The sequence below is a fragment of the Drosophila erecta genome, unplaced genomic scaffold (genome assembly GCF_003286155.1).
Source record: "Drosophila erecta strain 14021-0224.00,06,07 unplaced genomic scaffold, DereRS2 tig00000021-arrow-pilon, whole genome shotgun sequence".
NCBI lineage: Eukaryota > Metazoa > Arthropoda > Insecta > Diptera > Drosophilidae > Drosophila > Drosophila erecta.
Window position 1 is genome coordinate 24,301,795 of NW_020825198.1, and position 138,364 is coordinate 24,440,158.

At 40.4% G+C, this 138,364-nt stretch overlaps 1 protein-coding gene across 1 annotated transcript; it reads left to right on the forward strand.

Moving 5' to 3' along the window:
* Positions 1–71,196: 71,196 nt before the first annotated feature.
* On the forward strand, positions 71,197–121,650 carry LOC6544253 (cytochrome P450 307a1). The gene is made up of 2 exons (XM_001973784.3): positions 71,197–71,658; positions 120,283–121,650. Exons 1-2 carry the CDS (start codon positions 71,250–71,252, stop codon positions 121,548–121,550), a joined length of 1,677 nt encoding a protein of 558 aa, XP_001973820.2. The 5' UTR covers positions 71,197–71,249; the 3' UTR covers positions 121,551–121,650.
* Positions 121,651–138,364: the final 16,714 nt, after the last annotated feature.

Here is a 138,364-nt window from a genome sequence, read left to right on the forward strand (position 1 = left end):
TTGTAGCATACCTTCCTGGGCTGCTGATGAGAATACTTGACGTCATCTCATGGAATCACAGCGAAAATAGTACCAATAGTATCTAGACCTTGGTGCTTCAAATGCCTGGAGTTCGGCCACATTGCGGTGCGATGCAAGAGCCCTGCAAATCCCGGACAAGCCGGGCATAAGATAGCTAGCTGCACACAGGAGGCCAAATGCTTCCTATGCATCATTGCCAGGAAAGCCGACGCTAAGCACATTACGGGCAGTAGAAGATGTCCTATGAGCACCAAGCCACCGAGAAGGTAAAGATTATTCAAATTCAGAAGAATGGGGCTCAGTCCACACGAATACACGGCTAGGGACCACAAGGCGATAATCTGCGACATTATCAGCAGATACCGCAGCCCCACCGACGCAAAGGCACTTCAACCCAAAATCACTCCAGCGGGACACGTTCCTGAGGGAATTTGGAAATCCTGTCATCGGTGGGAACGCAGCGGACAGCGCAGAGTGTCTCACTCGAGCAGTTGAGACGGCATGTAGAGCGAGCATGAAGGTGTCGAGGAGTTATCACCGTCATCGAGAGCCAGTCTATTGGTGGACCGAGGAAATCGCAGAGGCACGCAGAAATTGCCTACGGGCAAGACGGCCTCAGCAAAGGGAGCAGGGCCTCCCCAACAACGAGTTCCGAAGGCAAAAATACGGGGAAAACTGACGGACCCTAAAAAGACTCATCAAGCTGTCAAAAAGGGGGTGCTTCCTGGAACTATGCGATTCAGCCGAGCAGGACCTATACAAAATAATCATAAAAAAGATTAGTCAAGCGAAACCCCTGAAAGCCGGAGACGCCGCCCACATGACGGCGATCGTGGAACATCTGTTTCCAGTAGACCCCTTGGCTCCGCAAGCTGCAGACTCGGCTCCAGCAGACGCATCAGAATTGATATTCACACCGGATGAAATTCGCAAGGTAGCCAGTGATATGCCATCGGGAAAAGCACCAGGGCCAGATTGAATCCCAGACATCGTCATTAAGCTAGGCATGAACGAGCACCCGGAAGCATTCGCAAATGTTTTTAACCAGTGCCTCACGGAAGGCCTTTTCCAAAAGCGCTTCCCAAGCCAAACAAGCCTCCCGAGAGTCCATCTTCATACAGGCCGATATGCCTGATTGACCACTTGGGCAAAGCTTTCGAGCGATGCCTTAGCAATAGTCTGCATGTAGCCACCTCCGCTGCAGTGGACCTTTCACTTGTCGGTCAAAGAACACCTGGCGGAGACAAATCGGAAGGCGGCGAACGTCGTTAAGGCTCTAGCACGAATAATGCTCAACTGTAGGGGCCCAAGGCAGGGACGCAGGCAACTGCTACAGTCTGTCCACAGGGCGACAGCACTTTACGCAGCCCCCATATGGGCCGAAGCTACCAACAAGCAGTCATACACTAGGGGTCTGGAAGCGATGCACGGACTGTGTGCCCTGAGAGTATGATCCGGTTTTCGGACAATATCGGACGACGCAGCACAGGTTATATCTGGGACCATCCCAATAGACTTGTTGGCGATAGAGGCGAAAGAGATCTACGACGAGATTAAAGAGATTGGAGGAGAGTCCACCACTGCTCAAAGGAGAGCCATAAAAGCCAAGGCCAGAGCTAATAGCTTGGAAAGGTGGCAGCGACGGTGGCAGCAGTCGACGAAGGGGCGATGGACCCACAGGATAATCCCGGATGTGACCAGATAGACCCTAAGACGTCATGGCGAAGTAAACTTCTGGCTGACCCAGATCCTAAGCGGTCATGGGTGTTTTAGGAGTTACCCAACCAGGTTTCGCAACGATGATGACGGCAACTGCCCAGAATGCGGCGTCGAGGAAACCGCCGAGCACATTCGACCGCGACCGGGAAGGATTCATGGAGAATATATTGGATCCGTCGATCTTAGGGGAACGTATGATCTCGGACCAGTGTTTCTGGGCCTAGTTCAGCAATTTCGCTGCGGAGTCGATGCAGCGGTTGCGTGAAGCTGAGTGGGAAAGAGCCGCAAGGATACGTCCAGCTGAGTAACACAGAGCGCACTCTGGCCCTGCGAAGCATAGCCTCGCGGTAGTACCGCAGGGACTCCAGGATCTTTCTTATTCCCCAACCAACTTAACCCCCAAACCCCCCACTTGCACACTTGTATATGTTTGTATATCCGTAACCCACCCAAAAAAACCTGATTTAAAAAAAAAAAAAAAAAAACAAAAAAAAATATCGTAATAATAACATAAAAAGGTCGGGGTGCTTATAATATACGATTCAAAGATGGATGCGGCCAAGGTAGTTGCGCGCAAGATTCTCCACCTGCGCCGTTTGCTGCAGGAGGTGTCCCCGTGGCACGACGCTGCTCACAGGATTGCTGCATGGGTGTTGCGGCACGTTGCTGCCCACAACACAGTCAACTGGATGTCGCCTCTGTAGCTGTGGTGTGGTACAGAGTGCGGATCGGGACCAGGTGGTGGCCACGATCGGTGACTATAGCTCAGGTGACCAACTGGAATAAGCCGGTAGCAGGGTCGTTGCTCTGACTTGATATTCACAGTGGTTATTTATAATAAAAGACTCGATTACGATGATGGGCCTTTATTCTTCGGCTGTCAGTTTAGAAGTGATTAATATAAGAAGAGAGAACTTAAGATTACCCTATCTCGCACAGATTACGGCCACCGACCAGCATCCGAAGTAAACCTTCGTGAGTTGTTCGTCGTCACACACAGCTTTTATTGCTGTTACTTGCTATATTTTATGCGATCAACTTGTCTGTCTTCGGTCAAAAGCTCGTCCGGTGTTTGAGCCACAAAAAGAAATCAAAACAATTAAATATATGGCCAATATATCTCTGTTTTTACTTTTTAAGGAGCTTTTACAAGATTGGCCCACATAAGACAGTGTTTCCTCTTCCAAGGGAGCTTTACGTTGAACATCTTGAAACCGTATTTTTGTCCAAAAACGCGCTCCCGTTTGTCGTCGAAAAATCAGGGTTTTTGACCGATATACTTGGACTCCACAACCTGCTGGCACAATAGTTACCCAATTTCCCTGGGCTCGAGCATCATTAACCTCAAAGTTACGCGGCCCTGAGCGTTAGCACCGTAGGTTAAAGAAGCTAAAACCGTTCCGCACCCCAAATAGTCATATAAAGCCATAAAGACACGATCCGCTCATACGACTAAGCTCCTTAGCCAACTCCGTCGGCAGCGTCGGCCTTACGCTTTCCAGACAGTTGCCCCTGGAGAACCCAGGTGGTGTCCTGGATCTACAAACAACAGATTAGCACGCGTGCATTGAAACTTCTTAAGTTTTATAAATAGTCAAATTAAATTTTGGTACACTAATCGCAGAATTCTACTTCGTAGAACCTAAATCTTTAACAAGATAGAATGCTATAGTCGAGTTCCCCGACAATCAGATACCCGTTACACAGCGAAGTGTAAGGGCAAACGAGAAATTTCAAAATTTTCTGGAAGATCGGTAAAAATTGGGGAAAAAAATTAATAAAATAAAAAAAAATAAAAATTATTAAAAGTGTGGGTGTAACAGAGTTGGGCGGATTGTGGGCGTTGAATTGGCGTGGCAAAAAGTTGTTTGGCAAATCTATAGAATATTTATAATATATAAAAAATATAAAAAAATTAAAAAATATCCCAAAATTTTTCAAAAGTGTGGGCGTGACAGTTTTGTTGGGTTTGTGGGCGTGGCAACATTTGCGTTTATGAATGAATGCATTAAAGGGGATAACGAATTGTTTATAAGAGTTTTGTTTTTATTTATATTATAATTGGTATCAGTGTTTAGGCCTAGTGCGATTTCATTTGGCTTTAAACAAAAATATCTGATTTATTAGAAACTGGGTCTTTATAAAGCATTTTTTGTTCGGCAATTTGTCGTAATTTTAAAAAAAATGAAATGTCATACCTTGCTAGGGTCTGGGAGTGACCGTTGAATAGTATTTTTTATTGTGGAAAAACGAATTAATTTTTTTGGTTGTTTTATAAAGCTAGCTTATTAATAATATTAGTTGACTTATCTTCTAAGTGTTTACAAAATTGTCGTAAATTACCTTTGTAGGGTGTACCATACAAAGTTGCTCCAGGACGGCTTGAGTTTTGAACTCTTAAAGTTGACCACTCGTTGTGAAATCCTTTTTGGCAGACCCCCGCAGCATCTCCGATGACTGTTAAAAAATGGCTCCAAAAATTACGGCTTTCTATCGAACATAATTTGTTGGGTATACGTTAATCAGTTCGTCTGATAAACTAACAGAGGTTGCTTGGCTCTCCAGTGAACTGTATTTGTCGAAGGAGTTGGGTTAGGTTATCAATTGCATTTTAAAAAACGTTCTTTGTTAAGCGGGCTACTGTTTTTGTTCACAGACTGCTACAGTATGTCGAGCCTTGTCTTACGCGAACTACATTATATTATTACCTTAGTCGCGGTCTCACTTTGCGTAGCGGGTAACTAAATAAGGTATTTTAATATAATGAGGACACGCAGGTTCTTGGGCGGATGTCGATTTAGCCACTTAAATTGTAAAAACTACCGATAAACTGTGTTGTGGCAAATTCGCGTGCACGATCTAAAGGATTGATTGTCAAAGAACTACGGATTTACGGATTTTTTTTCGGTATCCTACAGTCTACGCCAATGATGTACTTAGGTGTTCATTTAAACAAAAAATATAATTTTATAATTAATATATATTATTTGATGGATTTATTTGTAGTTCATTACACCAGATTACACTGATTATGAAAATTATTCTTATGTTCTAACAAACCTTAAAGATCTACGCAGCTTTGCATGTTTGCTTATCGATAACTTAACTCATTTAATGGTTTGTGTCCTGCGAGACTTTATACAATGAGGCTTTTGAAGAATGAAGCTTTTCAAAAGATCGGCTTAAGTTTTTCGTATGGAGAATGAATATGTCAATATTCATACTGACATATATTGTCTTGATTTTTTTACGATGTATGTATGTTAGGAAATTTATTTTAATTTGTACAATTATATTAAAAATAAATATACAATTGCAAAAGATGCTAGTATTTCTTTCATGCAGAAAATGTGTTTCGGCAGAGCTCCGCTTGTACCAAAATATGCACGATTGTAAAAAAATGAGCAATCGACAAACTTTGGGTTTTTTTATTTTATCTAACATATCCAAAAGAGTATCCAAATGTCTAATCAGTAATCAAATTTCCAAAAGTATTATAGAAGGGTACTACACGAAATCATATATTTAATGCTTAAGCAAGCCTTTCTACTGTGGAATAAGATATTCTTTCGTGGTTCTGTGGACAAATAGTCACTATATAATATCCCACTGGGGTAGTTGCAAACTCATTCTATCGAGTTCCCTTTAACATTATAAATTTATTGAATAATAATGTATATTGGAGAGTGCATAATAAGCAATTACTCTAATTCTTGAAAATTACTTAATTAATAATGATTCTTACACCGAAGAGTATACAATTTGCCACCATGGCAATGGTGCACACGGCAACAAAATTGATATAATAATGTTACATTAACGTAATGTTTACATAATGTTTATATAATATAATGTTTATATAATATATAATGTTTACATTAACAATGTAAAATTGTAATATTAATGAGGAATTACATAAATTATAAAAATAATATTCCAATAGATTGCGGCACGCAATCGCCATCCTTGGCGATGAGATTATGACGATCTGGACCCTGGGTCTTGGAATATATTATTAATTTTATACATGTATATATTTATTTTTTATTTTTTATACATATGTATGTATATACATTTGTATACCACTATCTGCTTCTCTAAATACTTGTTTACTGCACTTAAGTTCAATGATATTTTCCTGGCGTCGTAAAATGCATAGGCTTTGACGGCTGCCTATTCTTGTTTGTAATTATTGAATTAAAGAGAAGTGGATCTTATTACGGCTTAAACACGGAAAAAAATAGTGTGACGGTCCCTGCAAGTGGAAAACTGGTCACGGTCAGAAGGGTCAGTAACGGGCGGTACAGCTCTCCACTATAACATCCTAAGCCCCAAGCCTAAACACGGGACCACTGTCGAGGACGCCGCAGGACAACGAAGGAGATCAGGCAGCGCACAGGAACCTGGCACAGTCAGAAGGACGGTGGAGTCATTGGTCGGTCAAGGTGGTCCGGGGAAGAGCCTCAGCTTGACCTAACGGGCGATATAACTCCCCACCATAACATCCTAAGCCCCATTCGAGACGGCACGGGCAAGTGTTCGTGAACAAGGAAAGGGTGATTAAAGAGAGACACCGCGCAGCCGTCGGCGTGGACTGTAGGAATCTATCATTGAAGAAGTCTGCAAATAAAGCTGTTCTAACCCAAAACTCTGTATTCTCTTTGGTCGGGCAATCACACAAATCATAAATTTGGTGGAACGAACAAACAAACTCTCTGAGCTAGCCGTTGAAATTCGTAGCGAGCAGAACCAAGAAAAACAGTTCGTTTTGTCCACCATGGAGACGTCTTGGGTCTTATCCTCTCCATCCTGCATACATCGTATATACACACTAGCTCTTGGCTAACAATGCAGACGCTGATGATACTGGGATCCTCAGTCATATCAGATCCCCAACCGAAGCATCTTATCAACCAGTTTGCCACTTACTATTGCTATAAAATTTATTTGCAGAATATCGCAACCGTATTAACGAGATTAAAAGCAAACACGCTCAACGGAAAGACGTGTCCTCTTCTAGCCTATTCCAGGGACTGCTGAGACAACAGGCTTGGGAGACGACGCGTATAACAGCAACGTAGTCATAGTTAAATCATACGAAATAACCGAAAAAAGGGGAAATACTTAACAAGCTCGATGCACATCCAAAACCTTTTGCCAAACGGTTACTAAAAGTTCGCAGCTCAAGCCAGCTGGACCGAAATAATCAACCAGCCCATCGATAACTTCTTGCCAAATAGTTGTCTCTAACTTTTACGCTGATGAGCTGGAAGTACTAATCCTGGCTTTCTTGTCGATTTTTGACTTGATTTACCTTATTCAGTTAACATTCCCTCAGTAGTGATTTAATGGCTTATCTTCAGCAAGGTGCTAAGTGGGGCAAAAAAAAGAGAGATTTCAGCTTAACGATCTTAGAGATGATCGATTTCTCCCATCAAATTGGCAGTTCGTATGGATCACCGAGTTACAAACTAGATAAATTGAAATCATGTTTAAAGCGCACTCAGCGATGGACCCCCCATTATAAGATCTAGTTGCGTACACTTCTCTGTATCTGCATGTCGCCGTTTTCCCCAGTTTGGAGAAGACTTGGGATAGAAGTTGAATGCATGCGGTTGGTCTTGAAAATTATACGAATATATATAAAATTACGAATAATTAAACTGAAGTCACTTTTAAAACCAAAATCGAATCCAACATCCAACACACAGAATACATTCACAAACGATATCTACGCAAAACCAACCAATTTACCATTTGGCCAACGCCTTAAGATCTGCAAGGCCAATAACTAAAATCATTTAGCAAGCAATGGGATAACTGCAGAAAAATGTTGAGACCTTGTAACAAAGTTGAATGGATATTTATGAAAACCTTCTCCAAAATTTAAATTTATTCTCGACTCTGTCGAAATATTTAAAAACATATTAGGAACCCCAGTCGATATGTTTACTAAAATCATTTAGCAGGCAATGTGATAGCTGCACAGAAAAGTTAAGAACTTGCAACAAAGTTGGATGGATATTTATGAAAAATATATTCTCGGCTCTGTCGAAATATTTCAAAACATATTAGGAACCCCAGTTAAAATGTTTTATAAAAGAAAATTCTGATTTAGAGCATATTCGAGTAAGAGTGAAATGGAGAATCGGAAAATGCCGAGAATTCGGAAATATGCTCATCGGACAGCAAGGAATCTGATCAACCTGTTAAGAGACGGCAAAAGTAGCAGTGTATTATGATCCAAATCCAAACATTGATCCGAATTTGTGCTGCAATAAATGGAGAACGAAGTTTTTGAGCCTGTTGCTAATGATAAGTATATCTCTACAGACGAAAGGGCACTTCTTGATACAGTTGTAGGTCAGCTGCCGATAAAAACTTTACAAAGTTTTGGATGATGTGAACGATATACAAAGACGAGTATGAGGTGAAATTTAAAAAATGAGAGACAAAACTTTGCGAAAGGGACGCTGTGTTTACAAATCCTAACCCATATTTCACCGTTCTAAATTTGTTTGTATGTATTGAACAAATTTTTCTTCGATAGTGACAACTGTAATTAACCACAAGCAAAATCACAAGCACAAACAATTAAAAGCAAACGAGAAAAAAAATGCTGCCCTAATGAAAAATGTGGCAGTATGTGGTGAAATATGTGATTCAGTTTTAAATCAGTACATAATCGATGGTAAAGACAATCTTTCAAATGACGAAACTAAATCATTACGTCACTAAAAACGAAAAAGGGAAAGACCGCGAGAAACCGCAGCGGTGTGATGACATTTCCACGACAAGAAAGTTTTAACTTTTAACAAGAACGTCCAGATGCAAAGTTTTTCGACACGATTGACTTGAAGAACGCATATTTTATCTTCCTTTCTTAGACTCTAGCCGAAAATGTACATCCTTTGTCACACAGAGTGAATAATATAAGTTTTTAAAAAGGAAGGAAGTTATTGAATCGTAAAAATTGTTGTTTCTGAAAACGCGTATTCAATTTCTTTGTCATATCATCGATAACCAAAAGATTTATCTCACCAATGAACTAAATGATGCGTTTGCGATTCACCTTAAACCTTGAGCATGTGAACAGTGATTTTGGAACTACAGGCTGCTTTTAAAAATGTATTAGGCGGAATATCAATATTTTCAAACCATTGACTGACCTCACTAAGAACAACACCAAATTTTCATGGGTACAAAGGATGAAACAGGTTAACAACCTGAAAAAGATCTTGACTAATAATCCTTTGCTGAGCATCTGAGCACTGACGCCTCCTATGACGGATTTTTTTGCCGGTCAGATTTATTTATTTTATTTTATGAGTAATAAGACAACTGACTATTAACGGAAATATACCAGCTTGAGATTCTTGAAATTTATCTACTAGGAATCCACATAAAAGTGAACTGCAACGCCTTAACAGAGTATTCAGAGTATTAATCACAGTACTATATTTGGCAACCCTGCCAAATTATTTCCAGTGAGGGGCTTGCATTTACTTCTCAATACTTCTTAAAGTATTGCGATGAAGAAAATATTAAGCCGATAACGACATAACTTTCACGCGGGAATGGGCAAGTAAAGGATTAAGCGTTATTATAATCTCAGTCCTATCCCAGCTAAGCAGCGATGCCCAAACGATTCAAATTCAGTAGGCAATAATGTCTACATTTACCAGGTCCATCGCAATAGAATGAGTACCAAGGATGACGACAAGCTCCGAGACTTGATAAACAAGGCAGCACTAGCAGTATACTCGACGAACGAACCGAGTTAGCTTTTAAATCCGAAATGTCAAAAATAGAATAAATTACAATCTGAGTTATAAGCAAGACAGTCAGTATGCTGTCGCTAGTATTAGCAGTAATATTCAAGTTTTTTAGAACATAAGACAACATTTTCATAATCAGTTATTAAGTCACTCTGGTGTAATGAACTACAAATAAATCCATCAAGTAATATAATTATAAAATTATATATTTTATTTAAATGAACGCCTAAATACTTCATTGGCGAATACCGAATACCGAAGGATACCGAATAGAAAGTCCTAGTAAATCCGTAATCCTTTGATAATCAAATTAAAGGATGCAAATAGCATGACCAAATTTTCCTTTAGATTTGCACGCCAATTTGCCACAACAAAGTTACCGATTAACTTAATTTTTACAATTATACCTTATTTAATCACCCGCTACGCAAAGTGAGACCGCGACTAAGGTAATAATATAATGTAGTTCGCGTAAGACAAGGCTCGACATACTGTAGCAGTCTGTGAACAAAAACACCTAAAAACCTAACCCAACTCCTTCGGCAAATGCAGTTCACTGGAGAGCCAAGCAACATCAGTTAGTTTATCAGACGAATTGAATACCTGATTATCTTATACCCAACAAATTATGTTCGATAGAAAGCCGTAATTTTTGGAGCCATTAATTAAAAGTCATTGGAGATGCTGCGGGGGTCTGCCAAAAAGGATTTCACAACGAGTGGTCAACTTTAAGAGTTCAAAACTCAAGCCGTCCTGTAGCTACTTTGTATGGTACACCCTACAAAGGTAATTTACGCCAATTTTGTAAACACTTAGAAGATAAGTCAACTAATATTATTAATAAGCTAGCTTTTTAAAACAACCAAAAAAATTAATTAGCTTTTCCACAATAAAAAATACTATTCAACGGTCACTCCCAGACCCTAGCAAGGTATGACATTTAATTTTTTTTAAAATTACGACAAATTGCCCAACAAAAAAGGCTTTATAAAGACCCAGTTTCTAATAAATCAGATATTTTTGTTTAAAACTAAATAAAAACGCACTTAACCTAAACACTGATACCAATACTAATATAAATAAAAACAAAACTCTTATCAACCATTCGTTATCCGCTTCCATTTTGGTGTTGAGGCTGCTGTGACGACTACCTCTTCCAGAGCGGCTGTAGAACAGTCTATGTCCGCTACGGTATTAAGCAGTGGAGTTAGCTCAATGTGGGAATTTACATACTTTCTGTATTTCATCTAGTTGGTGTTGTGTGACGTCAGCCTGTAGGCGTGGTCTGCAATTTCTGGACTTTGAAAAAGGTTTATTAACAGAGGAGAGTGATCTGATGAGAGATCCGGTAGGGTCGTGGCGCTTAGTAGATCGCTTGGGATGTTTTTTGTCACCGCGAAATCATTTAGATCTGGGATCTTGCTTGGGTATGTTGGCTAATACATGGGGCAACCAGGAGAAACATAGTCCTGTTTATTTCACGCTTTTATAAGTGCATTATACAGTTGCCTTCCCTTTGGGGTCACGAGGCGTGATCCCCAGTGCGATCCCCAGGAGACTTGTAGCTATAAAGCGATCCCCCAGTGTGTTGTAGAAGTCCATGATAGTTGACCGTCAGAGATAGCAAAGCAGGTGGGCAGTAGACAGCGGCAATGCAAAGGTTACCGTTTCCTGGCTGCACTTTTATGGACGTGGCTTGGAAGTAATTTGTTGCAAGCCTTTGGTGAAAGTGCTGATGCGTTCTCTAATTAAGATGCCAGTTCCGCATCTGTATATGTATTCCGCAATTGTATAATTGCTATTTGTTGGAGCTGGGGTGAGCAGAGTGGGTGAACTCTCTGTTGCTGTCGACGGTCAGTAGGGCCGGGTTTTTCTTTGTTATTTTTTTTAGGATTTTCTTGATCAGGATCAATAGCCGAGTCGATCTGGCCCAGTCCCTCTGTCCGTTCGTCTGTGCGTATGAACTACAACGCCCACAAACCGCTTTAAACGCTAGCGCCCACACGTTTGCAAAATAGTGAGATATTTTTTAATTTTTTATTAGTCCCATTTTTTAATTTATTTTTACGTCAATTCTGTTGCACACAAAAAGCCCAAAACTACCACACCCACACTTTTAAAACATGTTTTGATGTTATTTGATTTTATATTAGTCTCGTAAATTTCAATCTGTTCAATCTACCGCCCACAAACCGACCAAAACTGTCACGCCCACACTTTCGAAAAAATTTGAAGTTTTTTTTCACTTTTTTAATTTATATTCTCAATTTTGACCGATATTCCAGAAAATTAAGAAATTTCTTATTCGCACTTCCACTAGCTGAGTAACGGGTATCCGATAGTCAGGGAACTCGACTATAGCATCCTATCATGTTTTATTATTCAATTACCGTTTTGGGCAGTTTGTGGGCGTTGTAGTTCATATGGACATGGCTAGATCGTCTCGGCTATTGATCCTTTATATGATCCAAAATGCTTCCTTCTGCTTGTTGCATACTTTTCAACGAATCTAGTATACCCTTTTACTCTAAGAGTAAAAACTATTAGCCAGAACGACAAATCAAGAAAGAGCGCGCTCTTGCTCTCCCGCACTTCTAGTTCCTGCACAAATAACGTTATCTCCAACAACAACAGCTGAAGCAATATCAACGGCCCGCTCAATTTCGTCGTCTACTGAGTCACTGCTGTACTACGAGCAAAATAAAACGCAACCAATAGTTAGGTCGACCTTCCAATAAAGAGCTTAGCCCTAAAAGTTCCGAAGCAGAAAATCTACGAAAAATCTACGCGACAATACTACCATTATCAATAATGTACCGCCCGCAAATACCAACAGATTCGGTTTGCTGCCAAATACCCCTGAGGACATGCTTCTGAAACCCGTCGATAATGAATTGAAAAAATAAAGCCTCCCCCAATTTCCATTCACAAGAAGAGCACAAGGGGTACTCTGATTGCCTTTATTGAAAAATATAGATTTCATATAATTACCCACTTAAAAGATACTATTTATGAAATCAAACTTGAAACGGTAACTGTGGGGGTAACCACACAGAGGCTGTTTAATCTACAGAGAGCTGAAAAGAATGAACACGGCGCGGGAACACCAATGAATAGCTTCGCTGGCACCATCAGAAACAAATCGTTTTTCGAAAGCAACAAGTTTTGCTCCCTAGACTATACCCAGCACTAACAAGGTAGCATTTGCACGTTTTAACATCAGGTATGACACCTCCAACACAAAAAATCACAACCCCCACAAGAAGTGCAGACAAAATTGGACACACAACAAAATTATAGGCCATCTGAGCGGCAAGAAATAAAAACTGAAGCTATGATGCAGGCCTTACAACAGAACATCGAGCTTATGACATTTATGCGTACCACCATTAAAGACATGATGCGTAACCAAAATCTTTTGATAAAAATGCTTGTATGATAACAATCAAAATAAATAATAGCTACCATACGCATAGCTACGTGGAGCGCAAATGGCGTTTCATATCGCAATTCCTACACGAGAACCATATCGACGTAATGCTTCTTTCGGAAACTCATTTTACAAGCAATGACAATTTTCCAATGAGAGACTACTACTTCTATGTAAACTTCAAATCACCCCGATGGTAAAGCACACGGTTGGACCGGCATACTTATAAGGAACCGTATGAAGCACCACTTTTACAAAGAGTTTGCTGAAAATCATCTTCAGTCCACATCTATCAACATACAACTGGAGGGCAACACTTATCTCACACTAGCGGCCGTATACGGGGGTCCTACATACTGGTTGTCAGACCTCAATAAGCTGCCTGACGTGATCGATTTCGCAGTTATGAAAATTATTTCTCGCAGCTTGGTACTAATTCACCTTCGCCGGTACGCATGAAACATAAAACCCTCTTACAGATTAATTTCACACAAAACAAATTGGCTCAGGTATAATATTAATATAATATATTATATAGTAGCATATGTACCATAGTATAACATTTTGTTACACACACACCACACACACACAGTATATATGTACCACTTGATCACACCCACCCAATCCATTTGCCCAGCAACACACTTAAACTTACAAACCCCAACACATACATAAGTCAGATCCCAAGCTAGTGGCGACAATAACAATTTCGGCCGCGTTAACATAAACAATTGATTCATAGACATAAACATCCGCCGATGCCGAAATTCGTTATTCCCACTAAGCAGCCAAATAGCTTACGCAGCACAAATCCTGGTAATTTTCCATGCGCAACTCTCTTAAAGAGCGGAACCCATTTGAATAAAGAGGAGAGCCTTCAAGTTCATATAAACAAAGTCGACCAAGGGTTTGCTAAGCGTTCAATTCACACTCCAGATTTAGTTCTAATTCATCCACTATATGGTATAGGTATATGGTATATGGTATATATGAATTGACTCCGATTCAAAGTTGTATTATTATCTTGAAATAAAAACTTATATTTTTTTCAAAACTTGCAACTGCGAACTCGTTATTGGCGCAGTCGGTGGTCCTAAACTTATAGTGACCAACAAAGAACCTTCGTGTGTGATTTAACTTCAACTTTGTGGCTAATCAGTGCTACAAGAAGTAACTATCCGCCAGTCATACAGTGCTTAATAATTAAAACCGCTTCAACTTGGTAGCCCACCATAATAGTGTGACCGCTACTAGAAGTGAAAAAATTACATAAGTGCTGCAAAGACAAGACCACTAAAGGGTAACTGAAGCCCCAGGTTTTGCATATCAACCAAAGACAGTGTGTAGCCCGCAAAACAAAAAGCGTGACCGCTACGAGGAGTGAAAAATAAAATAAAATCAACAACAACAAAAACAAGAAAAACAACAATGACACTACCACAACAAGTGCAACTACTCTCCGAGAATCATGTGAACCAGGCTCTTGGTCAGATTCGACAGGTACCAACATTTACCGGTACGACACTGGAACTGAGCTCGTTCATAAATACTTCAACTATATCCATCAACTGACGTCCGTCAGTTAAACGACCCCTTCAGTGCAATTGAAATGCAAATTGGAGGCGGCGCTCAGCGAGTATCCCAGCTCAGTGCAGCTAATACATGGCCGGAATTGAAGGAAGCCCTAATCGCCGTTCAAGACCCAGACACCATTTGAAGAGCTTTTGAGACGACTATATGGACAATTCAATGGATCAGTTCGTAAGTTGATAGAAGAGCTTGAAGCAAAATGCTTTGTAAAATAATGATCTACATAGTCATATTTATACAAACGCAATGAACAATAGAGTGAAAAATGTAATTATTAAAAAACTCCCAGATAGGCTCTACATGCAATTAGCCAGATTTGACATAACAACAGTCAGTAAATTAAAGCAAATTGTACAGCAGGAGGGTTGTTATGACAGTACATGGTCCGATCACCCAAAATCCCAAAACACTCAAAATACCCAAAATAAAAATGAGTACAGCCCAAACTATAACAACACTTCAAATAATCAAAATAGAAATCAAAATTATAATCAAACATCAATTAGCCAAAATAAAAATCAATATATGAACAAAAACAATAACAGCCATGACCAGCCTTTCGAATACCTATTCCAAGAATTTAAGCAAAAACTCAACCAAACCCAGACACAAAATCCAGTTTCTTCATCCGCTCCGAATCCGGCAACAAAAAGGCAAAGACCTAGTACCAGCGGCCATTCAAAAATGGATACGTCCGAAAATTTTCATCTACAAGTTATGAGTTTCGCTTCTGGAGTCTTCCAGGAGTCTTCCTTCTCAAGATTAGGTATGATCGCTGGAGTTAGGAAGATTACGTTGGAGGGCTTGACTTCTCCCCCTTAGTTATCTTGCTAGCCTTGTGGCTTAGAAATCCAATGTTACGCCGGAGTTATGCTGTGCTTTATTGAGCAGCCTTTTTAGAACTGAAGTACAGACAATATTCTTGCTTAGTCTACCCTACGCGACAATGCATCACGCCACCAAGACATGAGCGGCAAGCCGACTCAGCATTCCTTGGGGCACAGCGCGACACTCCAAATGGGAATCGTCGGACTTCTACCGCCGAACGGTCTCAGCATAGAGCGTTGAACTCCATTATAGCGCGTCAGCATTACTTTGCGAGGCTACTTAGTTGCTAAGGGAATGTGAACTTGATGGTTTGTTAACTATCCCCCCCTCAGGCCTTTGACCGTCCTCGGTCAAGCTGTATTTGTCGATGGTCCGCTGCATCTCCTCGGAGGCTCGTCTTCTCCTTAACGCCAGGTAAAGTAAGAATGAGCCCATCAGGCCAACGTTCAGGATGACACCAGCTGCGAACCAGACACTAGGCGAGCCTGCAGATTCAACTTCTTCCTTAAAACTTTGGATGGAGCGCAAGTTTTCACTGTTCATTCTGTGCAACAGAGGGATACTGAACTCCCGGTCGTGGCCGATGATATTAAATAGTGGAGATCTGACGATTCCTGGTTGCTTGCTTAGTGCCTTTCGGATGTTTACAAATTCGGTACCATTGATGGTTGCCGTTTGCTCGAAGGTCACCAGGTACGTTCCCTCGATCAGAATCTCTGGCCCACCATCTGTGCTGACGTGGGCTGTTGCTTCGTTGATTATCACAACAACGTCGTCAACCAGCGTTATTGCTTGCAAGTGGCTGGGTTGTGTGTGGCATTGTGCAGAGTTTCCCGCATGGAGTGAACGCGCGCATGATTCGCGCCGGGTCCGTTCGCAGAACGTGGTGTGTGTGGTCTCAATGCATCCTGTGACCGCGAAGGTGTCATCTTTACATTCCGCCAGTGTGTTGTCGTCGAGGCGTAGGAGAATGTGTTGATGGGAGACTGTGTTGAAGACTGAACTTAACCCTTGGGTAGGCTATTAGTATATGGATGATGTTTGCGGACTGGAGGACTCTAATTTTAGATGCTTCTATTAAGCTTACTATAGGAGTGTGTTGTTCGACAAGCGATTTCAGATCGGCATGATCAAGGATTGTGGGGTTTACTATATATGACTTGGCCAGCGTAATGGTAAGAATCAAATGTTGGATTTCTGTGGAAAGTATCCTATTTCTTGCCAATAGTGCTTTTTTCGGGCATTCAATCTTATTGATTGTGTCGGTTAGTCTATTGATTTGTTTCTGGGTTTCTGAGTTGATGATTATCTGCCTAGAGTTAGATTCCACTAGCTGTGCCTCCGTTATGGAATCGGAGGCATCAGGAGTACCCGCCACTACTTTCAAGGCTGTACCTAAGAAGTCTAAGCTCCTGGCAATCCTGTGGTGAACATTAAGGACGGACAACAACGTTCTCAGGTGATCTGTATCGACCTCTAGCAACTTACGCATGTGGGACTGGGGAAAGGACTCGGACAGTTTTTGTGTTTCTATCATGTAGCGTACTCGGAAAGGTTACTTTAATGTTTCAAGAGGTCACGCTGTTCAAACACCAGCACATCCCCATCTAACACGGGAATGTATTTGGCATGCGAAAAGTCGGTGATCCGAGCATTCGCTACTACCAGGGGCATTAACATCATGAGGGTGAACCTGGAAATTAAAGACAAGGTGAGACTCGAGACCCGAGCACCGGGGTTTTCCGTAACGTAACTTATTAACTAACTGTAAAGGGAGCGCTTACTTGAGGTTGTCCTTATGGACCACTCTCCCCTTAATGAGAATAGACGTTCCTAGGTCTGCTTGCACCTTTTGTTCCGTTGTTGTTTTGGGGTCAGCTTGTTTCCTAACCTCTTGTTGTTTTTTACAAAGAGCTGTTCTCCTAACTCAAATATGCGGTTTTGTCTGGTCGGGTTGCATCGTTCGATGTTGTCCTGCTGGGCTTTAACCAATCTGGCCTTGATGTTTAGGCAGCGCTCGTGGGTCCCTGAGTGTATAACCTCAACTGGCCTCTCACGAGTTACTGAGTGCACGGTTTTGTTATATTCTACCGTTGCCTTCAGGATTAGTTCTACTGTGTCATTTGTCTTTTTGTCCAACTTCAGACATCTGGCAATTTCTGCCAGTGTGCTGTGGAACCGTTCGACTTGTCCATTGGACGAGCTGTGGAGTGGGGGCGCATTCACTATGTCAATGTCGAAGCTGTTCTTGAGCATTAAGGTGATAGTTTCTGAGTTGAATGCGGGTTCGTTGTCGCAATACACCGTTTTGATACTGGGAAAGAGGTTGACAATCTGCAGCATGGGTGCTGTGATGTCCACTATTGTTCTGGACACCACTGGTTACACTATTGCAAATTTTGAAAATTTGTCAACGCAAGTCAGGAATAGCTTCCTGTCGGTTGAGAAAATGTCAATATGCACCATTTCACCAGTATAACTGGGGATAGGTGTTTCCCCGAGCTCTTGCTTCTTCGGGTGCCTGTCATAATATACTTTGCTTGGGTGCAGACCCTGCAATTAGCTACCACTCCCTTTGCTAAACTGCCCATTTTAGGAAAATAATAGTCACGAAGAACTTGTTTAATATTTTCCTGCGCAGCTCGGTGCGCACAGTTGTGTTCTGCAGTGATGATATCTAACTGCTCGTTCCTATCTGATATATCCGACACGACATTCTTGCAGTGACGGAATTGGGTAGATGGGAAATGCGTAATGAAGTCGTGTTGAAAACTTGCTAGGGTAGGCAAATCGCAATGAATCGCGTTTACAACGTCAGGGTTAACGACTTCTTTTAGGGCTTGCAATAAATGACTCTTGTCAGTGAAGCTGATCAAGTGGCGAGTTTTGCTTCGGAACAGGACTAAGTTTCGCTTGAGTGGAAACCGTGCTGCTTCCAGAATGATTTGGTTCCTGAAGCAATTCAAGGGCTTGTCAGTGGTTTCGACCGTGTAGGTCAGGGACAGCTTGCTGTGGATGGTCGCGGCGTCTGATCGGGTTTCGTTTTGTAAGGCATTCAGATTCTGCCTAGATAGGGCATCTGCCACGAAATTTTCTTTGGTTTGTAAAAAACCTTGGCATTATGCTGGTCTATATAAGATTTCCTACTTTTAATTTTGACATTCGTGTTTCTATCGGCAACAGCAAATGTAAGGGGTTGGTGGTCGGTAAAAATATTGATTTCCCTCGAGCCATACAGGAAGTTCTGCAGCTTACCTAAGGCCCATACAATTGCCAGCAATTCCCTTTCGTTTGTTGCATAGTTTTGCTCGGGCGGTTTAAGAGTACGAGAAATCATGGTGATTGGCCTGCCCTCTTGAGACAGGACTGCACCGATGCCACTTGCGGACGCATCTGTGGTGAGGTCAAAGGGCTTCTTGAAATTGGGGTATTTGAGTATAACATCCTCGGATGCTAGAATATTACGCAGCCTTTGAAATGCGTTCCGCTGAGTCTCGTTAAACTCAACACGAATCTTTTTGGACATGTGTCTACTCACCGAACCATTTTCCCCTTTCAGGATATCTGTAATTGGCCGGGCTATGGCGGCAAAGTCTTTGATGAAGACTCTGTAGTAGCTGGCTAAGTCAAGGAAAGATCTAACTTTATAGACGCTGTCCGGTTCAGGGTATTCCTGAATGGCCTTCACCTTTTCCGGATCGGATTTTGTTCCCTCCTTGCTTACTATAAAGCCGAGGTATTCTACACTTTCTTTAAAGAACCTAGTCTTTTCCTGGCGGACGTGGTCGAATTCGTTTTCTGAGTAGATTATTACATCATCTACATAGACGTAACATATCTTCCCAATCTGTTCTCTTAATACGTCGTCTAAGACTCTTTGAAAAATGCTGCTTGCATTTCTTAAGCCGAACGGCAAAATTCGTATTTGCCCCCATTTACCGAGAACGACGTCTTTTCACGGTCATGCCTCGCAAGGTATATTTGGTGATACCCTGACTTAAGATCAAGGGTAGTAAAGAATTTTGCCTTGCCCAGATTCGCTAGAATCATGGGAATGCTAGGCATGGGGTAACGGTCCGGGATGGTTCGCTCATTGAGCGACCATGACCAACCTCTTTTTAGGGTTACCGAAGGCGTCGGTGCCCTTTTTGTCAACAACCCACGTCGGGCTGTTGTAGGGTGACCGTGATGGCCTGATAATGCCATCCTTTAGCAGTTGTTTGATTTCGTTGTTCACGAAGTCAGAAGCACCCATGGGGTTTGGGTAAGCTCTCGAGTACACCGGTTCGTTGTCTATTGTACGAATTGTGGCGGTGGCCGCAGTGTTGAAGGGGAGAGCTTCGTGTGACGTAGAGAAGGCCTTTTTCCTTCTCAAGATTGTGTCCTTGAACTCCTTTTTAACGGAGGCAGGCACCCCAATGTCATTCACGTCTGTGAAATTTACACTAGGGCAGTTGAAATAGTGAAGCGTTTCACAAACGCCCTGATACTCCAGAGAGTCCTCAGGCAGGTTCAACTTGACTCCGGCCTGTGTTAACAGGTCTAGGCCTATAATAGCGTCGAACGAGTTGAGCGAATTCAATAGGAAGAATGGGGAGGTGTGCTTGAATACCTTCATAAAGCACTTTTGCTTGATTTCGGTGGAGCCATGTATTGAGCTCACCGAGAACGGACTGGCGACCGGCATTACATTTTTTAGCTCTTTTACGGGCTTAATGTAATTCTTTGCCGCGCCGGTGTCTATTAACATCTTTAAAGTTCTCCCAGCCAACCGTCGTTCAATGAACGGCAACCGGGAGCGTGCCCTAAAAAATTCAGTGAGTCGTCGCTTGGAGCGTACTCATTGTCACTGTCGATATCCTCGACTGCAGCCTTTGCTGCATTCTCATATTCCTGCTTGGGGTCTTTTGCGTTAGTGACTTTAGACTTGGGGTTTTCTTGGACAACATTGTTGATGCGCTGGCGTCTTGGACCTGTCGAACGGTCCGAGGTATTTCTCCTTTTATAAGTATTGGGCCCATTAGGGTTATTCCTATTGTATTCGGTTCGCTGCCTTAACCTGGAAGACGCGTCGACCTCCATGGGCTGAGGGGCTTGCGCCTGGTTATTACCTTTTGGTGGCCTGACAAAGTGTGGGTTTCTGTCCTGGCGTTGTTCTTCTCGGTCGTCTTTCCCTTGTCTACCCTGGAAGCGGCTCTTGCCGTTTCCAGACGTTTGCGCTCGTTCCTCTATAGCCTTGGCGTAGGAACTCGCGAACGTGCTCCTTTCAATGCTTGCTTCCGCTTCTCTGGCCAGAGTCAGGGCAGATGGCAAGTCCTTGGGTTAAGCCGGGAAGACCACAGCTCTAAGGGACTTTTTGAGGCCGGAAGTGAAGGCATGCAGGGCATCGGCTCTTACTTCAGCGTTGAGTAAGTCAGCGACCCCTTGCTCGTGTGTCATCACAATTTTGTTGGTGACGAGCGTCAATTTTTTTTCGACTTCGTCGTAGTATTGCATCAATGGCATGTCACCTTGCCTGACCATCTCTAATCCCTGCCTCAGTAGGCGTAGGGATGTCTTGTCTGAGTACGTGCAGTCTAACCTAGCCAAAATGGCATCGAAATTCAACACAGTATTGTGAGATACGAGTAGGGCTCCAGCTGCGCCTCGAATTTTGTTGCGCAGGATGGCTACGGCTTGGTAATGAGCACTTCTACCGTTATAGGGCTTGAATAGGTCGTAAGCGTATATGGCCGCTTGCCTCCAGGCCACATATTCATCTTGGGTGCCACTAAATTCTGGCACCGACTTGATGATGTCTAATGGTAAGTCACACCTAACCTCAGGATTTACAGTAACCTTTTCGTACGTGATGATTTGCGGTGCTTCCACCTGCAAACTTTGCACTCGAGCAGCTAGGGAGTTTATCTGCATTTGAAACTGGGACTGTTGTTGTGCTTATGCCTGTCTGACGGCATTTTCGACAAGTGCTTGGATCTGAGCGGGGCCCATGATGCTGTATATGACTAGTTAACGGCTGATCTACTATCGGACTTGCTCGTTCCTCCTCCCAGCTCTCCTCACTCTCGTATTCAACTTTTATGTCTCTGTAAGTACCCGCCCAACTCATTGGTTGGTTGACACAACACAAATATAAGCTTTCGCCGAGCACAAGCGATCGGCTTATTAAATATGGCAAGAAACGGTATGCAATATAATAAGTTTATTGGGTATGCAACGAAAATTTATTTCGTCAAGGTATGCAGTTCAACTAGGTGAGGAGATGGTACAGCAGTGTAATACGGCCAAATATCTTGGCATAACATTAGACCGCCGGCTCACATTTGCTCCCCACATAGCAGCCATCAAAACAAGGGTGAGAGCAGCTGTGACAAAGCACTGGTGGCTCCTAAGAAGCAACAGTAAACTCTCCACCCGAAATAAGCTCACCCTATACAAGCAGGTCATTGCTCCCATCTGGCAATATGGTTGCCAAATCTGGGGGATAGCAAGAGATAGCCAAATCAAAAAAATTCAGGTGGCCCAGAACAAAATAGCGAGACAAATTACAGGCTGTGAATGGTACATAATAGCGTGCTACATAGGGACCTAATACTAGTTACGGTACTACAACAAATCAACTTCCACTCCAGTCGTTACAACTCAAGACTGATGAACCACAGCAATCGTCTCGCTAATGATCTCACCATTACTCGACCGAGGCAGAGGATCAAAAGACGTCAACCAAGAGACTTAGTGCTAAGATAACAATAGCTTAATAGCTAAATATTAATTATAAAACAACATGAGAGTATTAGTCCAAACTAGAAAAAGCTATATTAAATATTCCCTATAGCCGGAGCGCCTATTGGCAGAAACAATAGAAAATAAGGTAATAAAAGGGTTCATAGCTATCCTGTATATCTTAATAAACTATAATAAAAAAAAAAAAAAAAAAAAAAAAAGGTATGCAGTATTCTTTATGAGTTAGGCAATAAAGGGTATGCAAGGTAATAAGTTTTGTTGGGTATGCAACGTTTATTTCCTTAAAAGGGTATGCAATAAAAATTGAGTGTGGCGAAAGTATGCAATGAAAAGTGGTCAAACCGAATTTCACAACCTTTACGTGGCCAGCAATGAATTCTGTTCTTTCTTTTACTTATTTTTTGCTTTTTACTTATTTTTTACATGTTCTGTAGCTTAACTACCCTGTCGACTATTTGTGGTCCTTGATGAAGTTGGGCGCCAGTTATGAGTTTCTCTTCTGTGTCCAGGAGTTTTCCTTCTCAAGATTAGTTATGATCGCTGGAGTTAGGAAGAATACGTTGGAGGGCTTGACTTCGCCCCCTTAGTTATCTTGCTAGCCTTGTGGCTTAGCAATCCAATGTAAATAAGTACAAAGTGATTTTACGGCTATGCGCCGTACATCAATTAGCCAAAATAAAAATCAATATATGAACAAAAACAATAACAGCCATGACCAGCCTTTCGAATACCTATTCCAAGAATTTATGCAAAAACTCAACCAAACCCAGACACAAAATCCAGTTTCTTCATCCGCTCCGATTCCGGCAACAAAAAGGCAAAGACCTAGTACCAGCGGCCATTCAAAAATGGATACGTCCGAAAATTTTCATCTACAAGTTATGAGTTTCGCTTCTGTGTCCAGGAGTCTTCCTTCTCAAGATTAGGTATGATCGCTGGAGTTAGGAAGATTACGTTGGAGGGCTTGACTTCTCCCCCTTAGTTATCTTGCTAGCCTTGCGGCTTAGCAATCCAATGTTACGCCGGAGTTATGCTGTGCTTTATTGAGCAGCCTTTTTAGAACTGAAGTCTACCCTGAAGTCTAGAACATAGTCTACCCTACGCGACAATGCATCACGCCACCAAGACATGAGCGGCAAGCCGACTCAGCATTCCTTGCGGCACAGCGCGACACTCCAAATGGGAAGCGTCGGACTTCTACCGCCGAACGGTCTCAGCATAGAGCGCTGAACTCCATTATGGCGCGTCAGCATTACTTTGCGAGGCTACTTAGTTGCTAAGGGAATGTGAACTTGATGGTTTGTTAACTTACATGCCTCGGACGAAGAAAAAGACACAATTCCTTCATAAATATTGTTTTAAACAATATACCGCTCCCATGTGTTATAGACAGTGGGTCTACAATAAACATCATAAGAGCAAACATTTTTAATTTCCCAGTTAAAACTACTAATTTACAAATACACACCATTAACGGTACAATAACCCTAAAGAAAATCATAATTCTAAAACCAAGTAAGCTTTGCCCTACTAAACAAGTTTTTTGTATTCATAATTTATCCGAAAATTATGATATGATATTAGGTACAGAAGACGCCAACGCCCAAATAAACTTTGGCAAAAGAAGTGTAGATTTAAACAATAACAGTTTCTTAATGGACTACCTACCAGAACGAGAAGCTAGCCTAGAAGACAACCCCGACTATTTGAAGGTTTTACAGCCATCATTATCCACTGATGATGAAGCCACAAATTATGCAATAGGAAACGAGATAAGGGAATCAAATGAATTCAGGCTTGACCATCTAAATAAAGAAGAGTCAAATGCCCTTACTAAAATTCTTCAAGAATTTAGGGACATACAATACAGGCATTGTTCGAAAATCGAACTCACCCTATTGTTCTCCTATCTGGATAATACCGAAAAAAAGCGATGCTTCTGGTAAAACAAAGTTCAGGCTAGTAATCGACTATCGCAAACTAAACGAAATTACTATTGATGATACCCAATTCCTGTCATGGATGAAATACTAGATAAGCTAGGTAGGTCTCAATATTTCACTACCATAGATTTAGCAAAAGGTTTTCATCAGATCCAAATGGATGAAAGCTCGATTCAAAAAACAGCTATTTCCACAAAAAATGGACATTACGATTACACTCGAATGGCATTTGGACTGAAGAATGCACCTGCAACATTTCAACGTTGTATTAACAATCTATTAGAAGACCTAATTTAAAAAGATTGTTTAGTTTACATGGACGATATAATAGTTTTTTCCACTTCATTGGAAGAACACTTGTTATCTCTACGTAAAGTATTTGCTAAATTACAAGAAGCTAATCTAAAGTTACAACTTGACAAATGTGAATTTGTGAAAAGAGAAACAGAGTTCTTAGGACACATTGTAACTACTGAAGGCATAAAGCCCAACCCAAATAAAATAGAAGCCATACAGAAATTCCCATTACCTAAAACTAATAAAGAAATAAAATCATTTTTAGGACTTTGCGGTTTCTACCGTAATTTTATCCCTAACTTTGCAAAAATTGCTAAACCCATAACACAAAAACTAAAAAAAGGTTCCGTTATAAATTCTAAAGATACCGAGTATATATCAGCCTTCGAAAAATTAAAATTTTTAATTATGTCCGAACCAATATTAATTTACCCAAATTTCGAAAAAACATTCTCATTAACCACAGATGCAAGCAATGCCGCTCTAGGTGCTGTATTATCACAGGATCGTAAACCCGTTTGTTACGCTAGCCGTACTCTCAATGAACATGAACTTAATTATTCAGCAATAGAAAAAGAACTTTTAGCTATTGTCTGGGCCACTAAATTCTTCAGGTCCTATCTTTTTGGTCGTAAATTTCAGATCCTTAGTGATCATCAACCTTTAGTTTGGCTCGATAATATCAAGGAACCAAACATGAAACTCCAAAGATGGAAAATCAGACTAAATGAGTTTGATTACCATATAAAATATGTACCAGGAAAAGAAAACCATGTCGCCGACGCACTTTCACGTGTAAAAATAGAAAACTTCTACGGCGAATCTCCCACTTCAGCTGCTACCGTACATAGTAGCCATGAAGATAACCAAAATTACATTTCCTTTACGGAAAGACCAATAAACTACTATAATAGACAAATAGAATTTGTCAAAGACGACAATAACAATACAGAAATAAGTAAATATTTTCATAAAACAAAACTAAAAATCCATTATAAAGAAATTAATAAAAGAATAATAAGAAAATAAAAATAAGAAAGGAAAAATATTACTACCCAGACTATCAAAAGTTAATACAGAACATTATCAACGAATGTGAAGTATGTAACATGTGCAAAACAGAACACAGAGACACTAAATTAAATTACGATTAACCTCAGAAATTTTCAATCCTAGAGAAAAATATGTTATCGATTTTTATTTAATCGATAATAAAACATTCCTGTCATGTATTGACGTTTATTCCAAATATGCCGCCTTAATTGAAGTCAGCTCTAGGGATTGGCTCGAAGCAAAAATAGCTCTACTTACAATTTTTAATGAAATTGGAAAACCGTCCGAAATAAAAGCCGATAAAAATTCAGCATTTTTGTGCACTGCATTACATTTATGGCTAAAGTCCGAAAATGTGAACATTAACGTCACAACAAGTAAAAATGGAATTTCTGACATTGAGAGATTTCATAAAACTGTCAACGAAAAGTTAAGAATTATAAACACTGAGTCCGACCCAGAGAATAAAATAACAAAATTTGAAATCTATGTTTATTACCATAAAATTAAACATAATACAACAGGTAAAATACCAGCAGATATTTTTATATATGCAGGAACACCTGCACATGACACCCAGCAAGAGAAAATTAATAAAATTAATAAAATAAATGAAAATAGACATAGTTATGAAGTAGACACCAGATATAGACAAGCACCGTTAGTAAAATCTAAGACAACAACCCATATAAAAAGACAGGTGAAATTACCCAGATTGACGAAAAACATTACGAAGAGAAAAACAGAGTCAGGAATAACCCATTATAAATTAAAATATAAAAAGAAAATGAAAATTAATGAAACTAAATATAACGATAATTCCAGCACAACCCAAAACGACCAAGGCAATCCAACATAATTACACATTTTTGATGATCCTTTACTATTTTCTATTATGTTTTATCCAACATGTCCAAGGACAAAATCTTGAAGTTAACTTAATTCAAGCCAAAAAGGGCTACCTTATATTTAATACTGGATCAATAAGTTTACCAATCAATTACGAGTATCACTACTTATCTGTAAATATTACAAAAATAGAACAAACATATGATAACTTAGTAAAACAATCAGAAGAATATGAAACTTTATCCCAAGTCCAATATTTAGCAGAGAAATTAAAAAGAGAAATGAATGGCATTAGAATAGCAAAGCGCAGCAAACGCGGCTTAGCTAATTTTATGGGCACAATTTATAAATACCTTTTTGGAACCTTAGATCAAGCAGATAAAGAAAATATAGAATATAAAATTCAACATTTTTCCGAAAACAGCGTCCAAGCTAATGAACTCAACGAAGTCATAAAAACAGTAAATGAAGGCATAAAATTAATAAATTTATTAAGTGCATTACATGAAAGCGATCAAAGATTAAACATTTTATTATTTAATTTACAACAGTTTACTGAGTATGTAGAAGATATTGAACTTGGAATGCAGTTAATAAGACTTGGCATTTTTAATCCTAAATTACTAAAACATGTCCTAAATTACTAAAACATGATTATCTAACAAATATAAACTCAGAAAAACTTCTACATATTAAAACTTCCACTTGGCTGGACACGGATACAAATGAAATTCTAATATTTTCCCATATTCCAAAAGAAATAATTAAAACCCCAATCTTTACAATAATTCCATATCCAGATAGTAATCAAAACATTTTAATAGAAAATGTACAAAATAAATTTTATGTTCAAAATAATCAAACTTATTTGGCATCTTCAAAAACTTTAATAATAAACAAATGCTTAACGAGCATACTTAACCAATTTAATACAGAATGCAGATATGTAATAACTCATAAAGAATTTGAAATCAATTATGTCGAACCTAATATAATATTAATTTGGAACTTACCAAAAACCATACTTAACCAAAATTGCATAAATAGAGATATAATAATAGAGGGAGACAACATAATAAAAGCTTTTAACTGTTCCATACAAATCGAAGATATCTCAATATCAAACACTATGTTAGATTACACACAAACGATTTATGTCAACAACAATATCACTAAATTAAAAGCCCTTTCTTATATACAAGCTAAAGATATTTTTGAAATCCATAATAAAGCACATAATAAATTTCAAATAATTACATTTACTATTTTAATAGTTTTAGTTGTCATAATAATATTCTATTATATCTACAAATATAAGAATATACCTATGAAAATTATAATCAAATTCAAAAGACAAGTACCCACTCCGATTGAATCAAATATTGTAAATAATGATGTAACAGAAATAGAAAATAATGAAAATCCTGTTTTGTATCCTAACTTATCCGCCTGAGGACAGGCTAATTTCTTAATGATGGGGAAGTAGCATATGTACCATAGTATAACACTTTGTTATACACACACACACCACACACACACATTTACCCAGCAACACACTTAAACTTACAAACCCCAACACATAAGTTGGCCGCGTTAACATAAACAATTGATTCATAGACATAAACATCCGCAGATGCCGAATTCGTTATGCCCATTAAGCAACCAAATAGCTTACGCAGCACAAATCCTGGTAATTTTCCATGCGCAACTCTCTTAAAAAGCGCAACCCATTTGAATAAAGAAGAGAGCCTTCAAGTTCATATAAACAAAGTCGACCAAGGGTTTGCTAAGCGTTCAACTCACACTCCAGATTCAGATCTAATTCATCCACTATACCATTAAGGCGTGAATTGTCTCCGATTAAAAGTTGTATTATTATCTTGAAATAAAAACTTATATTTTTTTGAAAACTTGCAACCGCGAACTCGTTATTATATATATTATATTGGGGGAGTAATATTTTTTGTATTATATGACAATTTCAGAAATAAATTAACACACAATAAAATTACATTTTCAAAACACAAAAAAAAAAGAGTTCCTAATATTATTAATTACCATGCCCATCACACCCAATGATCAATCTGCAGAACATACACTCATATCGGCGCAGCTGTGTCTATATGCTTCTGTCTATATTCTTTATCAACCAAACATTTTTTGCATCCCGAGACCCGAGAAACCCGCGAAGCGCTCTTGTTGTCTCTTCATCCGAATCTTATCTTGTCTCTGCTAACAAATGTGGCGGCAACCGCTGGACATGCCAGTCACTCCGACAAGATCAGATCGGCTGGTATCGAGTGTAGGGAAACACCCACCTAACCAAAAGGTCTGACCCCCGCCACCAGCTGGCCCTAGCAACTATTACTGGCCCGCATCAACTAGCAAGCCAGTGCTAGTTTCGCTTTTATCATTGCGCCTTTGCTCTCAGTAAACGGAAGCCAATAGCCATGAGTTTTATACGCGATCGCCATGTGCATGAGGTAGCATAGATCTCAGGGCTGCTGCCCCAAATCCTTGGCAGAAGGTGCCGGATTATAGGTGGATTACATACCCATGGCTAGCACGTGGAAAGGATAGGTGCCTAAGGTGCAGTGCACCATGAAACCGGGGCTCTGGCAACCGAGCAGGACCGGTATAACTCCCACTGACCCAGAGCACAAGGAAGAGCACTGAGCGAGACCAGCCGAAACACTCAAAGGAGTACAGCGCCAAAAAACAGAAATGCAACTAAGGAACCATCCTGCCTGGGAAGGATCCTGAACAATGTCCTGAATGTTGTAAATGACGGCAAGGTGGTACATCACCATGGTAAACAAGGACAAGCTGGCGCGTATAAAGGAGCTGCACTCCAGCATCGGTGAGTTGGTGAACACCGCAGGAGACGCCAGAAAGCGTGAGCACGGAGAGGCCGCAACTGTGGGACCCAATCGCTTGCACAATGCGGGAAGCACTTCCGATAAGGAGCAGCAAACCCCGAGGGCGCGGAAAAGGGAGCGCGCAGCGCAAGCCGACCCAGCCGGCGCAAGCGTTCTCCAGGAGAAACCCGGAAAGCGTCAGTGACCGCCGCTGAGCAATTGTCCGCAACCAGCGTCCAAAATGCCGCAATCGCGATGCATCGAAGGCCCCACAGGGACAGCATGAAGTCGCCGCCAACGCGAGACCGCGCCGAGCAGAACCGCTGGTTCAGCATCAGCGAGGCACGAATGGCTCACGGTCACTAGGAGAAAGAGGGATAGTCGAAGCACGCACACGACCGGAAGCCGTCATCATCCAAGCGCAAGGGAAGTCGTACAACAAGATCCTTGCCATGGTCACCAGAAGGGATGATAGCCAGCTTAAAGAGTTTGGGAGCTGCGGTAGCAGGTCATTAGAGCTGACACAATGAGGGAGAGTATCGCTTAGGCGCTCGAAGGTATTGCCGAGCTCTGCCCATGAAAGAGGACTCCAAGGTGTCGGCCCTCGAAGTCCGTGGTCTTGACGCGCTGCTCAAGACGCAGGAGCTTTCCTTTGGTATCGCCTTTCACCATGGGATGTTCGGAAAGTTCGGAACATTCGCCCAAGTTTCGCTTGCATCGCTTCCGGCAAAAAGAATACGAAACATTAAGCAGTTGGCAAACAACACCCCTTCGGCTGCAGAGATGCTCGCCAGAAACCGATTCCATGCAATTGATTCAACTCAATTTGAATCATTGCAGGGTGGCGCAGGAGCTGCTAATGCACACCGTGCGTGATCTAAAGTCAGAGGTGACTCTCCTCAGCGAGCGATACAACGGGCAAGGTAGCCATATGGGTATGCGGGGAGCTCCGGGTATTTGTCCGGGGAAAGGTAGGCAGGCTCTGGATCTACAGCTCTTACCTGACCACGAGCCTATCTGTTGATGCATTCAACAGCATCATGGACAACTTCAGCTGCGACATTCGTGGTCGGAGGGGACCTGACCACGAGCCTCTCTCTTGATGCATTCAACAGCGTCATGGACAACCTCAGCTGCGATATTCGAGCACAACAACGCAGGAAAAATGGCAGAGAGGGTGAAGGAGGCCTGCGGCCAAAGCATGTAAAAGTGGAAGGAGTACCGAAGGCACCACATCCCCATTTTCTAGTGGAGCGAGGAGATTGCCGCACAGCGCAGCACCTATGCGCTAGGAGACTCGTTCAGTGAGCTCGTGGCACCACGCCTGGACGCATACCACGCGGAGTACAACGTCACAAGAAGGGCACTCATACTCGCGTATGCTTTCTCAAACTCTTCGACGAAGCGGATAGAAGCCGGGCAATCTTGGTAAACCATTCTCGTACAGACTCATCTGCCTGCTGGATATATTTGTTAAGGTTTTCGAGAAGGTGATCGCTAGGCTCGACGAAGCAATTGCGGCTGCAATTTCTCCGAATCAGTACGGATTTCGGAAAGGAACGTTGAAACTGGACGCGATCTCCACGGTCACCAACACGGCTGCCAGAGCCATTGCAGGCTCCAGGTGGAAGGGCGGTACAAAGAAGTATTGCCTGGTGGTGGCGCTGGACATCGGGAACGCGATTAACACGGCTGAGTTGGAAAGGACGCTGGAGTCTCTGAGTGCCTTTAAGGTCACAAGCTACCTGCTGCAGGCCGTAAGCAGCTACTTCAGAAAACGGTTGCTCGTCCTCAAATGGACATCCGTTTCCAGAGAGGCTTTGTCTTGGGACCTTTGCTCTGGTGGATGGATGAAGTTCTAAAGCTTGCTCTTCGGAAAGCACCAAAGTTGTTGTCTTCGCCGACGACGTGGCGCTGATAGTGGTCGCAAAGGAGTTGGTAGCCGCTGAAGCAGAAGGAAACACAGCGATCAAGGCTATAGAAGCATGGTTAGCTTTGGCCGGTGTGGAGTTTGCCTCATAAAAAACAAAAGCTGTCCTGATTTCGAGCAGGAAGCTGGTAGAGACAGCAAGAATCCACAGTGACGTCGAAACGATCCATCAAATACCTTGGAGTCATGCTCAACACGCGCCTGTCGTACCGAGAGCACCTCGAGAACGCCCACAAAAAGGCCAGCGAAACGACTGGGTCGAGGCCCAGAGCAAGCCACTCGGAAGTTGCTGACGCGCGAACCGAGACCCTTATTTTGTTTCCTCATTTCCACTACCATCGAGGCGGCACGATAAATTGTTACTTAGATATATATTTATATTAATAAAGGAATAAAAAAAAAGGGATCACCGCGGGCTTTCAAGTTCAAGCACCAAACCTTTCGCCTAACCAGTAAGTCCTAGACCCGATGTAGAACCGGGCTAACGCAGTACCACACGTCTCACCAAATGTAGGTTCAACACGAAGTATAAATCAATCGTCCGCCTCAGCAATGACTTCCCTAGAATCGGATAAGGTAGCCCAGATCATTTTTAACTAGAAGCTAACTTACTCAGGAAAGGGTCCAATGGCTGTCGAGGACTTTATATACCGAGTCGAAGCTTTAGCCGAACAAAAATTGGAAGGAAATTGAAACCTAGTGGCTAAAAATGCAAATACATTATTTGAGCGTTTTGCGAGCGATTGGAATTAGTAATACTACAAAAGTGTAACCGTGGTGCGCTGGTTTGAATTATGCGCCGCACTGAAATGACACTGAAATGGACGCCAGAACTGACAGGAATATCAAAGTGGAAATCGAGCAGAGAAAGCAATGCAGAAATGAATCATGAATGAAATGAATAATGAATATTTTACACGATAACTGCATCTCTAGATATATTGTCGTAGCCCATGTCCGAAAGGTGTATTGTTGAAGTCCTACGGGCTAATCTCCTTTTCAAAATTTTTTCTTTTTGGTGTAATATATATATATTTGTTAAAATGTCAATCAACCAACTTATATCTAATTTATTTTAATTTAAACCACCATTTAACTTTAAGGAATTGGACAATTAGACTGTTAAGCAAGAATATCTCAATCATCAGAATGTAAACGGATAGGACTGGTCAGCGGGGGATATTTTGTACACATATCTTGAAGAAATACGTTCACCGCTAAATAAATATCCTACAGTTATGATTCGTGGTGAAATTAACAAAAGCTTTTTAAAAAAGATCAATGAAAAAGTTTAACTTAACTACTCAATTCACCAATTGTAGAATTGTAAGAAAAAACTGCACGAAATTTTATATAAGCGGTCCGATACAGCATCCGTTGAGAACGTTGGAAATCTTTATGCAAAACGTTGTGAGTCTCAGGGATTTTCACAACGTCAGGTACCCAGGATACAGGTCATGTCTTGGTGGCGTGATGCATTGTCGTGTAGGGTAGACTATGTTCTAGACTTCAGGGTAGACTTCAGTTCTAAAAAGGCTGCTCAATAAAGCACAGCATAATAACTCCGGCGTAACATTGGATTGCTAAGCCGCAAGGCTAGCAAGATAACTAAGGGGGAGAAGTCAAGCCCTCCAACGTAATCTTCCTAACTCCAGCGATCATACCTAATCTTGAGAAGGAAGACTCCTGGACACAGAAGCGAAACTCATAACTTGTAGATGAAAATTTTCGGACGTATCCATTTTTGAATGGCCGCTGGTACTAGGTCTTTGCCTTTTTGTTGCCGGATTCGGAGCGGATGAAGAAACTGGATTTTGTGTCTGGGTTTGGTTGAGTTTTTGCATAAATTCTTGGAATAGGTATTCGAAAGGCTGGTCATGGCTGTTATTGTTTTTGTTCATATATTGATTTTTATTTTGGCTAATTGATGTACGGCGCATAGCCGTAAAATCACTTTGTACTTATTTACATTGGATTGCTAAGCCACAAGGCTAGCAAGATAACTAAGGGGGTCAAGCCCTCCAACGTATTCTTCCTAACTCCAGCGATCATAACTAATCTTGAGAAGGAAAACTCCTGGACACAGAAGAGAAACTCATAACTGGCGCCCAACTTCATCAAGGACCACAAATAGTCGACAGGGTAGTTAAGCTACAGAACATGTAAAAAATAAGTAAAAAGCAAAAAATAAGTAAAAGAAAGAACAGAATTCATTGCTGGCCACGTAAAGGTTGTGAAATTCGGTTTAAGGAAATAAACGTTGCATACCCAACAAAACTTATTACCTTGCATACCCTTTATTGCCTAACTCATAAAGAATACTGCATACCTTTTTTTTTTTTTTTTTTTTTTTTATTATAGTTTATTAAGATATACAGGATAGCTATGAACCCTTTTATTACCTTATTTTCTATTGTTTCTGCCAATAGGCGCTCCGGCTATAGGGAATATTTAATATAGCTTTTTCTAGTTTGGTCTAATACTCTCATGTTGTTTTATAATTAATATTTAGCTATTAAGCTATTGTTATCTTAGCACTAAGTCTCTTGGTTGACGTCTTTTGATCCTCTGCCTCGGTCGAGTAATGGTGAGATCATTAGCGAGACGATTGCTGTGGTTCATCAGTCTTGAGTTGTAACGACTGGAGTGGAAGTTGATTTGTTGTAGTACCGTAACTAGTTTTAGGTCCCTATGTAGCACGCTATTATGTACCACTCACAGCCTGTAATTTGTCTCGCTATTTTGTTCTGGGCCACCTGAATTTTTTTGATTTGGCTATCTCTTGCTATCCCCCAGATTTGGCAACCATATTGCCAGATGGGAGCAATGACCTGCTTGTATAGGGTGAGCTTATTTCGGGTGGAGAGTTTACTGTTGCTTCTTAGGAGCCACCAGTGCTTTGTCACAGCTGCTCTCACCCTTGTTTTGATGGCTGCTATGTGGGGAGCAAATGTGAGCCGGCGGTCTAATGTTATGCCAAGATATTTGGCCGTATTACACTGCTGTACCATCTCCTCACCTAGTTGAACTGCATACCTTGACGAAATAAATTTTCGTTGCATACCCAATAAACTTATTATATTGCATACCGTTTCTTGCCATATTTAATAAGCCGATCGCTTGTGCTCGGCGAAAGCTTATATTTGTGTTGTGTCAACCAACCAATGAGTTGGGCGGGTACTTACAGAGACATAAAAGTTGAATACGAGAGTGAGGAGAGTTGGGAGGAGGAACGAGCAAGTCCGATAGTAGATCAGCCGTTAACTAGTCATATACAGCATCATGGGCCCCGCTCAGATCCAAGCACTTGTCGAAAATGCCGTCAGACAGGCATAAGCACAACAACAGTCCCAGTTTCAAATGCAGATAAACTCCCTAGCTGCTCGAGTGCAAAGTTTGCAGGTGGAAGCACCGCAAATCATCACGTACGAAAAGGTTACTGTAAATCCTGAGGTTAGGTGTGACTTACCATTAGACATCATCAAGTCGGTGCCAGAATTTAGTGGCACCCAAGATGAATATGTGGCCTGGAAGCAAGCGGCCATATACGCTTACGACCTATTCAAGCCCTATAACGGTAGAAGTGCTCATTACCAAGCCGTAGCCATCCTGCGCAACAAAATTCGAGGCGCAGCTGGAGCCCTACTCGTATCTCACAATACTGTGTTGAATTTCGATGCCATTTTGGCTAGGTTAGACTGCACGTACTCAGACAAGACATCCCTACGCCTACTGAGGCAGGGATTAGAGATGGTCAGGCAAGGTGACATGCCATTGATGCAATACTACGACGAAGTCGAAAAAAAATTGACGCTCGTCACCAATAAAATTGTGATGACACACGAGCAAGGGGTCGCTGACTTACTCAACGCTGAAGTAAGAGCCGATGCCCTGCATGCCTTCACTTCCGGCCTCAAAAAGTCCCTTAGAGCTGTGGTCTTCCCGGCTTAACCCAAGGACTTGCCATCTGCCCTGACTCTGGCCAGAGAAGCGGAAGCAAGCATTGAAAGGAGCACGTTCGCGAGTTCCTACGCCAAGGCTATAGAGGAACGAGCGCAAACGTCTGGAAACGGCAAGAGCCGCTTCCAGGGTAGACAAAGGAAAGACGACCGAGAAGAACAACGCCAGGACAGAAACCCACACTTTGTCAGGCCACCAAAAGGTAATAACCAGGCGCAAGCCCCTCAGCCCATGGAGGTCGACGCGTCTTCCAGGTTAAGGCAGCGAACCGAATACAATAGGAATAACCCTAATGGGCCCAATACTTATAAAAGGAGAAATACCTCGGACCGTTCGACAGGTCCAAGACGCCAGCGCATCAACAATGTTGTCCAAGAAAACCCCAAGTCTAAAGTCACTAACGCAAAAGACCCCAAGCAGGAATATGAGAATGCAGCAAAGGCTGCAGTCGAGGATATCGACAGTGACAATGAGTACGCTCCAAGCGACGACTCACTGAATTTTTTATGGCACGCTCCCGGTTGCCGTTCATTGAACGACGGTTGGCTGGGAGAACTTTAAAGATGTTAATAGACACCGGCGCGGCAAAGAATTACATTAAGCCCGTAAAAGAGCTAAAAAATGTAATGCCGGTCGCCAGTCCGTTCTCGGTGAGCTCAATACATGGCTCCACCGAAATCAAGCAAAAGTGCTTTATGAAGGTATTCAAGCACACCTCCCCATTCTTCCTATTGAATTCGCTCAACTCGTTCGACGCTATTATAGGCCTAGACCTGTTAACACAGGCCGGAGTCAAGTTGAACCTGCCTGAGGACTCTCTGGAGTATCAGGCATTTGTGAAACGCTTCACTATTTCAACTGCCCTAGTGTAAATTTCACAGACGTGAATGACATTGGGGTGCCTGCCTCCGTTAAAAAGGAGTTCAAGGACACAATCTTGAGAAGGAAAAAGGCCTTCTCTACGTCACACGAAGCTCTCCCCTTCAACACTGCGGCCACCGCCACAATTCGTACAATAGACAACGAACCGGTGTACTCGAGAGCTTACCCAAACCCCATGGGTGCTTCTGACTTCGTGAACAACGAAATCAAACAACTGCTAAAGGATGGCATTATCAGGCCATCACGGTCACCCTACAACAGCCCGACGTGGGTTGTTGACAAAAAGGGCACCGACGCCTTCGGTAACCCTAAAAAGAGGTTGGTCATGGTCGCTCAATGAGCGAACCATCCCGGACCGTTACCCCATGCCTAGCATTCCCATGATTCTAGCGAATCTGGGCAAGGCAAAATTCTTTACTACCCTTGATCTTAAGTCAGGGTATCACCAAATATACCTTGCGAGGCATGACCGTGAAAAGACGTCGTTCTCGGTAAATGGGGGCAAATACGAATTTTGCCGTTCGGCTTAAGAAATGCAAGCAGCATTTTTCAAAGAGTCTTAGACGACGTATTAAGAGAACAGATTGGGAAGATATGTTACGTCTATGTAGATGATGTAATAATCTACTCAGAAAACGAATTCGACCACGTCCGCCACATCGATACTGTGCTAAAATGCCTAATCGATGCCAATGAGGGTAAGCCAGGAAAAAGACTAGGTTCTTTAAAGAAAGTGTAGAATACCTCGGCTTTATAGTAAGCAAGGAGGGAACAAAATCCGATCCGGAAAAGGTGAAGGCCATTCAGGAATACCCTGAACCGGACAGCGTCTATAAAGTTAGATCTTTCCTTGACTTAGCCAGCTACTACAGAGTCTTCATCAAAGACTTTGCCGCCATAGCCCGGCCAATTACAGATATCCTGAAAGGGGAAAATGGTTCGGTGAGTAGACACATGTCCAAAAAGATTCGTGTTGAGTTTAACGAGACTCAGCGGAACGCATTTCAAAGGCTGCGTAATATTCTAGCATCCGAGGATGTTATACTCAAATACCCCAATTTCAAGAAGCCCTTTGACCTCACCACAGATGCGTCCGCAAGTGGCATCGGTGCAGTCCTGTCTCAAGAGGGCAGGCCAATCACCATGATTTCTCGTACTCTTAAACCGCCCGAGCAAAACTATGCAACAAACGAAAGGGAATTGCTGGCAATTGTATGGGCCTTAGGTAAGCTGCAGAACTTCCTGTATGGCTCGAGGGAAATCAATATTTTTACCGACCACCAACCCCTTACATTCGCTGTTGCCGATAGAAACACGAATGTCAAAATTAAAAGGAGGAAATCTTATATAGACCAGCATAATGCCAAGGTTTTTTACAAACCAAAGAAAATTTCGTGGCAGATGCCCTATCTAGGCAGAATCTGAATGCCTTACAAAACGAAACCCGATCAGACGCCGCGACCATCCACAGCAAGCTGTCCCTGACCTACACGGTCGAAACCACTGACAAGCCCTTGAATTGCTTCAGGAACCAAATCATTCTGGAAGCAGCACGGTTTCCACTCAAGCGAAACTTAGTCCTGTTCCGAAGCAAAACTCGCCACTTGATCAGCTTCACTGACAAGAGTCATTTATTGCAAGCCCTAAAAGAAGTCGTTAACCCTGACGTTGTAAACGCGATTCATTGCGATTTGCCTACCCTAGCAAGTTTTCAACACGACTTCATTACGCATTTCCCATCTACCCAATTCCGTCACTGCAAGAATGTCGTGTCGGATATATCAGATAGGAACGAGCAGTTAGATATCATCACTGCAGAACACAACTGTGCGCACCGAGCTGCGCAGGAAAATATTAAACAAGTTCTTCGTGACTATTATTTTCCTAAAATGGGCAGTTTAGCAAAGGGAGTGGTAGCTAATTGCAGGGTCTGCACCCAAGCAAAGTATATTATGACAGGCACCCGAAGAAGCAAGAGCTCGGGGAAACACCTATCCCCAGTTATACTGGTGAAATGGTGCATATTGACATTTTCTCAACCGACAGGAAGCTATTCCTGACTTGCGTTGACAAATTTTCAAAATTTGCAATAGTGTAACCAGTGGTGTCCAGAACAATAGTGGACATCACAGCACCCATGCTGCAGATTGTCAACCTCTTTCCCAGTATCAAAACGGTGTATTGCGACAACGAACCCGCATTCAACTCAGAAACTATCACCTTAATGCTCAAGAACAGCTTCGACATTGACATAGTGAATGCGCCCCCACTCCACAGCTCGTCCAATGGACAAGTCGAACGGTTCCACAGCACACTGGCAGAAATTGCCAGATGTCTGAAGTTGGACAAAAAGACAAATGACACAGTAGAACTAATCCTGAAGGCAACGGTAGAATATAACAAAACCGTGCACTCAGTAACTCGTGAGAGGCCAGTTGAGGTTATACACTCAGGGACCCACGAGCGCTGCCTAAACATCAAGGCCAGATTGGTTAAAGCCCAGCAGGACAACATCGAACGATGCAACCCGACCAGACAAAACCGCATATTTGAGTTAGGAGAACAGCTCTTTGTAAAAAACAACAAGAGGTTAGGAAACAAGCTGACCCCATTATGCACGGAACAAAAGGTGCGAGCAGACCTAGGAACGTCTATTCTCATTAAGGGGAGAGTGGTCCATAAGGACAACCTCAAGTAAGCGCTCCCTTTACAGTTAGTTAATAAGTTACGTTACGGAAAACCCCGGTGCTCGGGTCTCGAGTCTCACCTTGTCTTTAATTTCCAGGTTCACCCTCATGATGTTAATGCCCCTGGTAGTAGCGAATGCTCGGATCACCGACTTTTCGCATGCCAAATACATTCCCGTGTTAGATGGGGATGTGCTGGTGTTTGAACAGCGTGACCTCTTGAAACATTAAAGTAACCTTTCCGAGTACGCTACATGATAGAAACACAAAAACTGTCCGAGTCCTTTCCCCAGTCCCACATGCGTAAGTTGCTAGAGGTCGATACAGATCACCTGAGAACGTTGTTGTCCGTCCTTAATGTTCACCACAGGATTGCCAGGAGCTTAGACTTCTTAGGTACAGCCTTGAAAGTAGTGGCGGGTACTCCTGATGCCTCCGATTCCATAACGGAGGCACAGCTAGTGGAATCTAACTCTAGGCAGATAATCATCAACTCAGAAACCCAGAAACAAATCAATAGACTAACCGACACAATCAATAAGATTGAATGCCCGAAAAAAGCACTATTGGCAAGAAATAGGATACTTTCCACAGAAATCCAACATTTGATTCTTACCATTACGCTGGCCAAGTCATATATAGTAAACCCCACAATCCTTGATCATGCCGATCTGAAATCGCTTGTCGAACAACACACTCCTATAGTAAGCTTAATAGAAGCATCTAAAATTAGAGTCCTCCAGTCCGCAAACATCATCCATATACTAATAGCCTACCCAAGGGTTAAGTTCAGTCTTCAACACAGTCTCCCATCAACACATTCTCCTACGCCTCGACGACAACACACTGGCGGAATGTAAAGATGACACCTTCGCGGTCACAGGATGCATTGAGACCACACACACCACGTTCTGCGAACGGACCCGGCGCGAATCATGCGCGCGTTCACTCCATGCGGGAAACTCTGCACAATGCCACACACAACCCAGCCACTTGCAAGCAATAACGCTGGTTGACGACGTTGTTGTGATAATCAACGAAGCAACAGCCCACGTCAGCACAGATGGTGGGCCAGAGATTCTGATCGAGGGAACGTACCTGGTGACCTTCGAGCAAACGGCAACCATCAATGGTACCGAATTTGTAAACATCCGAAAGGCACTAAGCAAGCAACCAGGAATCGTCAGATCTCCACTATTTAATATCATCGGCCACGACCGGGAGTTCAGTATCCCTCTGTTGCACAGAATGAACAGTGAAAACTTGCGCTCCATCCAAAGTTTTAAGGAAGAAGTTGAATCTGCAGGCTCGCCTAGTGTCTGGTTCGCAGCTGGTGTCATCCTGAACGTTGGCCTGATGGGCTCATTCTTACTTTACCTGGCGTTAAGGAGAAGACGAGCCTCCGAGGAGATGCAGCGGACCATCGACAAATACAGCTTGACCGAGGACGGTCAAAGGCCTGAGGGGGGGATAGTTAACAAACCATCAAGTTCACATTCCCTTAGCAACTAAGTAGCCTCGCAAAGTAATGCTGACGCGCTATAATGGAGTTCAACGCTCTATGCTGAGACCGTTCGGCGGTAGAAGTCCGACGATTCCCATTTGGAGTGTCGCGCTGTGCCCCAAGGAATGCTGAGTCGGCTTGCCGCTCATGTCTTGGTGGCGTGATGCATTGTCGCGTAGGGTAGACTAAGCAAGAATATTGTCTGTACTTCAGTTCTAAAAAGGCTGCTCAATAAAGCACAGCATAACTCCGGCGTAACATTGGATTTCTAAGCCACAAGGCTAGCAAGATAACTAAGGGGGAGAAGTCAAGCCCTCCAACGTAATCTTCCTAACTCCAGCGATCATACCTAATCTTGAGAAGGAAGACTCCTGGAAGACTCCAGAAGCGAAACTCATAACTTGTAGATGAAAATTTTCGGACGTATCCATTTTTGAATGGCCGCTGGTACTAGGTCTTTGCCTTTTTGTTGCCGGATTCGGAGCGGATGAAGAAACTGGATTTTGTGTCTGGGTTTGGTTGAGTTTTTGCTTAAATTCTTGGAATAGGTATTCGAAAGGCTGGTCATGGCTGTTATTGTTTTTGTTCATATATTGATTTTTATTTTGGCTAATTGATGTTTGATTATAATTTTGATTTCTATTTTGATTATTTGAAGTGTTGTTATAGTTTGGGCTGTACTCATTTTTATTTTGGGTATTTTGAGTGTTTTGGGATTTTGGGTGATCGGACCATGTACTGTCATAACAACCCTCCTGCTGTACAATTTGCTTTAATTTACTGACTGTTGTTATGTCAAATCTGGCTAATTGCATGTAGAGCCTATCTGGGAGTTTTTTAATAATTACATTTTTCACTCTATTGTTCATTGCGTTTGTATAAATATGACTATGTAGATCATTATTTTACAAAGCATTTTGCTTCAAGCTCTTCTATCAACTTACGAACTGATCCATTGAATTGTCCATATAGTCGTCTCAAAAGCTCTTCAAATGGTGTCTGGGTCTTGAACGGCGATTAGGGCTTCCTTCAATTCCGGCCATGTATTAGCTGCACTGAGCTGGGATACTCGCTGAGCGCCGCCTCCAATTTGCATTTCAATTGCACTGAAGGGGTCGTTTAACTGACGGACGTCAGTTGATGGATATAGTTGAAGTATTTATGAACGAGCTCAGTTCCAGTGTCGTACCGGTAAATGTTGGTACCTGTCGAATCTGACCAAGAGCCTGGTTCACATGATTCTCGGAGAGTAGTTGCACTTGTTGTGGTAGTGTCATTGTTGTTTTTCTTGTTTTTGTTGTTGTTGATTTTATTTTATTTTTCACTCCTCGTAGCGGTCACGCTTTTTGTTTTGCGGGCTACACACTGCCTTTGGTTGATATGCAAAACCTGGGGCTTCAGTTACCCTTTAGTGGTCTTGTCTTTGCAGCACTTATGTAATTTTTTCACTTCTAGTAGCGGTCACACTATTATGGTGGGCTACCAAGTTGAAGCGGTTTTAATTATTAAGCACTGTATGACTGGCGGATAGTTACTTCTTGTAGCACTGATTAGCCACAAAGTTGAAGTTAAATCACACACGAAGGTTCTTTGTTGGTCACTATAAGTTTAGGACCACCGACTGCGCCAATAACGAGTTCGCGGTTGCAAGTTTTGAAAAAAATATAAGTTTTTATTTCAAGATAATAATACAACTTTGAATCGGAGTCAATTCATATATACCATATACCATATACCTATACCATATAGTGGATGAATTAGAACTAAATCTGGAGTGTGAATTGAACGCTTAGCAAACCCTTGGTCGACTTTGTTTATATGAACTTGAAGGCTCTCCTCTTTATTCAAATGGGTTCCGCTCTTTAAGAGAGTTGCGCATGGAAAATTACCAGGATTTGTGCTGCGTAAGCTATTTGGCTGCTTAGTGGGAATAACGAATTTCGGCATCGGCGGATGTTTATGTCTATGAATCAATTGTTTATGTTAACGCGGCCGAAATTGTTATTGTCGCCACTAGCTTGGGATCTGACTTATGTATGTGTTGGGGTTTGTAAGTTTAAGTGTGTTGCTGGGCAAATGGATTGGGTGGGTGTGATCAAGTGGTACATATATACTGTGTGTGTGTGGTGTGTGTGTGTGTAACAAAATGTTATACTATGGTACATATGCTACTATATAATATATTATATTAATATTATACCTGAGCCAATTTGTTTTGTGTGAAATTAATCTGTAAGAGGGTTTTATGTTTCATGCGTACCGGCGAAGGTGAATTAGTACCAAGCTGCGAGAAATAATTTTCATAACTGCGAAATCGATCACGTCAGGCAGCTTATTGAGGTCTGACAACCAGTATGTAGGACCCCCGTATACGGCCGCTAGTGTGAGATAAGTGTTGCCCTCCAGTTGTATGTTGATAGATGTGGACTGAAGATGATTTTCAGCAAACTCTTTGTAAAAGTGGTGCTTCATACGGTTCCTTATAAGTATGCCGGTCCAACCGTGTGCTTTACCATCGGGGTGATTTGAAGTTTACATAGAAGTAGTAGTCTCTCATTGGAAAATTGTCATTGCTTGTAAAATGAGTTTCCGAAAGAAGCATTACGTCGATATGGTTCTCGTGTAGGAATTGCGATATGAAACGCCATTTGCGCTCCACGTAGCTATGCGTATGGTAGCTATTATTTATTTTGATTGTTATCATACAAGCATTTTTATCAAAAGATTTTGGTTACGCATCATGTCTTTAATGGTGGTACGCATAAATGTCATAAGCTCGATGTTCTGTTGTAAGGCCTGCATCATAGCTTCAGTTTTTATTTCTTGCCGCTCAGATGGCCTATAATTTTGTTGTGTGTCCAATTTTGTCTGCACTTCTTGTGGGGGTTGTGATTTTTTGTGTTGGAGGTGTCATACCTGATGTTAAAACGTGCAAATGCTACCTTGTTAGTGCTGGGTATAGTCTAGGGAGCAAAACTTGTTGCTTTCGAAAAACGATTTGTTTCTGATGGTGCCAGCGAAGCTATTCATTGGTGTTCCCGCGCCGTGTTCATTCTTTTCAGCTCTCTGTAGATTAAACAGCCTCTGTGTGGTTACCCCCACAGTTACCGTTTCAAGTTTGATTTCATAAATAGTATCTTTTAAGTGGGTAATTATATGAAATCTATATTTTCCAATAAAGGCAATCAGAGTACCCCTTGTGCTCTTCTTGTGAATGGAAATTGGGGGAGACTTTATTTTTTCAATTCATTATCGACGGGTTTCAGAAGCATGTCCTCAGGGGTATTTGGCAGCAAACCGAATCTGTTGGTATTTGCGGGCGGTACATTATTGATAATGGTAGTATTGTCGCGTAGATTTTTCGTAGATTTTCTGCTTCGGAACTTTTAGGGCTAAGCTCTTTATTGGAAGGTCGACCTAACTATTGGTTGCGTTTTATTTTGCTCGTAGTACAGCAGTGACTCAGTAGACGACGAAATTGAGCGGGCCGTTGATATTGCTTCAGCTGTTGTTGTTGGAGATAACGTTATTTGTGCAGGAACTAGAAGTGCGGGAGAGCAAGAGCGCGCTCTTTCTTGATTTGTCGTTCTGGCTAATAGTTTTTACTCTTAGAGTAAAAGGGTATACTAGATTCGTTGAAAAGTATGCAACAAGCAGAAGGAAGCATTTTGGATCATATAAAGGATCAATAGCCGAGACGATCTAGCCATGTCCATATGAACTACAACGCCCACAAACTGCCCAAAACGGTAATTGAATAATAAAACATGATAGGATGCTATAGTCGAGTTCCCTGACTATCGGATATCCGTTACTCAGCTAGTGGAAGTGCGAATAAGAAATTTCTTAATTTTCTGGAATATCGGTCAAAATTGAGAATATAAATTAAAAAAGTGAAAAAAAACTTCAAATTTTTTCGAAAGTGTGGGCGTGACAGTTTTGGTCGGTTTGTGGGCGGTAGATTGAACAGATTGAAATTTACGAGACTAATATAAAATCAAATAACATCAAAACATGTTTTAAAAGTGTGGGTGTGGTAGTTTTGGGCTTTTTGTGTGCAACAGAATTGACGTAAAAATAAATTAAAAAATGGGACTAATAAAAAATTAAAAAATATCTCACTATTTTGCAAACGTGTGGGCGCTAGCGTTTAAAGCGGTTTGTGGGCGTTGTAGTTCATACGCACAGACGAACGGACAGAGGGACTGGGCCAGATCGACTCGGCTATTGATCCTGATCAAGAAAATCCTAAAAAAAATAACAAAGAAAAACCCGGCCCTACTGACCGTCGACAGCAACAGAGAGTTCACCCACTCTGCTCACCCCAGCTCCAACAAATAGCAATTATACAATTGCGGAATACATATACAGATGCGGAACTGGCATCTTAATTAGAGAACGCATCAGCACTTTCACCAAAGGCTTGCAACAAATTACTTCCAAGCCACGTCCATAAAAGTGCAGCCAGGAAACGGTAACCTTTGCATTGCCGCTGTCTACTGCCCACCTGCTTTGCTATCTCTGACGGTCAACTATCATGGACTTCTACAACACACTGGGGGATCGCTTTATAGCTACAGGAGACTACAACACACGCACTGGGGATCACGCCTCGTGACCCCAAAGGGAAGGCAACTGTATAATGCACTTATAAAAGCGTGAAATAAACAGGACTATGTTTCTCCTGGTTGCCCCATGTATTAGCCAACATACCCAAGCAAGATCCCAGATCTAAATGATTTCGCGGTGACAAAAAACATCCCAAGCGATCTACTAAGCGCCACGACCCTACCGGATCTCTCATCAGATCACTCTCCTCTGTTAATAAACCTTTTTCAAAGTCCAGAAATTGCAGACCACGCCTACAGGCTGACGTCACACAACACTAACTAGATGAAATACAGAAAGTATGTAAATTCCCACATTGAGCTAACTCCACTGCTTAATACCGTATCGGGCATAGACTGTTGAGGTAGAGGTAGGAAGAGGTAGTCGTCACAGCAGCCTCAACACCAAAATGGAAGCGGATAACGAATGGTTGATAAGAGTTTTGTTTTTATTTATATTAGTATTGGTATCAGTGTTTAGGTTAAGTGCGTTTTTATTTCGTTTTAAACAAAAATATCTGATTTATTAGAAACTGGGTCTTTATAAAGCCTTTTTTGTTGGGCAATTTGTCGTAATTTTAAAAAAAATGAAATGTCATACCTTGCTAGGGTCTGGGAGTGACCGTTGAATAGTATTTTTTATTGTGGAAAAGCTAATTAATTTTTTTGGTTGTTTTAAAAAGCTAGCTTATTAATAATATTAGTTGACTTATCTTCTAAGTGTTTACAAAATTGGCGTAAATTACCTTTGTAGGGTGTACCATACAAAGTAGCTACAGGACGGCTTGAGTTTTGAACTCTTAAAGTTGACCACTCGTTGTGAAATCCTTTTTGGCAGACCCCCGCAGCATCTCCAATGACTTTTAATTAATGGCTCCAAAAATTACGGCTTTCTATCGAACATAATTTGTTGGGTATAAGATAATCAGGTATTCAATTCGTCTGATAAACTAACTGATGTTGCTTGGCTCTCCAGTGAACTGCATTTGCCGAAGGAGTTGGGTTAGGTTTTTAGGTGTTTTTGTTCACAGACTGCTACAGTATGTCGAGCCTTGTCTTACGCGAACTACATTATATTATTACCTTAGTCGCGGTCTCACTTTGCGTAGCGGGTGATTAAATAAGGTATAATTGTAAAAATTAAGTTAATCGGTAACTTTGTTGTGGCAAATTGGCGTGCAAATCTAAAGGAAAATTTGGTCATGCTATTTGCATCCTTTAATTTGATTATCAAAGGATTACGGATTTACTAGGACTTTCTATTCGGTATCCTTCGGTATTCGGTATTCGCCAATGAAGTATTTAGGCGTTCATTTAAATAAAATATATAATTTTATAATTATATTACTTGATGGATTTATTTGTAGTTCATTACACCAGAGTGACTTAATAACTGATTATGAAAATGTTGTCTTATGTTCTAAAAAACTTGAATATTACTGCTAATACTAGCGACAGCATACTGACTGTCTTGCTTATAACTCAGATTGTAATTTATTCTATTTTTGACATTTCGGATTTAAAAGCTAACTCGGTTCGTTCGTCGAGTATACTGCTAGTGCTGCCTTGTTTATCAAGTCTCGGAGCTTGTCGTCATCCTTGGTACTCATTCTATTGCGATGGACCTGGTAAATGTAGACATTATTGCCTACTGAATTTGAATCGTTTGGGCATCGCTGCTTAGCTGGGATAGGACTGAGATTATAATAACGCTTAATCCTTTACTTGCTCATTCCCGCGTGAAAGTTATGTCGTTATCGGCTTAATATTTTCTTCATCGCAATACTTTAAGAAGTATTGAGAAGTAAATGCAAGCCCCTCACTGGAAATAATTTGGCAGGGTTGCCAAATATAGTACTGTGATTAATACTCTGAATACTCTGTTAAGGCGTTGCAGTTCACTTTTATGTGGATTCCTAGTAGATAAATTTCAAGAATCTCAAGCTGGTATATTTCCGTTAATAGTCAGTTGTCTTATTACTCATAAAATAAAATAAATAAATCTGACCGGCAAAAAAATCCGTCATAGGAGGCGTCAGTGCTCAGATGCTCAGCAAAGGATTATTAGTCAAGATCTTTTTCAGGTTGTTAACCTGTTTCATCCTTTGTACCCATGAAAATTTGGTGTTGTTCTTAGTGAGGTCAGTCAATGGTTTGAAAATATTGATATTCCGCCTAATACATTTTTAAAAGCAGCCTGTAGTTCCAAAATCACTGTTCACATGCTTCAAGGTTTAAGGTGAATCGCAAACGCATCATTTAGTTCATTGGTGAGATAAATCTTTTGGTTATCGATGATATGACAAAGAAATTGAATACGCGTTTTCAGAAACAACAATTTTTACGATTCAATAACTTCCTTCCTTTTTAAAAACTTATATTATTCACTCTGTGTGACAAATGATGTACATTTTCGGCTAGAGTCTAAGAAAGGAAGATAAAATATGCGTTCTTCAAGTCAATCGTGTCGAAAAACTTTGCATCTGGACGTTCTTGTTAAAAGTTAAAACTTTCTTGTCGTGGAAATGTCATCACACCGCTGCGGTTTCTCGCGGTCTTTCCCTTTTTCGTTTTTAGTGACGTAATGATTTAGTTTCGTCATTTGAAAGATTGTCTTTACCATCGATTATGTACTGATTTAAAACTGAATCACATATTTCACCACATACTGCCACATTTTTCATTAGGGCAGCATTTTTTTTCTCGTTTGCTTTTAATTATTTGTGCTTGTGATTTTGCTTGTGGTTAATTACAGTTGTCACTATCGAAGAAAAATTTGTTCAATACATACAAACAAATTTAGAACGGTGAAATATGGGTTAGGATTTGTAAACACAGCGTCCCTTTCGCAAAGTTTTGTCTCTCATTTTTTAAATTTCACCTCATACTCGTCTTTGTATATCGTTCACATCATCCAAAACTTTGTAAAGTTTTTATCGGCAGCTGACCTACAACTGTATCAAGAAGTGCCCTTTCGTCTGTAGAGATATACTTATCATTAGCAACAGGCTCAAAAACTTCGTTCTCCATTTATTGCAGCACAAATTCGGATCAATGTTTGGATTTGGATCATAATACACTGCCACTTTTGCCGTCTCTTAACAGGTTGATCAGATTCCTTGCTGTCCGATGAGCATATTTCCGAATTCTCGGCATTTTCCGATTCTCCATTTCACTCTTACTCGAATATGCTCTAAATCAGAATTTTCTTTTATAAAACATTTTAACTGGGGTTCCTAATATGTTTTGAAATATTTCGACAGAGCCGAGAATATATTTTTCATAAATATCCATCCAACTTTGTTGCAAGTTCTTAACTTTTCTGTGCAGCTATCACATTGCCTGCTAAATGATTTTAGTAAACATATCGACTGGGGTTCCTAATATGTTTTTAAATATTTCGACAGAGTCGAGAATAAATTTAAATTTTGGAGAAGGTTTTCATAAATATCCATTCAACTTTGTTACAAGGTCTCAACATTTTTCTGCAGTTATCCCATTGCTTGCTAAATGATTTTAGTTATTGGCCTTGCAGATCTTAAGGCGTTGGCCAAATGGTAAATTGGTTGGTTTTGCGTAGATATCGTTTGTGAATGTATTCTGTGTGTTGGATGTTGGATTCGATTTTGGTTTTAAAAGTGACTTCAGTTTAATTATTCGTAATTTTATATATATTCGTATAATTTTCAAGACCAACCGCATGCATTCAACTTCTATCCCAAGTCTTCTCCAAACTGGGGAAAACGGCGACATGCAGATACAGAGAAGTGTACGCAACTAGATCTTATAATGGGGGGTCCATCGCTGAGTGCGCTTTAAACATGATTTCAATTTATCTAGTTTGTAACTCGGTGATCCATACGAACTGCCAATTTGATGGGAGAAATCGATCATCTCTAAGATCGTTAAGCTGAAATCTCTCTTTTTTTTGCCCCACTTAGCACCTTGCTGAAGATAAGCCATTAAATCACTACTGAGGGAATGTTAACTGAATAAGGTAAATCAAGTCAAAAATCGACAAGAAAGCCAGGATTAGTACTTCCAGCTCATCAGCGTAAAAGTTAGAGACAACTATTTGGCAAGAAGTTATCGATGGGCTGGTTGATTATTTCGGTCCAGCTGGCTTGAGCTGCGAACTTTTAGTAACCGTTTGGCAAAAGGTTTTGGATGTGCATCGAGCTTGTTAAGTATTTCCCCTTTTTTCGGTTATTTCGTATGATTTAACTATGACTACGTTGCTGTTATACGCGTCGTCTCCCAAGCCTGTTGTCTCAGCAGTCCCTGGAATAGGCTAGAAGAGGACACGTCTTTCCGTTGAGCGTGTTTGCTTTTAATCTCGTTAATACGGTTGCGATATTCTGCAAATAAATTTTATAGCAATAGTAAGTGGCAAACTGGTTGATAAGATGCTTCGGTTGGGGATCTGATATGACTGAGGATCCCAGTATCATCAGCGTCTGCATTGTTAGCCAAGAGCTAGTGTGTATATACGATGTATGCAGGATGGAGAGGATAAGACCCAAGACGTCTCCATGGTGGACAAAACGAACTGTTTTTCTTGGTTCTGCTCGCTACGAATTTCAACGGCTAGCTCAGAGAGTTTGTTTGTTCGTTCCACCAAATTTATGATTTGTGTGATTGCCCGACCAAAGAGAATACAGAGTTTTGGGTTAGAACAGCTTTATTTGCAGACTTCTTCAATGATAGATTCCTACAGTCCACGCCGACGGCTGCGCGGTGTCTCTCTTTAATCACCCTTTCCTTGTTCACGAACACTTGCCCGTGCCGTCTCGAATGGGGCTTAGGATGTTATGGTGGGGAGTTATATCGCCCGTTAGGTCAAGCTGAGGCTCTTCCCCGGACCACCTTGACCGACCAATGACTCCACCGTCCCTTCTGACTGTGCCAGGTTCCTGTGCGCTGCCTGATCTCCTTCGTTGTCCTGCGGCGTCCTCGACAGTGGTCCCGTGTTTAGGCTTGGGGCTTAGGATGTTATAGTGGAGAGCTGTACCGCCCGTTACTGACCCGATCACTGACCCTTCTGACCGTGACCAGTTTTCCACTTGCAGGGACCGTCACACTATTTTTTTCCGTGTTTAAGCCGTAATAAGATCCACTTCTCTTTAATTCAATAATTACAAACAAGAATAGGCAGCCGTCAAATGCAGCCTATGCATTTTACGACGCCAGGAAAATATCATTGAACTTAAGTGCAGTAAACAAGTATTTAGAGAAGCAGATAGTGGTATACATATGTATATACATACATATGTATAAAAAATAAAAAATAAATATATACATATATAAAATTAATAATATATTCCAAGACCCAGGGTCCAGATCGTCATAATCTCATCGCCAAGGATGGCGATTGCGTGCCGCAATCTATTGGAATATTATTTTTATAATTTATGTAATTCCTCATTAATATTACAATTTTACATTGTTAATGTAAACATTATATATTATATAAACATTATATTATATAAACATTACGTAAACATTACGTTAATGTAACATTATTATATCAATTTTGTTGCCGTGTGCACCATTGCCATGGTGGCAAATTGTATACTCTTCGGTGTAAGAATCATTATTAATTAAGTAATTTTCAAGAATTAGAGTAATTGCTTATTATGCACTCTCCAATATACATTATTATTCAATAAATTTATAATGTTAAAGGGAACACGATAGAATGAGTTTGCAACTACCCCAGTGGGATGTTCGGGAACGAGTCGAGGAATATAATATAAGTATTATATAGTGACTATTTGTCCACAGAACCACGAAAGAATATCTTATTCCACAGTAGAAAGGCTTGCTTAAGCATTAAATATATGATTTCGTGTAGTACCCTTCTATAATACTTTTGGAAATTTGATTACTGATTAGACATTTGGATACTCTTTTGGATATGTTAGATAAAATAAAAAAACCCAAAGTTTGTCGATTGCACATTTTTTTACAATCGTGCATATTTTGGTACAAGCGGAGCTCTGCCGAAACACATTTTCTGCATGAAAGAAATACTAGCATCTTTTGCAATTGTATATTTATTTTTAATATAATTGTACAAATTAAAATAAATTTCCTAACATACATACATCGTAAAAAAAGCAAGACAATATATGTCAGTATGAATATTGACATATTCATTCTCCATACGAAAAACTTAAGCCGATCTTTTGAAAAGCTTCATTCTTCAAAAGCCTCATTGTATAAAGTCTCGCAGGACCCAAACCATTAAATGAGTTAAGTTATCGATAAGCAAACATGCAAAGCTGCGTAGATCTTTAAGGTTTGTTAGAACATAAGAATAATTTTCATAATCAGTGTAATCTGGTGTAATGAACTACAAATAAATCCATCAAATAATATATATTAATTATAAAATTATATTTTTTGTTTAAATGAACACCTAAGTACATCATTGGCGTAGACTGTAGGATACCGAAAAAAAATCCGTAAATCCGTAGTTCTTTGACAATCAATCCTTTAGATTGTGCACGCGAATTTGCCACAACACAGTTTATCGGTAGTTTTTACAATTTAAGTGGCTAAATCGACATCCGCCCAAGAACCTGCGTGTCCTCATTATATTAAAATACCTTATTTAGTTACCCGCTACGCAAAGTGAGACCGCGACTAAGGTAATAATATAATGTAGTTCGCGTAAGACAAGGCTCGACATACTGTAGCAGTCTGTGAACAAAAACAGTAGCCCGCTTAACAAAGAACCTTTTTTTAAAATGCAATTGATAACCTAACCCAACTCCTTCGACAAATACAGTTCACTGGAGAGCCAAGCAACCTCTGTTAGTTTATCAGACGAACTGATTAACGTATACCCAACAAATTATGTTCGATAGAAAGCCGTAATTTTTGGAGCCATTTTTTAACAGTCATCGGAGATGCTGCGGGGGTCTGCCAAAAAGGATTTCACAACGAGTGGTCAACTTTAAGAGTTCAAAACTCAAGCCGTCCTGGAGCAACTTTGTATGGTACACCCTACAAAGGTAATTTACGCCAATTTTGTAAACACTTAGAAGATAAGTCAACTAATATTATTAATAAGCTAGCTTTATAAAACAACAAAAAAAATTAATTCGTTTTTCCACAATAAAAAATACTATTCAACGGTCACTCCCAGACCCTAGCAAGGTATGACATTTCATTTTTTTTAAAATTACGACAAATTGCCCAACAAAAAAGGCTTTATAAAGACCCAGTTTCTAATAAATCAGATATTTTTGTTTAAAGCCAAATGAAATCGCACTAGGCCTAAACACTGATACCAATTCTAATATAAATAAAAACAAAACTCTTATAAACAATTCGTTATCCCCTTTAATGCATTCATTCATAAACGCAAATGTTGCCACGCCCACAAACCCAACAAAACTGTCACGCCCACACTTTTGAAAAATTTTGGGATATTTTTTAATTTTTTTATATTTTTTATATATTATAAATATTCTATAGATTTGCCAAACAACTTTTTGCCACGCCAATTCAACGCCCACAATCCGCCCAACTCTGTTACACCCACACTTTTAATAATTTTTATTTTTTTTTATTTTATTAATTTTTTTCCCCAATTTTTACCGATCTTCCAGAAAATTTTGAAATTTCTCGTTTGCCCTTACACTTCGCTGTGTAACGGGTATCTGATTGTCGGGGAACTCGACTATAGCATTCTATCTTGTTAAAGATTTAGGTTCTACGAAGTAGAATTCTGCGATTAGTGTACCAAAACACATTCATCTAAAATTTCTAAAGTAATTTGACTATTTATAAAACTTAAGAAGTTTCAATGCACGCGTGCTAATCTGTTGTTTGTGGATCCAGGACACCACCTGGGTTCTCCAGGGGCAACTGTCTGGAAAGCGTAAGGCCGACGCTGCCGACGGAGTTGGCTAAGGAGCTTAGTCGTATGAGCGGATCGTGTCTTTATGGCTTTATATGACTATTTGGGGTGCGGAACGGTTTTAGCTTCTTTAACCTACGGTGCTAACGCTCAGGGCCGCGTAACTTTGAGGTTAATGATGCTCGAGCCCAGGGAAATTGGGTAACTATTGTGCCAGCAGGTTGTGGAGTCCAAGTATATCGGTCAAAAACCCTGATTTTTCGACGACAAACGGGAGCGCGTTTTTGGACAAAAATACGGTTTCAAGATGTTCAACGTAAAGCTCCCTTGGAAGAGGAAACACTGTCTTATGTGGGCCAATCTTGTAAAAGCTCCTTAAAAAGTAAAAACAGAGATATATTGGCCATATATTTAATTGTTTGGATTTCTTTTTGTGGCTCAAACACCGGACGAGCTTTTGACCGAAGACAGACAAGTTGATCGCATAAAATATAGCAAGTAACAGCAATAAAAGCTGTGTGTGACGACGAACAACTCACGAAGGTTTACTTCGGATGCTGGTCGGTGGCCGTAATCTGTGCGAGATAGGGTAATCTTAAGTTCTCTCTTCTTATATTAATCACTTCTAAACTGACAGCCGAAGAATAAAGGCCCATCATCGTAATCGAGTCTTTTATTATAAATAACCACTGTGAATATCAAGTCAGAGCAACGACCCTGCTACCGGCTTATTCCAGTTGGTCACCTGAACTATAGTCACCGATCGTGGCCACCACCTGGTCCCGATCCGCACTCTGTACCACACCACAGCTACAGAGGCGACATCCAGTTGACTGTGTTGTGGGCAGCAACGTGCCGCAACACCCATGCAGCAATCCTGTGAGCAGCGTCGTGCCACGGGGACACCTCCTGCAGCAAACGGCGCAGGTGGAGAATCTTGCGCGCGACTACCTTGGCCGCATCCATCTTTGAATCGTATATTATAAGCACCCCGACCTTTTTATGTTATAATTACGATATTTTTTTTTGTTTTTTTTTTTTTTTTTTAAATCAGGTTTTTTTGGGTGGGTTACGGATATAAAAACATATACAAGTGTGCAAGTGGGGGGTTTGGGGGTTAAGTTGGTTGGGGAATAAGAAAGATCCTGGAGTCCCTGCGGTACTACCGCGAGGCTATGCTTCGCAGCTTCACGCAACCGCTGCATCGACTCCGCAGCGAAATTGCTGAACTAGGCCCAGAAACACTGGTCCGAGATCATACGTTCCCCTAAGATCGACGGATCCAATATATTCTCCATGAATCCTTCCCGGTCGCGGTCGAATGTGCTCGGCGGTTTCCTCGACGCCGCATTCTGGGCAGTTGCGGTCATCATCGTTGCGAAACCTGGTTGGGTAACTCCTAAAACACCCATGACCGCTTAGGATCTGGGTCAGCCAGAAGTTTACTTCGCCATGACGTCTTAGGGTCTATCTGGTCACATCCGGGATTATCCTGTGGGTCCATCGCCCCTTCGTCGACTGCTGCCACCGTCGCTGCCACCTTTCCAAGCTATTAGCTCTGGCCTTGGCTTTTATGGCTCTCCTTTGAGCAGTGGTGGACTCTCCTCCAATCTCTTTAATCTCGTCGTAGATCTCTTTCGCCTCTATCGCCAACAAGTCTATTGGGATGGTCCCAGATATAACCTGTGCTGCGTCGTCCGATATTGTCCGAAAACCGGATCATACTCTCAGGGCACACAGTCCGTGCATCGCTTCCAGACCCCTAGTGTATGACTGCTTGTTGGTAGCTTCGGCCCATATGGGGGCTGCGTAAAGTGCTGTCGCCCTGTGGACAGACTGTAGCAGTTGCCTGCGTCCCTGCCTTGGGCCCCTACAGTTGAGCATTATTCGTGCTAGAGCCTTAACGACGTTCGCCGCCTTCCGATTTGTCTCCGCCAGGTGTTCTTTGACCGACAAGTGAAAGGTCCACTGCAGCGGAGGTGGCTACATGCAGACTATTGCTAAGGCATCGCTCGAAAGCTTTGCCCAAGTGGTCAATCAGGCATATCGGACTGTATGAAGATGGACTCTCGGGAGGCTTGTTTGGCTTGGGAAGCGCTTTTGGAAAAGGCCTTCCGTGAGGCACTGGTTAAAAACATTTGCGAATGCTTCCGGGTGCTCGTTCATGCCTAGCTTAATGACGATGTCTGGGATTCAATCTGGCCCTGGTGCTTTTCCCGATGGCATATCACTGGCTACCTTGCGAATTTCATCCGGTGTGAATATCAATTCTGATGCGTCTGCTGGAGCCGAGTCTGCAGCTTGCGGAGCCAAGGGGTCTACTGGAAACAGATGTTCCACGATCGCCGTCATGTGGGCGGCGTCTCCGGCTTTCAGGGGTTTCGCTTGACTAATCTTTTTTATGATTATTTTGTATAGGTCCTGCTCGGCTGAATCGCATAGTTCCAGGAAGCACCCCCTTTTTGACAGCTTGATGAGTCTTTTTAGGGTTCGTCAGTTTTCCCCGTATTTTTGCCTTCGGAACTCGTTGTTGGGGAGGCCCTGCTCCCTTTGCTGAGGCCGTCTTGCCCGTAGGCAATTTCTGCGTGCCTCTGCGATTTCCTCGGTCCACCAATAGACTGGCTCTCGATGACGGTGATAACTCCTCGACACCTTCATGCTCGCTCTACATGCCGTCTCAACTGCTCGAGTGAGACACTCTGCGCTGTCCGCTGCGTTCCCACCGATGACAGGATTTCCAAATTCCCTCAGGAACGTGTCCCGCTGGAGCGATTTTGGGTTGAAGTGCCTTTGCGTCGGTGGGGCTGCGGTATCTGCTGATAATGTCGCAGATTATCGCCTTGTGGTCCCTAGCCGTGTATTCGTGTGGACTGAGCCCCATTCTTCTGAATTTGAATAATCTTTACCTTCTCGGTGGCTTGGTGCTCATAGGACATCTTCTACTGCCCGTAATGTGCTTAGCGTCGGCTTTCCTGGCAATGATGCATAGGAAGCATTTGGCCTCCTGTGTGCAGCTAGCTATCTTATGCCCGGCTTGTCCGGGATTTGCAGGGCTCTTGCATCGCACCGCAATGTGGCCGAACTCCAGGCATTTGAAGCACCAAGGTCTAGATACTATTGGTACTATTTTCGCTGTGATTCCATGAGTTGACGTCAAGTATTCTCATCAGCAGCCCAGGAAGGTATGCTACAACCGGCGACAAGATCGTTTGTCGAGTTGCAAAGCAAGTAGCTCTTGACAGTTAGCGATAAGAAGTTGTCCTCAACGTGTAAGTGCTCTGAACAGTGTTGCTGATATAGGCCGCAGCCCCCGGCGCGTCCCCGCTGGCTTAGCGCGGAAATTTTTGAGTTTTTCCGGGAGCGCCAACATGATGCACCCGTCTTCAAACATTTCCCGCCACTCCTCCCCATTTTTGGTAATATGTATTCATATATATTATATATAGTATCGTATGTACCATGGTACATATGTACCACTTGATCACCCACTCAATCATACCAATATCAAATGATACATTTGCCCAGCAACACATTTAAACTTACAACCCTAACACATAAGTCAGATCCCAAGCTCTTGGTGCCAATAACAATTTCGGCCGCGTTAACAGAAACAATTGATTCATAGACATAAACATCCGCCGAATCCGACTTCGTTATTCCCGCTAAGCAACCAAATAGCTAACGCAGCTCAAATCCTGGTAATTTTCGATGCGCAACTCTCTTAAAGAGCGCAACCCATTTGAACAAACAAGAGAGTCACTCAAGCTCATATAAACAAAGTCGACCAAGGGTTTACTAAGCGTTCAACTCACACTGCAAACTTAGATCTAATTCATCCACTATACCATTAAGACGTGAATTGTCTCCGATTCAAAGTTGTATTATTGTTTTGAAATAAAAATTATATTTTTTTCAAAACTTGCAATCGCGAACTCGTTATTGGCGCAGTCGGTGGTCCTAAACTTATAGTGACCAACAAAGTACCTTCGTGTGTAATTTAACTTCAACTTTGTGGCCAATCAGGGCTACAAGAACTGACTATCCGCCAGTCATACAGTGCTTAATAATTAAAACCGCTTCAACTTGGTAGCCCACCATAAAGGTGTGACCGCTACTAGAAGTAAAAAAATTACTTTAGTGCTGAAAAGACAAGACCACCAAAGGGTAACTGAAGCCCCAGGTTTTGCATATTAACCAAAGACAGTGTGTAGCCCGCAAAACAAAAGCGTGACCGCTACGAGGAGCGAAAGCATTTTACAAAGCATTTCGCTACAAACTCTTCTATGAACTTACGAACTGATCCATTGAATTGTGTGTTATATAGTCGTCTCACAAGCTCTCAAATTGTGTCTGGGTCTTGAACTCGGCGATTAGGGCTTCCTTCAATTCCGGCCATGTATTAGCTGCACTCAGCTGGGATACTCGTTGGGCGTCGCCTCCAATTTGCATTTCTATTTCACTGAAGAGGACGTGTGACTGACGAACGTCAGTTGATGGATATAGTTGAAGTATGAACTCTATTCTTCTTATGAACGAGCTCAGTTCCAGTGTCGTACCGGTAAATGTTGGTACCTGTCGAATCTGACCAAGAGCCTGGTTCAGATGATTCTCGGAGAGTAGTTGCACTTGTTGTTGTGGTAGTGCCATTGTTGTTTTTGTTGTTGTTGATTTTTATTTTATTTTATTAAAAAATTTAAGCAAAAACTCAACCAAGCACAGACACAAAATCCTTTAAATTATTCCTCCAACTATCAACAAAATCCAGTTTCTTCATCCGCTCCGAATCCGGCAACAAAAAGGCAAAGACCTAGTACCAGCGGCCATTCAAAAATGGATACGTCGAAAATTTTCATCTGCATGCCTCGGACGAAGAAGAAGACACAATGCCACAATATATTGTTTATGTGTTATAGACACATCGCTCCGATGTGTTATCTACACTGGGTCTACAACAAACATCATAGGAGCAAATATTTTTAATTTCCCATTAACGGTACAATAATCCTAAAAAAAATCATAATTCTCAAACCAAGTAAGCTTTGCCCTACTAAACAAGTTTTTTATATTCATAATTTTTCCGAAAATTATGATATGATATTAGGTACAGGCTTCCTAGAAGACGCCAACGCCCAAATAAATTTTGGCAAAAGAAGCGTAGATTTAAACAACAACAGTTTCTTAATAGACCACATACCAGAACGAGAAGGTAGCCTAGAAGACAACCTCGACTGTTTGAATTATTAACAGCCATCATTATCCACTGATGATAAAGCTACAAATTATGCAATAGGAAACGAAATAAGGGAATCAAATGAATTCAGGCTTGACCTGAATAAAGAAGAGTCAAATGCCCTTACTATTATTCTTCACGAATTTAGGGACGTACAATACAGAGAAGGTGAAAATTTGACCTTCACAAGTACTGTAAAGCATGTCATCAAAACTAAACATGAAGACCCAATCTATACGAAACCTTACAATTACCCCCAGGCCTACGACAAGGAAGTCCAGATACAAATTAAAGAAATGATTCAACAAGGTTTTTGAAAATCGAACTCACCCTACTGTTCTCATAATTGGATAATACCGAAAAAAAGCGATGCTTCTGGAAAAACAAAGTTTAGGTTGGTAATCGACTATCGCAGACTAAACGAAATTACTATTGATGATAAGTACCCAATTCCTGTCATGGATGAAAACTAGATAAGCTAGGTAGGTCTCAATATTTCACTACCATAGATTTAGCAAAAGGTTTTCATCAGATCAAAATGGATGAAAACTCGATTCAAAAACAGCTTTTTCCACAAAAATGGACATTACGAGTACACTGAAATGCCATTTGGACTGAAGAATGCACCTGCAACATTTCAACGTTGTATTAACAATCTATTAAAAGACCTAATTTACAAAGATTGTTTAGTTTACATGGACGATATAATAGTTTTTTCCACTTCATTGGAAGAACACTTGTTATCTCTACGTAAAGTATTTGCTAAATTACAAGAAGCTAATCTAAAGATACAACTTGACAAATGTGAATTTATGAAAAGAGAAACAGAGTTCTTAGGACACATTGTAACTACTGAAGGCATAAAGCCCAACCCAAATAAAATAGAAGCCATACAGAAATTCCCATTACCTAAAACTAATAAAGAAATAAAATCATTTTTAGGACTTTGCGGTTTCTACCGTAAATTTATCCCTAACTTTGCAAAAATTGCTAAACCCATAACACAAAAACTAAAAAAAGGTTCCGTTATAAATTCTAAAGATACCGATTATATATCAGCCTTCGAAAAATTAAAATTTTTAATTATGTCCGAACCAATATTAATTTACCCAAATTTCGAAAAAACATTCTCATTAACCACAGATGCAAGCAATGCCGCTCTAGGTGCTGTATTATCACAGGATCGTAAACCCGTTTGTTACGCTAGCCGTACTCTCAATGAACATGAACTCAATTAATTAAAAAGAACTTTTAGCTATTGTCTGGGCCACTAAATACTTCAGGTCCTATCTTTTTGGTCGTAAATTTCAGATCCTTAGTGATCATCAACCTTTAGTTTGGCTCGATAATATCAAGGAACCAAACATGAAACTCCAAAGATGGAAAATCAGACTAAATGAGTTTGATTACCATATAAAATATGTACCAGGAAAAGAAAACCATGTCGCCGACGCACTTTCACGTGTAAAAATAGAAAACTTCTACGGCGAATCTCCCACTTCAGCTGCTACCGTACATAGTAGCCATGAAGATAACCAAAATTACATTTCCTTTACGGAAAGACCAATAAACTACTATAATAGACAAATAGAATTTGTCAAAGACGACAATAATAATACAGAAATAAAAAAATATTTGCATAAAACAAAACTAAAAATCCATTATAAAGAAATGACAAGCGCGTATGCAAAAGAATTAATAAAAGAATATTTGTGTACAAAAAATAGCGTAATTTATTTTCATAATGAAATAGATTTCCTTACATTTCAAAACGCCTTCATAGAAATTGTCAGTCCGAACAACATAACGAAAGTTATGAGAGCAACCAGTAAATTAATATAGATTGAAACATATTCAGAATTTAAAGAAGTAATAATAAAAACCCACAGAGAACTCTTACATCCAGGTATAGAAAAACAAACCAAAATTTTTAAAGAAAAATATTACTACCCAGACTATTAAAAGTTAATACAGAACATTATCAACGAATGTGAAGTATGTAACATGTGCAAAACAGAAAACAGAGACACTAAATTAAATTACGAGTTAACTCCAGAAATTTTCAATCCTAGAGAAAAATATGTTATCGATTATATGTTATCGATTATAACCATAAAATTAAACATAATACAAAAGGTAAAACACCAGCAGATATTTTTATATATGCAGGAACACCTGCACATGACACCCAGCAAGAGAAAATTAATAAAATTAAAATTTAAACGAAAATAGACATAGTTATGAAGTAGATACCAGATATAGACAAGCACCATTAGTAAAATCTAAGACAACAAACCCATATAAAAAGACAGGAGAAATTACACAGATTGACGAAAAGCATTATGAAGAGAAAAACAGAGGCAGGAAAATAACCCACTATAAATCAAAATATAAAAAGAAAAAGAAAATGAATGAAACTAAATATAACAATAATTCCAGCACAACCCAAAACGACCAAGGCAATCCAACATAATTACACATTTTTGATGATCTTTTACTATTTTCTATTATGTTTTATCCAACAAGGACAAAATCTTGAAGTTAACTTAATTCAAGCCTAAAATGGCTACCTTATATTTAATACTGTATCAATAAGTTTACCAATCAATTACGAGTATCCACTACTTATCTGTAAATATTACAAAAAATAGAACAAACATGATAACATAGTAAAACAATCAGAAGAATATGAAACTTTATCCCAAGTTCAATATTTAGTAGAGAAATGAATGGCATTAGAATAGCAAAGCGCAGCAAACGCGGCTTATAAATACCTTTTTGGAACCTTCGATCAAGCAGATAAAGAAGAGCTAGAATATAAAATTCAAAATTTGTCCGAAAACAGCGTCCAAGCTAATGAACTCAACGAAGTCATAAAAGCAGTAAATGAAGGCATAAAATTAATAAATTTTTAAGTGCATTACATGAAAGCGATCAAAGACTAAACATTTTATTATTTAATTTACAACAGTTTACCGAGTATGTAGAAGATATTGAACTTGGAATGCAGTTAACAAGACTTGGCATTTTTAATCCTAAATTACTAAGACATGATTATCTAACAAATATAAACTCAGACAAACTTTTACATATTAAAACTTCCACTTGGCTGGACACGGATACAAATGAAATTCTAATATTTTCCCATATTCCAAAAGAAATAATTAAAACCCCAATCCTTACAATAATTCCATATCCAGATAGTAATCAAAACATTTTAATAGGAAATGTACAAAATAAATTTTATGTTCAAAATAATCAAACTTATTTGGCATCTTCAAAAACTTTAATAATAAACAAATGCTTAACGGGCATACTTAACCAATTTAATACAGAATGCAGATATGTAAAAACTCATAAAGAGTTTGAAATCAATTATGTCGAACCTAATATAATATTAATTTGGAACTTACCAAAAACCATACTTAACCAAAATTGCATAAATAGAGATATAATAATAGAGGGAGACAACATAATAAAAGCTTTTAACTGTTCCATACAAATCGAAGACATCTCAATATCAAACACTATGTTAGATTACACACAAACGATTTATGTCAACAACAATATCACTAAATTAAAAGCCCTTTCTTATATACAAGCTAAAGATATTTTTGAAATCCATAATAAAGCACATAATAAATTTCAAATAATTACATTTACTATTTTAATAGTTTTAGTTATCATAATAATATTCTATTATATCTACAAATATAAGAATATACATAAGAAAATTATAATCAAATTCAAAAGACAAGTACCCACTCCTATTGAATCAAATATTGTAAACAATGATGTAATAGAAAATAATGTAAATCCTGTTTTGTATCCTAAATTATCCGCCTGAGGACAGGCTAATTTCTTAAGGATGGGGAAGTAGCATATGTACCATGGTATAACATTTTCTTACACACACACACACACCACACACACAGTACATATGTACCACTTGATCACACCCACCCAATCCATTTGCCCAGCAACACACTTAAACTTACAAACCCCAACACATAAGTCAGATCCCAAGCACTTGGGGACAATAACAATTTCGGCCGCGTTAACATAAGCAATTGATTCATAGACATAAACATCCGCCGATGCCGAATTCGTTATTCCCACTAAGCAACCAAATAGCTTACGCAGCACAAATCCTGGTAATTTTTCATGCGCAACTCTCTTAAAGAGCGCAACACATTTGAATAAAGAAGAGAGCCTTCAAGTTCATATAAACAAAGTCGACCAAGGGTTTGCTAAGCGTTCAACTCACACTCCAGATTCAGATCTAATTCATCCACTATACCATTAAGACGTGAATTGTCTCCGATTCAAAGTTGTATTATTATCTTGAAATAAAAATTATATTTTTTTCAAAACTTGCAACCGCGAACTCGTTATTATATATAAGTTATGGCAAGCCTTGTGTTTGTCTTGATTGATCCGGGTCTCGTAGCCGCATAGCTCACGTAGTTAAATTGATGGACATCACGATAGAAACTGTAAGAGAAGCTCCCTAGTAGGAAAATAGTATTCTTCCGTTTCCATTACAATTTTATTTTTCATTATATTGTGTTATTAAATTATGACAGAGGTTTCGCTTGTGTTCAGTTAGGGGGTGGGCCGATGACTGACTATGGAGTCGGTGCTCGGTCTCACCAGAGCTCCGGCTCTAGTGCTGATGGCAGCGTTTACTGCCAATGCTGTGCTGGGGGCGACCGCGCCCCGTTGGATAAGTGGCCGAAATATAAGAAACGCTATGTCGGCGGTCGTTTACTCAACGGCCAGCGATTCTGCTGTTCTAAGCAACAAGGTCTCGTTCACATAGCAAATTGTAGCCAGCGTGATCGCAACAAAGGGTCGTCTGCAGACACAGCAACTTGCAGCCACTTTGCAGGTACATAACTTACGCTCCAACCGTTATCTGATTCTTTATCACCGCACCTGTTGTACCCGTTACTCGTAGAGAAAAAGGGTATACTAGATATGTAAAGTATGTAACAGGCAAAGGAAACGTTTCCATATAAAGTATATATATTCTTGATCAGTCGATCTGGCCAAAAGCCAAAATTAAGCATGTAGCTTAATGTAGCATAGGCACAGCGCACGTTTGATTCCAAATAATGCACACACACTAATGGTCACGTAATGGTAATGGTCACGACGCCGCTGCACTGATCGCTTCACTAATTTCAACATCGGCTGAAGCACCTACACTATAGTGATGAAAACGAGGGTGTGTTGCACGCCTAGGATCTCGTCCTTGTGGTCTATCACTTCCACGGTGTTGATCACATTGGCTGTGTTGTCGAAGGCTTTGGACTCCTTGTTGCCCATCTTGAAACTTCTTGCCTATTGGTTTGAATAGCAGGTGTTTTTTCAAAAGTTGTCCTTTTGACTTCCTGTCGATTTGTTTTAAGAGAGGACCTTCCTTCTCAAGGTGTCCTTTTGTATTCACCGTTTCATTCCAGTCCAGTATTCTTGAATCCCGGAATTTCGTTCAGGATGGAGCGAAGATGTCCTCTCTGAGGTCTCTTGACTTCTATTGAGCACCAATTCGTTATCCTTCACTTTGGGAAGGATAAAAGCTTGTTTCGGCAAGCCGAAGCTTAAATTCTAATGTAGGAATTATACATTTAAAAACAAGACGGAACGCTATAGTCGAGTTTTACGACTTTTCAATACTCAATTAAAGATAAAATTGAAAAAAAAAACAAGATATAATGCTAGAGTCGAGTTCCCCGAATATCAGATACGCGTTATTCAGCGAGTGGAAGTACAAGAGAAATTTCAAAATGTTCTGAAATATCAGTCAAAAGTGGGGAAAAAATAATACAAATAAAATAAAAAAAATAATAATAATTCATAAAATAATAAATAATGAAATAATAAAAATAAATAAAATAAAATAATAAACAACAAATTTTTTAAAAGTTTGTGGGCATAGAAGTAGGCGTGCAAAAAGTTATTGGACAAATCTGTAGAAATTTACAAAATATATACAAAAATGAAAATATATCACAACATTTTTTTAAAGTGTGGCCGGTATCTTTCAAAGAAATTGAGGGCAGAGTGCCTGCTTCTTATGACTGCTTGTGTGCGCAGGTACACCCCCGATGGTGCAGGACGGTGTGAAATTGTAATTTTGAGAGACAAGCTCCAGACACTCTCAATTGGATAAATAAAATTCTTGTTGGAACGTTTATTAAGTTTCAGTAAAATCCTGTTTGAAGGTTTGGGTCTAAAAGGTGTATACGAAGAAATGGGCTTAAGTATAATTTCATTTAATTTATAATTTATTGAGCTTACTTCTCATGGTAGATATTTATGTCTAAAGGGCAATTGCTTATAATTTTAATTAGGTTGGCATACGCATAGGTTTTGGCATACGCTTTGGGTATTCCGAATGCAGTGGGAGGTGTAATAAGGTGGTGTAATAAAAAAATAATTGAAAGTTTTGATCTAAGCTCAGACCATTCTCCAATAATAGTGACATACAGTACAATAGCTCATATATTGACAAAACCATAAAAAGTAATTTCTGCAAATACTGATATCAATGCGTTTAAGAGCTATCTGGAAACTGCTGTCAGCCTGGATATCTCGCTAAAATCAGGAGAGGAGATAGACCATGCTGTGGAGCTTCTCACAAACTAGATCCATAAAGCAAGCTATATATGTACGAAGCTTCCAGCCAGAAACTCACAATCAAATCAGCTCTATCTCAGAGCTGAACTCCGACAACAAATACAACACAAGAGAAATCTGCGTAAAAGATGACAAGAAACTCTGTACCCTGCCGACAAAAGAGCGTATAACAAGGTTGCATCTGATCTTAAATAACTACTGTCAACTTTAAGAAATGAATCTCTCCCTGAATATCTTATAAATTTAGATCCACATTCTTGTAACCACGAACATAATTAATGGAGAGCAACCAAATATCTTAAGCGACCTGCAAAAAGAAACACAGTAGTCCGAAACTGTAATGGCGAATGGTGTAGATCTGATGACGAAGAAGCCAAAGCATTTTCTCTACACCTGCACTCTGTATTAAAGCCAAATGATATTGATAACCCGCAAACAGAAAGGGAAGTAGATAACTTTCTCGAGTCACCCTGCCAAATGAAGTTTCATCAGAAATTAAATGGCTGAATAGTAAAAAGGCTTTAGGTTCGGACAAAATAGATGGCATAACCTTGAAAAATCTACCACCAAAGTGTATACGATTTCTTACGCTTATACTTAATGCGATCTTAAGACTTGACGACTTCCCAAGCCAATGGAAATGTGCAGAAATTATAATGATCCTTAAACCAAACAAGGCAGAACATTAAGTGATATCGTACCGTCCCATTAGTTTGTTGTCAATATTTTCTAAAGTATTTGAAAAAATACTTTTAAAGAGAATGCTGCCAATCTTGGACGAATTCGCTATCATACCCGAACACCAGTTTGGATTCAGAAGAGCAATGTCACAGGATTATAAATGAAATTTTATCAGCATTTAAGAGCAAAAAATTCTGCACTGCTATATTTCTTGACGTTCAACAAGCGTTTGATCGAGTCTGGCATGAGGGATTATTATATAAAATCAAAAAGTGGTTACCTGCTCCATATTTTTTATTATTAAAGTCATACTTAACCAATAGACACTTTTACGTGCAACAAAAAATTTATACTCGCCCTTGCGTTTTATAAAAGCTAGACCTGTCTTATACACCCTATACACACACGGCCGATATGCCGGTAATAAATACCTGCACTGTGGCAACATACGCGGATGATACACCTATATTAGCTACCAGCTCATCTACAGAGGAAGCCTCACAGCTCCTGCAAGCAGAGCTACGCCTTAATGAAAGCTGGTTCCTTCTTTGGAAAATTAAAGTCAACGCAAATCTGCGCATATAACTTTTGCATTAAGAAGAGGTGACTGCCCAGAAGTGTCATCAGCAATTCAACAAAGTAATTGAATAAAGTACCTTGGCTTGCGAAAGTACCTCGATCGCAGACTAACGTGGAAAAACCACATAAAAGCAAAGCGCTAGCAACTAAACTTAAAAAGTTTGAAGATGACTTGGTTGCTTGGCCGAAAATCTCCACCTTCCACACTGAGATCTCGAAATGCACTCCTCCTTAAAGGCCTCTCGAAGCATTTGATAAGTTTTCGATGCATTTTTGCCAAGTCGCACACAAAACTTTATGGCGTACCGCTATTCCAGCGAACGCTCCATCGCACCGTGACACAACAGAAAAAATGACTTCGCTCTACGACACGTCCTACCACTTCTATTTCTCAGAGCGAACTGAGACCGAGCGCGTTGGAAAGGAGAGACTCCGCCCCAAATTTTCAGACAGGTCCGAGCGTGCTACGACAGGTAGTTACGTGACAATGAAACCATGCGCATTACTTTCATAAAAACATTTTCATAAAATTTTAAAAAACATCTGCGAAAACTAAAACGTTGTTTTTTAAATATAGTTTCAAATATGTGTGCGAAATTGTAGTCATTTATACTATAATTTTCGTCACTAAGAGAATTATAAAAACTATCAATGCTTGAAATAATCGAAGGGAAACTCCTCATTTTCTTCAATTTTTCTCCTTTAGACTACGTACTTAGAATATTAAAATCTTTACCCTCAATATAGCTTGAAAGTTTTTCCAAGCTTGAATTTAAAAATCTGACTGAATCTATGTATCTTATTTTATATCTGCTTGTAGAATTGATTTAAATTGTCTGCGTAAGTACATATAGAGTTCTTTATTACAAGGTATGGGACTTAAATCCCCCTCCAATTCATAATTCATAATAAATGTCATATTTAGATAAATTATCGAACATTACAGGAAAGAAAGGATCACCTAATCTATACTTAAGCTTACCATTCTTATGAATATGTATTCTCCCGAAAATTGGTCAAAGAATTTGTGCAGATCGCTCGCATTTATTTCCTCCTTACAATAATTACCTTCTTGAACCTGTTCACCAATTGAATCACCACTCGGTTTCTTGGGGTTGGACCAATATTTCTAAAATATACTCATAGTTTTTCCTTTAATAATTTTACAACGCTTTTGTAAACAATCTATGCCTGTAAAATTATAACATTTGAATTTCCTTTGTATTTCCTTGTATTTACCTTTGTAGGTCCACAGCTCTTTAAGTTGGAGGTTATATTTATGTAAGTTAACACGAGCAAGTCAGAGGGGTGCAACGACCCGCCGAAATGCCATCCAAGACCGGGTGCGTCAACAATAACATCGTCGACGCTGAGTCAGCCCAGTAATGCATTTCGCTTTAGCGAAAGCGATGTACAAGGGTCAGCGTAATGTTAGGCGGGCATGTGCGCACTGAGTGACCGTCGAAGGCGTGAAGCTCCGGACGGCACGAGGCACTGATCAAGCGCTCTGCTGGGTCCGCTGCCTCCAACCGAAGACCTTAAGGCCGCCTAATAAATTTGATTTGTAGTTAGTTCGTAACGGATTAGAATAAAGAGCAGTTGGCTTTAATAAAATAATACAAACCTAACTGGTTTAATTTGTACAATATAAAATTATACTGCACATGCCGTAAGTAGCAGAAGAATTCAAGCACATTCTGTAATTTTCAAAAACAGTCTTAATGTTTGCATAATTCACCTCTGGAGGAGATAATTATTGAGATAGCCTTTAAAAGATTTTGTCGTATAAGGCTTCCAGGTACAGCTCGACGGGGGCGAAGCGCTGCGAGGAATGGAGCTTCACCATGGAGACGTCTGCGTATCCGCGGGGCCGCTTCCAGGTGGGGTTCGGAAGCCTCAGTCCCGCCCAGGGGAAACGGCTGCGTATTCGAGGGGCCGTTCCCAAGTGAGGCTCGAGGGAGTGTAAAGTTCACCCGGGGAAACGGCTGCGTATCCGCGGGGCCGTTCCCAGGTGGTGCTCGAGGGAGGGGTGAAGAGGAGATATCGGCGGGTGCGGGAGGAATTTAAATATTTCTGGTTTTAGTTTCGTTTGTGCAGAGTCTAGTTTGAATCCTAGAATCTAGTTTGACCTATCCTTGGTTCCTACTGTTATCCCTACACTAGCAAGTCCTCCCCGTAGGGTGTCGGCCCGAGGCCCAGCTCACCCAGATTTACTCCTCCAGGTGTCCATAATCCTGATCCTTCAGCGCGAATCCTGCGGGCAGCGGTCGGGGCTCTAATCCTGCCCCTTTCCCTAAGCGTTGAAGTTGTCTTATTTCTCCCGAATCAAGTTTTGTCGTCTTCGGCTTTGCTTCGGCTTGCCTAACTAACTGTACAAGCACAGTTCATGCGTCTGCCGTCTCGTTCTCTGCCGCTTTGCTTTGGGTCTGCCGGTGTTGGCTCTGCCGGTGTGTTGCTGGGCTCGGCCCTGTTGCTGGGCTCTGCCGAGTATGTTGCTGTGCTCTGTGTGATGAGCGCGGTCTTGCCGGGGCGTGTGCGTGGTGGTAGAGCTTAGCCTAACAATGTACAGATGCCCTTCTTGGGTCTTGTCTGTATCTCTTAGTCTAACCTTAAATAGTAGGCTTTTATTAATACCCTAAATCCCAAAACATTAAACTAATTAACCTAATGCTAACTAAGATAACCAATGTTACTAGACCCTATTCTAACTAAGATTACAAATATTACTAACAACTCAATACATATGTACATAACTTGTGAGGTTCCTCACATATCAAATTTTGCGTTGTTTTTCTCAAAATGTCGGACCCCGACAATTTCGATTGGAAATTTAATTACCGAAAAATCAGGACTTATTTCGCCATACACAATTATATTAATTAATATTAATGTGATAACTTTGAGGTTGTGTCATTCTTTTTCTCGAATATTTACTTTGCTGCGGGATTGTAAAAATGCTATAAATGCTATTATGAGCTACTTAAAAAAAATACGTTAGTATTCCGCACGTCTATAAGAGCATATAAGTCTTTAATTTTTTTATGAGCTTTTATATATCCGCCGGCAGGAATGTTTTCCAGTTTTACTATTGTAGTTTCAAAATAGTTATGTAAGCAATCTATAGCCGAATTTATCTAATCAATAATGTTTTTATTTATGTATACCGATTTATTAACAGTTTTACAGTGCTTCATTGATTCCACTGTAACTGTATTTACCATAAATTCAATTTAATAGCTCTGTAAGCTATCATATTTAAAATTTTAATTATATTGTTTTGACATTGCTGATAAAACTCTTTTAAATGTACTATCAATTCTATATGATTTCTCAGGAAATGTCCTCTTAGATTAAAGCAATAAGCTATTTGCATTTTTTATAAATTTCTGTCAACATGGTTGACGTTTTCTGGATGCCTGAAAATTTTCACCGCAAGTAGGACATTTTTTTGGTGATTAGGCATTTTCTTATCCTATTCCACCATCAATCCTTTTAAAGCCTTAGCTAAAGTCATGGATTGGTCTTCTTGATGATTTCATCGGTTTTGTAGATCATCCAGTTTTCCCCACCCACTAAAATGTTAAATGAATTTCGGGGTCCATCACAGCGTTAGTAGTGATCGTCAAATTCATAATACCCGTTACTCGTAGAGTAAAAGAATATATTAGATTCCTTTGAAAGTATGTAAAAGGAAGAAGGTAACGTTTCCGACGTATATATAATATTTAATTTTATGGGGCATACTAGCGTAATGTAAATGGGTACAGATCACAGATAATCTGAAATACATTTCTTTGTAGGAAGCAGTCATAGCCTAAATTAAATTCAAGGGTATGCACCGCACCTTCAGTCTGTCCTCAATTTTCACGAAAGATAACGGGGTGTCGGAACATTTGATGAGAAATGTTTAGAAATATCATACAAACTGGTTATAGGGTCTTGTATACCGTATACAGTGGCTCACAGCTTATTTCAACCACCGTCGATCTGAAACTTCAACGGTAACAATTTTTGTAGTATTTTTTTAAGAATTAATAATGAAAATGTACCTCAAATCAATGCAACAGCTTATTTCAACCAGTTTGTAAAATTGGTATTTTTTCCTATGCTTAAAACTATAAAAAATTTTAAAAAATTTTTTGTGACCTCCCTTGTTGTTAACAACCATTTTAAGGTCTTTTCGGTTCGAATACACTAATTTTTGGGTGAGCTCTGGGATTATTTTAGCCCACTCCTCTACCAAAGCGAGATCTTGTATTAAAACGTTTTAAAATGGACATTCGCGGGGGAAAATTGCAGAAATGGTTTCGCTGAGTTATTCTAAAACATGAAGGCCCGTTTGAACTTAGCTAAAGAGCATTTAAACAAGGATTCCGCTATTTGTAACACTGTTATATTTGCTGATGAGTCCAAGTTCAATATTTTTGGCTCAGATGGAGCATTATATGTGTGGCGAAAGCCAAATACAGAGCTGCAAGCCAAACATTTAAAAGCCACAGTGAAGCACGGCGGGGGCAGCGTCATCGTTTGGGCCTGTATGTCGGCAGCTGGAGTTGGGATGCTCGAATTTATAGATTCAACGATGAATAAAATGCGTTACCTCGATATTTTGAAGTTAAATTTATTGGATAGTGCGGAAAAACTGGGCATACGGGAAAATTTTCGCATTTATCAACACAATGACCCAAAACATAGGTCGGGCATTGTGCAAAACAGGCTAGTGTGGAATTGCCCCCATGTAATGAAACCCACAAAACAGTCGCCAGACATGATTGTTATAGAGAATTTGTGGGCAATTTCGGATATAAACATCCGGAAACCCCAAATTTCCAATAAATCTGACCTAAAGTAGCTTTGGTAGAGGAATGGGATAAAATAATTACTAATTAAAATTAGTGTATTCGAGCCGAAAAGACCTTAAAATGGTTGTTAACACAAAGGGAGGTCACACAAAATTTTTAAAAATTTTGTATAGTTTTAAGCATAGGAAAAAATACCAATTTTACAAACTGGTTGAAATAAGCTGTTGCTTTGATTTGAGGTACATTTTCATTATTAATTCTTAAAATAATATCTTGAAACATACAAGAAATATGTTGCGTTTAAATTTTTTTGATACAATTTTTAGTTCAGCTTTTACAGACCGTTGAAGTTTCAGATCGACGGTGGTTGAAATAAGCTGTGAGCCACTGTATATACAAAGTCAACTAATCATAACCATAACTAATAATAAAACCGTTAAAAATGGCCGTACCCGCATATTCCAAGTACTGTGGAAGACGTTTCCTTCTACCTGTTACATATTTTTCAACGAATCTAGTACACCAATTTAATCTACGATAAATTAGCAATATATTCGCTTTAAGCTTTATGAATTAGGTACCATCTTAAAGTGTTAAGACCACCATAAAATTCTATGGTGTGTATTTATTTTAATTATGCGCATAAGCTTTTATATTTTTTTTCATAGAATGGGTTTTCGTATATAAGGGTAAGTTAGGGACAATTTATTTGGTACATTCAGTAGCCTATTTTCTTCTGTTTTAATTATAAATCTAAGGCTGAAAATGCTGATTTCCGTGTCTTATGTGATATTTGCTGTTGCCATTGGCATTGTTTTAATTTCTTACGTATTCTTACTCTTCAAATGCAATCAAAAAGCATTTGTAGAAATCGGACTCTTATACCAAGAAAAAAAAAATCGATGTTTTAATCAGGCCCCAGGACCACATCCTTGGCCAATTATCGGAAACATAAATTTACTTGGTCGATTTCAAAATAACCCATTTTACGGTTTTGGCACATTGACCAAAAAATATGGCGACATTTACTCAATAACTCTTGGGCACACTCGGTGTTTAGTGGTAAATAATGTCGAGTTAATAAAAGAAGTCTTAAACAAAAATGGGAAATACTTTGGCGGACGTCCAGATTTTTTTCGCTATCACAAGCTTTTTGGCGGGGATCGAAACAACTGTAAGTTTATAAAGTAAACTACTATTTTAGTTTTTAATCATTTTGTCATTAAATCAATAAAATGTGTTGTATTTCATTTGGCAAATAACAATTATTGTTTAAATAAGTTTACAAAATGGTTAAAAAATGTGTTTTAAAATTTCCACGTCCAGACAAAAAATTTGTTCTAATGTGTTGATTCCAAAGACTATGAAAAATTACAAAAAATGTTTACCAACCAATACCCGTTACTCGTAGAGTTAAAGATTCGTAAAAGATTCGTTGAAAAGTATGTAACAGGCGGAAGGAAACGTTTCCGACCATATAAAGTACATATACATATTCTTGATCAGGGTCAATAGCCGAGTCGATCTGGTCATGTCAGTCTGTCCGTCCGTCTGTCCGTATGACCGCCTCGATCTCAAGCACTACAAAAGAATGTTCAGATTAAGTGTGCAGCTTCCAGAGACATAGACGCAGGTTTGTTTCCAAATGTTTCCACGCCCACTCTAACGCCCACAAACCCCCCAAAACACATACGCCCATTGCAGTGGGCGTGGCAAAAAGTGTTTTGTCTAATCGTTAGAAATTTACAAAACAAACAAAAATATAGAAAAAATTCAAAACATTTTTTAAAAGTATGGGCGTGTCAGCTTTGTGGGCGTTAGAGTGGGCGTAGCAAAAAGCTATAGTCAATCACTCGACTACGTGATACTCTTTACTAAGCTAAGGGTACCGCAATGTTTTTGGCATACTATAGCATAGAAACATTGTTTTTAAAGTTTGGATCGGGCAGCAAGTTTATTGGCTCTAAAATCTGTATACTCCAATAGGCCCCGATATCCCTAAAGTTCGGTAATAGTTAAGTAGTAAGTTTTTTTCTACAAAACTAGGAAAACAAGAGAAAACGTTGCAGTCGAGTTCCCCGCGACTGACAGATGCCTGGTACTCAGCTATGGAAGTGTGAACAAGAAATTTCAAAATTTTTCTGATAAGATAATAAAATGTACCTGAGCGTGATAGTTTTGAGCAGTTTGTACGCGATAGAAGGGGCATGTGTTTCTTGGAACCAATAGAAATTGGCAAAATCAATAAAATTTACAAAAGTAATACAAAAGGCAAAAATGTGGGCGTCTCTGGAATCTGCATTCTTAATCTCAATTTTGTATTGGCCGGATCGACTCGGCTATTGATGCTGATCATGAATATATGGTATATGGAATATATATATGGTCAGAAACGCTTCCTTCTACCTGTTATTTATCAACGAATCTAGTACACAATTTTACCCTACGAGTAACGGGTATAACAACACTGTTGTCGATTTCCTCTTTTAGCAGATACCCGTATTCAGATGGGAGTGCGAGAGAGTAATTTTAAAATTCTTTAGGCATATCGATATAAATTGTCAAGACACGCATATCGGCAAGACAACTGATAAAAGGAAAAACATGCAAAGGTGTGGTCGTAACAGCATTAGGCAGCTTACAGACGCGGACAAAATGCTTTTAGCTTTCTAACACTAATATAATAAATTCATTTCGAAAACAATTAATTATATATTTTGAAAACAATTAAAGTAACCCCTGGTGTGCCTCAGGCCATTTAGGACCACTATTATTTGGCTTGTTCATCATTTATCACCCACCTCAAATTGTTAATTCTGCATCAGTTAAATTTTTCGCAAGCTATGTTTAATTGTACATGCCAATGTCATTAACTGACTTTTTTTCTCACCTTTATTTCGATCTTAACTATGAAACAGACCCTTTGTCTAACGTTATGTCTTGTTATCGTAATCTTTGTATTCGTATTCTATGGAGAAGCATATCCTTTAACGCTGTTTTACCGGTCACGTTTAAGATGTTTTATTTGATTCAATGACTATAGTTTGATGATCCTTATACAAACAAGTAGTTTTTCTCTTGTTTGTCCATCGATTGTATCTTACTATTCGTGTATTTGGTCATCCCAAACTATAACCTACCAAAATATGTTAAAATCCGTTCAATAAAAGTTCTAGAGGTTTTAAGAGGAATGCTGGGCATCAGTAGCCATCTTATATTGCCAGACTCCGCTTGTTTGATATGGCCATCCTGATCAACCGTCGGACTTATCATGGTGTTATTTTCTTGCACAAATTAGTTAATGGTATTGGTATGTGCTTTGCAGGCCCATTCGACGACATCGGCGTTTGCCTCTGCCAGTGTGGAAGTCCAATTATGGTCTTAATGACTCTTTCCGCGTTCCTTCTAGCAGTTAAAATGTCTTCAGTCATGTCTTTTTTTATGAAATTTACTTTGGAACCAACTATAACAAATTGGTATATTTCTTGCCCTGTTCTAATTAGAAATTTGTATGTAACAACCATTTGATGTGAGCTGGGCAAATCGTTAAAAAGTTACCCTAAATGGTTTTTGTAATAGATCTATTAGTATAAATTTATTTATATACATGTATAATATACTTGTATACATATACATAGAAGAGGTGTGACCACATTACAGATTTGGAAGTGGCTCCGTAATGTTTTGGGGTTGTTTCAGTGGCACTTTAAAACAGTCGGTATATATATGTAATTTCATCCAATGACTGAATCTTGCAACATGACAATTCTCTGTAACACAAGGGTTGGATGCCTACCAAATTTTTAAAGGACTTCGATGGTCTCCACAATGACACGATTGATAAAAACGTGAAATAATAAAAATTTTTCCAACTAGGTTGCAAGCCAGTATTAGTCGTATTAGTAAGTCCTCTGCAAGGTGTATGGCTCGACGGTTAGACAAGTAAATGCTACCTATCGTTTTTGAGAACGCCTTCTGATAGACGTCAAAAATAATTGAGTCCCTTGTATATAAAAGTTTGGTTATAAAACTGTTTTAAACTGTTAAACTGTTTTTTAGTAATTCTCCCTTAAAAAGGTACTGAAATTACATTCCTATTCTTGCAATACAAACAGGTTGTCTTGGAACGCTTGATGATATATCGGATGATGATAGTACGACACTATCAAGTCGTCCAGCGTATGAATAGATGCGTTGTCTAACTTGCCTTGCACTACCAAACAGGAATAAATTTGTATATAAATTTGCGTGCCGGTCTTTTTTTTCTTCCTTGTATATTTGAAGCCACGCTAACATGCATACCGCCTTTTCAGCTTAGGCCTTTGACCACTTTTCTTTCAATTTCTTCCATTTTCTTTTGACTACTTCCCACAAAAGAATCAAACCCCTTGATTAGATGGATTAGATGTGTAGGGAACGAGTGCCACTCACTTTCCTTTGTTTCTGATATCGTGTATGCCACAAACAGTTACCACAATTTTATTGCCACAAAAACACTGTCTGTGATCAGAGAAAATCCAATTCAGCTATCTTCTCGAATCTTTCCAAATTCTGATATTTCAATGGCGACATCATGACTTTTAGCGAATAGCTGAATTTTTGCCACCTGTAGCTCTAGCCTTGATAAGTTTTATCTATATCCTGTCCAACTGTCCGGTCGACTTTTTAAGTCGTGTATAAATAAATTTGCCCACCTCTTAAACCAAAATATTTTTATTACAAAACGTTTGCCCACTCATTAAAAATAGTTTTTGGCGTTTGCCTACCCTTAAAAATAAATATTTTCTTTTGCCCACCTAAAACTAAATATTTTCAATAAAAAACGTTTGCTCACCCATTAAAAAAAATGTTTGTCGTTTGCCTATTCTTAAAAATAAATATTTTCGTTGCCAACGTAGTTTGCGCTGCCAGCTTTTTGGCAGCTTAATTTTCCAATTAAAAACTCAGCCCTAATTTGTGCAACGTTATAAATATTATTTAGTGAATTTGCGCTTAGAATATCGGCGACAACAACAAAGGAATTTGGCTGTGAAAAAGTTCGCCGATAACAATGCTTGGCGATCAAGAAACGAAGAGTGAGAGCCAAAAAAAAAAAAAAAAAAAAAGACTGCCGCTGCAGGCTGATAAGCATTGCGATGAAAAACTGAGAGAGGGCTGTGTTCAAGCTGCGGCTACGGCCTTACATTATTATAGGCATAGAAATAACATTGTTTAGTCTTAAGTATCTACGGAATTCAATTTTGTTGTTAAGAAATCATAAGGAGTTGGATGCTCTCGACATTCACCCCCCGTTGGAATACGCGCTTTCAACAGAATCATCTAATAGCATTCTCGGTTGACCAGCAGACACAACTTCCTGACCGTTCCTACAAATGATGCCGGATGCCGGATGCCGTCCTTAACTCAGCCACTCGAGGTACGTCACACTTTGGAGTAAGACCGACTACTCGAGCAAGTGGCCAACTCATTGGAGAAAGATTCTCGGTTGACAAGCACCAAATCATCTATGCAAAGAGGTCGACTTGTTGATCGCAATTCGGAGCGCAGGTGAAGCAGGGTTAGATTATCCTTACGCCGACGAGCCCAAAACATCTGCTGAAGGTGTGTTACTTTCAGCCATCCGTCTAAACGATTGAAGTTCAGAGCAGTTGAGTCAGGCTCCACAAGAGTCTCAGCAAATCCGCAAAGAAGATAGTGTGCGGAATTCAAAACATCAAGACCGAGAATTAACGATTGCAGAAATACAGATGTAGCGATACAGATGATGCTTCGCCGTCTTAACTTCTGCTTCCCACGATCCCCCAAAATGTGGTGATCGGGTGCGCCAATCGATATTGTCAGCCATACAAAATTGGTTAATAACAATTGCGTACAGCTGTCGCTCATGAAAGCTCCGAATAATAGACAGAGTTAGCGACGCAATAGAGCTTGAGTTTTTGAAAATTCCTTTAGACTGTAAGGGAATCGTCCCACATATGCGTACGCTGGACGAGACGTATAATAATTTTAGTTTCGTGCAAAATATCGGAAACCCAAAGCCCAGGATGGCGATTACGGGAAATAAATTTGAAGACGTATTCAAATATTCCTAGCATTGCTGGGAATAAATTGATAAACTTGCAATTGATAGTAATATCCAAATATAAGGATTTACTTGGTAGCACGCTCTTTTGGAACTCAATTAATGGTCGTTTAATAACACATCAGGCCGGCCAGTATTTTGAACCTTGTGTAAGAAAGGGCGGACCATAAAACCAAATCTATCTAGAAAGAATATCAGCAGGGTTAATATCGGTCTGTACATAATGCCATTTCATGCCGCCTGTTAGCTCCTAAATAGAGGCCACTTGCTTGGCGATGAATACATTAAAATTAGAAGGTTCCACCCTGATCAAAGGCAAAGCCACTGACGAATCACACCAGCAGAAATATTTCCCATCGAAGCATCCAATCTGCCTTACGGAATTTATAAGTTGAAACAATAAGACCTCGAAAGCTCCAGCTTCGGTACCGTCAATCTTTTTAAGGGTGTTACTCTAGATTTCGAGCACAGTATATAACTAAATGCCTCCTAGGACTTAGAAACAATGTACACGGAAGCTCCGTACGCTTCCATGCTGGATCACAGAATCCATAAACTTCTAGGGGACCCTTTGGGTCTGGTACTAATCTGGGAAAGGTTAAACGCTTGCATTCACAAAATTGCTGCTGATGTCCATCCAGATCGATTGCAACTCTAAAAGAAGACTTTCCTCCCAGTTCAGATTAGCCTTCCACAATTGCTGCAAGAAAATCTTGCATTTAGCAACTGCAGGTCCGATAAGTCCAAGAGGGTCGTAAATATGAGCAATAGTCGATAAGATAGAGCTCTTACTAGAGGCAAAGACAAGAACGAAAATAATAAATTATCCGTAGATGAATTCCATTCTAGACCAATGGTTATGTCGCTCCCGTCATCAAACTGCAGAAACTGCTCCTTCTCCTTTTCAGCAACGCCTTCTAGAACAGCTAAATGACTAGAACATCATTTGCGGAGTTTAAAGTTGGCACAGGCCATAATCTTTGAAGTTTGTTGCATTTTGTTTATAACCTCAGAAATTGAGTTGCCACCTAAAATTTAATCATCTACGTATAAAGCATCTCATCAAGTAAAACAGCCGATCCAATGGGATAAGTAAAGCTGGTGCATTGCCCGCATTGACAATAAGGAAACTGGCTTGGTTCCATAAGTGACTGTGTCCAACTAGAACTCCTTCTTAGGAGAGTCTCTCCACAAGATGCATTGGTAATAATTATGTGGAGCCATCATACGGACACACCGATACATTTTGCATATGTCTCCAGTGAGAGCATATATATGTACATATTATGCATATGATCGAAATTTCATTAAAATGTCAAAAAGTTAAGTTGTATAACAGGTCCTGCTAGGAGCGCCTCATTAAGAGGAGCGCCTCGTTCAAAGCACAATGATGCGGCAGAAAATAACTGCACAAGGAAATATCCGCAGAGTTAACCAGAGACATGTAATAAGTAAAGGCCGAATATTGTTATCTGAGGCGAGGCTGCCACTCTAGCTTGCGCTCCAGATTTAAAAATCTACGGTGAGGTTGCGCGTAGGACTTGCCTAAATTTGCGAACTTGGATTTAAATGGCAAATACACAGAGTATTCACCTGTAGGTAATCGGGTGTAAGTATCAACAAAATGCCTCTCGCAATCTCGCAAGCTCTTCCTTGGTTTTTGCGCAAACTGCCTCATTGCAGCTCTCTAACACCCAGAACTGGCGAACAACCTCATCCAGACTATCATCACTTTGATTATCCAAGACACAATTGGCAGTCAACGTAAAGGTATTAAAATGGCGTTGTCCACCCAACCAAGGCGAGTTTTTTGAAGAATTGGCAGTCCAGAAACGAGCTTGATCTGTCCGACGCATAACAAATCATAGAACATGCTTGCTCCAATCAGCAAATCGATTCGCTGAGGCTTGTTGAAGGCAGGATCCGCTAACCGAATTTTTGGCTGGAATAGTCCAGTCTTCTATGTTCAAGACGATGCTGGGTTGATGGTCTGTTATACTCATACTCATTACTACTCATCAGATGGGATTTCGGCAAATTTTTGCAATTTTGGTTGGAAGCAACTTTGGACTTCGATTTGATTAGCGGTACCTTGGTTAGCCCATCTGATCAGAGTGTGTGAATGTAGGTGAAGCATCAATACGCTCTGGTGGAGACATCTTTATTTGGATGTCTCGATCGAGCCCTTTATGACACAGTTTTTCGTTCTGGTTTAATCGTGCCCGTTTTTGCTTTTAAGTGTCGGGTGAGTGCACTTGTTTTGGTTGTTGCTGGCTCGGCAGATATGTAGACCGCTGTTGGTATTGAACATAGGGTTGATGTTGTTGCTGTTGCTATTTTTTTTATTTATTTATGTTTAACATATATTTATGTATAGTTATATTTTTTGAGGGGGAGCACAATCAAACCACGTTTTGAATTTAATTTTCCTGCACTAAATAATGCTTTCCCCATTTGGGTGGTCGACACGTTATTTTCTAAAAAATGCTGATGATCCCGACGCAGCTGTACAGACCTGATGTACATTTCGATTATTTAATCAGGAGTGCGGCTCCCGCCTAAGATTTCGTCCATATTTTATATCACCTCAACGGAGACTTTTGACTCCTTGCCGCCCATCTTGGTATTCTCTTTGGACTGGTTTCAAAGGGATGGTCTTTCTTCAGGTCCTGGTCTTCCTTCGAATGACGAACGGCCTTTCAATGACATGAGTCCTTCTGTTATCCTCCTTTCATTCCGACTTAGAGCTTCAATGGGGCCTGGAATACGCTAGCGATATCGAGGTACAGCATATAAATGGAGTATTGTGAGCTATTGTGGCCGTTGGACTGGCTTTTCGACCCTCGTTAATTGATTATCTAAATTTTTTTTTATTGCTACTAGTCTGACTTAAGGAACAAGATGCACCCCTCCTATAAAGAGGGCTTACTTAACAGGATCATAACATGTTATACATTTTGTCGGTTAATTAACAATGCTGTCATCTTAACCTTGGCAGCAACCTTCAAACGCGTTCTTAATCTAAATCGAATTATTTATAGATAAAGGTTGTACAAAATATTGACCAATCTTCTGACAGTCTATTGAAAACGGTTAATATAATTATTTTTTCTCTTTGATTACCAACTACTTCATTTCTTTCATTTCTACCATCCAATAAGCGTCGGGGTGGTGTCTTCCGAATGGGAACTCCAGACCATGTAGATGCACTGCGTGTCCATGGGGCAGTGGCGAGGTAAAGTCCTTTTTGTAAGCAAGTACGATGCTGGAGATGCAACGCTCTACCGAGTCAATATTACAATTTTAAAATATAAACCACTTTCAAACTAGTACGTAGTAGAAACAATTAAAAAAATGGATGTGCCAGTAAAAGTGCAAACGAGAAATTTCAACATTTTCTGAAATATCGGTAAAAATTAAGAAAAAAAATAATACATTCTAAAAAAATTAAAAAATTTTTAAATGTGTATGCGTGACAGTTTTGAACGGTTTGTGGGCGTTAGAGCGGGCGGGGCAAATCTATAGAAATTTATAAGATATAACAAAAATTTAGAAATAGCACATTTTTCAAAAGTGTGAGCGTGGCAGTTTTGGGCGGCTTGTGGGTGTTAGAGTGAGGGTGTGAAAAGTTTTGACAATTCGATATAAATTTACCAGACTAATAAAAACGTAAAAGGATCTAACTTTTTTTAAAAGATTAAAAATCACTTGCACTGCGTGGTTTTTACTAGAATCAAGCTTAGTCTCAACTTTCTAGCTTTTATTGTTTCCGCGATTATAGCGTTCATACGGATAGCTAGACGGACCTGGCTAGGTCGACTCTGCAAGTGATCCTCTATCAAGAATCTATGTATATATACTTTTTAGGCTCGCTTTCTTCTACCTATTAAATACCTTTCAACGACTCGAATATAACCCTTTACTTCACAAGTAACAGGTATAAAAAATAACGCACATGAAACTTGATATAGAGGAGTATAAACTTCGTGGCAAATGCACTGTGAAGAATAACAATAAAGGATCTGAAAAAATATCATCAAATATTTTACAAATCCCAGCAATACAACAATGTATATAAAAATACTGCGGAGAAATAGAAAAATTATTTAGGTGAAGGGCTTCGAAAGCCAGTAAACAAAACATTTTAATTTAATTAAATAAAATATAAAAATATTTCTGAAGATAATATACAAAAATGGGCAATTAAACATTTAAAAACTTTAAGACTACCGCTACTCAGCCCGGGGACCCAAATAGAAAATACAATAGATAGAACAGCTATGCTGTCGTCATTCAACAACGATCCAGGCATTACAAAAACCTTGGCCAAGGTCAAAAGACATTATTTCTGGAAAGGTATGACTCAAAATATTACGGAGATGTACTCGAATAGGTGAAACATGCCAAAAATATAAAAGTAATGAAACATAAAAAGACTTCATCGTTAACAACAGATATTCCAACCTGTGATTCCGACAAATGGACAGTAGACACAATTGGTTCACTACCGAAATTAGAAAAAAAATTAATATCCGTCAATTTTTGAATTTTTTATATTAAGGAATGGTTAAATTAAAACGTTCATATCAGGCATGGGAACTAAATATACAAAATCAATTATATATTTCTTCCAAGTACTTATGTTAAGCTAACAAGCTCTTTTATGAGTTATTTTAAAGGAATGAGACGATTATTTTATATGTAGCTAGATTTCGAATAAGTTTTTGTTTTTTAGAGCGTAATTTGCGTCTTGAGTTTTTTCATCAATATATTCTCAATATTCTTGGGGGATCGCAACTAACATCAGATGGCGTACGCGAAAAAATAGTTGATATAGTCTCCCTTCCGCTTTTTTGCTCTTTATTCAATGCTTTATAAAAAGTCTATACGGCAACTTCATAATACCTCCCTCGTAGAAGCCCCCCTCCTTATTTGCGAAGTACTCGGACAGCCACTTTTCACAAGCCTCTTTTGAGTTCAACTTTACACCACCAAAGGCATTCGCCATGGACAGGAACAGGTGGTAATCACTTGGCGCTATGTCCGGGCTATATGGTGGATGCGATAAAACCTCCCATCCGAGCTCTCGTAGCTTCTGACGAGTCATCAACGAAGTGTGTGGTCTGGCGTTGTCCTGGTGGAACACTACACCCTTCCTGTTGGCCAATTCTGGACGCTTCTGGTCGATCGCCTGCTTCAAGCGGTCCAGTTGTTCGCAGTAGATGGTAGAATTAAGCGTCTGACCATATGGGAGCAGCTCATAGTGGATGATTCCCTTCCAATCCCACCAAACACACAGCAAAACCTTCCTGGCCGTCAATCCCGGCTTGGCGACTGTTTGGGACGATTCACCGGCCTTCGACCACGACCGTTTTCGCTTGATATTGCAGGCGTTGATTCGGTCCAGAAGGTTTTTTTGCGTCAAATCATGCGGCACCCAAACATCAAGCTTTTTTTTGTATCCAGCCTTCTGCAGATGGTTTAAAATGGATTGGTGACTAACTCCCATCACCTGGACGATGTCACGAGATGCCACATGCCGGTCTAACTCGATGTATTCCATGATTTGATCGGTATTTGTCGTCACAGGTCTTCCGCCGGCTGGCTTATCCATGGCGTCGTTTTCACCGGCTCTGAATCGTCGAAACCATTCCTCCGCGGTTCGAAGTGATAGAGTACCATCCCCCAAAACACCATTAATCTCACGGAACGTTTCTCTAGCGGATTTGCCTTTAACGAAGGAAAACTTTAAAATAGCGCGAATTTCGGCGTTACTGAACTCCAGGTTTACACGTCTAAACCTGTTGAACGCAATATCCAAACTAACCATGCATAGCGTCGTTTTGTAGGTTATGTCAAGACCTTTCAAATTATGTATAGTATTGCCAGCGCTTGTATTGTATCTGTAGCGCTTTGTACATTGCCGCGAAATTCAAAGGACAAAAAGGCGGAAGGGAGATATTTGCCAAACTAATATTATAAGCGAATTACAAATTTAATTAAATCCCAACTCAGACAAAAAGTTTTTCATCGGTTGCTTTTTCGCTTTTAAAACTCGGTAGTTCCCTCTTACCATAAATATAAACTAATAACAGTGATAATGCCACCCGGCGCTCAACCTTTCTCTCTGCGGAGTAGCAGTTTGACGGATACGGATATTTCTGGATGCAAGTGACTTTCTGTGCGGCCTCTCAGCCCAGTGGAACATTTCCTCTCAGCCGCGACCACCGACGGGGCTAGTTTAAAAATTTAGGGAAATAAGTGTAGTGAAAACACATACATTGTGCAAAATATGTAAGTGGGAACCAATGCCTATCCCCTTTTAAGTCTGCAACTAATACCTAACAATAATATATTTTAGTGCATTGATGTGTTATGAACCGTTACGCGAAAGCGGTCAGAGATATAACTATTTTCACCGACTATCAGTCATTGTCGTTCCCGCGGTATCGGATTCTAGCCCCAACGCGAAAATTAAAAGGTGGACGGAACGCATTGAGGAAACCGGTGCGAGAGTAACCTATAAGCCTGGCTGCAGGACGCAGAATTGTGCATAGCGACGATTCACAGCTAGATTTCATACCAAAGAAACAACGGAGAAGGCCGCAAATTGCTTCCAGAACCAAATTATTCTGAAGGAGGTTAAAACGCACATTCCTTTTTTTCAAAATAATATACGACACGCCATCAACTTCCCCGGCAAGGAGTCATCACTCGACGATACAATAGTTCCGAAGTACATTGCGACTTGGTCACGATAGCAATATTACAACATGAAATTCACAGCCACATAATTCTGGCACTATAAAAACCGGGTTACGGCCACAGTTTTTAAAAGTTTTGTGATATATATTATTTAGATTTGCCAAGACACTTTTTGGCACGCCCACAAACTGCCCAAAACTGTCACGCCCACACGGCGATATTTTATCACTTTTTTATATATCTTGTAATTTTTTATATATTTGCCAAAAAACTTTTGCCACGCCCACTCCAACGCCCAAAAACTGCCCCAAACTGTCACGCCCACACGTTTAAAATATGTTGTGATATTTTTTACTTTTTTATATATTTTGTAAATTTCTATAGAAACTGTTTGCCACGCCCACTCTAATGCCCACACTTTTAAAAAATATATTATTTATTTTAAATTTTATGTTGTTTTTATTTCAAAATACAGTTGTGGTCAGCATTACTTACACAATCTTCGATGTCAGCGGTGATATGACTTAAAGGCCCAGCTTAAATTTGTATATTTTTTCTAAGTTGCGTGATAACGAACTTAGCTAAAAACATACGAATTGCTATCAGGAATATTATATCGAAAAATCCAAAGAAACGGGATAACTCGTTGTACCAAAGTCGTTTAGGTGGTCTGCTGTGAATAATGTGCATGAAGGCATTGAAGACCTTGCCTTGAAAAAAGAACGAGTATTTTTGGATTGAGAAAATGTCTAAATATGTTTGTAAATTTGTAGTTCGACTTTTAAGCTGTCATCTGAAAAATACAAATTGAATAATATACGATTCCAAAAAACAAGGGAAAATGACCAAAAGAAATACGCGATCGTGATAATAGATGAATTTACTAAATTACTACAACAAAGTTAGATAGAGATAGTTGCATTCAGGCTGTTAGATTTTTATTATCATTAGTTGGTTATTTGCTGAGCAAGATCGTTTCTCAAGGTCTATGCTTAGAGACTTTTGCTCTGCTCAAATAATAACTTGCACTAGTCGCGCCAATGGCCAAGTGGAGCGTGATATGTTAACTAAAGCTGAAAATGGCCAGGATTCTTGTCAGGATGCTTTAGGTGAGGTTCAATTGGCTGTTATTTGCAAACCCATTAAAGTTACTCATTGGTAAAGAAGCGATACGATTTGGTCTTGTACCTGTTGTGGAAAAGTAACTATTCCTGATGTCCCTCAAGTAAGAGAAATGGCAAAACGTAATATAGGAAAGAAACCAAATTACTATAAAATTATATTTGACAGAAATAAAGCAACTATTGTTAAACGTAAAGTCGGTGACTACGTATTACTTACGAAAAATGCTTGAGATCGGGATTACCACAGAGTTTGAAAATGATGGAGGTTATCATGAAGATTGCCCATCGAGCCAGTGAGGGCTGTGACCTTGAAATTGTATAATAAAAAATAATGAACTTCTAGATAATTTTCGGATAATACTGTTCTCTGCACATATGGGCCCAAGTTATGTTGCAGTTGAGTTGGGATGCCGAGGGTGTTCGGAAGTATTAAATTATTTGGCCGGTTTAACGACAACTGTGTGCTATATGTTTTGGCCGAATATGTTGTTATGTAAGCCGTGAGCTAAAAAAAACGAAATGTATCGACTGGCCAGTTAATTTGAGTTTACTGTGTACTTTACTCTGTAAATAATAATAATATCAAGTTATGTTATTAAGTTGAAATGTAATTACTCTATGAAAGAGCTGTATATCGATATTGTTATACCCGTTATTCGTAAAGTAAAATTGTATTCTAGATTCGTTCAAAAGTATGTAACAGGCAAAACGAAGCGTTTTCGTTTCTGGTCATGTTCGTCCGTCTGTCTGTCCGGCATGCAGCTTCCAGAGACAGACGCAGCGCAAGTGTGTTTCCAAATGTTGCCGCACCCACTCCAACGCCCACAAGCCGCCCAAAACTGTTACGCCTACACTTTTGAAAAAGTTTGTAATATGTTTTCACTTATTCTCTGTAAATTTCTATAGATTTGCCAAAATACTATTTGACACGCCTAATCTAACGCCCAAAAACCACACAAAACTTATACGCCCACACTTTTCAAAAATTTGTAAGTTTCTTTCATTTAATTATTATAGTCTTGGTGCTGATAAGGCATGTATGGTAAGCGCGACTGCTTGGTTACTTTTGAACACAATACTCCCTTTCATGCTGCGATTAATTGTGACTTATATTGTATACATCGTATCTGTTCAGCTACCAGCGTTAGTAGTGGCGCAGTTGGGCTCCCTAGGTATAAGATTTATAAATAAGAATATAAATATAAATAATAATAAATAAGAAATGCGCCCGATATTATGAATTATTAAATTACACTGAACTAGCGGTAACATTTAATAAGCGGTTAACTAACAAACTTTGCTTATCTTATTTAGTTTTCTGAAATCAACAACAAGCCGTTATTTGTGTGGCCCCCATTGCCGACGTACATGTAAAGTTTTACGAGCGGCAATACGTCTTTTTTATAAACCTTGATACGTACCTTGAACACGTATATTAGTGTTACATGTTCTATAATATTTTTTGGTAAAAATAGTTTTACCGTTTACTGTCTTTAGGAAGTCTAAACCCACAATATGTATGCGTGTTGTATCTTTGTCTTGGAAAAGGACTTGGACCGATGAAGAAGCATCCGATGTTTAGGCACCAGGTTGTCAGCATAAGCTCGCCGTATTAAGTATATTATAAATATATTAAATGTATTTTTGCAAGTGTAACAGTGAGGATTAAGTCCTCAAGGTTTGTTATTATCATTGTATTCTTTGCCAAAATTGTTGCGATTGCCTTGAGGGAATTTCCAATCATATTAATGCTACGTGCTTGTCGGTGGTGAACAGTCAAAGAAGCTATTAAGGTGGCTATGTGTTGTACGTCAGCTTTCAGCACCTGTTTCATGTGGTCCTTGGGTAGTTTATCTATAAATTTCCATGTCTCGTCGATGTAAGTGTTGAATGATGTCATGTTCGTCGTGTTTCCCATGTAATAGTACGAGTCCCAGATTGTTACGTCTCCGTCGACTATAGGTATGTAGTCCGCGTGGGAGTAGTTGTTAAGTCTCAATGTTGCTTCGGTCATATTTATGGTTGCCATTGTTAAACTGAAAAGATATCTTTCCCTAAATGAAAATTTAACTTTTTAACTTAATTACGTCCTTACGTCTCTCGTTTGTCACCGAATGTATTGATCTGATGTACTTTATGATAGCAAGGAGAATATTTTCGACAGTATCATATACCTGTGGGTCTATTATTGACACTTACTTTGCCTAAAAATGACCTAAGGGCGAATAGGGTTTTCAGTGGGGGAAAGTCATAGATAGCTTTTAATTTGTCAGGCGAGGACTGAATCCCGTCTCTGCATACTGTAAATTCCAAATGAGACACTCGAATACCCAAAGGTTTTTCAGGACCTACTCCTTCCTTGGACTTGGAGATGATTATTACGTCATCAACATAAACATAACATAACCTACCAATTTGTTTGCGGAGCACATCATCAATGGCCCATTTAAAAATACTTGGGACATTTTTTAGCCCGAAGGAGTGTCTAAAACACTTATACTTCCCGTTGTTGACAGAGAACGCTTTCTTTTTCCTGTCCCATTAAGCCAATTGAATTTGGTGTAACCCTGACTTGAGGTCCAGCGATGGATGGTATAGGGTAGTTGTCATCGGTTTTCTTTTGATTTAGTTGCTTAAAATCAATAACCATACGCTTTTGTCTGTGCCACGCTTCGTCGATGCTTTAATTTACGGGGACTTTGACGATCGTATTGCCATTCGCTAGAAGTTGTTTGACCTTTGCGTTGACAAAGTCAGACACGCCCACGAATGCTTATATAATTTTGTTGATCATACTATCAAAGGTGGATCTGACAGCAGGAGAGAGGTCTATGTCATTAATCCGAATACGGTTCATCTTTTCACATTAAGTGAACTCGATTTTCTCTATGTAATGTTTATTGACGTTACTTGTAAGATCTATTTGTGCGTTGATCTCTTTCAACAGGTAAAGGCCAATTATGGCATCGAATACACTAAGTGACTCTACCATGAAAATGTAGGACTTTACCCCGAAAAGGTGGATTACGCATTTCTGCTCAATCCTAGTGCCCATAAATTGATATGACTTGAAAAGGGCTGTCAACTGGCACCCATTGTGCCAGTTCAGGAAGGCGTTTTATGTAGTTTTACAAAGGCCCTGTGCCTATCAGAAGTCTGATAATTGGCCTTATGAACGGAAGCAGGGAGCTTCCGCTAAAAGAGTACAGCTTTCTGCTCCGGACAAATCGTCTTCAAGTTGTGTCGTTTCATGCTGTGCCCGTGACTCGTATTCTCCGTTATTTTTATCCTGTGGGAGGTGATTTAGATTTTGAAGGGTCTTCATGGACTGGTCCCTGTAACTTTAATTGCTCCTGTGACCCTGTATAGGTTGCCCGAAGCGAGTTCTTCTGTAAGTAGGGCTTCCTGCTTTGAGAATTGCCTTCCTTTCTTTGTTGGGCGTTCTGAAGCCAGATCTTAGTCTTTTGAGAATATTGCTTTTGGGGGTGTTTCCTCAAGGTGTTTTCCAAAATTTATTTCAAAGATGCCACTCTCATTACTTGATTCGACCTCCTGACCTAAAGGTAGGGCGAGGTCTATGGGTTGTGCCGAAATCCTGAATCGAAAACGTGAAATGCGTCGCTTCTAAACTATTCATTCAATACAGTCGCTGCGGCTGAATTGTGTGTCAGTGAATGAGGCCAGCAAGGCATCTGCTGATCCCCTTACATTATTTCTAATTATGGATACTGCCTGTTAGTGTCTTGAGCTGCCGTTATATCGAACACTCTGTAGGCTGCGGAAGCGGCTTGCCTCCATGAAACATAGTTTCCTATTTTCCCGTCAAACTCGGGGATTGACTTTATAATATCGAGCGGCTCGTCGCAAGGAGCCCACGGCACGATTTCTATTTCTCGTAAAATTTCTGTCTGTGGTGCAAAAACTGTTGTTCTACCATACTGGTTTGTCAGAGAGGCTATCTTTTCCTCAAATAAAAGGGCTTTTTGTTCAAAGGCTGCCTAAACCTTTGCCTCTACTTGTTCTGCATTCTTTTTTTTTGTTCTTTCTAAAGGTTATCAGTTTGTCGTCACTACTTGTTCACACTATAAACTTGTGCGTACACTTAATGAGTTCAATTCGGGTGTTTGAATCTAACTGTCTTTTATTTGCAGCTGCAGCTGAGTTTTATTCTTAAATCTATGTTTGAGGCCTATGCCGCGCTAATCACCTCCCGCGTGGGCATATCTCTTGACACTTTGGCAATAGGCCGCTGCAATCGTACTTATCTGTAGTTGCCACTTTTTGAGGAGTAATTATTGTTGTATCCCCTAATATTGCTGTGCATCATGCAAGTAGTTGTATAATGCCTTGATTGGGCAGTCTTATAACTTGATGCTGTTCGTTGCATCTTATATTAGCTATTGTACTCCGAAACAGTCTAAATAGCCAACGGTTGGATCCACTTATCTCTTTGATGAACGAATTGCCTTGGAATTCCATCATTTCGCATGAGTGTGCCTTGTTTGGTTTCAATGGTGATATTTCGCAATATCATCCGCTTTTTTCCATGCCCAATTACTTTCGCAAAGCCATGTTGTCGAATCCTCTTGTCTGCATTGGTTAATTTCCATTTCAGACATTAGGTGATGCGTTTATGTCTGTATTGAACACACAAAATTTAGAATTCAATTCGGAATAAGCTTTGTTCAGTTTGTCCACAGTGGTATTGGGATTACTTCAAAGATATCCGTTTCCTGATTGTTGTATATCGGCAATTTTGCTTCAATGAATAGGACATTATCCTTCAACATAGTTTGTGCCTTCATCAGTTTATAGATCAGTGGTAATTGTATAACTGAATTTCCACTCGGTAGCATTTGTTTTCGTCCTAATTTTTGCTTAACTTTTTCAAGCTCCTCCAGCATTTTGTTAGGTTGAATTCGTCCTTCACTAATGTCCGTTATCATTGAGATCGCTGTTGCTTGTTGGATTTCTGCCTCTTCAATCCAGTTTCGCACTTGATTTGATAACATAAGGAATTTAATTGACTCCTTATATACCATAAAGTGCTCCTTCATGGTTTCTGCAATAATATTGACTTGTTGGGTCAGTTTTCCCAAATTCCGCTTTGCGTCTATCGTAGTTGCTCTTACTAATTCTTCCGTGGCATTGATGACCGAGGTCTGATTGTCAACATTTTCCATTAGATGTTTTTCGTTTTTTATGATCGTTTGCATATTTTCCTGTATTCTATTTGCGTTTCCGATATCAAGGAACAGTATAAACCTTTTCTTTCGGTTGGTACGGTGCCTTAGTATTTTGTCTTTTTCTTTGATGTCAATTTTTGTCCGTATTGTCGTGCCGAAGGAATCGCAGTAGTATTTGAAGTCTCCCATTTTTTCGCGAACCAAGCGGGATTTTTCCAGGAAGTCCTCTGATTGTTTTATGACATCAAGATAGGCTTACATGTCATAATAAAACAATAATTGCCAACTGGATGTAGCGACTTCAATTTTACCAATTTTGTTCCCCATAACTGCAGCTTTTGCGTCGATGTCGTAAATTTTCCCAAGTTCTTTGGCCTGTTTTCGAGGTTCCGAATTTTCTGTCGCAGTTGTACCTTGCAATATCAATAAACAGCATAGCACAGTAGCTATGCTTCCAGTGCCATTCCTTTTGTCTTTTGGAACTCGCTGCCTAAGCTCTTTGTCCTTGCGTAGCTGCATTGACTCCGTTATAGATAGGTTTTGCTTCGCTAACAGGAAGTTGACAGATCTTGTTTAGCGATCTTTTTACTTCCCCCTCGTTTGTTTTAACCGTGACTACCCAGACTTTATCATCTTGTCCTTTAGTCGTACTAATGATTCTTCCCATTGGCCATCTTGCAGGGTGAGTGTTCTCATGTTTTATAAGAACCAGCTGTCCCTCCTTTAGATTTGGCTTTTCTTAGGGCCATTTGGTTCGCTGTTGCAATGACACCAGATACTCCTCTTTCCATTTCTTCCAAAAATCACCTCTGATGCGTTGAATAAGCTTCCATCTATCCAAAGAGCTGATTGTCTTACTTTCGTCAAAATGTTCAGGAGCTCCAATTAGAGGTCTTCCCACCAGAAAATGAGCCGTGGTTAATATGTCCTCACCATCGTTTTCGCTCCTTACAGTGACTAATGGACGTGAGTTTAGCACTGCTTCGATTTGACATAGCAGCGATACAAAATCTTCATATGTAGGGTGTTTTAGTTTAGGTGATGCTTCACTGATTTTACACCGGATTCCCATAAACCTCCCATGTGGGGGCTTCCCGGGGGAATAAAGTGCCACTTGATGCCTTCTTTTTCTAGTGTAGGTGCTAACTCATTATTGTTTTTAATGGCAGCTCCCACGAAGTTTGTTCCATTATCTGAGTATAGGTTCTCACTCTTGCCTCGTCTTGCAAAGAACCGTCGGAGAGCCTCCAGGAATTTGTCTGACGAAAGGTCGCTAACAGCTTCCAGATGTATCGCTTTTGTTGCCACACAAAGAAATACACAAATGTATTCTTTATACGTTTTTTAGAGCAGCGAATCTGGAATGGTCCGGCGTAGTCGATTCCAGTAATTTGAAACGAGCAATCAGCCGTTACTCGATAAACTGGTAAATTTCCCATCAGTTGACACATTCCCTTAAATATTTCTTTAAGGAATTTTGTATGCCAAATATCCAGAACTCCCTCTGAATATAAGTTCTCATAATGTTAATTCCGATTTCTTTATGATTTTCTTTATGAGCATCCTTTGCAATTAACCAAGTCAAATGTGACTTATCCAGTATAATTGGATGTTTTACATTATAGGGTATCATTGCGTTTTGTAGTCGTCCACCAACTCGAAGTACACCATCACTATCCAAAAACGGATTTAGCGCCCGTAACTTACGCTTTGGGTCTAATGGTCTTTTGTTTTTGAGTAGTCTAACTTCGTGTCCAAAATCCAGCTGTTGTTGTATCTTTACCACGGCAATCTCGCTAGCTTTAATTCCTCCACCGTAAGATGTGACGGCTGTTGCGATTTTCCTCTCAGCTTTGTTATGAAGCGTAATACATACGCCATTACTCTAAGAAGTTTGTAGATCGATGAATACTTCGATAAAAGATGATTTTGCAGATATTCGGATTTTATCAATGTGGATACCACAACAATTTCCGATTCCTTTTGAGTGGGCCAGTGTTGTGCATCTATAGCTAGCCAATTCGGCCCTCTCCACCAAATTTCACAGATTTTAAGAGCTTGCGGTGATATCCCTCTTGAAGCCACGTCTGCTGGAATTTCTTCCGATTTGACGTAATTTCATTTGACATTGGGAATTAGTTTATTGATTTCTTCCACTCTAGTTCTGACGAAATTATCTTTGCTGCGCTTGTTCTGTATCCAAGCATTAGTAATTTGCGAATCACTCCATGCATGCGTTGTGATCTTTTTGCTCCATATAGCCTGCACCTTCGCTAATAACTTTGCTAATAAATTCGCATCACATAATTCCAACTTTGGAATTGTTTTCCTGTTTTTTATAGGATTTACTTTGCTTTTTGCTGCTTTCTCTGATGCATCGCAGAATCCATGTAGCTCCATAATACCTTTGGAGCAACCAGTCCAGAGTGAAATGCTAATTTCTTCTAAATATGAAATACCTTTAGCATATTCCATCCACCAGTTAGCTAAGTTGGATTCCAATTCAACGTCCCAAGTCATCGGTAACTTCCACAGTTCCTGAATGAAACATTTGCCTTGAATCGTTACAGGTGCCAACCATCCTAGTGGGTCGAAAATTCTGGACAACTGTGATAACACTAACAGCTTTGTTATGCGTGTTAGCATTGGGTTTTCTGCCGAAAACGTAAATATATCCTTCTTCAGATCCCATTGAAGTCCTAAGGTTTTTATCGATTCATTCTCCTCAATGCAGATTTTCTCCCTAGCACCGTCGTCCTGAATGTCGGCTAAAATACGTTTGTCATTTGCAACCCATTTTCGCAGATGCATGCTGGCCTTCTTCATCACTTGTCTTAATTTCCTTTGAAGTTCATAGCACTCGTTGACTGTGAGGTCATCCATATAAATGTCGTCTCTAATTGTTTCTGCTTAGACGCTATCCTCTTGGCAAAAGCGATCTGCCAACTCACGTGCCATAAGTTCTCTCTCCATAGGATATATTGGTATTCTTGGTCTTTCTCAGCAACCTTTATTTGGCGATACATTTTTTCAATGTCAGATACCATAACATATTGTCACTTGCGCCATTTACTTAGAATATCGAATATATCTTTTTGAATCTTAGGACCAGCTATAATAAAGTCATTTAGGCTTAGTCCATTTGTCGTCTTTGCGGATGCGTCAAAAACTTCTCGTATCTTCGTAGTTAAGCTTCCATGCCTGATAATTGCTTAATGGGGTAAATAGTATTTACCTTGACCCATTGTGTTTACAAATTCCATATGTCCCACCTTAAGGTATTCTTTCATGAATTCGTTGTATGCAGCCCAGTTCTTTGGGTTTCTTTGAAACTTATTTTCCATTTGCATAAGCCTTGCCATTGCCTGTTTGCGAGAGTCTCCCAGCTTTGCCTCTTTGTGGAATGGAATTGAAACCACAAATCTGCCTTCCTCGTTGATGACAGTTGTTTCTTGGAATTTTCTTGGAATTTAAAATTGCGTCAGCAGAGCTTTCAATTTTTCCTTTTTCCTTTATGATGAATATGCATATCGCAGTATCCAAAAACTTCCCTAAATTTTTCTGATCATGGGGCAGCAAGCACACCAGTTCCATTAATTTGTTGAAGTGTTGGGAGAATATTTTTCTGCTATTCGCATAGCGTTTGCAGAAAAGCTCCCACGCTGCTGTATAGCTAGCCGCTGATCCCGTTTTCAAATGGCTAACCACCATTTGAGCTTTTCCTTTTAAGCAGGCTCTTAAATATCCCAGCTTCCTTGTGTTGCTGAGATCCTTCCTGCTCTCTATTAGCTCAGAGAACAGCTCGTAAAATGTTGGCTATTCCTTCGCATTTCCATTGAACGTTGGAAGGCCCACTTTTGGGAGTTCTGGCAAGTCGTAGTTGGAACTTTTGAACTGTTCCAACTTCATTTGAACTACCATCTCTAGTGCGGCAACTTCAGATTGCTGAATGTCTGCCTCATCTTGATCAAAGACAGTTCTGTCATACTTGTTTTCAAGCAGTTTCAGTGTGTCCGTCACGTTGGACCAATGACTTTTCATCATTGCCAGCTGCTTGACTAGTTCAATCTCACTTGAACTATCTAGGGTTTCGAAGATTAGGCTAATCTGTTGCCTCACCCTGTCCCCTCTTCTATCCACCAGTTGAACCAGATTATCAATTGTAAATGCAGCTGAGTTTTATTCTTAAATCTATGTTTGAGGCCTATGACCGCGCTAGTCACCTCCCGCGTGGTCATATCTCTTGACACTTCGGCAATAGGCCGCTGCAATCGTACTTATCTGTAGTTGCCACTTATGCTGTCCAGTGACATGTTTATTGCAGCCCATAAATAGAACATAAATAGAACACTACTGTTGTCCGCTAGTGTGGTATCGCAACATGTAAACAAAAATCAGACCATCACGGATTTAATTTTAATTTTGACTTATAAGGGTTCCTTAACACTTCATTGCAACAGGGAGAATTTCACCCAAGTTTATCGTTAGCAATGAAATCTTGCAGTACACACCCTTGAGTATTTTATTAACTTTATATGAATTGTTAATAAATGAATATTTCACTTACATCTTGAAGTATGGAATGAGTTTCAATCAATTCTTGTAACTTTCTTGGTAGACACTAGATTTATTCCTTTATTATTTTTTCACTACGTTTGGTTTTGTATGGTTTATTGGGTTATTGGGTTTTTGTGTTATTTCCCGATTTTGCGCTAATTAAAAGCTGACTCCTTATTATTTTATTTTAATTTGTTTTTAATTCTAGTTCGTTAGAACCATAAGGGAACAAAATTTAAGCTGCTATATTATATATTATAGAAATTATGAAATGATGTAGTCCGCGGCGATCCAGAGTCTTCTGTCCTCGGTCGGTTGCGGTGAGACGATCACGTCTGTTTGGGTCTTCTTATGAAGATTATGATGGAGGGTTTTACTTCGCCCCTTGGTGAGATTGACTAGCCTTGACTAGCAATATAATTGATAACAATGTCAATTGGGTTTTGCGGCTGTACGCCGGAGCAAGCAGTGGTTTATTATAACTCAAAACTAAGACTGAGGAGTTGACAATTATCGAAACTAAGTTTACCCTCGCGGCAATGCATCGCGCCACCACAAGTCGGAAAAACCGACTCAGCATTCCTTGTAGCGTGAAGCAACACTCCGAATAAGAAGTGTCGACTTTCCGCTGCCAGATGTTCTTTGCGCGGAGCGCTGAACCCAGTTCTGGTGCGTCAGCATTGTTTATACAAAACTACTTAGTTGATATGAAGAAATACATTCTCAGTTGTTGAATATGTCGATGGTTCGCTTTATCTCTCTGGAGGCTCGTCTTCTGCTTAATACCAAATAAAGGGCAAAAGAGCCAATCAAACCAACGTTTAGGACCACACCAGCTACGAACCAGATTCCATGTCATCCTTAAAGCTTTGGATGGAGTGTAGGTTCTTCTGAGCACAGGGTCGTGGCCGACGATGTTAAATAATGGTGAACGCACAATGCCTGGCTGCTTGCTTATTGTTCTCCGTAGGTTTACGAACTCGGAGCCGTTGATGATTGCCGTTCGCTCGAAGGTCACCAGGTGGAGTTCCCTCTATCAGTATTTCTGGGCTGCCATCGGTGCTAACGCGAGCTTATGCTTCGTTGATAATCACAACGCCGTCATCTACGGGAGACCGCTCGCAGAACGTGTAATGTTTGGTCTCTGTGCATCCGGTGACCGCAAAGGTGTCATGCTCGCATTCGGCCAGCGTGTCCTCGTCGATGATGTGTTGGTGAGATATAGGGTAGACGGCGACTTTCTTGCAACTGAACTTGACTCTGGAATAGGCAATTAAAATATGAATGATATTCTCGGACTGGAGGACCCTGATCTTGGATGCTTCTATTAAGCTGACAATTGGGGTGTCTTGTTCTACAAGAGACTTCAAGTCGGCATGGCCAAGAATTGTGGGACTTACAATGTTTGATTTGGCCAAAGTAATAGTGAGAATTAAATTTTGAATTTCTGTAAACAGTATTATTTCTTGCCAGTAGTGCTTCGTATAAATGTGAAGTGTCAACCAAGTCGCTCTTACGGGCATTGATCACCTTATTTATGGTGTCAGTTAACTTGTTTATCTGTTTCTGGGTTTCGGAATTTATAATTATCTGCCTGGAATTAGACTCTACTAGTTGGGCCTCTGTGATCTTAATCCTTAGAAGGTCCGTGGCATCGGGAGCACCCGCCACTACCTTTAAGGCTGTTCTTAGGAAATCTAGACTCCTAGCAATCCTATGGTGGACTTTGAGGACGGACAACAAAGTTCTAAGATGATCAGTAGCGACCTCTAGTAACTTACGCATATGCGATTGGGGAAAAGACTCGGACAAAAGACAAAACAGATTTCGTCTATCATAAAGGCGAATTCGGACAGGTTGCTTGAGTGCCTTACGAGGTCACGCTGTTCAAAAACCAGCACATCACCATCTACGACAGGGATGTAGTTGGCATGCGAAAAGTCGGTAATCCATGCATTTACTGTTGCCAGGGAAACCTGGAATTTAGATACAGGGTGGGACTACAGCGCTTGGGTTTTCTTAAAGTAACCTACTAACTAACTGCAAGGGGAATGCCTACTTAAGGCTGTCCTTGTGGACCACCCTCCTCTTAATAAGAACATACGTTCCCAGGTCTGCTTGCACTTTTTGTTCCGTGCATAGTGGGGTTAGTTTATGACCTAACCTCTTGTTGTTCTTTACGAACACGTGTTCCTTCACCTCAAACACACGGTTTTGCCGGGATAGGTTGCATCTTCCGATGCCGTCTTGTTGTGCCTTTACTAATCTTGCCTTGATTTCTAGGCAGCGCTCGTGGGCCCCTGAGTAAACAACCTCAATTGGTCTCTTGGTGCACGGTTTTGTTATATTCCACCGTGGCCCTTAAAATTAGCTCTACTGTGTCGTTCGTCTTGGAAGCTTGCTAGTGTAGGCAAGTCGCAATGAATAGCGTTCACGACGTCAGGATTGACAACTTCTTTGAGGGTTTTTAGCAGGCAACTCTTGTCAGTGAAACTGATCAAGTGGCGAGATTTGCTTCGGAACAGCACTAGGTTTCGCTTGAGCGGGAAACGTGCTGCCTCCAGAAAGCTGGTTTCTAAAGCAATTTAAAGGTTTGTCCGTGGTTTCGACCGTGTAGGCCAGGGAGAGCTCGCTATGCATAGTCGCAGCGTCTGACTGGGTTCATTTTGTAAGGCATTAAGATTAAGAAATTTTCCTTGCCAGGCTTGTAGAAAACCTTGGCGTTGTGTTGGTCTATATAGGATTTCCACCTCTTAATGTTAGCGTTCGTGTTCCTGTCGGCAACAGCGAACGTGAGAGGCTGGTGGTCGGTGAATATATTGATTTCCCTGGAGCCGTACAGAAAGTTCTGTAGTTTCCCTAGGGCCCATACAATGGCTAACAATTCCCTCTCATTGGTGGCATAATTTTGTTCAGCCTGTTTCAGGGTAGGGGAAATCATGGTGATCGGTCTACCCTCTTGTGATAGGACTGCACCGATACCAATTGCTGACGCATCTGTGGTGAGGTCAAAGGGCTTTTGGGAGTCGGGATACTTAAGTATGACATCCTCTGATGCCAGAATATTACGAAGTCTTTGAAATGCGCTGCGTAGAGTTTCATTAAACTCAACACAAATCTTAGACATATGCCTACTCACAGAACCATTTTCCCCTTTCAGGATGTCTGTTATCGGACGAGCTATGGCTGCAAAGTCTTTGTGTAGTAGCTGGCTAGACCAAGGAAAGATCTAACACTGTAGACGCTTTTGGGTTCGGGGAATTCCTGAATGGCCTTCACCTTTTCTGGATCGGACTTAGTCCCATCCTTGCTTACAATGAAGCCGAGGTACTCGACACTTTCCTTGAAGAATCTAGTCTTTTCCTGGCTCACCCTCATATTCGCCTCTATTAGGCATTTCAGCACAGTATCGATTCCCTGACTTTAGGTCGAGGGTAGTAAAAAATGTTGCCTTGCCAAGATTCGCTAGAATAATGGGAATACTAGGCATCGGATAACGGTCAGGAATAGTTCGCTCGTTGAGCTTCTTAAATTCTATGACCAACCTCTTGTTCGGTTTCCCGAAGGCGTCAGTCCCCTTTTTGTCCACAACCCAGGTCGGGCTGTTATAGGGTGACCTTGATGGCCTCATAATGCCGTCTTTCAGAAACACCCATAAGATTTGGGTAAGCTCTTGAGTACACCGGTTCATTGTCTACTGTCCGAATTGTGGCACTGACAGCGGTGTTAAATGGAAGAGCTTCATTTGACGTGGAAAAAGCTTTCTTCCTCCTTATTATAGTGTCCTTGAACTCCTTTTTAACGGAGGCAGGTACAACAATATCGTTCACATCATTGAAGTTTACTTCAGCTGGGGCAGCTTTTCAGAGATGCCCTGGTATTCTAGAGTGTCCTCTGCTAGGTTCAACTTTACCCCGGCCTGTGTTAACAGGTCCAAGCCAATGATAGCGTCGAACGAGTTGAGAGAATCCAGAAGAAAAAATGGGGAGGTGTGCTTGAAGACTTTCATTAAGCACTTGTGTTTAGTTCCGGTGGAGCCGTGTATTGAGCTCACCGAGAAAGGGCTGGCGACCGGCATTACATCTTTGAGCTCCTTTACGGGCCTAATGTAATTTTTTGCCGCGCGGTATCGATTAACAACTTTAAGGTTCTCCCAGCCAACCATCGTTCAATGAAAAAATTCAATGAGTCGTCACTGGGAGCGTACTCATTCTCACTGTCGATCTCCTCATTCTGCATTCGATTCCTTGGGGAGTTTCTTGTTATGCTCAGTGCGCTGCCTGAATCTGGAGGACGAGTCGACCTCCATTGGCTGAGGAGCTTGCGCCTGATTGTCACTATTTGTTTGTCCGTTAACGTTATCTTTTTGAGAAGAAATGCGGGTTCAAGTCCTGTCCCTGCTCTTCCCTGTTATCTTTATTGGGTTTCCCCTGGAAGCGGCTCTTGCCGCTTGCCGCTGTATGCGCTCGCTCCTCTACGGCCTTGGCGTAGGAGTTTGCGAACATGCATCTCTCTATGCTTGCTTCTGCTTCTCTAGCCAAAGCCAGTGCAGATAGCTTTGGGCCGGGAAGACCACAGCTATAAGGGGCTTTTTGAGCCCCGAAATAAAAGCATGTAGGGCATCGGCTCTGACTTCAGCGTTAAGCAGGTCAGCACCTTCTTGTTCATGAGTCACTACAATCTTGTTGGTAACAGGCGTTAGCTTTTTCTCAACTTCGTCGTAGTATTGCATTAATGGTATGTCACCCTGCCTAACCATTTCCAATCCTTGCCTCAAGAGGCGTAATGACGTCTTGTCCGAGTACGTGCAGTCTAATCTGGTCAAAATGGCATCGAAATTCAGCACCGTATTGTGGGATACGAGTAAGGCTCCAGCTGCGCCACAGATTTTGTTCCTTAATATGGCCACAACTTGGTAATGAGCACTGCTGCCGTTGTAGGGCTTGAAAAGCTCGTAGGCGTATATAGCCGATTGTCTCCAGGCCACATACTCGTCTTGAGTGCCGGAGAACTCTGGCACAGATTTTATTATGTCTAGAGGTATGTCGCACCTAACATCGGGATTAACAGACACCTTCTCATACGTTATGATTTGCAGTACTTCCACCTGCAAACTCTGTAGCCGAGCAGCTAGGGAATTTAATTGGGTCTGAAACTGAGTTTGCTGTTGCAACTATACTTGTCTGACAGCATTGTCGACAAGAGCTTGAATTTGATTGGGGTCCATGGTATTATCTATCGGCTGACCTACCATATGGCCTACTTGTTCTTTCTCCCAGCTATCTTCGCTTTCGTATTCGACCTTAACACTTATGTAGGCTTGTGCCCAACTCATTGGTTGTTAGTTGGCACAACACAAATACACTGTTGCCGAGCACAATTGATCGGCTAAATATATACGGCCGATCAGTCTACTCCCTTCAATTTCGAAGGTGTTTGAGAGACTGATTGCTGCCCGGATTGTAACGATCATGGAAGCCCAGGGAATTACCCCTGGGCACCAGTTCGGTTTTCGTGCTGGCCACTGTACTGTCGAGCAGCTCCATCAGGTCGTCGAGCAAATTCTGACTGCCTACGACAGTAAGGAATATTGCAACAGCCTCTTCTTGGACATTCGAAAAGCCTTTGATCGAGTGTGGCACATCGGACTCCAACTAAAAATCAAACAGACGCTACCTTCTTCGTATTTTGGGATCGCTGTGCGTTTCCATTCAGCACTTTCCACGGAACATAATGTGGCAGCTGGAGCTCCACAAGGTAGTGTCCTCGGCCCCCTGCTTTACTGCCTGTATAGCCACGATATGCCGCAGCCAGATGTAAGCCTTTACAGGAAATCTATGTTGGCCACATTTGCCGATGACGTGTGCGACACCTACAGGTCCCGATGCGAGCACGACGCAGCCGATGGTATCCAAGACTTTGCAGATCGGTTCTCGATATGGGCAAAGCGTTGGAACATCGGCATCAATAGCAGTAAATCCACCAACGTCTGCTTTACTCTAAAGCGGAGAACGCCACCGACCGTCCATATCGAGGGAGCCCCCATACCACAGCCGAACGCAGCAAAGTATCTTGGAAGCGAAGCACTACTGGCTACTCTGCTCGCGCAGTAAACGGTCACTCTCCAACAAGCTGACAATTTACAAACAGATCATAGCACCAAACTGGGAGTACGGGTGCCAAATCTGGGGCTTGGCATGTGACAGCCAAATCAATAGGATCCAGGCTGTCCAAAATTAGGTCGCAAGACTCATCACCGGCTGCGAGTGGTTTGTGCGTCTGCACAGAGACCTCAAACTCGCGACGGTATTTGACGAGATAAGCCAGCACTAGAGTCGATACCATGACAGGCTGGAGCGCCACAGAAATCGACATGCTAGCGCTCTAAACAGACCAAGGAGGCTCAACAGAAGGCAACCGAGGGATCTGATTTCCCGATCTCATTTCAGCAGAAGCTGACCCTTATCATAAATTATTTGTTATCTGCGATTGTTTTGTTATTGTTAAAATTTTGTTAAGTTGATAAAGCTAACTAGACTATAGTTAGCCGGCGCGCTCAAACGGGCTGAATCAATAGAGAAAAAGGACATAAAGGGGTTCCCAGATTTCCCCGAACGCCTCAATAAAACTTTAAAAAAAAAAAAAAAAAAAAAAAAATATTTCTTGACTCGAGTTGATGAAGTCAATTGCAAAACTGACATGATTTTTAACTTTACCACCCTGTAAAATCAGACTGTTGAGTCCAAGATGCTGTTCGGCGCCAATTATGAAATGATGTAGTCCCACGACGATCCAGAGTCTTCTGTCCTCGGTCTGCGGCGGTGAGACGATCTTCTTCTTATGAAGATTATGATGGAGGGTTTTACTTCGCCCCCTTGGTGAGATTGACTAGCCTTGTGGCGTAGCAATATAATTGATAATAATGTCAATTGGGTTTTGCGGCTGTACGCCGGAGCAAGCAGTGGTTTATTATAACTCAAAACTAAGACTGAGGAGTTGACAATTATCGAAACTAAGTTTACCCTCGCGGCAATGCATCGCGCCACCACAAGTCGGCAAGCCGACTCAGCATTCCTTGCAGCGTGAAGCAACACTCCGAATAAGAAGTGTCGGCTGAACCCAGTTCTGGCGCGTCAGCATTGTTTATACAAAGCTACTTAGTTCCTATGAAGAAATTCATTATCAGTTGTTAACTTATATATGTCGGAAATGAATCACTTTTACTCTTCGTCATCCTCCACCGTGTCAGCGCAACGTTTTCTGGCGCGTACTACTCGGGAGCGAGGCATGTCTGTCTTCTTCTGCGATCGAAAACTCAGTGACCGGTAACAGTGTTGCAATAATGCGTAGAACCTAAGAACCAACACACTTTGGAGACTTATTTCACTCCACACACATTAATACCAACACACATAATGTCATTTTTCTCAATTCCTGGTTTGTCCCATTCTTAACGAGAATATATCTATCTCGCTCTCACTCCCGCCCGCGACCAGACTACGTTCGACAGGAACTGTAACAGTTTTTTGCCACGCTTCCAAGAGGTAGAGAATGCGTACTCAAAAAATATGCAAAACGAAATAAGCAAACACAAAATAACGGAAATGGTCATTATATTTGAAATTAAAAAGAAATCTGCGACACGGCCTTCCTGACCCTGCGCACGTCCTCGTATGTTTCCAATTCATAACACATTTTTTTTCTGAATTCATTAACAGTATTATTATTTTATCTATTTATTCTAAAAGCAAATTAACAGATTTCTTTCAATTCTTAGTTTATCATTGCATTTTAAGCCATGAGATCCGGATTACCAGCAACTTTTATTCAGGACAAACCATAATCAAATTGCTTTTTCTGAAAGCGTTTACATTCTTATTCAATAAATTCATTTCTTCCACTAGCGCACAGTTTATCAAACCGGCCAGTCCATATTCTTCTTAGCCTAGCACCCAGCTTACAACTCAACAAACAACATACATGGCACACAGTTGACGCAATCTATAAGCCGACCAACTAACCAACACCAGCAATCGTTTCCGGAATTCGAACTAATCTGGAAAAAAAAATGGCGAACCACATAAGTCGGGCACCCATCTGAAGAAAAAGTCGTTTCCCGAACCGATCCGAAGGTTTACAAAATCTTAATCAATTTCAAGATCACTCCCCTCACAGGCTTGATTCATAGCGTCTTTTTCTGCGCCTTCATCTTCTAGCTCTGTGGTAATCCCCTTCACAGGCATACGTCGCAAAAATTCATGAGAATATTTATAAGTTCGATTATTTTTCAAAGCTTTGAGCTTATATCTATCTGGTAGTACTTCGGCCACCAAAAATGGATCTTTAACCCTAGGATCTAGTTTGGCCTGGAGCCGTTCTTTATTTTTAAGCAGAACATGGTCACCAACCTTGTGTCTCACAACAGTAGCTTAATTCTTGTCAAATCTTTCTTTATCAATTTTGGCATTTTTTTCCATGATACATTTTGCTACATTTTGTTACTTTACATTTTGTTACTTTTTTAATATCGACAGTATTTTCATTGTCTACGATAGGTGTAAGACCAAACGGCATTGCTTATTTGCCATTAAGTATTCCTAATGGGTTAACTTTAGTCACTCTGTTGGGCGTGCTATTAAGAGCCAGTTGAATTTCACATAAAGAATCCTGCAAAGATCCCTGGCCAGCTTCAATCGCAGTTAGCATTGACTTGAGAGTACTTATGACTCGCTCTACTTGGCCATTGGCACGACTAGCACCTGTGGCAATTAAATGCAACTCTATTTTCTGTGCTGAGCAGAAATCACGAAACGCTGTACTAGCAAAACTACGACCTTGATCAGCGATCAATCGAGAAGGAACACCAAATAAAGATATTAAAGACCTTATTGCCTTAATGTAACTTATAGTGTCTAGCTTTATGGTATGGGATAAATAGACAAATTTGGTAAATGCGTCTATTAGCACAATTATATAGTCCTTCTGATAATTTTTGCCGCTAAGCTTTTCCGTAATATCAACATGAACTGTATTCCACGAGATGTCAATCAAGCCGAACTGCAGACTTGTATTTTGCCAGACGAATTTGCGAACATATTTGGACATTTTATCAAACCAATAAAACTCGTACAGCTTCTCGAGAGTTTTCTCCCATCCAAGGTGCATGATTGACTCGTGGACATTGTTGACAGCGGACCACCTAAATGGCTTTGGGATTATATGCAGACAACGAGGGCAATTCAGAAACAATTTAGAAACAATAGAAGCAGTTTCTTCGTCTCTGTGCTGTTCAGCCAACAACCAGCCATCAGATATTTCTGTCAAATTCATATGCTTTTCGACTATACCTGCTGAATTCGAAACACTTTCTGGAACTGGATTCCGAGACAGAAAGTCAACATATTATACGTTCACCAGATCTATACTCAATATCAAATTAACAAGGGTTTAAATTTTTCTAGGGTTTGGTCGAACCTTCTCTAACTTGAAAACCCAAATACTCTACACAAGACTTGAGAAACGAGCATTTTGCAATATTTAAAGAAAAAATGTAATAAGTGTTTGCAATACTACTCGTAGCCTGTCAAGAACCTCTTCCTTTGTATGTGCAACTATCATTACGTCATCCATGTAGACAATGGCGTAAGATCACCTAAGGCACGATTAATGGCTCTTTGGAACACAGCAGGCATTTTTAAGCCCGAATGGCATAGTCAAATATTCGAATTGGCCTTTTGGGGTAACGAACGCCGCGCGCTCAATTGAATTCGGTTGAATTGGGATCTGGTGAAACCCGCTAGACATGTCTATACAACTGAAAAATCTGGCACCACTCAGCCTAGCAATCTGTTCTGAAATAAGCGGAAATGGATATTTCTCAGAGACTGTATTTGCATTAAGCTCCCTATGATCCACACAGAGGCGGTCTGTACCATTTTTTTTTTCGAACAAGCAACATAGGGCTCGCAAAGGGGGAGTAGGTCGGTCTTATAATGTTTGATTCTAACAGCTGTTGAATTAGATGCCGAACTTTTCCTTTTGCTCTACACTCAACCTATACGGGCGCCATTGAACCGTCTTATTTTGGTTGATCAAGCGAATTTCTAGCTGTCCTGTAGTCACACGGCTTTGTGGTATTCCACTAATAAATGAACCCGAATACTCTTGCAATATTGATAACAATATTTAAAATGACTACGCTGCATATTCTAGCTTAAGATAGTCTCTGCCAGGCGGCTTCCTTGATTAGTGAGCATTCAGCTCCGGAATCGAAACAAAATTTGAACGACTCACCAGATTGCAATAAAGATCCAACGTGCTCAAGGACGGTACAGATGTTGACTTCTTTTATAATGCTGGTTTTGTTAGATGACGAACGCTCCTGACGATCAGGACACACTGTAGAAACATGTCCATCTTTTCCGCACTTTTCCGCACTTATAGCAGGTCACAGTAGACGGGTCTTTTCCTCCCATGTAACCACAGTATTGTTTGCCGGGTTGCTGGGTATGAGCTGCCACTCTTTTTCAGCGACATTCCGCCTTTTTGTGGCCAGTTTTTCGGCGGCGCTGATGTATTGTCGTTAGGATGCTGGCTCGGTCTAGCGTCAAAGGAATAAGTTTTTAGTACTTGGTGCAACTCGATTCGAGTCTTGATATTGGTGGTATCAAACGCTTCAACGCCTCAAACGCCTGTCAATTCCAGCTCCATGCGCCAGCGCAACGGAGACTGCAATTTGTTCCACACTCAGCGACTTCCACGTGGCCATAAGCGAAGTAACCATTCGGCTTCCATATAATGACAACCACTCTCCTTCTGCAGGGTATCCATTTAGCTGATTCATAACTGCTGCAGCTAATGTCTCTGTTTCCGCAAAATGTGGCAAAAACAATTCTCGGAACTGGGACCATGTTATGCCAGGAAAGCACATCTGAGACAGCCAATGAGACGCGCTCCCTTCCAGAGATTTGCTGAGGGTCATCACAAGAGCGCTGCCGTCCAGTTGGAAAATTCGGATGTCGGAAATGAATCACTATTATACTCCGCGTCATCCTCCACCGTGTCAGCGCAACGTTTTCTGGCGCGTACTACTCGGGAGCGAGGCATGTCTGTCCTCTTCTGCGATCGAAAACTAAGTGACCGGTAACAGTGTTGCAATAATGCGTAGAACCTAAGTCTACCCGCAATACCAACACACTTTGGAGACTTATTTCACTCCACACACATTAATACCAACACACATAATGTCATTTTTCTCAATTCCTGGTTTGTCCCATTCTTAACGAGAATATATCTATCTCGCTCTCACTCCCGCCTGCGACCAGACTACGTTCGACAGGAACTGTAATAGTTTTTTGCCACGCTTCCAAGAGGTAGAGAATGCGTACTCAAAAAATATGCAAAACGAAATAATCAAACACAAAATAACGGAAATGGTCATTATATTTGAAATTAAAAAGAAATCTGCGACACGGCCTTCCTGACCCTGCGCACGTCCTCGTATGTTTCCAATTCATAACACATTTTTTTTCTGAATTCATTAACAGTATTATTATTTTATCTATTTATTCTAAAAGCAAATTAACAGATTTCTTTCAATTCTTAGTTTATCATTGCATTTTAAGCCATGAGATCCGGATTACCAGCAACTTTTATTCAGGACAAACCATAATCAAATTGCTTTTTCTGAAAGCGTTTACATTCTTATTCAATAAATTCATTTCTTCCACTAGCGCACAGTTTATCAAACCGGCCAGTCCATATTCTTCTTAGCCTAGCACCTAGCTTACAACTCAACAAACAACATACATGGCACACAGTTGACGCAATCTATAAGCCGGCCAACTAACCAACACCAGCAATCGTTTTCGGAATTCGAACTAATCTGGAAAAAAAAATGGCGAACCACATAAGTCGGGCACCCATCTGAAGAAAAAGTCGTTTCCCGAACCGATCCGAAGGTTTAGAAAATCTTAATCAATTTCAAGATCACTCCCCTCACAGGCTTGATTCATAGCGTCTTTTTCTGCGCCTTCATCTTCTAGCTCTGTGGTAATCCCCTTCACAGGCATACGTCGCAAAAATTCATGAGAATATTTATAAGTTCGATTATTTTTCAAAGCTTTGAGCTTATATCTATCTGGTAGTACTTCGGCCACCAAAAATGGATCTTTAACCCTAGGATCTAGTTTGGCCTGGAGCCGTTCTTTATTTTTAAGCAGAACATGGTCACCAACCTTGTGTCTCACAACAGTAGCTTAATTCTTGTCAAATCTTTCTTTATCAATTTTGGCATTTTTTTCCATGATACATTTTGCTACATTTTGTTACTTTACATTTTGTTACTTTTTTAATATCGACAGTATTTTCATTGTCTACGATAGGTGTAAGACCAAACGGCATTGCTTATTTGCCATTAAGTATTCCTAATGGGTTAACTTTAGTCACTCTGTTGGGCGTGCTATTAAGAGCCAGTTGAATTTCACATAAAGAATCCTGCAAAGATCCCTGGCCAGCTTCAATCGCAGTTAGCATTGACTTGAGAGTACTTATGACTCGCTCTACTTGGCCATTGGCACGACTAGCACCTGTGGCAATTAAATGCAACTCTATTTTCTGTGCTGAGCAGAAATCACGAAACGCTGTACTAGCAAAACTACGACCTTGATCAGCGATCAATCGAGAAGGAACACCAAATAAAGATATTAAAGACCTTATTGCCTTAATGTAACTTATAGTGTCTAGCTTTATGGTATGGGATAAATAGACAAATTTGGTAAATGCGTCTATTAGCACAATTATATAGTCCTTCTGATAATTTTTGCCGCTAAGCTTTTCCGTAATATCAACATGAACTGTATTCCACGAGATGTCAATCAAGCCGAACTGCAGACTTGTATTTTGCCAGACGAATTTGCGAACATATTTGGACATTTTATCAAACCAATAAAACTCGTACAGCTTCTCGAGAGTTTTCTCCCATCCAAGGTGCATGATTGACTCGTGGACATTGTTGACAGCGGACCACCTAAATGGCTTTGGGATTATATGCAGACAACGAGGGCAATTCAGAAACAATTTAGAAACAATAGAAGCAGTTTCTTCGTCTCTGTGCTGTTCAGCCAACAACCAGCCATCAGATATTTCTGTCAAATTCATATGCTTTTCGACTATACCTGCTGAATTCGAAACACTTTCTGGAACTGGATTCCGAGACAGAAAGTCAACATATTATACGTTCACCAGATCTATACTCAATATCAAATTAACAAGGGTTTAAATTTTTCTAGGGTTTGGTCGAACCTTCTCTAACTTGAAAACCCAAATACTCTACACAAGACTTGAGAAACGAGCATTTTGCAATATTTAAAGAAAAAATGTAATAAGTGTTTGCAATACTACTCGTAGCCTGTCAAGAACCTCTTCCTTTGTATGTGCAACTATCATTACGTCATCCATGTAGACAATGGCGTAAGATCACCTAAGGCACGATTAATGGCTCTTTGGAACACAGCAGGCATTTTTAAGCCCGAATGGCATAGTCAAATATTCGAATTGGCCTTTTGGGGTAACGAACGCCGCGCGCTCAATTGAATTCGGTTGAATTGGGATCTGGTGAAACCCGCTAGACATGTCTATACAACTGAAAAATCTGGCACCACTCAGCCTAGCAATCTGTTCTGAAATAAGCGGAAATGGATATTTCTCAGAGACTGTATTTGCATTAAGCTCCCTATGATCCACACAGAGGCGGTCTGTACCATTTTTTTTTTCGAACAAGCAACATAGGGCTCGCAAAGGGGGAGTAGGTCGGTCTTATAATGTTTGATTCTAACAGCTGTTGAATTAGATGCCGAACTTTTCCTTTTGCTCTACACTCAACCTATACGGGCGCCATTGAACCGTCTTATTTTGGTTGATCAAGCGAATTTCTAGCTGTCCTGTAGTCACACGGCTTTGTGGTATTCCACTAATAAATGAACCCGAATACTCTTGCAATATTGATAACAATATTTAAAATGACTACGCTGCATATTCTAGCTTAAGATAGTCTCTGCCAGGCGGCTTCCTTGATTAGTGAGCATTCAGCTCCGGAATCGAAACAAAATTTGAACGACTCACCAGATTGCAATAAAGATCCAACGTGCTCAAGGACGGTACAGATGTTGACTTCTTTTATAATGCTGGTTTTGTTAGATGACGAACGCTCCTGACGATCAGGACACACTGTAGAAACATGTCCATCTTTTCCGCACTTTTCCGCACTTATAGCAGGTCACAGTAGACGGGTCTTTTCCTCCCATGTAACCACAGTATTGTTTGCCGGGTTGCTGGGTATGAGCTGCCACTCTTTTTCAGCGACATTCCGCCTTTTTGTGGCCAGTTTTTCGGCGGCGCTGATGTATTGTCGTTAGGATGCTGGCTCGGTCTAGCGTCAAAGGAATAAGTTTTTAGTACTTGGTGCAACTCGATTCGAGTCTTGATATTGGTGGTATCAAACGCTTCAACGCCTCAAACGCCTGTCAATTCCAGCTCCATGCGCCAGCGCAACGGAGACTGCAATTTGTTCCACACTCAGCGACTTCCACGTGGCCATAAGCGAAGTAACCATTCGGCTTCCATATAATGACAACCACTCTCCTTCTGCAGGGTATCCATTTAGCTGATTCATAACTGCTGCAGCTAATGTCTCTGTTTCCGCAAAATGTGGCAAAAACAATTCTCGGAACTGGGACCATGTTATGCCAGGAAAGCACATCTGAGACAGCCAATGAGACGCGCTCCCTTCCAGAGATTTGCTGAGGGTCATCACAAGAGCGCTGCCGTCCAGTTGGAAAATTCGGATGTCGGAAATGAATCACTATTATACTCCGCGTCATCCTCCACCGTGTCAGCGCAACGTTTTCTGGCGCGTACTACTCGGGAGCGAGGCATGTCTGTCCTCTTCTGCGATCGAAAACTAAGTGACCGGTAACAGTGTTGCAATAATGCGTAGAACCTAAGTCTACCCGCAATACCAACACACTTTGGAGACTTATTTCACTCCACACACATTAATACCAACACACATAATGTCATTTTTCTCAATTCCTGGTTTGTCCCATTCTTAACGAGAATATATCTATCTCGCTCTCACTCCCGCCTGCGACCAGACTACGTTCGACAGGAACTGTAATAGTTTTTTGCCACGCTTCCAAGAGGTAGAGAATGCGTACTCAAAAAATATGCAAAACGAAATAATCAAACACAAAATAACGGAAATGGTCATTATATTTGAAATTAAAAAGAAATCTGCGACACGGCCTTCCTGACCCTGCGCACGTCCTCGTATGTTTCCAATTCATAACACATTTTTTTTCTGAATTCATTAACAGTATTATTATTTTATCTATTTATTCTAAAAGCAAATTAACAGATTTCTTTCAATTCTTAGTTTATCATTGCATTTTAAGCCATGAGATCCGGATTACCAGCAACTTTTATTCAGGACAAACCATAATCAAATTGCTTTTTCTGAAAGCGTTTACATTCTTATTCAATAAATTCATTTCTTCCACTAGCGCACAGTTTATCAAACCGGCCAGTCCATATTCTTCTTAGCCTAGCACCTAGCTTACAACTCAACAAACAACATACATGGCACACAGTTGACGCAATCTATAAGCCGGCCAACTAACCAACACCAGCAATCGTTTTCGGAATTCGAACTAATCTGGAAAAAAAAATGGCGAACCACATAAGTCGGGCACCCATCTGAAGAAAAAGTCGTTTCCCGAACCGATCCGAAGGTTTAGAAAATCTTAATCAATTTCAAGATCACTCCCCTCACAGGCTTGATTCATAGCGTCTTTTTCTGCGCCTTCATCTTCTAGCTCTGTGGTAATCCCCTTCACAGGCATACGTCGCAAAAATTCATGAGAATATTTATAAGTTCGATTATTTTTCAAAGCTTTGAGCTTATATCTATCTGGTAGTACTTCGGCCACCAAAAATGGATCTTTAACCCTAGGATCTAGTTTGGCCTGGAGCCGTTCTTTATTTTTAAGCAGAACATGGTCACCAACCTTGTGTCTCACAACAGTAGCTTAATTCTTGTCAAATCTTTCTTTATCAATTTTGGCATTTTTTTCCATGATACATTTTGCTACATTTTGTTACTTTACATTTTGTTACTTTTTTAATATCGACAGTATTTTCATTGTCTACGATAGGTGTAAGACCAAACGGCATTGCTTATTTGCCATTAAGTATTCCTAATGGGTTAACTTTAGTCACTCTGTTGGGCGTGCTATTAAGAGCCAGTTGAATTTCACATAAAGAATCCTGCAAAGATCCCTGGCCAGCTTCAATCGCAGTTAGCATTGACTTGAGAGTACTTATGACTCGCTCTACTTGGCCATTGGCACGACTAGCACCTGTGGCAATTAAATGCAACTCTATTTTCTGTGCTGAGCAGAAATCACGAAACGCTGTACTAGCAAAACTACGACCTTGATCAGCGATCAATCGAGAAGGAACACCAAATAAAGATATTAAAGACCTTATTGCCTTAATGTAACTTATAGTGTCTAGCTTTATGGTATGGGATAAATAGACAAATTTGGTAAATGCGTCTATTAGCACAATTATATAGTCCTTCTGATAATTTTTGCCGCTAAGCTTTTCCGTAATATCAACATGAACTGTATTCCACGAGATGTCAATCAAGCCGAACTGCAGACTTGTATTTTGCCAGACGAATTTGCGAACATATTTGGACATTTTATCAAACCAATAAAACTCGTACAGCTTCTCGAGAGTTTTCTCCCATCCAAGGTGCATGATTGACTCGTGGACATTGTTGACAGCGGACCACCTAAATGGCTTTGGGATTATATGCAGACAACGAGGGCAATTCAGAAACAATTTAGAAACAATAGAAGCAGTTTCTTCGTCTCTGTGCTGTTCAGCCAACAACCAGCCATCAGATATTTCTGTCAAATTCATATGCTTTTCGACTATACCTGCTGAATTCGAAACACTTTCTGGAACTGGATTCCGAGACAGAAAGTCAACATATTATACGTTCACCAGATCTATACTCAATATCAAATTAACAAGGGTTTAAATTTTTCTAGGGTTTGGTCGAACCTTCTCTAACTTGAAAACCCAAATACTCTACACAAGACTTGAGAAACGAGCATTTTGCAATATTTAAAGAAAAAATGTAATAAGTGTTTGCAATACTACTCGTAGCCTGTCAAGAACCTCTTCCTTTGTATGTGCAACTATCATTACGTCATCCATGTAGACAATGGCGTAAGATCACCTAAGGCACGATTAATGGCTCTTTGGAACACAGCAGGCATTTTTAAGCCCGAATGGCATAGTCAAATATTCGAATTGGCCTTTTGGGGTAACGAACGCCGCGCGCTCAATTGAATTCGGTTGAATTGGGATCTGGTGAAACCCGCTAGACATGTCTATACAACTGAAAAATCTGGCACCACTCAGCCTAGCAATCTGTTCTGAAATAAGCGGAAATGGATATTTCTCAGAGACTGTATTTGCATTAAGCTCCCTATGATCCACACAGAGGCGGTCTGTACCATTTTTTTTTTCGAACAAGCAACATAGGGCTCGCAAAGGGGGAGTAGGTCGGTCTTATAATGTTTGATTCTAACAGCTGTTGAATTAGATGCCGAACTTTTCCTTTTGCTCTACACTCAACCTATACGGGCGCCATTGAACCGTCTTATTTTGGTTGATCAAGCGAATTTCTAGCTGTCCTGTAGTCACACGGCTTTGTGGTATTCCACTAATAAATGAACCCGAATACTCTTGCAATATTGATAACAATATTTAAAATGACTACGCTGCTTATTCTAGCTTAAGATAGTCTCTGCCAGGCGGCTTCCTTGATTAGTGAGCATTCAGCTCCGGAATCGAAACAAAATTTGAACGACTCACCAGATTGCAATAAAGATCCAACGTGCTCAAGGACGGTACAGATGTTGACTTCTTTTATAATGCTGGTTTTGTTAGATGACGAACGCTCCTGACGATCAGGACACACTGTAGAAACATGTCCATCTTTTCCGCACTTTTCCGCACTTATAGCAGGTCACAGTAGACGGGTCTTTTCCTCCCATGTAACCACAGTATTGTTTGCCGGGTTGCTGGGTATGAGCTGCCACTCTTTTTCAGCGACATTCCGCCTTTTTGTGGCCAGTTTTTCGGCGGCGCTGATGTATTGTCGTTAGGATGCTGGCTCGGTCTAGCGTCAAAGGAATAAGTTTTTAGTACTTGGTGCAACTCGATTCGAGTCTTGATATTGGTGGTATCAAACGCTTCAACGCCTCAAACGCCTGTCAATTCCAGCTCCATGCGCCAGCGCAACGGAGACTGCAATTTGTTCCACACTCAGCGACTTCCACGTGGCCATAAGCGAAGTAACCATTCGGCTTCCATATAATGACAACCACTCTCCTTCTGCAGGGTATCCATTTAGCTGATTCATAACTGCTGCAGCTAATGTCTCTGTTTCCGCAAAATGTGGCAAAAACAATTCTCGGAACTGGGACCATGTTATGCCAGGAAAGCACATCTGAGACAGCCAATGAGACGCGCTCCCTTCCAGAGATTTGCTGAGGGTCATCACAAGAGCGCTGCCGTCCAGTTGGAAAATTCGGATGTCGGAAATGAATCACTATTATACTCCGCGTCATCCTCCACCGTGTCAGCGCAACGTTTTCTGGCGCGTACTACTCGGGAGCGAGGCATGTCTGTCCTCTTCTGCGATCGAAAACTAAGTGACCGGTAACAGTGTTGCAATAATGCGTAGAACCTAAGTCTACCCGCAATACCAACACACTTTGGAGACTTATTTCACTCCACACACATCAATACCAACACACAAAATGCCATTTTTTTCAATTCCTGCGCTTAGTCCTATTCTTAACGGGAATATATCTATCTCGCTCTCACTCCCGCCCGCGACCAGAACGGGAACTATAACAGTTATTTGCCACGCTTCCAAGAGGTAGAAGAATATGCAAAACGAAATAAGCAAACACAAAGTAACAGAAATGGTCGTTATAATATATATGAAATGAAAAATTAATCTGCGACATATATATATTAGAGATTTTATTATATTTTATATATATATATTATAATATATTTATATTTGTTCGTCCCTTTTGGGTCAAGGAATTCTTCTGGTCCTGGCGACTAGAAATCCCAGAATTAACTTCTTGATCCGGGAGACTGTGTCCCTGCTGGACTGGTAATCTGCAGCTCCGGAAAAACTGTGTCCTCTCTGGACTCGAAATCTTTTGTCCCCGAGAGACTAGAACTAGAACTCTAGAACTCTTCTGCCCCCCGATTTTTAGTGGTCGGAGATTTTTTATATAATACTAGACTAGAGCTTTTTATTTTATACTCTCATAATTGGTTGTATGGTCTAAGTGTTCCCATCTAGTAGTAAAATTTCACTATTTCCCCTATTTTGGGATTCTATTACTAGAGTAGAATTTCCGAGTGAACAATTGTGAACTAATTATTTGACACTCGTTAATTGTCGAACTGCATTTCGTTTGTAGCTCTCAGTGTGACTCAACATATCGGCATACCCGCTAAGCTTATCACAGATTAGTGGTACTGCTTACAAACAATGTGACCAGCGTTAGTTGCTCACATTCCAAGAGACATCATTTTTCTGCCTTTCATTAAATTCGGCATTATGTTTTACTATACCTGAGAGCTCTTCGCATTTTACTCGTTTTCAATCAAAATTGCCTCGTAGGCTCTAACTCCAGTTCTAGTTAAAAAAAATTTTCTTCAGAGGGTCTAGGCCTATGAATTTAGGGCCGCCAAGCCCACGGCGTATACGATTTCGGATATAACTCTAATTGACATGTTTTTACCGTTCCCATATACCTTTCTAGATTATTTTCGTCAAAGAAGACTTTTGTATTTTTAATAGTATTCCTTAACCAAAGCTTTCTCTAAAAGTTCCTCGTTAATACTGTCTGAAGTTTACTCCCTTCATATTAGTTTGGAAAATATCTCCCTTCCGCCTTTTTGTCTTTTGAATTTCGCGGCTATGTACAAAGCGCTACAGAGCTCGTATCTGGCAATACTACACATAAAGGTCTTGACATAAAAGGTCTTGACATAACCTACAAAACGACGCTATGCATGATTAGTTTGGATATAGCCGTGTTATAGCCGTGTAAACATGGAGTTCACTAACGCCGAAATTCGCGCTATTTTAAAGTTTTCCTTCGTTAAAGGCAAATCCGCCAGAGAAACGTTCCGTGAGATTAATGGTGTTTTGGGGGATGGTACTCTATCACTTTGAACCGCGGAGGAATGGTTTCGACGATTCAGAGCCGGTGAAAACGACGCCATGGATAAGCCAGCCGGCGGAAGACCTGTGACGACAAATACCGATCAAATCATGGAATACATCGAGTTAGACCGGCATGTGGCATCTCGTGACATCGCCCAGGTGATGGGAGTTAGTCACCAAACCATTTTAAACCATCTGCAGAAGGCTGGATACAAAAAAAAGCTTGATTTTGGGTGCCGCATGATTTGACACAAAAAAACCTTCTGGACCAATCAAAATTAGCCAACAGGAATGTTGTAGTGTTCCACCAGGACAACGCCAGACCACACACTTCGTTGATGACTCGTCAGAAGCTACGGGATCTCGAATGGGAGGTTTTATCGCATCCACCATATAGCCCGGACATAGCGCCAAGTGATTACCACCTGTTCCTGTCCATGGCGAATGCCCTTGGTGGTGTAAAGTTGAACTCAAAAGAGGCTTGTGAAAAGTGGCTGTCCGAGTTCTTCGCAAATAAGGAGGGGGGCTTCTACGAGGGAGGTATTATGAAGTTGCCGTCTAGATGGAAACAGATTATCGAACAAAACGGCGCATATTTGAACTAAATCCGATCACTGTAACACTTTTTATAAAGCATTGAATAAAGAGCAAAAAAAGCGGAAGGGAGATATTTGCCAACCTATTTTTTGTATCTTTTGAATTGGAAAACGACTGTGTTTTATCGGTGCAAGTTCTTTTCCGATACGGACGTTTTTAAGATACGCTGCGCGAAAGATCGCTTATCGTAGTGTCAACCTGGTCAGAACAATTCGTGCAGAGCCACATAGCGGTAGTACTAAAGATCAAGACGTTAGAACGAGCGAGTTTGCATTTTTTTTCGTCGGTAACTCACTGTTGTTAAACTAGCTGCTAGTGCTGCCAACCTATCACAGTGGTTCGAGTTGCCAGATCTGCGTTGGTGATTGGATAGGGTGCTTAACCATTGAAATACAAACGCCACACAACATAAATCAGACGCTGACGTCTGGAGACGTGCTTTTATTGAGCTTCATATAAAATCGGTTGATTTGGGTGAAGTAAATGGTTAATAATATACAAAAAAAAATATATAATCCATTAGCGAAGGAAGCGCTCTTTGCGATGCAAGACCGCTCAAATATATTGATTTATTAAAAAAAAAAAAAAATTAAATTATAAAACTATGAGCCAGAACGACACTCGCTCTCAGCGTCAGCGCGAGCAAGGCGAACGCCGGCTGTTAATTCAACGAACTGCAAACGCAGACAACGAGCGGCCCATAACCCATAGCACAACAAACCTTTTACCAACAAATCAAGAAGGAGAGTGCTCTTTTTCTCCCGCACTTCTAGCTCCGACACAAATCTCGCTATCTTCAACAACAACAGCTAGAGCAATATCAACAGCCTGCTCAATTTCGTCGTCTACTGCACCCGCTCACTTTCTTACTGAGCCAACGAAAACAATAGCGCGAGAACCAAACGACACTGCTGCACTGCCAGGAGAACAAAACGCAAACAATAAAGTTTGGTCGACCTTGCAGACAAGAATAGGCTGCTACATTACAATAACGAGAAAGCTTAGCCCTACAAATTCCGATGCAGAAAACAAGCCGGAAAATCTACGCGACAATACTACGATGATCAATAATGATTCGCTTCAATACCAACAGATTCGCTTTTCTGGTAGATACCCTAAGGACGTGTTACTGGAGCCCATCCACGATCTCCACGACTCGACACTCTGCCAAGCTAATACAAAAATTGAAGCGATAAAAAGTGCGGTAACTGTGGGAGTAATCACACTGCAATCTATAGAGGCTGTCCAATTTGAAAGCAAGTTTTGCTCCCTGGCCTATACCCAGCACTAACAAGGTAACATTTGCAAACGTTTTAAAATCGGGAAGCACGCGCCCAACCCGAAATTCCCAACCGCACAACAAAACTATAGGCAATCTGAGCAATCTGAAACAAGAGGAGGAATACGCAACAGGCACAAAAGAGCCCACCCAACTTTTCCCCCACCGACTGAAAAAACGGTTTCATAAGGAATTCTTCAGGCGGCTGGGTCCATAGTGATGCAGACAGAGCCATCACATTTGCCGGTCACCTACAAAATGCATTTACGCCAAACGAGCCTACTAGCACATTCGTGTTACCGCCCTCACCCTTAAACTGCCACCAGCAACATGCCTCAATTGCGTTTGGTCCAACAGAAATGACTAAAATAATAATGATAAAATAATCTCAGCCCGAAAAAATCTCCCGACTGCGACCTCATCATCCAGAAATGATCATCGAGCTGTCACATTCTACAGTTCGCTACGTAACCCAGCTCTTAAATGTTATCACCAAACTTGGCTTCTTCCCACAACGATGGAAAAGATCGATCATCATGATGATTCCAATGCCTGGTAAGGACCACACAGTTCATTCATCTTACAGACCAATAAATCTACTCTGATGTATTTCGAAACTATTTGAAAAATGCCTGCTAATCCGACTTACCTACATCCGAGAGCCCACAACAAAATACCAGCCCATCAATTTGGCTTTCGCGATAATCACGGAACCATTGAGCAGGTGAATCAAATAACAACGGAATTATGAACTACATTCAAAATTTAAGAATACTCTATTGCCCTATTTTTAGACGTATCCAAAGCTTTCAAAAAAGTCTAAATTGACGGCCTAATGTTTAAAGTTAATATAACTTTACCCGAAAGCACACACAAACTTCTAAGGTCATACCTCAATGACAGAAAGTTTGCAGTACGGTGCACTATTTGTGGAATTGACCTGTTTTGTCGGCATAAATTAATATCTCGTAAATTATATAAGATACGATGATAATTTTTTCTAGTCTTATATAACAATTATTTTGGGAAAGTGGTCGTGTCGCCACCGCCCACCACGCTCCCCACCCCCTCAAAAAAAAAAAATTTGTTTTTAGTCAATACATATTTAGTATCTATTTTAAACAATAAGTCATTTTCCTACATACAAACATCGCACGACAACAATTCTGTGATTTCTCGCGGAAGAGGAGTCGCTTATATTTTTCAATTTAGGCTTTAGAGATGACATGGGGCCCGACATTTTCAATCCTCTGTAAGTCCAATCAGTAAAGTGTAATTGAATTTTGCTTGAATTTGCAAGTAAGTTCAAACTAAGATTGCTTTCCGTCCATGCCAGGTATTTTGCTACAACCTTATCCAACTTTCTATTGCATATTTTCCATTTATTTAATAAATTCACATAAAGTGCGCGCCTTTTCTCCTATAAGTATATTTAATTATTTTCAATTCAAATCTTCGAGAAAAAATTTAGTTTTCGCGAAAAGTCGCAAATTATGACTATATGTTCGAATAGGGAATTAATCACTCTACAACATGGGCTAATATGACGACACTGCTTGCTAAATACACAAATTGTTAAGTTTACACGCACAAAATAAGCAATATTTTAGTAAAAACACATGGTACACATTTGAAGAATGAGTATTTATTTCAAATTTGATGGGTTTTGGCCTTGTGGTTGAAAAGATATGAATATTAGTAGGCACTAAATAATGAAGCTCAACGATGTCTGCAACAGCTGACTTTATATCTGTTATTTTTTAACATTGGAGTGTTAATGTAACATTTCTGTTAGATAACATTAGCCGGATAGGCAATTCTAAATCCGTAAAACAAATTTTTTTCAAAATTTGCTAAATTTTCAAAAACACATTTTTGGCAACAAATCAGTTCAAATTCCCCATAGTGCGGTACAACACTGCTATTTCCACTGATTATAAAATTGAGGCTGGAGTCCCCAAAGACAGCGTCCAAAATTATACCTCATCTATACAGCTGACATCCCCTACATATAGTCCCCTAACGGTATCCACGTTAGCCGACGATACAGCTATCCCTAGCCGCTATCAAGGCCCCCAATCCAAGCTACAGCACAGCTGGCATTGCACCTCATAAACATTGAGATGTGCCTCTCTGACTGGCGAATAAAAATATACGAGAAAAAAATTCAAGCACGTGACGCTTACGCTATACAGACAAAATTGCTCACCACTTTTAATTAAAAACATACCACTCCCGTTGACAGTAGTCTCACCTGGTCCATTATCTTGAACTCAAAGCCAACAACTTACACTGGCTCATCAACGCTGCCATCATCAAAGCCTAACCACAAGATCTTACTCTCTAATTCTGTATTGAAACCTATATGGACCTATGGCGCATAGTTGTGTGGGCAATGCCAGCAACAGTAATATCGACATCATATATCGAGCACAATCAAAGATTCTGAGAACCATCACTGGGACACCGTGGTACGTTCGGAATAAAAACATTCAAAGAGACTTTAATATTCCACCAGTCATCAATGCAATTACCGAGCTTAAGGAATAATACCATAGCAAGCATTCCCGCATCCTAACCACCTAGCGAGAGGTCTAACACAGCTCAGCAGTCGTTCCCGTCTCCGACGAAAAGACCTACCAACCCAGCGAAGATATTTTTAGGGACTTCTAATCGCAGATAGGTTGGAAAAATAAAACAACTATTAAGAAAAAATGTTATCGTTAAGATTTTTAAACTTATTTTTAGTTCTTAAAACTTTGCTTTAAAAAACAAAAAAATAATAATATAAAAAAATTCATATACTTAAATGAAAAGGATAATTGGAACCTTACAACAAAATAAATAGTTTTTTTAATAAGAAGATTTCCAATTTTAATAGCATGTTTTTTCGTTGCATATAAGAAAAAACATTTTCAGCAGTTCAGTTTCCTAATTTTTCGTTTTACTTCAGAAATTATAATTCGATTTGCTGTAAATAATTTTAATGTTTTTCCAAGTTTTCCGAAAAGATTTACGTATATATTTTAAATTTCCACGGCTTCGCTTAGGACGGTCGCGATTACTTTTAAGGAAACGTCCTTAAAAGGATTTTTGTTGTTTTACAGAACTGTAGAATTTTTTTACGCAGTACGCAAGCTTAAATAAATATTTCGACTGGTCAATATCTTTTTAGAAATTGAAAGCTATGGTTAATTCAAATTAAATGAAGACTGAGGCTCGCCACTCATTGTTCGGCGGAGAAACTGATGAATTTTGCCTTACCGATCTCTATCGGTCATATAATTTGATAATAGTTCATTTTATTATATGTCTTCCTAATTTCTACCAGTACACACTAACAAGCCGCCCAACACAGTCAAACCGATACTTTAAAAATATTTTTTGTTTTTTTTTTGTTTACTTTTGAAAAAGCATTAATTTTCTTATTTCAGTGTATCTTGCTAATTACTACCGTCAATACGTCAAAAACATTTAGGTCACGCCCGCTTTTACGCCCACAATCCGCCATACCTATCAAACCCAAACTGTTGAAAAATATTTCGCCACCTCTTTTATGTGGTATTAAAAACAGTTTTGCCACATTTTTGATCGCTACGCAATTTCTACCTCGATCATAACGGGTATCTGATGGTCGAAGAAATAAATATATCACCTGTTACTACTTCTAAAACGTTGCCTATTTTTAAGGTTAATCTCTTTGCAACCTTTGGTCTTGTCTAAATTTATATGTTCTGCACTCGACAAACGCAATACGACGAGCTTTAGATGCAAATATGTACAGATAAATGTCAAATTAAAAAATTTAATTTAGATCAAATTAAATTTATATCAATTTTAATAATTTTTTAGAACCATTCAAATTAAAAAAAGTATATACCTATTCTAACTAACTCAAATTTAACAACAAATTTTTATACACTTACTTAATAGCACTGGCTCTTTGCGACTGGTCTCAATTACAACAGAAACGGAGAAATTTAGCTCGACGACACTGTTCTCCTCGGGAAGCATCCTCTTATTTTTCCAAGATGTCCGAGATTGGAGACCTTGAAGTTAATCAATTATTGGACCAGCTTGTTAACATATCTTCTGGAAATCCATGTGACATAAAACCCTTAATACTTGGAGCTAGTGCCAATATGTTTTGTCAATATATGTGTTCAGTTCGGTTCAATTACACCGATACGGGTTTTCAAAAAATAGTTGAATACTTTGATGAAATCTTCTGGGAAATTAATCAAGGGTATTCTTTTGATTACATACCTTGGCTGTTACCATTTTATTGTAATCATATAAATAAAATTGTGCACTGGTCAACTAGTATACGTAAATTTATTTTAGAGAGAATTGTGAATCATCGAGAATCAAACATTAATTTAAATGATCCCGACAAAGATTTTACTGATGCTCTGTTAAAAAGTCTAACGGAAGACAAGAATGTTTCACGTAACACAATCATTTTTATGCTAGAAGATTTTATTGGAGGACACTCAGCAGTTGGAAACTTGGTAATGTTAGCACTGGCATATATAGCCAAAAATCCAACGATTGGGTTGCACATAAGAAATGAGGTAGACACTGTTTCTACTAAGGGTATAAAAAAAATTAGCCTTTATGATATGAACGTAATGCCATACACTATGGCATCCATTTTAGAGGTTTTACGATACTCTTCCTCTCCTATTGTCCCTCATGTAGCAATGGAAGACACAGTGATAAAAGGATATGGCGTTACAAAGGGTACAGTCGTATTTATAAATAATTATGTATTAAATATGAACGAGAGCTATTGGAATCATCCTGAACAATTTGATCCTGAGCGGTTTTTGGAGAATAAATATACAAATAACAAAGAAAATGGTCTAAAATGTGATGACAATAGAAGGAGCTTAGACGGATCGGACTTCAAATTCAATAAAGAAAAAAACCAGAATGACAGCTTAAAAAAAAATAATTGCCCCCAGAATAAGCATAATAGACAGCTCAAGAAGAGTATTCCTCATTTCTTACCTTTTAGTGTTGGTAAACGTACATGCATCGGCCAAAATCTGGTTAGAGGATTCGGATTTCTTTTACTTGCAAACATAATAAAAAATTATAATGTTAACAGTGCGGACTTTTCAAAAATGAAGTTAAAAAAATCAAGCGTGGCCTTACCAACAAAATGCTTTAAGCTTTCATTGCGGAAAAGAACATGATTTTTGTTTGATTCCTAAAGGAACCAAGTACTATTCCTGTTGAATACATTTTTTCAATTAGCACTAATACAGTAGTTTAGAATAAATGTTCTTTGTAACAAAAGCCCAAATAAACATTTCAAAAATTTTTAAAGACTTATTTTATTTAATGGCTTTTCTATGTTGTTACATTTTATGTTCTTTTTTATACTTATGAACACTTTTACTCTTTAATACTCATTTACACTTAAAATTATGTTTTTAATTCGTATTTACAAATAATTTTTGTCCAACAATTTAATACAAAACTTAGACATATCATTGTGGACGGCAGTACAAACAGTGAAAAAATCTACTGCATATTTATTTATGAAAGTTTTATAATTGACAAGCAAAATAAATTAATTAATTTTTTCTTAATTGCCTATTCCGACGGCATAAGTAAATCATATAGAAATGATAAAAAAGTAAGTATTACCCAAGTCGAAGAGGGTGAGGAGTGTTTGTCAACACCATATTTTCTACGTTGATGTTCGGGTTTCACAGCAATTACACATGTATTTAATGATTATTTGTTCCTTGATCATACTTTAACTTAAAAAACAAAATAAATTTAGTAAGTTGTACAAAATAACTAATTTGCCACAAAAAAAAAAAAAAAAAAGTGAGATTTGGAATGTACGTGCTTAAGTTTTAATTACTTATAGACCAGTATCGACCATACAATATTTATTTTAATTTATAATGAAATATAATACAATCGACGAAAACATTTATTTCAATATAAATCGCTGTAGCCAGTGTACTTAATTCCTCTTAATTCCTCTTCCTTAATGTTGATATATTGACCTTATGTTGATCTATACGGTATTTTAAGGCAATGGAAGGGATATGCTTTTCTATTGATGAATACAATGAGTCGGTGCAGCGGTGGAGCGTACACTATTTTTAGTCCACGGTATCGAAGCGTCAGAAGGGTTTTTGAATCCCGTAGGGATGTAGTATTCCAACCAGTTGGAAGGGGATATCGGTTCGGTATATTGGGATTCGGAAGTTGAGGTACAGTTTCAATACAACGTCCCTTCTGGAAGGAACTCTCTAAGGTGACCGGGCATAATACTGAATCGAAAAGCAACCCGGTATTTGTTGATCGTCTCCAAACCTTCCAACCCGTGGCCTTACACATCCGACACTTCTACTACCTATTTACCAGAACGGTTTCTTTGATGTCCTCCTCGAGAGTTAATTGAGAGCTGTTCTATTCAGAAAAGATATTTTATTATATAGTTTTAGCAATAGTGGTGGCAATTAGTGATGCAAAAATGTTGCGTTTTAATCGCGCCTAGAGTTTATTTTATCAATATATTCTCAATATTCTTGGGGGATCGCAATTAACATCAGATGGCGTACGCGAAAAAATTATTGTAATATAAGCGAGTTACAAATTTAATTAAATCCAAACTCAAACAAAAAGTTTTTTATCGGTTAATTCCTTATTCACTTTTAAAACTCGGCCGGAAACTCGTGCGCAGTCAGCAAACACAGCCGATACACACACAAAAACACAGCCTTAGGGAATATTTTTAAATTCATTAATTATTTTGATCAACATCATTAATTTTGTATTTAAGATCACAAGATCATAACTATAAATACGACGGCACTAAGCCCCAAGGCTAGTAATTAAAAGAGGATAGTTCCCTCTCACCATAAATATAAACTAATAACAGTGATAATACCACCCGGCTCTCAACCTTTTTCCCTGCGGAGTAGCAGTTTGACGGATACGGATATTTCTGGACGCAAGTGACTTTCTCCACTACATTCGGGTGTGGCTATCAACAGCAGCGCAGTGGAATATTTCCTCCCTGCCGCGACCACCGACGGGGCTAGTTTAAAAATTAAGGGAAATAAGTGTAGTGAAAACACATACATTGTGCAAAATATGTAAGTGGGAACCAATGCCTATCCCCTTTTAAGTCTGCAACTAATACCTAACAATAATATATTTTAGTGCATTGATGTGTTATGAACCGCTACGCGAAAGCGGTCAGAGATATAACTATTTTCACCGACTATCAGTCATTGTCGTTCCCGCGGTATCGGATTCTAGCCCCAACGCGAAAATTAAAAGGTGGAAGGAACGCATTGAGGAAACCGGTGCGAGAGTAACCTATAAGCCTGGCTGCAGGACGCAGAATTGTGCATAGCTAGATTTCATACCAAAGAAACAACGGAGAAGGCCGCAAATTGCTTCCAGAACCAAATTATTCTGAAGGAGGTTAAAACGCACATTCCTTTTTTTCAAAATAATATACGACACGCCATCAACTTCCCCGGCAAGGAGTCATCACTCGACGATACAATAGTTCCGAAGTACATTGCGACTTGGTCACGATAGCAATATTACAACATGAAGTTCACAGCCACATAATTATGGCACTATAAAAACCGGGTTACGGATAGTTTTCGAGTCGAAGAAAGGACGGAAATCATAATGTGAAGCATGAATGTGAAGCAAGTTCCCACGGTAGTATTCCGAAAATGACCCAATAAAATTGGACAAAACTGCAAGACATGCGCGAAGGTAAAATAAGATAGGAAAAATAAATCCAAAGAAGCAAGAGAATTCCTTCTCATGTAGAAAAAATGCTTCATACGGACATTTTCTCAACGGATAAAAAATACTTACTCCCTTCCATGAACAAGTGTGGGCGTGGTTAGTATTGGGCGTGTTGAAGTTTTGAAACAGACTTGGGCTGCAAAATATCTGCATGCTTAATCTAAAATTCCTAGCTGCTGCACTTCTCCACGTTCATACGGACGTACGGACATGGCCAAATTAATTCCACTAGTTATCCGGATCAAGAATATACATATATAAATTAAACCTGTTAGGTTTGTATTATTTTATTAGAGCCAACTGCTATTTATTCTGGTCCGTTACGAACTAACTACAAATCAAATTTATTAGGGCCGCCAAGTCTTCGGTTGGAGCAGCGGACCCAGCAGAGCGCTTGATCAGCGCCTCGTGCCGTCCGGAGCTTCACGCCTTCGACGGTCACTAAGTGCGCACATGCCCGCCTCACATGACGCCGACTCTTGTACATCGCTTTCGCTAAAGCGAAATGCATTACTGGGCTGGCTCAGCGTCGACGATGTTATTGTTGGTCCACCCGGTCTTGGATGGCATTTCGGCGAGTTGTTGCACACCTCTGACTTACTCGTGTTATTTCCTCCCTGTCTTAAGATTAAGTCGTCCTTGGATTCTATGGTCTTAGATGGTTGTTGACGTTTGGCTTTCAGACAAGAACGATGATGACCAGGGTTATTCAGGCTGTGGAGGAGACAGAGCAAAAAATCCAGGTGTCGCCTGATGGCATTCGGGATTGAAGGAGGTTGACGTGTTGCAGATTTGTAACGCTCATCCCGTGAATCGATGACACTAAGGCGCTCTAGATGACTCAGAACATTTACTTGAGCCATGGCTGAAACTGCGGCTTTCTTCTTTGATGTTCCGATATTATTGACGTAAAGGGTGCCGTTCATTTTAATTTTGTTGGTTTACGATACCAGGTAAGTTCCTGATATTATCTGGCTTATTCCCTTTTCGTCGGTGATATTTATGGTTATATCGTTGGTGATGAGCATTCCCTCGTCGATTATGGCAACCGGGTCTAAGTGTCCAGGCTGGGTGTTGCAATGGGCAACCATACCAGAGATAAGTTGCTGTGCGCAGGTTGGCGCTTTTGATCTCCTGCAGAAGGTGGTGCCCGCTGATACATTGCAGTCCTTCACGGCGAATTGAACATTTAGAATGTTCACGGCGAATACTTCTAAAATATGTGATACACTAACGTTTTTAGGATGTTTACTTTTAATCTCCCTTACATCAACGTCATTCAGGATTATTGGACTTATTACGTTTAATTTGGATAGGGTGATTGCAAGTATTTAGTTTTCAAGTTCTTGAATTACAATACGGTTTGTTGCCAAAATAGTCTCGTACAAATGTTCTGTGTCCACGTTGTCCGATTTTAAAATTGTCGTTTATTTCTATCTGTCCGTTTACCGAGTCAGGTAGCTGTCCCTGTCTAAATCTTAGTCCCAGTCGTCAGATTCGGATGTCCCCGCTATTACTTTCAAAGCAGTCTCTAGGAAATTAAGACTACGGGCTTGTCGGTGACGTACGTTTAGTGTGTCCAAGAGAGTCTCTATTCGACCCAAGTCCCTTTTAAAGAACCCGCCTCATTTGCTCCTTCACGAAGAAGTCCATCGTGTGTTTCGTCTCGTCTACGTACGTCTCGTATGATGTAACGTTCGTTGCATGTCCCATGTAACCGTACTCGTGCCATAGAGTAATGTCTCCGTCTATATTGGTATGTGATTAGCGTCTGAGTACTCGTTTAGTTTCATGGTCCAGGAGGGAGTTGTCAGTAGGACTAAGGGGAGTAGCAAGTTTCCTAACATAAGTGCGAAAAATATAAAATACAGAATGTAACAAGCGTTACTAAAGTATAAAAAGTAATAATTTTTTATATTATTATTTTTATATTATTATTATTTGTGAAACATATGGGCATTTGAGACCTGTATACCATACCTATTTTCTAGGATGATTTGTATGGTTTGTGAGTTGATAGTCCTTTCATTGTCGCAGTAAACTGTTTTTATTTTGGGGAACAGATTTATTAGTTGTAGGATAGGAGTTTTGATATCTACGATTGCTCTTGAATCGATTGGTTGGACTATAGCGAATTTTAAAAACTTGTAGGCACAAGTTAGAAAATGCTTTGATCAGTTGAAAATATATCTATGCGAATAATTTGTCCAGTATAACTAGGAATTGGTGTTTCCGCTATGGTTTGTTGCACTGGGTGACGATTGTATTTTGCTTTGGAACACGTTCTGCAGTTGGCCCATTTTGGGGAAAAAGTAGTCACGAAGGACCTGTTTTACGTTTTCCTGTCCTGCTCTATGGGCTCTATTGTGTTCCGTGGTCAATTCCGTGGTAATTTCCCTTTGTTTGGTACTGTTTCTTATATTTATTAATGACCAAGCTCTTAAAATGTCTAAATGTCGTTGAGGGAAATGCGACGATTAAATCGTGCTGAATGAAGGCGAGTATAGGTAGCTCGCAGTGGATTACATAGACGACATCAATTTTTACTAAAACTTTTAGTGAGCGAAGCAATGTTGTGCGGTATGTAAATCCGCCTGTTCGATCACTATTTGGTTACTGAAACAGTTTACCGGTTTTTCTGTTATCCGCTGTGGATAGCAGCGATGTCGGAGAGTGCGACAAAGCGTCGGCTACGTGGTTATCTTTTCCCGACTTGTAGGACACTTGTGCGTTATTTCGTCAACAAACGCTTTCCACCTTTTGAGCCTGGGACTCGGTTTTTTATCTGACAGTCAACAGGTCAGTGGTTGATGGTCGGTGAAGATGTTTAACTTCTTTGCGCCATATTAATAATTTCTGAGATTTTGAAGGGCCCATACTATTGCTAGTAGTTCCCACTGTAGTTGTAGCTAGTAGTTGCCACTGAAATCTCGGTTCCGCACAACGTGCGAGAAATCATGGTGATCGGACGACCTTTCTGTGAAAGAACAGCCCCTAGGCCGCTTCCAGAGGCGTCAGTGGTCAAGTCAACTGGCTGGGTGAAATCTGGGTATGCCAACATGACATCCTCAGACTCCAGGATGTTTCTTAAGTTTTCGAATGATTTTCGCTGCTCGTTGGTCCAATTTTTCCGTTGTCACCTTTTAGAATATTCGTCAGAGGTTTTGCGATGCTAGCAAACCCCTTTATGAAACATCCATAATAACTGGCCAATCCCAAAAATGACCTGAGACTGAACAATGTGGATGGAGGTTGAAACTCTTTTATAGACTTAACCTTCTCAGGTGAAGTTCCAATTCCTCCTTGGGGACACTGTGAATCCCAAATATTCTACGTTCTCTTTAAAGAACTTATATTTTTCTATAGACACCTCATCCTGCATCGCACAAAGTTTTTAGAACCGCGTTTATATCATTGACATGACTCTCCATTGTTTGGGAGAAAATGATTACGTCATCGACGTAGACATAGCAAGTTTTACCGACGTGTTCTCTCAGAACGTCATCTATGGCCCGTTGGAAAATACTGGGGGCATTTCTTAAACCAAAGGGAAGGCTGCAGAATTCACACTTCCCGTTGTTAACCGAAAAAGCTGTCTTTTCTCGATCGCGCTCCGCGAGTTCAATTTGATGAAAGCCTGACTTCAGATCAAGAGTCGTGAAGTACTGAGCTTTTCCAATTTCCAAGAGTCGTGAAGTACTGAGCTTTTCCAATGTTCGACAGTTTGGTCGATATGGATGGTATAGGATACTTGTTTTCTGATTCAATTTCCTGAAGTCAATCACGAGACGTTTCTTCATATGACCTTCTTCGTTAAAACCTTTCTTATCAACAACCCAAATTGGGTTATTGTAAGGCGACCGGGATGGCCTTATTATTCCGTCTGCTAGGAGTTGTTTAACTTCCGTATTGACGAAATCGGCTACACCCATCGGGTATGGGTAAAGTTTTGAATATACGGGTTCCCCGTCAGTGCGGATCGTGGCGACCGTATTTATATTAAAGAGGAGGGACTCGTTTGGGTTCGCAATCGCTTTTGATCTGTTTTTGATCATCTTTTTGAAATCTTCGTTGACGGCGTTTGGAACGCCGCATTTTGAGTAAACAATTTGCTCTGAACCATGATCATGCTCAATGATGTTTTTTGATAGATCGATTTTTGCATTGACCATTTTTAGCACATCTAGTCCGACAATTCCGTCACATCCGTTCAGGTTGTTTAACAAGAAGAAGTATGACTTAACATTGAATATATGAATCAGACACTTTTGTTCTATTTTTGTATGACCATGGATTGACATGACTTCAAATGGTGTTTCCACCGGTTTGAGGTGTTTTAATTCTGATAGAGGTTTTATGTAATTTTTAGAGGCTCCTGTATCCAACAGTAATCTAATTTCCCGCCCCGCTATCGTACGAATTATGTACCGGAGCAGGGACGTTCCCCTAAAAAATTACATGCTTCGGAATCGGACGTGTTATCTGCCTCGAATTCCGCTGTTTCATAGGATGACTTTACCCTATACTCCTGGTCATTTGACTGCTCTTGAGTCGTATTGTTGACGACTGCGAGCTGTCTGCTCGCCCCTGAATTTAGAACGTGATGTGGGATCGACGTTCATTGGTTCAGGGCCTAGGTTTTGCGCATAGCCTTTGAAAATTTTATTTGATTCATTGCTCTGTTTCGTTTGGCCTTTATTTCCTAGGGTTTTAGAAAACTGAGAGCTATCAGCTTGATTACTAGTGCCCGGTGCATTATTGTTTTGAAATCTCTGGAAAGGACCCTGGGAGTTGTTGTGATTATTACCTTGTGTAGTGTAATGAAAACTGTTACCCTGGCGACGGTTTTCCGAATTGTAAGATTTTTCTTCAAAATTTTTATTAAAGCTCGCAAGGAACCAGGCACGTTCATTGCAAGACTCCTCCCGTTGAGCCACGGCTAATGCTGGTGGCAAATCTTTTGGGCGCAGCTGAGAGAACTACATGTCGGACTGATTTTTTTAACCCGGTAACAAAAGCGTTCAAAGCGTCCTGCCGAGATCTATTATTTAAGATAGCGGCAGTATTTGTGTCATAAGACATATTATATCTAATATGTCTAAGCTTAAATATATCTTTATTACTAATGGTACCTAAAGATTTCGCCTGTTCTTGTGTTAGTGTTGCCTCTTGCTGGAGGTCCTGAGGTTGATTTTGGAATTCTTGATCGTTAATTATTTTTACTTTGTCCATAAAGCCGTCCATTATGTTTTTTAATTCTATATCCTCGTCGGTCACAGTACCGTCAATGTAACCCCCTTGCTGTTTACAATTTCTTATGTCTTGATAGCTCTGTATTAAGTCCTCGACACTATCGTTGTTTTCGTTACTGTTTCTATACATCGGGGGGCAACGATACGTTACGGATTTTTTTGTTTATAATATGCGGGAAAAAAACATTTTTTTTTCTTTTAGGAAAGACTTATTTTTTTTTTAAAAGAATGGCACACATGTCCGTTTGACGTTAAAAGAGATAAGTTGAAAATAATGATCTCACTCCTTTTTATTTTACTACTGCGACACTTAAGCGTGTTGGGCGTCAATTAAACCAGTTAGGTTTGTATTATTTTATTAGATCCAACTGCTCTTTATTCTGGTCCGTTACGAACTAACTACAAATCAAATTAATTAATGCCGCCAAGTCTTCGGTTGGAGGCAGCGGACCCAGCAGAGCGCTTGATCATCGCCTCGTGCCGTCCGGAGCTTCACGCAACGCAACGCCCGGAGCAACGCCCACAAACCGCCCAAAACTGTCACGCTCACACGTTTGAAAAATGTTGGGATATTTTTTACTTTTTTATATATTTTGTAAATTTCTATAGAAACTTTTTGGCACGCCCACTCTAATGCCCACACTTTTAAAAAATATATTTATTTAAAATTTTATGTTGTTTTTATTTCTGAATACAGTTGTGGTCAGCATTACTTACACAATCTTCGATATCAGCGGTGATATAACTTAAAAGACCCAGGTAAAATTTGTTTTTGTTTTTCTCTAGAGGTAGTTCCCCCCTTAAGAGACATTGGAAACAGTACGGTTTGTAGTACTATGTAGATATTGGTAAATGTTAATATTATATAAGCGAACGCACATTTGAAATCTTATTTCATGTTCTTTTAGATGATTATTATTAAGTGTGACTAATAGCTGCGGCGTACTAATAGCTGCCAAGACTAAGGAAGAATCTTTTGATAGATTACAAGTAGTTTTGCAAACACTTATTACACTTGGATTCTCTTTCAAAATGACAAAATGCTCTTTTCTTAAATCTAGTATTGAGTATTTGTGTTTTGGAATTGCAGCAGGTGATGTGCGCCCAAATCATAGAAAAATACAAGCTCTTGTTGACTAGCCGCCCCGCAGTCCGTAACACAATTGAAACAGTTTATTGAGCTAGCTTCGTTCTTTCGCTAAACGCTAAATGCTAAATGCTAAAACCTCTTTATACTTCCACATCAAAGACCAAATCATTTGCATGGAATAGAGAAAACGAGCAAATACGACAGAAATTAATTACAATTTTGACTAATGAACCTATATTATTGAGCTTCACACAGATGCGAGTGCTAATGACTATGATGATTTTGTTACACAAAATAGAAAAGAAGCATCGTGTTATTGAGTATTTCAGCAAACAGACGTCCCCCGCTGAATGTCGTTATCATTCATATGAGTTGGATCCGTTCGCTGTTTATAAATCTATTAAGTATTTTCGCCGTTATTTACATGGACGTAATTTCACAGTGTTGACAAATTGTAATTCGCTTAAAGCTTTCCTTACTAAAGTCGGTTTGACTCCTAGAGTCCATAGCTTGTGAATGTAGAATACAGACCAGGTGCACGTATGGCTCACGTTGAATTTCTTTCCAGAAATCCTATACCTGAAGGCAATTTAATGCCTTTCGGTATTGTTAAAAATACACATTAATTTGATCTCTGACAATTGGTTGCTAGCGGAACAGCAAAAGGAAAAACCAGTATCGTATATTTTTTCTAAGTTGCGTGATAACGAACTTATCTAAAAACGAAAACGAACTTATCTTCGTTACTGGTCATGTTCGTCCGTCTGTCTGTCCGTCCGTATGAACGTCGCGATCTCAGGAACTATAGAAGATAGTATGTTGAGATTAGGTATGCGCTTCCAGAGACTTAGACGCAGCGCAAGTGTGTTTCCAAATGTTGCCGCACCCACTCCAACGCCCACAACTGTTACGCCTACACTTTTGAAAAAGTTTGTAATATTTTTTCACTTATTCTCTGTAAATTTCTATAGATCTGTCAAAATACTATTTGACACGCCTAATCTAACGCCCAAAAACCACACAAAACTTATACGCCAACACTTTTCAAAAATTTGTAAGTTTTTTTCATTTAATTATTTTTTCCCATATCTACTATATTCCTACGATATTCAAGAAAATTTTGAAATTTCTCGTTTGAAACGGATATCTGATAATCGGGGAACTCTACTATAAGATTCTATCTTGTTTTTGTATTAGTCTTGTAAAATTCTACTGATTGCCAAAAAACTTTTTGCAACGCGGAGTTCTACGTATGACCACACAAGCATGCAATGAATAGTCTTGGTGCTGATAAGGCATGTATGGTAAGCGCGACTGCTTGGTTACTTATGAACACAATACTCCCTTTCATGCTGCGATTAATTGTGACTTATATTGTATACATCGTATCTGTTCAGCTACCAGCGTTAGTAGTGGCGCAGTTGGGCTCCCTAGGTATAAGATTTATAAATAAGAATATAAATATAAATAATAATAAATAAGAAATGCGCCCGATATTATGAATTATTAAATTACACTGAACTAGCGGTAACATTTAATAAGCGGTTAATTATCAAACTGTTGTAAGGCGTCTGTAGTGAGAGCGCGAGGCTTAATAAAAAATACTAAAAGGCCAAGAATGATATTGGGTATAGTGTGGTTAATATCTTTGCTTATCTTATTTAGTTTTCTGAAATCAACAACAAGCCGTTATTTGTGTGGCCCCCATTGCCGACGTACATGTAAAGTTTTACGAGCGGCAATACGTCTTTTTTATAAACCTTGATACGTACCTTGAACACGTATATTAGTGTTACATGTTCTATAATATTTTTTGGTAAAAATAGTTTTACCGTTTACTGTCTTTAAGAAGTCTAAACCCACAATATGTATGCGTGTTGTATCTTTGTCTTGGAAAAGGACTTGGACCGATGAAGAAGCATCCGATGTTTAGGCACCAGGTTGCCAGCATAAGCTCGCTGTATTAAGGTCGTGAAATCTTGAAAAGCATCTCACCTCTCGAACATAACGAGAATAAATATTAAAAATGTCTGAAAAAATTTCGATTTGTTCCGTTCGTTAGTCATATTATAATTTGTTTTTAATTCAAGCTCGTTAGTACCATAAGAGAACAAAATTAAAACTGCCACCTAGGACAGGCTGCATCGAACCATGCCTGGTGAATACTGAGTCGCCGTCTCCAACGAGCGATAATGGTGCTTGCGCGTTTAGATTTCGGCTGCAACTTTCTCGCGACGGTATCCGGCAGCTTGCGCGTGTTAACTCCTCCTCTGCTGGCTTGAAACGCTCGGTGGTTCACGAAACGGGTGCATGTAGTGAGCCGTGGTCATAAGTCGCGAGGAAAGTTCCCGCGACCATCTGGCAGTGTCCGGTGCTGTCAATTACATTCAAGGTCGCGCTGTTTATTATTGCAATGCCCTCGTCGATTTCTACCACGGGTCCCAGGTGTCCAGGGCGTTTGGCACATTGGCACATTCAGATACCAGTTGTTGGGTGCCTGATGTATTTTGTAGACTTCTGCATAAATTGGTGCTCACAGTAGTAGCGCAGTCACGTACAGCGAAGGCTTTCGTTCCACAGTGGGCCACCGTATTACCTTCTTCTAGATCTAATATTATGTTATGATGAATATCTATTTTTTACAATTTAACAATGGTTTGTAATATTTGATCAGAAAGTACAATAATTCAGAAGTTTGGATTGCTTTTATATTACAGTGAAGATTAAGTCCTCAAATTATTATTATATTCCTTGCCAAAATTGTTGCAAGAAAATGGTTGACCTCAGCGTGTGGTTTTAAAATTGCATTAAGGGCCCTTGAAAGGGATTTTTAAGTCTTAATTGGAATTTCTTGTCTGCTTTCTATCATGCTTATTTCTATCTGCTTGCTCTCTAACTGACTTTGCTTGAATTTTATTTGTTCCCAGTCGGTGGTGAACAGTCAAAGAAGCTATTAAGGTGGCTATGTGTTGTGTGTCAGCTTCCAGCACCTGTTTCATGTGGTCCTTGGGTAGTTTATCTATAAATTTCCATGTCTCGTCGATGTAAGTGTTGAATGATGTCATGTTCGTCGTGTTTCCTATGGAATAGTACGAGACCCAGATTGTTACGTCTCCGTCGGACTATAGGTATGTAGTCCGCGTGGGAGTAGTTGTTAAGTCTCAATGTCGCTTCGGTCATATTTATGGTTGCTATTGTTAAACTAAAAAGATATCTTTCCCTAAATGAAAATTTAACTTCTTAACTCAATTACCTCTATACGTCTCTCGTTTGTCACCGAAAGATTGATCTGTTGTACTTTATGATTGGAAGGAGAATATTTTCGACCGTATTCTCTACCTGTGGGTCTATTATTGACACTTACTTTGCCTAAAAATTACCTAAGGGCGAATAGGGTTTTCAGTGGGGGAAAGTCATTGATAGCTTTTACTTTGTCAGGCGAGGACTAAATTCCGGCTCTGCATACTGTAAATTCCAAATGAGACACTCGCATACCCAAAGATTTTTCAGGACCCACTCCTTCCTTGGACTTGGTGATGATTATTACGTCATCAACATGAACATAACATATACAACCAATTTGTTCGCGGAGCATATCATCAATGGTCCATTGAAAAATACTTGGGACACTTTTCAGCCCGAAGGGAAGTCTAAAACACTTATACTTCCCGTCGTTGACAGAGAACGCTTTCTTTTTCCTGTCCCATTAAGCCAATTGAATTTGGTGTAACCCTGACTTGACGTCCAACAATGGATGGTATAGGGTATTTGTCACCGGTTTTCTTTTGATTAGTTTCTTAAAATCAAAAGGCATACGCTTTTGTCTGTTCCACGCTTCGTCGATGCTTTTTACGTCGACGACCCCGGGTTTATATAAAGGGACTTTAACAGTCGTATTGTCATTCGCTAGAAGTTGTTTAACCTTTGCATTGACAAAGTCAGACACGCCCTTAGGATACTGAAAAAGTTTTGAGTAAACTGGTTTGTCATCCATTTGTATAGTGTCCACGAATGCTTTTATATTGTGTTGATCATACTATCAAAGGTGGATCTGACAGCAGGAGGGACGTCTATGTCATTAATCCGAATTCGGTTCACCTTTTGACATGTAGTGAATTCGATTTTCTCTATGTAATGTTTATCTATTGTTGATCACGTGCGAAAACGTAAATGCGTCGGTAACTATTAATTTAACTATTCATTTAATACAGCCGCTGCAGCGGAATTGTGTATCATTAGTCTTTTATTTGATAATAAGTTAAGTTTTTTTAGACCTCTTTGAAATATTTCATGCTTAGTTGCTGTTGGGTTACATGTACTGGTGTTTTGTCCGCGTATGTAATACTTAGCCTAGCAATAATGTCTTTAAAATTCAAAACTGTGTTGAATGCGACCAGCACAGCATCTGCTGATCCCCTTATATTATTTCTATTTATACAGGTTGCGTTATGAAAGTAATGCGCATTTTCTAAGAAAAATATATTTGTTGATCCAATTAGTACAAATTATTAAAATTCTTCAAAATAGTCCCCTCCTGCGTCAATACACTTGCGGAGACGTGTATGCCACGCCTGGAAAGCACCCTGAAACTCCTCGACAGAAATGCCTTTCAGGAACCTTGTTACGCGAGCTTAGATGTTCTCCACCGACTCCCAGTGTTTTCCCTATAGCTCTCTCCTCCGTCACTATTCCATGTACCGCAAATGTTGACAAGTTTAGGATGTCAGCGATTGCCCGGATACTTAACCGACGGTCTGAACTCAAAGTTTCTCGCACACGGCGAACGTTTTCATCAATTCGTGCTGTTGTTGGACGTCCGGAACGTGGATCGTCGGTGACCTCCTCTCGACCCTCCTTGAAGGCCTTGTGCCACCTTCCACACTGAGATCTCGAAATGCACTCCTCCTTAAAGGCCTCTCGAAGCATTTGATAAGTTTCCGATGCATTTTTGCCAAGTCGCACACAAAACTTTATGGCGTACCGCTGTTCCAGCGAACGCTTCATCGCACCGTGACACAACAGAAAAAATGACTTCGCTCTACGACACGTCCTACCACTTCTATTGCTCAGAGCGAACTGAGACCGAGCGCGTTGGAAAGGAGAGACTCCGCCCCATACTGTATACTGCCTGATGGTGTATTGAGCTGCCGTTATATGGCTCGAACACTTTATAGACTGCGTAAGCGGCTTGCCTCCATGAAACAAAGTTTCCTATTTTCCCGTCAAACTCGGGGATTGACTTTATAATATCGAGGGGCCCACGTCACAATTTTTATTTCTCGGAAAATTTCTATCTGTGGTGCAGAAACTATAGTTCTACCATACTGGTTTATCAGAGAGGCTATCTTTTCCTCAAATAAAAGGGGCTTTTGTTCAAGGGCTGCCTAAACCATCACCTCTACTTGTTCTGCATTCTTCGTTTTTGTTCTTTCTAAAGGTTATCCGTTCGTCGTCACTACTGTTGTCCGCTTTAGTGTGGTATTTCAACATATAAACAAATATCAGACCATCACGGAATTGATTTTACTTATAAGGGTTCCTTAACACTTTATTGCAACAGGCATAATTTCACCTAAGTTTCTCGTTAGCAATGAAATCTTGCAGTACACAGCCTCGAGTATTTTATTGACTTTATATGAATTGTTAATAAATGAACATTTCACATACATTTTGAAGTACGGAATGAGTTTCAATAAACTCTTGTAACTCTTTAAATGTATTCCTTTATTATTTTTTCCCTACGTTTGGTTCGGTTTGTTGATTGTTTTTTGGATTATTTCCAGATTTTGCGTCAATTAAAAGGTGACTCATTATTTCGTTAAAGAATATTTTATTTTATTTTGTTTTTAATTCAAGTTCGTTAGAACAATAAGAGAACAAAGCTGCCGCCTAGGGCTGGCTGCATCGAAACATAAGGCCGCCGCTGCCGGCTGAAATGCCGGCTGAGTGCTGAGTCGGCGTCTCCAATGGGCGGTCAGGCTGCTTGCGTGTTCGTGTTTTAGATATCGGCTGCAACTTCGTCGCGACGGCATCCGGCGTAAAAACGTTGTCAGCAAACTCAATCCTGTATATATATATATATATAGTAGCATATGTGCTTGGTTACACATTTTCACCCACACACGCACGCACAGTACTTATGTACGAGAGTGGCGGGAAATGTTTGAAGATCTGTACATCATGTTGGCGCTCCCGGAAAGACTAGAAAATTTCCGCGCTGAGCCAGCGGGGACGCGCCAGGGGCTGCGCCCTATATCAGCAGCACTGTTTAGAGCACTCACCCGTTGGGGACAAGATCTCCGGAGTTCCAAGGACCGTCCGCCGGCCGCGATCTCCAGAGCCATGAGATAGGTCAGGGTGAGAGAATTATTCGGAGCTTTCTCTTCTGTTTTATCTTTAGTCCCCCTTTCTTTTTGTGCAACGCGAGATGCAATGACTCGCCAGCTGATCTAAGCCAGCTGCTTACCCAGTGTTGGAAAACGACAGCCCCAAGCGTCTCTAACCACAGGTGGCGCTTTTCGACGACTTCTTATCGCTAACTGTCAAGACCTACTTGCTATGCAACTCGACAAACGATCTTGTCGCCGCTTGTAGCATACCTTCCTGGGCTGCTGATGAGAATCCTTGACGGCAACTCATGGAATCACTGGCTCGGGCTAGTATTTATAGGTGTTAAAGGTCAAGGAGCAGACCAATAGCCAACCCCACCGCTCACGCGGTACAACTAAATAAGGGACGTTGGCGACCGAGCTGGAGCGGTATAACTCCCACCGGTGAAGAACCCTTTTCCACCTTTTCCACAATCCTGGCTGTGGCGGGTTGGCCGCCTCGACAGTGAAAGCAACAAGCCAAATAGAGAAAGAAATGGAAAAGGCGGGGGTTTCCAAAGTAGCAGGAAGATCTTTCGTTCGCCGATCTTGCCAAGGTCACCTGCTCCACTACAGACTGGCGGGTCCAACATTGCCGAGACGGTAGATGGGCAGGACACGCCAAAGCGGGCTCGGACCCCGAGCGGCCCCTCCGCAAAGCACTCCCAAAAAGGACGAAGGCCGATAGGCAGCTCCTGTGTGCGCCGATTAGCTGGCGGAAATTGGACTTGTGCGTCACATCAACGTCCAAATGAAAGCGATGTTCGCCAAAATGAAGGCCCTCCAGGAGGACGCCAGCAGGGAGCTGGAAATGGAGCACGAACGAGACAACGCACCAACAAATGCCCTGCCGGTAAGAAAGCGAAAGCCGTGGACAAACTGCAGCAAACCAACCCCAGCCCAAAAAGAGACAGCTTCGCACAAACGGACGTGCCCTACCCGTCGAAGGTTCCGAAGCGGTACACATGAAGCACAGGGGCAGTCCAAGTACCACAGAAGGAGAAGCCGAGGGAGAAAAAAGCGAGTCCTCCAAAGCGTCAGGCGAAGACAGCGGAGAAAACCACGGCACAGCAAGCTGGAATTCAGAGTTGTGGCAAGCCAGACCACAAAAGAATGGGGCTCAGTCCACACGAATGCAAGAGGACAAACCCTCCAGGAAGCTTTCCAGGAATAGTTCGCTATTCTAGCGCGCACAATGGTCCCTCAGCGATGTATACACGGCTAGTGACCGCAAGGCGACATTATCAGCAGAGGACGAACCACAGCCTCACCAACACAAAGGCACTTCAACCCAAGGTCGCTCCAGCGGGACACGTTCTTGAGGGAATTTGGTAATCCTGTTATCGGTGGGAACGCAGCGGACAGCGCAGAGTGTCTCACTAGAGCAGTTAAGACGGCATGTAGAGCCAGCATGAAGGTGTCGAGGAGCCATCACCGTCATCAGGAGCCAGTCTATTGATGGACCGAGGAAATCGCAGACGGCCTCAGCAAAGGGAGCAGGG

Excerpts from the sequence above, each read along its gene's own strand:
- LOC6544253 (XM_001973784.3), top strand. The coding sequence starts at position 71,250 with ATGCTGATTTCCGTGTCTTATGTGATATTTGCTGTTGCCATTGGCATT. Across the intron at positions 71,659-120,282 it reads TGGCGGGGATCGAAACAACT|CACTGGCTCTTTGCGACTGG; the intron begins GTAAGTTTATAA and ends CTTACTTAATAG.